Source organism: Peromyscus maniculatus, chromosome 1, assembly GCF_049852395.1.
Source record: "Peromyscus maniculatus bairdii isolate BWxNUB_F1_BW_parent chromosome 1, HU_Pman_BW_mat_3.1, whole genome shotgun sequence".
NCBI classification, from domain to species: Eukaryota; Metazoa; Chordata; class Mammalia; order Rodentia; family Cricetidae; genus Peromyscus; species Peromyscus maniculatus.
In genome coordinates, this window is record NC_134852.1 from 52080466 (window position 1) to 52219209 (window position 138744).

At 50.9% G+C, this 138744-nt stretch overlaps 7 protein-coding genes and 2 non-coding genes across 12 annotated transcripts; 6 read left to right on the forward strand and 3 right to left on the reverse strand.

Annotated features, from left to right (window-relative positions):
• Nucleotides 1–421: 421 nt before the first annotated feature.
• On the reverse strand, nt 422–24958 carry Nphs1 (NPHS1 adhesion molecule, nephrin). Its single transcript, XM_076553768.1, has 30 exons — nt 24398–24958; nt 24099–24314; nt 23903–24025; nt 23606–23734; nt 23067–23148; nt 22603–22706; nt 21840–21967; nt 21587–21758; nt 21261–21418; nt 20928–21072; nt 20700–20824; nt 19080–19266; nt 18861–18990; nt 18547–18719; nt 17496–17636; nt 17275–17415; nt 16630–16751; nt 14700–14871; nt 14460–14616; nt 14221–14372; nt 12865–12976; nt 12601–12782; nt 9589–9645; nt 6269–6388; nt 6036–6060; nt 5821–5896; nt 5489–5582; nt 4933–5045; nt 1145–1309; nt 422–1053 (listed from the first exon to the last, which is right to left on the reverse strand). The coding sequence occupies exons 1-29, from the start codon at nt 24495–24497 to the stop codon at nt 1178–1180; spliced, it is 3768 nt and encodes a 1255-aa protein (XP_076409883.1). The 5' UTR covers nt 24498–24958; the 3' UTR covers nt 422–1053; nt 1145–1177.
• A 2329-nt stretch (nt 24959–27287) lies between these two features.
• On the forward strand, nt 27288–36706 carry Kirrel2 (kirre like nephrin family adhesion molecule 2). Its single transcript, XM_076545764.1, has 15 exons — nt 27288–27792; nt 27993–28142; nt 29228–29377; nt 29545–29705; nt 30164–30314; nt 30458–30563; nt 30654–30802; nt 31065–31192; nt 31284–31416; nt 31695–31795; nt 31939–32158; nt 33541–33639; nt 33897–33997; nt 34645–34710; nt 35888–36706. The coding sequence occupies exons 1-15, from the start codon at nt 27741–27743 to the stop codon at nt 36221–36223; spliced, it is 2103 nt and encodes a 700-aa protein (XP_076401879.1). The 5' UTR covers nt 27288–27740; the 3' UTR covers nt 36224–36706.
• Nucleotides 36707–38595: 1889 nt separating this feature from the next.
• On the forward strand, nt 38596–49325 carry Aplp1 (amyloid beta precursor like protein 1). The gene is made up of 17 exons (XM_076546138.1): nt 38596–38834; nt 39702–39845; nt 40793–40925; nt 41081–41193; nt 41382–41515; nt 41624–41820; nt 42179–42309; nt 43035–43109; nt 43872–44030; nt 44106–44234; nt 45444–45543; nt 47343–47444; nt 48068–48091; nt 48271–48332; nt 48494–48556; nt 48682–48825; nt 48907–49325. Exons 1-17 carry the CDS (start codon nt 38688–38690, stop codon nt 49003–49005), a joined length of 1956 nt encoding a protein of 651 aa, XP_076402253.1. The 5' UTR covers nt 38596–38687; the 3' UTR covers nt 49006–49325.
• Nucleotides 49326–55104: 5779 nt separating this feature from the next.
• Nfkbid (NFKB inhibitor delta) lies at nt 55105–65993 on the reverse strand. Its single transcript, XM_042268638.2, has 12 exons — nt 65792–65993; nt 64829–64929; nt 64608–64668; nt 63275–63486; nt 61549–61736; nt 61354–61459; nt 61105–61251; nt 60938–60989; nt 60692–60840; nt 58156–58272; nt 57753–57917; nt 55105–56962 (listed from the first exon to the last, which is right to left on the reverse strand). Exons 4-12 carry the CDS (start codon nt 63278–63280, stop codon nt 56909–56911), a joined length of 984 nt encoding a protein of 327 aa, XP_042124572.1. The 5' UTR covers nt 63281–63486; nt 64608–64668; nt 64829–64929; nt 65792–65993; the 3' UTR covers nt 55105–56908.
• Hcst (hematopoietic cell signal transducer) lies at nt 64870–69812 on the forward strand. Of its 4 annotated transcripts, none has more exons than XM_076552724.1 (5): nt 64870–65606; nt 68563–68657; nt 68903–69016; nt 69330–69461; nt 69684–69812. In XM_076552724.1, exons 1-5 carry the CDS (start codon nt 65539–65541, stop codon nt 69719–69721), a joined length of 447 nt encoding a protein of 148 aa, XP_076408839.1. In that variant the 5' UTR covers nt 64870–65538; the 3' UTR covers nt 69722–69812. The 4 variants fall into 4 exon arrangements, with proteins under 4 accessions (XP_076408839.1, XP_076408954.1, XP_015856106.2 ...); XM_076552839.1 differs by having other exon boundaries at nt 65396–65606; nt 69681–69812; XM_016000620.3 differs by having other exon boundaries at nt 65404–65606; nt 68993–69016.
• Nucleotides 69813–69916: 104 nt separating this feature from the next.
• Nucleotides 69917–74425, reverse strand: Tyrobp (transmembrane immune signaling adaptor TYROBP). Its single transcript, XM_006982033.4, has 5 exons — nt 74270–74425; nt 73805–73831; nt 73541–73675; nt 72819–72862; nt 69917–70145 (listed from the first exon to the last, which is right to left on the reverse strand). Exons 1-5 carry the CDS (start codon nt 74328–74330, stop codon nt 70080–70082), a joined length of 333 nt encoding a protein of 110 aa, XP_006982095.1. The 5' UTR covers nt 74331–74425; the 3' UTR covers nt 69917–70079.
• Nucleotides 74426–117080: 42655 nt separating this feature from the next.
• Nucleotides 117081–124729, forward strand: Lrfn3 (leucine rich repeat and fibronectin type III domain containing 3). Its single transcript, XM_006982032.4, has 3 exons — nt 117081–118242; nt 119295–120725; nt 124102–124729. The coding sequence occupies exons 2-3, from the start codon at nt 119311–119313 to the stop codon at nt 124565–124567; spliced, it is 1881 nt and encodes a 626-aa protein (XP_006982094.1). The 5' UTR covers nt 117081–118242; nt 119295–119310; the 3' UTR covers nt 124568–124729.
• On the forward strand, nt 123268–123451 carry LOC121827056 (U2 spliceosomal RNA). The gene has a single exon (XR_006069190.1). It is a non-coding gene; the product is annotated as a U2 spliceosomal RNA (small nuclear RNA).
• A 10057-nt stretch (nt 124730–134786) lies between the features above and the next one.
• On the forward strand, nt 134787–134948 carry LOC121827040 (U1 spliceosomal RNA). The gene has a single exon (XR_006069184.1). It is a non-coding gene; the product is annotated as a U1 spliceosomal RNA (small nuclear RNA).
• The last annotated feature ends 3796 nt before the right edge of the window (nt 134949–138744 follow it).

Consider the following 138744-nt stretch of genomic DNA (forward strand, 5'->3'; position numbering starts at 1 on the left):
TAGGCAGGGGCTCTATCATGCAGCTACCTCCACAGCACACTTCTTAATTTTGAAGCTTTTAAAAGTATTGTTTGTTTTGAGTTAAGTTTTCACTATGTAGCTTGCAACTCACTAAGTAGTGAGCATCAAACTTATAGAGACCCTTCTGCCTCTTCTTCTTCTTCTTCTTCTTCTTCTTCTTCTTCTTCTTCTTCTTCTTCTTCTTCTTCTTCTTCTTCTTCTTCTTTTTATTTTTTGAGACAGTGTTTCTCTGTGTAGCTTTGTGCCTTTCCTGGATCTCGTTCTATAGACCAGGCTGGTCTAGAACTCACCAAAGTCCACCTGCTTCTGCCTCCCAAGTGCTAGGATTAAAGGCATGTGCCACCACCGCCTGGCCTGCCTCTGCTTCTCAATTGCTAGAATTAAAGATGTGGATCACCACACAGATTGGATTTATTTTATTTCTAGTTGTGTGTATATGTATGTGTCTATATGTGGGTATGTACACATGAGTGCAGGTGCCATGGAGGTCAGAAGAAAACATCAGATTCCCTAGAGCTGGAGGGACACGATTGTGAGTCACCTGATGTGGGTGCTGGGAACCAAGCTCAGGTCCTCAGAGCATTAGCTGCCATTAGAGCTCTGACTCCCCGGGCCATCTCTCCAGCCCCTATTCTTTCAATGACCCAGGCTGACTTTGACCTTGTGTTTCTCTTGCCCCAGCATCCTGCGGAGCCAGAATGATAGGGGTGGCCCGCCATGCCCAGCCTTGTGTGTGTAACGCCAAGGCTGGCTGCAGCCTGCAACCCAGAACCTCACACACGCCAAAGCACACACCCTCCCACTGAGCACATCCCTAGGCTCTGAATGGGATTTTAATAGGTCTTTCCTACTTCTAAAATTTTTACTTTTGAAAAGTATAATGATTCTTAAAATAGATTCTCATTGTTCAGATGTCATTTCCAGTGGCTCTGTTCCTTCGGAGAAGTTTCATTCCTATAAAAGGAGCCTTGCTTATCCCAGATGTCAACTTGAATCTTCTTGTCACTCACACGCCTTCCTTCATGTCTTCCCCTGAAAAGTAACCATGTGTTAGCACCACACAGGGCTCACTGAATGAGCTCAGCAGGACAGGAATGCACAGGGCCACTGGAGCAAGACATACCGTGGCTGTCGGAAATGGGTATCACGAAGAGTCTCAGACCAGATGTCCCCTCAGCTCAAAGGGTAGAGAGTTAGGTTCCGCAGCACCTAAGTCTTCTGCCACCTGCTCATAGAGTCCTCTCAGATCTTCATACTTGACCTCAGGCCAGCGAAGGTCATAGGGGTCCTAACAGGCAAGAAAGTGGAGTCAGAGCCACAGAGAGACGCAATGTGGGATATCACTGCAGTTCTGGGGGACACACATCCCTGTGAGATTCCTTTTAAGCCCGATGGTTTAGCACACTTGCTTGCCATGCACAAGGCTTTCTGGGCAATGCCCCCCCCCATGCTGCTGAAACCAAAATGAAGCCAGAAACCATTATAAATAAGCCATTGTGGATCATACTTGTGATTCTAGTGTCCTAGAGGCTCTTGCTTTTAGTTTGAAGAGAGCCTGGTCTACATAGTGACTTCTAGGCTAGCCAGGGCTACATAACAAGGACCCACCCTACCTCAAAAAGGTTCTCTATCTGTCTATCTGTCTGAAAGTGGAATTTGAGAACAGTCAAGGTGGGGTGAGGGTGGATTCTGTTGAAGCTAGAAGATAAGCAGACAGGAGTTCATGAAAATGGTTCATTATAATCACTTCTCTGTGTGGGTGGGGTATTCTCTATAATTGAGGTTTAAAGCTGGGTATGGTAGCATCTGCCTATAAATCTTATCACCCAGGAGTCTGAGGCAGGAGGATTTTGAGTTAAGAGCTACATTGGCCTCTGCATAGTGAGATAGATAAATAGATAAATGAATAGATAGATAGACAACACAGAGCAAAACAATAATACCCAGTAATAATGATGATGATGATGATGATAATAATAATGATAATAATGATAATAATAATGATAGCTGAGAGCCAGATGTGGTGGCTCAAGCCTGTAATCCCAATATTTTGAAAGTCATGGCAGGAGAATTGTCATTAGTTCAAGGTCAACCTGGACTACAGAATGAGAAAGACCTTGCTTAAATAAATAAATAAATAAATAAATAAATAAATAAATAAATAAATAAATAAATAAATAATAGAAATAATAGAAATAGATCGATAAATAATAATAAAGTGACTAATAAGTACAACCCTCATGATGTCAGCTTTGGCATCTCAGGATGAGTCTCACCTCTGTTTGTCTCATAGCCCCTAATACATTTCCCCATCAAAATGAAAGACAGTCCAGTGCGGTGACACACAACTGTGATCCTAGCACTCTCTGAAGCTGTGGCAGGGGGATTGCCAGTCTAAGGCCAGTCTTTGATATACAGTGAGAAGCTGGATTTTTTTTTTAAAGTATGAAACTGTGAGATGGCTCAGAAAGCAAAGACACTTGCCACCAAGCTGACAACCCACGTTCAACCCTCAGGACTCATGGTGGGAGGAGAGAACCAACCTCTACCAGCTCCCCTCTGACCAACACACACACATGCACATACATGTACACATATAATCAATTAAGTGGGGGAAGGTCATAGAGGGTGGCCCTTCCTGGGGGAGTGCTCTGTTCTAGGACTCAGGGAAAAGGCATGTGTAGTTCAGCAAACCCCAGAGCAAACACGAGGCAAACACGAGGTAAACACGAGGCTCTCACCTGCATCAAGAGCTGCAGATGGTTGATAATTATAAATTGTCAGGAAAAATCAGAGAATGATAGTATTTGTGCTGTATAAAAATTAATTAGAAAAAATTAACTAGAATTTACTGAGAGGTGATGACACATGCCTTTAATCCCAGCACTCTGGAGACAGAGGCAGGAGGATCTCTGGGAGTTCAAGACCAGCCTGGTCTACAGGGTGAGTTCCAGGACAGCCAGGGCTGTTACACAGAGAAACCCTGTCTCAAAAAACAAAACAACAACAAAAAAACCCTCAAAACCAAAACAAAATAAACAAACACAAACTAGAATTCAACTTTGAACACCCAAATATAAAGTCTCCTTGGAATACAGCCTGGTGCGTTGATATACACATGAGCTGTGACTACTTCTACCCTGTGACAGCGGTGAATAGCTTAGAGGAAGGCCATACGTCCCCCAAAGCCCAAAATATTCATTCTTTGGACCCTGTGCAGACACCCCGAGGATTCCACCAGCGTTTCCCAGGAAACACACGGTCCAGCACCACGGACAGCGCTTCAGCAGCCCTGTCATCCGAGCTGGGACAGTAGAACTTATGTCCACGCCTTGGGTTGACACCAAGGGAAATCCTCGGCCCAGAGATGCTGGGGTATTGGTCAGGCTCAGAGGAGAGTCTGGCTTTTTGTTTTGTTTTGGTGGATTTTTTTTTGAGGCAGAGTCTTGATATGTAGCCCAGGCTGCCTTTGAACTCCTAGTCCTCTTGAGTGTGGGAAGACGAGCAGGTACCACCATGCTCAGTTTGAACGTTAGGCATGTTTCTCATCTCCCTTGGCATGATGCAGTGGGTGGGAGGGAGATGGAGGTGCCTGTCCATCGTTGGTACCTGCCCAGCCACCGTCCTCACTCACTCTGGGCTCTCTACCCTCTCCCACTCTCAGCCCATCGTATTGAACAGTGCTGGCCCGTAACCTCTGGCCCCGTAGATGAACGCCAACCCAGGCTTATCCAAATGGAACAATGTGCTAGATGTGGTGGCTCACACAGGTAATGCCAGCACTTGGGAGATGAAGACAGGGCAATCAGGAGTTCAAAGTCATCTTCAGCTACATAGTAAGCTTGAGTCCAGTTTGGGTTGTATAAGTCCTATCTCAAAACAAAATCTCCAAACCAAATGATATATTCTATCGTGTCTCAGCGGTTGGTTCAACAAATGCATCTGGCCAAAGGTGGATCAGTGTGTGCCAGCACCGTGCATTGGGAATTTCTTGGAAAAGAGACATTCTCTTTCTTTGAAGATTTTAAATCTAACAGGATGGAAAGCTGGCTCTCTTACAGGAAACAGGGAAAAATTCTGAGTCCTGTTGTAACCATAGATGATTCTAGCATGTAGCTTTTCAGCTGAGTGGATCAAAAAATTCTTCCTCAGAGGAGCAAGTTGGCTCAGCAGGCGAAGGCACATGCCATGAAAGTCTGGTGGCATGAGTTTGATTCCCCAGAACCCACACAAAGCTTTCCACAAAACTGTCCTCTGACATTCACATGTACGCCGTGCATGCACACATGACAATAAATAAACTAGTTTTTAAAAACTCTTTCTCTCGCACAGCTTATTTACCTAAGGCAACATATCCCTTCCTTCTCCAACAGTGGCAGAACTTTAGACAACAACTCCCAGAGCCTGTGGCTAGACGGAGCCTTGGGATCATGTTCCCGTCGATCAGAGGAGGGCAGAGGGACAGGTGACCATTTCTGGGTCTCTCTGGCACCTTCTTTCTCTGTCCTCCTCTAGCTGATTGATCCTCCCATCCCCTTGGTAAACTGACCTATGCCTGCAGACCCCAGCAATGGGTGTGTTGGAAAATGGCGGGAATACAGGGAGAGAACTCTGGGTTCTAAATCACCAGGCACAGCAGGACTCCACTTGGGCAGCTATGTGAGAGGAAAGATCTCATTTTTCACTTGGAGGAGACAGAATCTCACTATGTAGACAAGGCTGGCTTTGAACTCACCCCCCTTCCTCCTCCTCTCTGGCATGTGCCACCATTCCTGGGTCAGGGTGTATCATGTAGCTCTTCCTGGCACTGCATCGAGGCTGGGCCTCTTTGTCACAGTGGCGTACCCTAACTGACACACCGTAGGAGGTGGGCTTCCAGCCTAGACAACCTGCTGATAAGAATCTCCTCACCATTTGGACTTCGTCATAGAGGGGTCCCCAGACCCCAGGCGGGCCATAGGCTCTCTCCACCTCATCATACAGGTGTCCAGGGAAGGCCACTTCATCTTCAGTACCTGTGAAGGCTGGAGTTGGGAGACATTAGGGTTAGGATGGGAAAATATCTCCCTCAAAGGCTAACATGTTGGGGGTTCAAGCCACTGCTAGAGGCCTGGGAGGTTCTGGAAACTTCAGTGGAGGGTGTGGCTAGCTGAACAAAGTAGGTCCCTGGGATGTGTCCTTGGGGTGGGGAGTCTCTTGCCTCTGGTCACCTTCCTGTCTGGTTCACTCTGCTTCCTGTCCACCATGAAATGAGCAGCCGTCCTGGCCACACAAGCTTGTAGCCAAGCAGCCATGGATAGAACCCTCTGAAGTGAGGCAATAGAAATCTGGCCTCCTCAGGCTGTTCTCTGGGGTATTTTGGTCACAGTAATACAGAAAAGTAACTGACGTAGCTTGGAAGGAAGGCTATCAGAGGGCCCAGTTCAGATGTCAGAGTACCTGGAAATGGGGAGTGGTCATGACTCACCTTGGGGATAGGACACCTCTTCCAGTGTGGGGGGGAGCTGGGGGCTGAAGTCCCTCATGGAGTAGTAATGTGGTTCCACTTCCGCTGTGCTAGCCTGTCACACACACACACACACACACACACACACACACACACACACACACACACAAAACCAGTAGACAAGGTCATTTCCCTTGACTCGCTGGTTCCAGGAGATGACAATGATCAGCCTGGAGCTGAGGCTGGAGGCTGCCAGGTTGGGGTGGAGTGGGGTGGGGATGGGGGTGGGGGTGGGGGTGGGGGTGGGGGTGGGGGTGGGTGGGGTGGGGGTTGGGGTGGGGGGCCTCACTCACCACAGAGCTTCTCGTGTCCCGGTCCCCAGTCCACTGACTCTCCTCATACTCGTTCCTGATTCGGTCTTCCTCCGACCTTCCAGGAAGAAAGATGAAAGCTGGTACTGAGCCTGCCCCCCAAACCCCTACCCCCCACCCCCACCCCCCACCTCCCCACCTTCCCACCCCATCCCACCCCACCCCTGCCGCGGCACTCCCAAGCTTCTCCTGCTTACCCCGCCTCTGTCTTTTCTGAGACCTCTGAGAGAAACAGGAAAAGGGGTTTCAGAGACTCCGCCCTCCTGGACCTGGGCAGAGCTGTGCTGTGCAGAAGCCCCAGGGTCCCGGACCTGGGCAGATCTGTGCTGTGCAGAAGCCCCAGGGTCCCGGACCTGGGCAGAGCTGTGCTGTGCAGAAGCCCCAGGGTCCCACCCCTCCGGTCTCCAGCAGTGAGGGAGTCTCTCCTCACCCTCAGCCAGGCGCCTCAGTCTTCTCCGCCAGAGGAATCCCCCAACACAGGAGGCGTTGGAGAGCAAGAGAAGACCACCGACCGCAAACAGCAGGGGCAGCAGGGGCAGCCTCGGGGGTCCTGGGAGCGGGAGACGCCCCTTGGTGAACCCCGATGCCTGGATGCAGGCTGGGAGCTGGGTTCTGAGAAAGCCGGGCCCTAACTGTGCCTAAGTCACCTTGAAGATCGGTGCCCCAGCGCACTTCAGGTGTGATGACGCAGTGTAAAGGGTTAACTGAGCGCAGAGGGTCAGGCCTCAGGGTGGGTGACACCCCCCACCCAAGCTGGGAACGCCATGGTGTGTGACCTGAGCTGCGCCCCATCATGGCGCACTGACACCTCCAAAACCGTGAGTGAAGCAAAGCCTGCCTCCTCATAAGCCCTCCTGTCAGCTGACTGGTCAGGTGATGGCAAGAGCGGCCCAAGGTCCAAGAGGCAAACAGGCCATGACCCCAGCTCCACCCGTTCTTAAAAAAGTGATCTGTTGTAATGTGTGGGAGCATATGTATGAGTGCGCATGTGCGGCTGCCCACATGTGGAAGTTGGAGGTCGGTGTTGGGTGTCTTCCCCTATTGCTCTCTGCCTTATTTTTAAAAAAATATACATATATACACACACACACACATATATATACACAATACACACATATATGTATATATAACATACATATACACATATGTACATATACATACATACACACATATGTATACATACACAAACACACATATATATATACACATATATACACATACACATATAGACATACAGACACATACACACATATACATATATATACATATATATCAGTTTATTTATTTTATGTGTTTAAGTATTTTGCCTGCACATATGTATGCAGATCATGTGTTACAGGTGGTTGTGAGCCTCCATGTGGGTGCTGGGAGTCAAACCCAGGTCCTCTAGAAGAGCAGCCAGTGATCTTAACCACAGAGCCATCTCTTCAGCTCCCAGTTTAATTTTTACGAAGATTTATTTTTGTTTTATGTGCATGAATATTTTGCCTGTATGTAAGTATGTACACAATGTGTGTGCTGTGCCCCCAGGAGACCAGAAGAGGGGGCAGAGCCCCTGGAACTGGAGATATGGAGGGCTGTGAGGCACCATGTGGGTGGTGGGAACTGACCCTGGGTCTGCTGGAAGAAACAGCAAGAGCTCTTACCTGCTGAGCCGTCTCTCCAGCCCTAAAGAAAGATTTACTTGAATTTGAAAGTGTGTACGCGTGTTCTCTCAAGCGCATGCATGTGCCTGCAGAGGCCAGAAGAGGGCGCTAGATCTTCTGAAGCTGAAGACACAGGCTGTTGTGAGCCATCTGATGGCCAGGAACTGAATCCTCTGTCTTGTTTTTTTGGGACAGCATCTCACTGAACCTGGAGCTGCTGCTAGCCAGGCTGGCTAGCCATCAAGCCTTTGGGGTCCACCTGCCTCTTTCCCAGCCCCCAGTCGCAGCTGGACTCAGGTCCTGTATGACAGTGTTTACCCGCTGAGCCATCTGCCCAGTCCCTGGACCCTTCTTTTCACCCAGGCTTCTTCCTCAAGTCAAACTGTTAGCAGCAGGCCCTCCCTCCGCCTCCACAGAGCCCTGTCTGTGACAGGAATCCCCCTCTACACTGGCTCCATGTTAAGGTATGCCATTTGCCAGTGGGGGCAGTGGCTAATATGACAGAATTCGAAGCTTGAGCTATCAGAGCTCACCTTTCTCGCTGTTCTTGGAGCCCCTGGCCATCTCCATGTGGGCACTCTAAGGAGCAGTTACCTCCATTGTCCTAACCTTGAGCCAGATGACTGAACACGTATGAGGAGGAAGCCATCTGAGGTCAGTCACAGTCTAGTGGTCAGCTGACCATAGAGATGATTTAAATGAGTCCAGGCCAGAGCTGTCCCAGCAGACTCAGAGTATCATGGGAAATGTATGTTGCTAAGCAGCTCCGTGTTTGGGGTAGTTTGTCACACAGCTGAAGCTAACTGATACAGCCACCTCACCGTGACAGCGTGGATGTGGCCAGTTCTTTTGGTTGTTGCTGTTTCTTTTGGGGGTGGAAGTGTCTCGCTCTGCAGCCCAGACTGACTTCAAACTTGTGATCCTCATGTCAGCCTCTGAGTGCAGGGAGTGTAGGTGAGCACTGGCTAGCTGATGGTTTTAGAATTAAGATAGGGCTGCGAAGACGGTGTAGGAGAGAGAGCACATGCTGTCCAAGCACGAAGACCAGAGTTTGGATCTCCAGCATCCACACAAACGCTGGCTATGGTGTGTGCGTGTGCGTGTGCGTGTGTGTGTGTGTGTGTGTGTGTGTGTGTGTGTGTGAGAGAGAGAGAGAGAGCTCACATGCATGTGTGTGCAAGTGTGTGTGAGAGTGTGTGTGTGTGTGTGAGAGAGAGAGCTCACATGCATGTGTGTGCAAGTGTGTGTGTGAGAGAGAGAGCTCACATGCATGCGTGTGCAAGTGTGTGTGTGTGAGAGAGAGAGAGCGCATGCGAGTGTGTATGTATGAGAGAGTGCATGTGTGTAAGTGTGTGTGTGTGCATGTGTTGCAGAATGGAGATAGGCTCTCTGGGGTTTGCTAGCAGAGCAGCCTAGCTAAAATATGTCAGACAGAGGGGGCTGGAGAGATGGCTCAGTGGACCTGAGTTTGATTCCAAGCACCCACGTTGCGTGGCTCACAACTGCCTGTAACTCCAGCTCCAGGGGATCCAATGCCCTCTTTTGGCCTTTGTGGGCACCCCCACACACCTGCCATTTACACACACCTTAAAAAAGTAAATAGTAATGATTATTACATCCTAAGAAAATAAAACATAGATCTCTAGATTCACAGACAGACCCTGTCTCAGGGGACCAAGGCAGAGAGTGATTGAGGACACCCAATGTGGTCCTCAGGCCTCTGCATTCACAAAAGAGGACACACACACAGCATCAAATTATGCCGGGCTCAATAGCTCGTACTTGTAAATCCAGCACTTGGAAGGCCGGGGTCAGAAGATTACTACAAATTATAGCAAGACCCTGTCTCAAAAACAAAAAGGAAAGAGTGGGTCTGAGGAGGCATCTCATCGGCAGAGTGCTGATATGGCATGCAGAGACGCGGTCCCGGGTGTGATCGCAGAATTGCTCAGGAAAGAAGAAAAGCTGTCGCTTCCAGCAAGAAGAGCGGAACGGGACACATGGGGGTCTGCAGGGGTTCAGCTAAGTCTTTGGCAGTGGTGACCACAAGGGAGGAGACTGGGTGAAGAGAAGCGGAGAGGAGGCGCAGGGAAGGAGCGCTTGCCTGGAGGCTGCTTTGTGGGCAGCTGGTGGTCTGTGTCTTCAGGAGCCTGGTCCAGGCCTGTGGGTGGAGAGAGATTAAATTAATACCAGGAATCGGATAAGCCCAAAGGAGCCTCCACGTCTTAAGCTCTTCAGCTGACTTAAAAGATCACAGAAATGGCGGGAGGCTTCTTAGGGACATTTTATTTTATTGCTTTTTTTTTTTTTTTTTTTTTTTTTTGAGACAAGGTTTCTCTGTGTAGCTTTGCACCTTTCCTGGAACTCACTTGGTAGCCCAGGCTGGCCTCGAACTCACAGAGATCCTCCTGGCTCTGCCTCCCGAGTGCTGGAATTAAAGGCCTGCACCACCACCACCTGGCCTTTTTTATTTTAAGATTTGTTTTTATGTGTATCAGTGTTGTGCCTATGTGTATGTGTGTGCACCATGTGCATGCCTGGTGCCCAGGTGGTTGGTGCTGGAACCAACCCCAGACCCTCTGCCAGAGTAACCAGTTCTCTTAGTGACTGAGTCACCTCCGCAGCCCGCTCTGTGACGTTTTAAAGACAACGATACATTACAGCAGTTCTGTGCCAATAATGACAATGAATTATTAACTAGTGTTTTATAGTGTATATGTTCTTTTACTGTGAATCACCAACTTGTTGAATTAATAAAAAGGATGTGGGGGGGGGGCTCAGTGGGTAAAGGCGCTTTTCACTAAGCCTGATGACCTGAGTTCAATCCCTGGATCCACACCGTGGGAGAAGAGACCTGACTCCTGCACCTTGTCCTCTGACCTCCACAGCATGCCGTGACATGTTTGCTTGTGTACATGAATGCACACACAATCGGTCATACATACAAAAACACTTAAAATAGCTTAGATATATCTATGCATTTATATGTAGATATGTAAGAAGCAATAATAATGAAAGACAAAGAGGCCGTGAATTTGGTTGGAGGGAGGAGAGGGAAGGGAGAAATGATGTAATTATGTTTTAATTTAAAAATGGGACAATAGGAAAGACAGCTCAGCAGGCCCTTCCAGAGGACCCAGGTTCAGTTTCCAGCACCCACAGGGTGGCTCACAACTTTCTGTAACTCCCATTCCAGGGGATTTATCCTTGGCTGGCAGTAAGCACACACAGAGTGCCCATACATACAAGCAGGCAAAACACCCACCCAAATAAAAATTTTTAGAAATAAAAATAAATAATACTTAAAAAATTAAAAATCAAGAATGTCTTTAAACAGAAAAAAATGAATTTGGAAAAAAATTTAAGGGTATTCATCTCTGTTGGAGTTCCACAGCAGAGGTATGAACTAGACATTGGAGCGAGGGAAGTGGACATAGTTTGTGTTTTAGTATTCAAGGGTAAGGACTGGAATGGAAGGAGCACATGGCGGGGTGTGGGGGAGACCAGGAGGAAGACAGAACCGGGGCGTTCCTGGCAAAGCAAGCCGAAGCAGAGCGGGACGTCTCCTTTACATTCAGGTCATAATTTTCCACAGTCTAAGAGCACATAGATACGTCACTTCCTCTAATCCTCACAAAAGTGAGAGGAACCTCCTTCCAGAAACCTGGGTGGAGAACTCGGGGAGGAAAGTCTGTTTCCAGCTGGGACGGTGGCTCATAGGGCAGACCCAGCGCTCACAGTGAAAAGCCAGCCTGGAAGGCACAGTGCACTTCCAGGCCAGCTTGGGCTGCAGACTGAGATCCTGTCTCAATAATCAAAGAACAAAACACAAATAAAAACTACTTTTAGAAACAGATATTTGCTTAAGGCTACAAAACCAGGAAGTGGTAAGCTTCAGGCCTCTGTAAACCAAGCCGTGTAGACTTAACGCATGCGCTGCAACATCTGTCAGATCTCAGTGTTCTCATTGGTCATTTTCTTGTGTTGCTGGGCCCTAAGTGAGGGCCTCGATTTTTTTTTTTTTTTTAGACAGAGTTCTTCTGTGAAACAGTCCTGGCTGTCCTGGATCTCGCTCTGTAGACCAGGCTGGCCTTGAACTCACAGAGATCCACCTGCCTCTGCCTCCCTAGTGCTGAGATCAAAGGCGTGCGCCACTGCGCATTGATTGGTTTTATAAATTCTCTCGATCTCTGCAAAGAACTGGGTTTCCCTGACTTTTTTTTTTTGCTGTTTCTGCTCATTCTTTTGTCTTCTTCCCGATGTCAGATTTGGTTTAACTGGGTCTTCTTTGACCAGTCACCTTTCTGGTTTGCAGTTGTCTGTCTGTCTTTTATATTTACTTACTTATTGATTTTGTGTGGGTGGGAGGCACATGCGGAGGAGAGGACAACTTGTGGGAATCAGTTCTCTCCTTCCACCATGGGAATCCTGGGAATCGAACTCAAGCCACCAGGCTTGGCTGCAAGCACCTTTACCCACTGAGCCATCTCACTGGCCCCAGTGGGTTTTTTTTTTAACTCTAATAATATAAACTATTCATGCTATGATATGATAATATGCTATGTTATTTATGTTATACACTGACTCAGCTATATCCTCATGTTTATGTTTTATTTTCACTCAAAACTATTTTCCGCTGAGTGTGGTGGCGCACACCTTTAGTCCCAGCACTCAGGAGGCAATGGCAGGTGGATCTCTGTGAGGTCTAGGCATAGCAGTTCTGAGTTGCCAGAGATACACAGTTAGAATCTGTTTCAAAAACAAAACAAAAATCCCCCTAGTTCCTCCTTCCCCAGTCATTACAGATCAGTGGCTAAAAGTTGGTCCCTAAATCACATCCACTTGAGTTCAAGGCTTATCTCCAGCTCCTCTTAGCTGTGTGACCCCTGGCCAATTTTCTTAACTGCTCTGGGCCCCAACTCTTTCATCTGTGAGTAGGAGAAATAACAGTGTCTACTTTGCTCTACCATCCCCCAAAATTGTAAAACACACACACACACACACACACACACACACACAAAAAAAAAAAAAAAAAAACAAAAAAACAAAAACAAAAACAAAAACAAAAACAAAAAAACCATAAAACTTTCCCCTGCTCAGGACTGCCTCTTCCCACCTGGAGTAGTGATGGAGACCTGGATCCCTTTGTCAGCCAATCCACTGTCCCCTAGGGCATTGCTGGCCAGCAGCCAGATCCTGTATCGTGTAGAAGGCTTCAGTCCAGTCAGTGTGAAGGTGGTGGCCTGGGGTGGCAGGACATCTACATAGAGGAATCCTGGGGTCTCCAGGGCCTCGTACCTGCGCGGTGAGAACAGTCAGTCCAGCCAAGTGTCTCTCTCCACTGTCCGGCCCACTTCACCTGCCTCGGTGGAGGCCCCACCTGATTTGGAACCGCTGAGGCAGACCCCCATCAAAGCCAGGCTTCCACTCCAGCCCTACCGAGTGAGGGGTCCTGCTTACAACCTTCAGTCCCAGAGGAGGGTCGGGGCGGCCTTGGGAGAGAAGGGAGGGGATTGTTAGGGAGCACAAAGGGGGTCTAGAAGTTTCCCTCCAGAGTCTCCTAAGAATGATTCGGATCAGATGGTGCTGTGCTCAGTAAGTTCACCTCCAGGGGGCTGGGGAGATGCCTCAGTGGTTAACAGCACTGGTTACTCTTCCAGAGGATCAAGGTTTAGTTCCCACACCCACATCCAGCCTCTTCTGGCATGCAGGTGTGCATGTAGACAGAGCACTCATACGTTAAAAAAATACATAAATAAATTTTAAAAAATTTAAATCATTTGGACCAGTGAGATGGTCAAGTGAGATGAGTCAAGGTTGGTGACCCAAGTTCCACCCGTGGAATCCTCATGGTGACAGAAGAGGACTGATTCCCACAAGTTGTTCCCACACACGTGCACACACAAAAATAAATACATAGAATATAATAAAAAATGGTTTGAAGCCGGGTGTGGTGACACACCTTAAATCCAGCACTGGGGAGACAGAGGCAGGCATATCTCTGTGAGTTCGAGGCCAGCCAGGGCCACACAGGAAGACCCTGTCTCAAACAACCGAGTAAGGAGGGAAGAAACCGCTGTGGCAAGGACTGCCCTCCCCGAATACTTCTCGGGAAGCAACACTTGGAGTTTTTAGATTCAGTGTTCAAGGTGAACTTTAAAAAATTTTTGTATTTATTTTAATTCTCTGTGTGTGGGTTGTGTATGCATGTATATCTGTGAGCTGCTTGTGTGCCAGGCACCCTTAGAGTCACAGGTGGTTGTCACTCAGTGTGAAGGTGGGGAGAAGCCAGTGAGGCACACATCTAGTATCTCCACAGTCGGTAGAAAGAGGGGCATCCCCAGGTTAAGGTGTAGCTTAGTGATAAGGAGCTTACCCCACATACTCAAGGCCTGGATCTAACATCTTGTGACACCCTCCACCCCAACTACCACCAAATAAAACAAACCAGCCAGGCCTGGTGACACTCAGCTGTAATCCAGCCCTCTGGAGGTGAAGGCAGAAGGGCTGCCATTTTGAGGCAGGGTTGGCTACGTAGCAAGCCTGAGGTTAGCCTGGGCTACATAGCAAGCCTGAGGTTAATCTGAGTTACATAGCAAGACCTTGTTTCAACAAAACAAAACTCCATTCTCGTGCATAAACACCTCCCAGAGATCAGAAACACTTCCTGGTTCTGGCCAACCAGGAAACTGGCAAAGAGCTGTCCCCAACATCCCCCCAGCCGCTCCCACCGTACTGATGCTGACGAGCTGGATGTTGGTGTGGTCTGAACCGAGGGCGTTGGTGGCTGTGCATGTGAAGAGGGCGTAGTCCTGGGCTGCGGACACATTAGCAATGGTCAGGAGGCTGCTGTGGACAACGCCTTGGTGGTACCTGTGCTCTGTGTACCTGAAGAGAGGTGTGGTGGGGCTCAGAAAGAAAGACCAGGGCTGGATGACCGGAGCTGGGGTAACACTTGGCCATACCCGGGCTCACCTGGGATCCTGGAGATCCAGAGGGACCCCATCTTTGGTCCAAGTGAAGTCAATGTTGGGGACACCTCGGGCCCGGCAGTGGAGGGTGGCTGAGCTGGTTCTGTCCCCAGCCGCAGCCACTTTGGTTAGGGGAGTTGGGCGATCCACCTGGGGGGCGACTAGGGCAGGTTGAACGGTCAGTATGGGGAATGCGGGAGCGTGGGAGAGCTGTGGGTGACGGGCAGACCCTGAAGGTACCCACATCTCACGACAAGACGGACAAGCCCTCTCGCTGCTGGGGCCACCCCATTGTCCACAATGCACTGGTAAGCACCAGCCTGTGACAGTTTGGCCTGGTGAATCCGCAGACGCCCCGTGGGTCCCTTTGACATCTTCTCCATGTCATCGAGGCTCAGATCCTCCTCATCTTCCCCCTGGCATCCCAAGATACAGGAGCTTGTCCCCAGTCTGTCCTCAGATCACCCCCAAACTGTATCCCACCAGCAGCTTCTCCCAACTACAACCCCCCTGCACAAAGTCAATGAGATGGGTGACGTTTCTTGTCACCCACACAACCATTAATCTAGTCCATCCGTTCATCCACCAGTTCAGCCAGTCATCCATCCATACATTTGTCTAAACACTCATCACGCTTGGAACCCTCTGCAGACAGGGTGCAGCTTAGTGGAAAAGCATTTGCTTGGCATGCTCAATGCCCTGGATTCAGTCTCAAGCACTAAAAAATAAACTGACTGAGCTGCATGTGGTGGTTTACTTGCACTTGGGAGAGAGAGGCAAGAGAATCCCAAGTTCGGAGCCAACCTGGGCTACATAGCAAGTTCTAGGACAGCCTAGACTACTTATCAAGACCCTCTCTCAAATATATATGTCCTGGAATGGTAGCTCAGGCCTGTCGTCCTAGCACTTAAATGTTGGAGGCAGGAAGGTCAGGAGTAATTCAGTTCTTTGAGGACAGCCTCAGCTACATAGCATGCTTGAGAACATGGGTTACATCACCAGTGGTTCTCATTCTGTGGGTCAAGCGACCGTTTCACAGCGGTCATATAACACCCTGCATATCAGATATTTACATTACAATTCATAACAGTAACAAAATGACAGTTATGAAGTAGCAACAAAATGATTTTATGGTTGGGGGTCAGCACAGCATGAGGAACTGTACTAAAGGGTCGGGTCGTAGCATTAGGAAGGTTGATCAAACCTCGTCTCAAAAACAATGGACCTTGAAGACAACTCAGTGGGTAAAGACACCCGGGCTGAGCATAATCATGAGAATTTGCTTCCTGGGACCTAGTCGTTAGGAGACAACTGATTCTCACACTTATCCTCTGACCTTCACACACATACTATAGCACATATGCACTATACATACACACAATAAATAAACTTAGAACAGCAACAACAAAATGTACAAACAAAAACTACAATCTGCCTACCCATTCATTTATCTTTCCATCCACTCAGTTCAACAAACCATTTGCTTTTTTTCTTTTACAATTTTAAACATTCTTTATTATTAATTGTGGGTGTGTATGTATGATGTATGTGTGTGAGCATGGCACATGTGTGCAGCAGCGTGCAAGTGAATTACTTTTGAGGCTCAGTTCCCGCTGTCTGCCGTGGGGTCTGGGATTGAACCTATGTCGTCATGCTTGCAGAGCTTGCACCACCTCATCCGCCCTGTGTGCCTGTTTGCCGTCCTTCCAGGCGCCAAGCTACCCACCTCGCAGCGCTCATTCACGACATTTTTCACTCGTCGGTGTCCACATTCATAAATACGTGCACCTGCTTACTTATTCATACCCCGCCCCATTGACGTTTCTCTCAGTGAAGCCGTCATTCTAGACTTATTCCCACTCACCTCCTTTCTAATTCTACTTAGCCACTCTTTTGTCTCCATCAAGCATGGGACCGCTCATCCTCCTATCCATCCATTCTTTCACTCACCCATCCACTTTTTGTTCATCTATGCACCCACTTACACACACACACACACACACACACACACACACACACACACACACACTCAACAAAACCAGCTCTTGAAAGATATCCTAACCAGCATAGTCACATATGGCTTCACACTCGTGGCATCCACTCCCAAGGCACTCATAGCCAAGAGGCTTCCTCTTCCTAGTTCCACCTCCATCCACCAAAGGCGAGGTACTTACCAGTCTCTCCCAGCTGAACATCTCTGGGAGGATGGGATTGGCATCAACGGTGCAGACGATGTCCACGGAACCCCCAACATTTACCTCAGTGGGGTCCTGGAGGGCACGGATGGTGGGAGCATCTAGTGGGAGACAGGGGCTTGGAGAAGGCGCTTAGGCCCTGACAGGAGGGGGTCTCCAGGAGGAGGGGGTCTCCAGGAGGAGGGGGTCTTAGAGGAATGGCATGGAGGGGGATTCTCCGAGCGATGAGGCGATCCTCACCCTCGTTATACTCTGTATTATTAGAGTCTGGTGTGTGTGTGTGTGTGTGTGTGTGTGTGTGTGTGTGTGTGTGTGTTGGGGTTGGGGGTGTACCAGAACTGTGTCGGAGTGGGTTCAAGAGAACTTAGTTTTCTGGATGGAGGAGATCCCAAGTAAGAAGCCCCCTCTCTATGCAGATTCCACCTGGGGTCTCCCTAGCCATCACAGCAAGAGCTTTCCGAAGGGGAGGGCTCTAGGGTGGGTAGTTATCCCTGGTTGGGCGTCCTTTCACGAGGAGGAGGGGGAGACTCCAGGATGAGCAAGCCCCCTTGAGGGGGCGTGATTTCTACAGTAAAACTAGCTCCTCCCCAAACCCTCTCTTCCCAGGTTTCTGAGGGAGCTCACAATGCACGTCCAGCTTCACCAGCGCCTCGGCGGTGCCCTCTGAATTCTGGCAGTGAAGCTGATAGATGCCACCATCGGCTCGGGTCACATTCCACAGCTGCAGAGCTCCGCCAGACAGGATGCGATGGCGGGGACCGCCAGCTGGGGAAGGCCAGTGTAAGGAGCTTGGAAGGCTCGCCCATCCTCCTGAATCTGCACCCTTCTCCAGGTCCACACCCCACCTGGGCTGAGGCGGTAGCCTCGGAAGGTCCAGTTGAAAGCCTCCGGGGCGGGGTTAGCAGACACCAACACAGGCAACAGCGCCTGGCCTTGCTCCACCGCGGTCACTGCCAGCACTTGCTCCCCCAGGAACTCTGGAGGGTCTTCAGTGGGGGCGCCCCAGGAGGTCAAGAGTGTTGGTAAAGTTGGGTTCCAGAGAGAGTTAAGGCGTGAGTTCAAGGGTCAAAGCTAGGGTCGTGGCTAGGACTAAGGTAGTGGGCAGGGTAAGTGTTATAGCTGAGATCTGAGACAAGGCTCTGGATAGAAGCTAAAACCTGGCCAGATGGCTCAGCGGGAAAGGGAGGTTACTGAAAGACCCCACACGAGGGCCTGAGTTCAGTGCCCGGGAACTCCGCGGTGGAGGCGAGAACCAGCTAGCTTCCTTAAGCTCCTCCACCCCCTCGCCATTGCACGGGCAATCGGGAACACACACACAGCAATCAAATAAAATTTAAAACAAAACAAAAACAAACAAAACCCAAGCATGCCTTTAATCCCAGCACTTGGGAGGCAGAGACAGGCGAATCTCTGTGAGTCCCAGGCCAGCCAGAGCAACACAGTGAGGCCCTGTCTCAAAAACAAACAAACAAACAAACAAACAAAAAAAACCCCACAAAACCCCAAACCAAACCAAACCAACCAACCAAACAACAACAACAACAACAAAACAGCAAAAATGTGCAGAGCCACGTGGTAGTTCGAGCCTGCAATCCTAGTACTCCTGAGGCAGAGGCAGAGGCAGGAGGATTGCGGCAAGTTCATGGCCTTCCTGTTCCAGGTCAGCCAGGACTACATAGTAAGAAATTTAAAAATTGACAATTGAAGATCCAGTTTTGCAAAAGGATAGCAGCTAGGGTAAAGCCGAGGATGGAGAGCGTGGGTTGGAGGTGGCACCAGCCTGAGGTCAGGATGAAGGCTGGGGAAGTTACAGCCTCTGGCTCACGGTAAGACTCCTTTAGCGGGAGTTTGCAAGGTATCGGGGCGGGAGGGGCGGTGACCGGCCTGCGCACTTACACAGAACGTTGAGGCTGTAGAAGGAGCTCACAGTTTCGTGAAGTGCCGCGCTGTGAGCCCGACAGGTCACCCTGTGGCCGTGGTCTCTGGATGACACTCGAAGGAAAACACTCCTGGATGCAGCGGAGCCTTTGAACGGGGCGCTCCGGGGTGGTGCGGCCACGTCTTCCAGCCTGTGCAAGTTTCCCAAGTCGGGTGAGGATCCAGCTGGTTCAGATGTGAGAACAAGGTCCTCGGACAGTAGCTTAAGGAACAGAGGGGCAGGGTGGGAGGGGAGAGGACGGAACCCAGACGGGGACGTCCTGTAAGCTCACCTCTCTCCCTCCTTGTCCCAGGACAAGTTGACTGGGGGGTTGCTGCTGATACTGACGCAGGTCAGGTTCAAGGCATCGCCCGGGCGCAGTGCGGATGAGTTGGCCAGGATGGTCAGGTTGGTTGGGGGGACTTAGTGGATTAGAGAGTCGGAGGTTGAGGAGCCAGGGTACAAGTCTATACCGCTCCCTCCGCAACACCCGCCCGGCCTGTGCGCTCACACTGCACCACCAACTGTCTGGACGCGCTGAGCTGACCGGCCTTGCATGAGAACTTGGCTTGATTGTCTGAGGGTCCTATGACCAGCACCAGCTCGCGGGAGAACGTGCTGCCAGACTTCTCCAGACTGCCCAGCTGCACGCGCCGGGGCTCCTGGGGCTGCCGAGGCTCGCTCACCGTGCGTGAGTCCTGAGGACCCAAACAGGGTGGGTGGCCAGCCCAGACAGGGCCTTTGTGTGATAAAGGCTCCCTCAAGAGCCAGCACCCCACTACCTTAAAGGAGTGAGGACTGGAACTGAGTATCTCCAGTCCTAGTCTCTCCTGCCTGCCTTGATGGTTTGGGGACCCTGATGCCTATTGTGCACCCCCACCCCCGACCTCACCAGCCCCCTGACTGCTACAGGCCCCACACCCCCAAACCCATAAATGTGATATTTACAGAACTCTGCGAGCCAGGAAACTCCCTTGAAATCCCCAGACCCAGGACAGGAGTCTTTCACTTTTCTTTGTCTTTGTTGTTTTTTGCCTTGGTTTACTTGAGACCGATCTCATGTAGCCAAGGTTGACCTCCAAGGTAGCTGAGGATGACCTTGCACTCCCGATCCTCCGGCCTTCACCTCCCAAATGCTAGGGTAACAAGTGAGCCACCTCACCCTGACAGTTGCTTTTCTTAATCACCGCTCTTGGCCTGGAGAGATGGCTCAGCAGTTAAGATCGCTGGCTGCTCTCCAGAGGACCTGGGTTCAATTCCCAGCACCCATGTGGCAGCTCACAACCAGTTCCAGTGGATCTGAGCCCTCTTCTGACCAGGCATGAATGTGGCTCACAGACATATATGCAGGCAAAATACTCATCAAAAATAATAAATAAAACTTAAAACTTTCAGAAACTTTCTACTCTCTGACCTTTTCCCTAATTCCAATATTACCCCTTAGATCCCCGCCCCTCCCTCTCTCCCTCTCTCCCTCCTTCTCTCTCTCCATCGCTCTCTCTCTTCCCTTCTTCCTTATTTTCTTTAATATTAATTTTAATACAAGTGAATTTTCTTTAATATGAATGGAATTATAATTGCTTTATCTCTAGAATTTTAATTCAAAATTCCTTCTTTCATCTTGGAATTATTTTTCCAGATTTTCTAGAATGTCCTTGGGGTTTAATTAATTCTCATGGCATTTGTGTCTTTTCAGAATCTCTAGCATTTTCCAAGAAATGTGCGTTTCTCCATGTTCCGAGGGAGTGGAGGGGACGAGAGTAGCAAAAGTGTAGGGCTGGACAGGGTTGGTGGCGCACGCCTTTAACACAGGCAGAGGCAAGCAGATCTCTGTGAGTTGGAGGCCAGCCTGGTCTACAGAGTGAGTTCTAGGCTAGCCAGGGCTACATAATATCTTGTCTTCAGAAAGAAAATAGGGGCTAAGGAGATAGCTCGGTCAGTAAAGTGTGTGTGTGCTTGCTCTTGCACACACCTGCGGTTCGTGCTACACCTACACCTACACACACACACACACACACACACACACACACACACACACACGAGCAAAAGAAAAACAGAAAAAAAGAAGACAAGAAGGAAGGGAAGAAGGGAGGAAGGAAGGAAGGAAGGGGGGATCTTGCTTGGAACCTACCTTAAACCAGGTGAGGGAAGGGTCTGGATTGCCTCCGATGGCCAAACACACCAGCCTTACCCGAGTCCCAGTTCGGATGTACTGCCCCTCTGGGGGTCCCTCAATCCACAGCTTCTGGGCAGGGTCTAGTGAGACATGGGGAAAGAGAAGACATGTTTGTCTGGGCTGGAGCCTCAGGGTGACATCTGTGAAGCCTGCGGACTCTCTGGGCTCTAGGCGAGGGCTCACATTTCACGTTCAAGGTGAGTGATTTCTTGAAGGTGTCCTTACTGAAGGCATCGCTGAAGGCTTCACAGGTGAGGGACAAGCCATTGTCCTCCCTCCGCACCAAGAGTGTCAGATTGGACATAGAGATGTGGCCACCGTGCAGGCCCTAGCAAGGAGCGAACTTCAGATTTAGGGACTGAGAAGCCCCAACCCACGGAAGCAGAGGCCCGGGTCCAGCAGACCCCAAAGCATTCCCACCCTCCTCTGTGAGGCCCAGGAGTTGGGGCCTCAGTCTGGGCTCTTCAGGGTCCAGGGTCTCAAGGGATGGCAAAGCCTCATCTTCCACGTCCTCACATCCATGACTGTCTCATCAGTGGGCAGCAGCTGCCGTCCACCCAGCCACCAGCGCAGCAGGACCCGTGGGCGACTGGACTTGGTAAGGCAGCAGAGGGTCACATTCTTGTTCTCAGACTGCGATGCAGATCCCAGGATGGTGATGGCGCTGGGGGGAACTGAATGACAGGGCACAAGGAGAGATGGAGTGCAGGCCGGGGTCTTCACAGACCAACCCAGACGGATGGGGGTGGGGACTGACGACCAGGTCTTGGGCATCAGATAGGCCTGCCGTGAAGGCACAGAGGGCTCTCTGGTTATGAACTGAGGTGGAGAGCTGGACTCACAGGTGACCTGCAGTGTGATGCTTCGCTCCTGGGTCCCTGCAGATACGCTGTTGTAGGACAGACAGCTGAGCCGAGCTCCATGGTCTTCGGGGCGCACAGTCATCACCAGCACACTGTGGGCCACTGCCTGGGCATGCTCTGTGCCCCAAGCTATGGACACCGGTTCACCATTCTGGACACAGAAGCAAGCCTAGTTGTCTCAGTACCAGTTCCTGGTCCTTTCTCCATCCCTCATGTCAGCCTCCGCCCTCACCTTCAGCCACTGCAGGGTAGCAGGAGGATTTCCACCTCGGGCCATGCAGGGCAGCTCCAGGTTCTGCCCTGCCTGGACATGCCCCTCATCCAAGCCTGGCCAATTAATGACAGGAGGTCCTGGGGGAACTGGAGAGCAGAGACCACTCAGTGGGCCTGGGAAGCCCATCTATTCTCTCTGGGTCCCATAACCTGCTTTTAATTTCCTCTTGTGGGCAAGGGAGGTGGAGCAGGAGGTAAGGATACTTGCCAATGTACCCAAGGACCTGACTTCAGTTCCTGGAACCTACATGATGGAAGGAGAGAACTAACTCCTGAAAGATGTTCTCTGACTTCTCCACTTGCCATGTGTATACACACACACACATACACACACACACACACACACACACGCACACACGCACGCACGCACGCACGCATGCACGCACGCATGCACGCACAATAATGACAATAATAATAATAATAATAATAATAATAATATCTTAAATTTCTCCTGACGGTCTGCTTTTGTTTCCGGTGCTGGGTTTGGGATCTGGGTCCTTGCATATCCAGAGCCGGATTCTTCCACTGAGCTGCATTGCCCAGACCTCAGCAGCCCAGGCTGGCCTTATCTTTTCACGTCCCGGGTGCTGGGATTATAGGCACATGACACCATGGCTAGTGACAATGCCTGAACTTTCTGCCATTCTTGAATCCCCCGTGCTCCCAAATCCTCCTGGGATGCCCATCCTCCACGCCCACAACTCCCCCCACCCTTCACTTGCACAGAATATTCATGGTGAATGAAGCCTTGATGGGAGCATCCAAAGCTGGGCTGGACCCCTCACAGACGAGTAACTGCCCATTATCGGAGCTCTGGGGTGTCACCCTGGAAACAGAGGATTCTGGAATCAGAGTCATCGTCTGAAATTTAGGGAGCCAGGATACAGAGGAGGGCATCCCAAATCCAAGTGTGCATACTGATTTATTCTAAGATCCGGACTCCCCTGGGAGAGATTTGGAGGTTCAACAATGAGAATAGGAGTACCCAAGGTCTTCACCTGGCCTAAATGTTTTTACTCAATACCTACAAACTGAGGTTACCATCAAGAAGTTTTGGGAGTCAGGGCGAAGCATTGGGTCCCAGGTATTCCTACAACTTGTGTCCATACTTGCATCACTGGGTCCTGGAACTCGTGTGGGATAACCTGGAGGTCAGGGTACAGGGAGAAAACCTCAGCTTGCACACCTGGCTTCAGCCTCTGTGATGAAGAGCTTCTCCTTGGACCCATCATTCACATTATAGGAGACGTCCAGTACAGCTTGTCCACCTTGGGGCAACAAGAAAGCTGAGTTGAGAGATGTTGGGTTTTTCTCCAAGGCAGATCCAGCAGCAGGCCCTGGAAGTCCTCAGGGAGGACACAGCACCCCTACCCCCCCCATCGGCTTTGGAGGGCAAGAAGCTGGGGTGCAAGTTCTGTCCTCACACACACTCAGGACCCCCTGAGTTCCAGGGTTCCCAGGGCTGCATCATGGGCCTCTCTTCCTCCTCACCCCCACCCCGTCTGCAGCGTCTCACTCCTGCAAGACCATTGGCACTCATAGCTCACCCGAGTGCTGACACACTCTCTCTACCCCAGGTCAGTAGTCTTGCATTCTCCCGGGTGTCTCCCCACAGTATCCCTTTCTTATCCCGCACATCCATGTTGGCCTCATTACCTGGGATGGTACTCAGGGGTGACATATTTGGGGGGCCCCTAAGAACACCTCCCTCCCACCCACACTCACTCTGGATGAAGGTGATGTCAGGTGCCGGTTTGGCATCCCCAGACACACAGGTGACCACATACTCCTGCCCAGCTACCCAGGTGACTGTACTTCCTGCCTCAGGCGTCAGCTGAAGCACTCTGGGGGGAACTGGAGAAAGGGTTTGGGGTTAGCCACTGCTCAGAGGTACATGTGAAGGTTTTGGGCAAGAGTTCAGGAAATGAGACCACCCAGGGCCCAAGGTGGAGGGTCACGGGAGCTTGGGCTTCTGGGTGGGAGGGGAGAAAAGGGCCCTGGAGGGGAGTCTCTCACCCACACCTAGGATGGAGAGGATGACTTTGGGAGACACAAACTCGGGGCCCATCTCTGAGCGGCTAACTTGACATTCATACTCTGCGTCGTCACTGAGGTCACAGGCTTCAATAAGCAGGTGGAATTCCCCTGGAGATGGAGTCCCTAAGGTCAGGGCCACACCTCTGCTGGTGGCTCAAGATCTCAGGCTCTGGTCTCTCACCTTTAGCAGGATCTCCTTCCAGGCTGTACCTTGGGAAGCCTGGGATCCTGGGGTTCGGACCCAGAAGGAGCCCATCCTTAGCCCACTGCACCACACTGCCAGGGGCTCTGACCCCACACGGCAGCTTAACCGATGTCCCTTCCACCACAGTCAGGTTTTCAGACAGAGTCCAAAAGCCCCGGGGAACGGAGGCAGGGATTGATGACTGGGCCAGGCCTGGGGACACAGAGGATTGACACTAAGAGACAAAGGTGGCACTTGAGGGCCACATGGCAATACAAGGCCAGTCTTGCACTCACCTGTGGTCAGCAGTCCCATGAGCAGCAGGGGACTCAAGCTGGAAGTCCTGTGTATTAGGTTCACCCCAGGGCCTCGGACGGTGGCTCCCTTAGTGCCCATTGCCAGCCACTTGGCTTGTTGTCTTGTCTGAGCCTCTGTGTTCCCTGCTTCTCTCTCTGTCTCTCTCTGTCTCTGTCTCTCTGTCTCTCTCTCTCTCTCCCAGTCTCTGCCTCTCTCCCTAGACTCCCATCTTCGTCTCTGACTGTCCTGGACTTTCTGTCGCAGAATCTCCTTTCTGCCCTAAGCTTGCCCTGTTAAAGGTTCTTTGAGTTCCAACCCCAAGCACTCAAAAATGCATCCTTTCTCTCTCTCTTTCTCCTCTGACAGTCTCTGTTTCTCTTTATCTATTACTATCTTCCTCTCACCCACTCACAGGCACTCAAACAGGATTGGCTGCTCACTGATACTTGGGGTCCAGGGAGCTTCTGAACCCAGAAAGCCAAAGCAGTCAGTCACAGCGTGGAGCCGCCAGAGCTGTTTCTTGGACCCAGTGTGAATGCACCCTGCCGCTCCCCCCAAGTCCTTCCTGAGTCTGACCAGCAATGAAATCCCCTGTCAGCACATGCCAGGAACATTCTTTGGTGCCTCCCCAGCTCCAGTGACCCCAAGGCCTTGCCTCCGAGAGCAGGTATGCCAGAGCCACCTCCCAGCTCAGGATGGGAGGCAGATCCAGGCCTGTGTGGGTGGGAAGGACCCCACCCCCACCCCCGCCACAGCAGCCATCCCAGACTGTGGCAAGTCCCTTCTTTCCCTCGGTGACATCAGACACTTCTGCTGGTGAAAGTGCAAGAGTGTGTTTGAAACCACGAGACTGTGGGAGAGAGGGAAGCCAACTGTGTGTGTGTGGGTGTGAGAGTGTGGGTGTTCCAGGGACGGTGAGGGTGGATTTCCATCTGTGAACATTTTTGGAATGTCTGGTACTGGGACAGCTGGTAGGACTGTGTCCACAGACCGCGGTGTGGGCAAATCTGGTGACACAGTTAAACACAGAGTGGGGTCTCTGGGAGCTGGGACATCTGAGTCCCAAGGCTGTGTGAGGGTCTTGTTCTAACGCCATTCCTCCTTTCTCTGTGTGTCTCTCCAGCCAAGGTGATTTATCTTCTTATTCTTCTCCATCTCTTTGATTCCTTCTCCTCCTCCCCCCCTCTTCTCCCTCCCCTTCTCATTCCTGTCACTCTTACTGCCCTCCCCCACTGTCACTCAGTAACAGGGACTCAGTATCTACAGCGTGCAGTCAGCCTATCTCCGTGCCTTTCTTATGCAGTTCCCTGGCTCTAGGCCTGATTCTGATCCTTGAATTTTAGAACCATATGTTGGCTGGCCTGCCTTCCCAACCCGGGTGCACAGCTGCTTCCGCCAGGGATAAGCCCCTTCTGCCTGCTTATCTCCTGAAGGAATTGCAACTGTTCCAACCCCCCACATCCCCTCTGTCTTCCCTACAAACCTCCTACCCCACCGCGGCTCCTCCTCCAGGAGGCGGTCCAGGCATCTGGTCTGCCCCCCCCCCCCCCAGCTATCCACCAAGGCTGAGCCCTCTGGTCTTTCTCTCCCACCCATCCCCATTATTGATTCATCACTAACTGAGGAAGGGTCTGCCACGGGGCCTTTACCAGATGGTACCCTTGGAGGCCAAGGTGTAGAGCTGTCAGTTGCTGGAACCTTTAATTAGTGCACACCTTCTACACTCAACCTTGGCTGTTTTCCTTCTCCGAACGCTCTGGGGACTCCAGGCTCTCCATTTTTCCATGCCGGTGGCCCCAGAGTGCCAGGAAAGGGAAGCTATATCAGGTGTCTGGAAAAACAGCCTCATCACCTGACTTCCTCCCCAAGACTCAGGAGTCCCAGGCTCAAGCCTGTCCTATTTCAAAACACAGAAGCCGGGAGTGCAGATTCCCCCAGAGCTAGAACCCCAGGACCTTCTTTTCCAGCCCCCCAGCCCCCTCCCCGACACTCCTATAGGACTCAGCACAGCTGTTCCATCTGTTGGTTTTCCAATCCTCCCGGGGCAGTGGGGGTGAGTGAGAATGAGATTGGTTGTTAAATCCAGTAGCTCTAAGACTTAAGACCAGATATCCCGAACCTGGCCCAACTGCGCCATACTGCAGACTGCAAGGTCCACCAGCTTCTCAGCCAGCAGAGATCTGAACCACCCTCTCCCTGAAGGCCAACCCTCTGACATTTAGACACACCAGTCTGAGCCCTCAATGTCATTTAATTCTGATAGGTCCAGGAATGTCAGACCTGGGACCTCAGCCTCCCCCCCGCCCCCAGCGCGCCCCTTTAGTAAGCTCAGGGTCCCTCCCACCTGCTCCGCCAGCTGCGCAGCGTGGGAACGCCCCAGCTGGGCTGCCCCGAGCTGTCAGGACAAGCTGCGCGGTTCCCAGCCTCCCTGCCTGCCAGAGCCAGAGTACCGCCGCCTCCCAGCCGTCGCCCAGCAACCACTCTGAGCGGCCCGGGACCGCTAGGCGAGAGAGGGGATGGCTGGGTACTGCTGAGTTCTGGGAAAAGAGGAACTCGGGGGGCGGGGCTGGATTCCTACATCTTAGGGTGTGTTAGGCTTGTAGCGCTAACAAGGCAGCGCGGGGGTGGGGTGGGTATTTGGGGAAGTGGGGAGCTGAATCCCTCTTTTCTCATGGTTCCCAAGTAGTCCTTCAACACCTGAGTGCCCTCTCCTCGACCCGCAGGCCCACGGGAGCCTGGGCCCCGCCTCCCCAGGGCACGGAAACTGGCGAAGTCCCAGGGGTTCCCATTTATAGCTCGGTTTCCACTCAGCTCAGTCCCTCCTGAGTCCGGGCTGAGCAAGTTTCTTCCACTCTCTTCTCTCCTCCTCCTCCTCGTGCCCGCCTCCCCTTCAGCCTCAGTAGGGCGCAGGTGTCCAACTCGAACAGGGCCCCCTCCTTGGATCCAGGTGGTCCAGCTCTCAGACCCCCTGATAACACAGGGGCGCCCTCCTGCTGCGCGAACCGCGAGCCGGAGCGCCCATAGTCTCGGCACGCAAGCGGCCGGAGTTTCTCAATGGGAAGAGGGCGGGCATCCAGGGGGCGGGACGAGTAGGATCCCGCCCTCCCGCGGGTCTCGCAGACCCAGGGCGTGCAACCGGCGGTGTTGAGCATCGAAGACGGCGGATGAGCCAGATTTCGGGGACTCCAAGCCAGACATATACTCTTCCAGCCTGGGGTGGGGAGAGTGGGGTGCAGAGAGGGGTTCCAGTCCAGCGTGGTGAGAGGCGTGCTGTCGAGGAAGAAGTTGGAGGGGACCAGTGCAGCCCTAAGTCTGCGGGATCTTGGGGTACACACACTCGGAATGCTGGGTCCCGCCCTCCTCGCCCTCCTCTGTTGCTTCAGAGGACTTGCAGGTACCCCCGGAGGGAGCAGGGAGGGTTATCTGTCCGCCTTTATTGGGAAAAGTAGCTAAGGGCGCCTACTCCTGGGTGTGAGAGATTAGAAGCCAGGGCTTCTAATCTGAGGAAGGAGGGCTTTGGAGACTGGACCCCCTGGGTCTTGCATAAGGGGATTCTTGACCCAAGCACAGCTGTACTGTCCCCTCTTCTCCTAGGCCCATCGCCCCATTTCCTGCAACAGCCAGAGGACTTGGTGGTGTTGCTGGGGGAGGAAGCCCGGCTACCCTGTGCTCTGGGCGCTTACCGGGGGCTCGTGCAGTGGACTAAGGATGGGCTGGCTCTAGGGGGCGAAAGAGACCTTCCAGGTGAGTCTGGTCTCTACTCTGGGAAGGGCTGGCAGCATGGCAGGGGGGCTGGGCATGGGCTGCATTTGACAGTTTCAACTTTGGAGATTGGTGGCCTCCCAGTGAATATTTGGGAACCCCGAGTTTTAAAATGATTGTTTTTTGCGGGGGATGTGATTTCTTGTGTTTAGGGACTATCATTTTTATTCTAAAACATCATATAAATGCGTAGATAGTTTACCAATAATTACAGTCTTGTAATTAATGCACACGCTATTGTGAGCTTTTCAGAAGCCCCGCCCCCATTAACTTTCCTCTGTGGTGGGCGAAAGGTAGTGTTTTATCTAATTTTTTCTTGGTTATTTGTTTTGTTTCCTTCTTTGAGTTGGGGTCTCCCTCTGTAGCCCAGGCTGGCTTCAAACTCGAGATCCTCCTGCCTCAGCCTTTTGAGTGCTGGAATCAGAAGCATGCACCATCCACACCTGGCTTAAGCTAACTTTGATGGGAATTGCTTTTTTTTATTCCTTTCTGATTTTTTCACTCCCAAATTTGTGGCGACTATAAATTGGCAGGAGGCTTAGAATCTCTCTGGACCCAGCTTTTCCCTCTAGCTTTTTTTGTTTTTGTTTTGTTTGTTTGTTTTTTGGTTTTCAAGACAGGGTTTCTCTGTGTAGTTTTTTGCTCCTTTCCTGGATCTCACTCTGTAGACCAGGCTGGCCTCGAACTCACAAAGATCCGCCTGCCTCTGCCTCCCGAGTACTGGGATTAAAGGCATGCGCCACCACCGCCCGGCTTGTTTTGTTGTTTTGTTGTTGTTTATTTGTTGTTGTTGTTGTTGTTGTTGAGACAGTGTCTCAGTATGTAGTCCTGGCCAGCCTAAATTCCCTATGCAGATCAGGATGGCCTCGAATTCATAGAGATGTGTCTGCCTCATGCTTCCGAGTGCTGGGATTTAAAGGTGTGCACCACCACACCTGCCCCCAGCCCGGATGTGTTAATGGTGTTTTAGCGTGGAATGTGTGGTTCTGACTCTGCTCCCTGGGGTGGGATTCTGGAGATGGAGACTTGAGGAGTTCAGAATTATGTATGGTTTCTTCTGTCTTCAGGGTGGTCCCGGTACTGGATATCTGGGAATGCAGCCAGTGGCCAGCACGACCTCCATATTAAGCCTGTGGAACTGGAAGATGAAGCAACGTATGAGTGCCAGGCTTCACAAGCGGGCCTCCGATCACGGCCTGCCCAGCTGCATGTGATGGGTGAGGACCCAGCCCGTTGTGCTTTGGGAGCCTGGTGGGGTGGGGGTGGGTGGGGAGTGGAGGACTACCTGGGAGGTCTTGGAACCCTAGGAGAGTGGTGGGTGGAGCTGAGAGGATCAGAGGCTCTGCTTCCAGGATGCAGTTCTGACCCCAGATCTGTCACGCAGTCCCTCCAGAACCCCCTCAGGTTCTCGGTGGCCCCGCAGTGTCTCTGGTTGTTGGAGTTCCTGGGAATCTGACCTGTCGGAGTCGAGGGGATGCCCAACCTGCCCCTGAACTACTGTGGTTCCGGGATGGGATCCGGCTGGATGGGACCACCTTCCACCAGGTTTATATTTCTTTGCCATTCTTTGTTCATTCAGTGAGACTCAAGGTCCACTTTGATCACTAAAGGGGGGATGGCAGCCATTCAGGGTTGAAATACGATTCAGGTCAAGAGCCAGACTTCCCGGCTCAGTCATGTGCTAACGCTTGCTCTGTGGTGTTTAACTTCCCTGTCTCTCAGTTTCCTCGTCTATACAATGGGGAAAATAGTAGCATTACCTCCTAGGATAATATAGAGAATTAAATAAAGCATGTGAGTGTCTAAAAGTATCCAATGCATTGTAAGCACTACCCGTGTAAGCTATAGATGAAACCATATGTGGTGTGGTAATACACACCTGTAAGCCCAGCACTCAGGAGACTGCAGCAGGAGGGTCATGAGTTCAAGGCCAGCCTTGGCTCCATAGTGAGACCCTGTCCAAAAAGGAAAAGAAATAATTATTGTCTATCGATCACCTCCAGACCACACTGAAGGACAAGACCACTGGGACAGTGGAAAACACCTTATTCCTGACGCCTTCCAGTCACGATGATGGAGCCACCTTGATCTGTAGAGCCCGGAGCCAGGCCCTGCCCACAGGGAAGGACACAGCCGTTACCCTGATCCTTCAGTGTGAGTGCAGGTGGTCCTGGAAAGACCCGGGTGGGCCTGAACTCCTGGGTCTGACCCAGCTGGAGAGGGCAGGAGGAGGACACCCTGAGATACCTGGGAGATCAGTACCGAAAGCCCAGCTCCTCCCTGCTTTACTCTCACAGATCCCCCAGTGGTGACTCTGTCTGCTGAGCCCCAGACCGTGCAGGAGGGAGAGAAGGTGACTTTCCGGTGTCAAGCCACTGCCCAGCCTCCTGTCACCGGTTACAGGTGACGACAAACGCCATTTGTCTCTAGCAGGGTATGGGATCTTGAGGAGGGATAGGATGGGCTATATTAATATCGCCACTGTCTCCGCAGGTGGGCAAAGGGGGGATCCCCGGTGCTCGGGGCACGTGGGCCAAGGTTGGAGGTCGTAGCAGACGCCACGTTCCTGACAGAGCCGGTGTCCTGCGAGGTCAGCAATGCGGTGGGAAGCGCCAACCGCAGCACCGCGCTGGAAGTGCTGTGTGAGCAGGGGCGGGGCCGTGGGTGTGGCCGAGGTGGGCGTGGCTGCGCTGGGTGGCGGGGGTAGAGCAGGTAGCAGGGCGAGCTTTGGCTGGGCCAGATCAACCTCCAAGCGAGGCAGGGGCGGGGTTTGTGGTGGCGGACTTAGGTGGCGGGTGTTGCCCGGAGACCTACACTTGTACCTGCTAACCTGCTACTGTTTTGGAGTAGCTAGCTGATCCTGTGTCAGGGCCTCGTTCCACCCCACTCCTCTCTCTCCTCCAGATGGACCTATTCTGCAGGCAAAACCAAAGTCCGTGTCCGTGGACGTAGGGAAAGACGCCTCCTTCAGCTGTGCCTGGCGAGGGAACCCACTTCCACGGATTACTTGGACCCGCCTCGGCAGCTCTCAGGTGAAGTCCGATTTGGGACCTGGGACGGTAGTTGGAAGCGGGCTGGGATTCCTCCCGGAGTCTTGTCTCTGATGCCCCTTCCCTGTGCCAGGTGCTGAGCTCGGGGCCCACGCTGCATCTCCCATCCGTGGCGCTGGAGGATGCGGGCGACTATGTGTGCAGGGCTGAGCCGCGGCGCTCCGGTCTGGGAGGCGGCACCGCGCAGGCGAGGTTGACAGTGAATGGTGAGAGACCCCAAGGGTCTCGGAGTAGGGGGTGGGCCGAGAGGGCGTGGTCCAGGAAGGAAGTTATAGGCTGTGGGACTGAGGTTTGGAGCTGGAACTGTTGAAGTGGGGGGGGGGGGTCGGGGGGGGGGACACACAGGTCTATCCTAGTCTGTAGAGTGGCGTGGCCTGGCTTTTCAAGGGTGAAACCACAGTGACCAGGTCTGACCTCGCCCCATTCAGAACTGGGTTTGGGGAGGTCGAGACCTCTGCTTCATGGTGCAGAGTTTCCATTCCAGCTCCCCCCGTAGTGACGGCCCCTCACCCTGCGCCAGCCTTCCTGAGGGGCCCTGCTCGCCTCCAGTGTGTGGTGTTGGCTTCTCCCGCCCCGGACTCCGTGGTAAGGAAAAGAACCCTCACCCCTCTGGCACACCAGCCCTAATATCCACCCTCCCACACCTGACACTGACATCTCCCACACCCCACCAGCTCCTCTATGCTTCTCCGGGCTTCTAATTAATTCCCTTTTCTTTTGGCTCCTAGGTTTGGTCTTGGGACGAGGGCTTCCTGGAGTCAGGTTCACTAGGCAGGTTCCTGGTGGAGGCCTTCTCAGCCCCGGAAGTGGAAGGAGGACAGGGCCCAGGTCTTATTTCTGTGCTACACATTTCCGGGACCCAGGAGTCCGACTTTACCAGGGTCTTCAACTGCACCGCCAGGAACCGCCTGGGTGAGGGGCGAACACAGGTCCACCTGAGCCGTAGAGGTGAGTTACTGACCCAAAGACCTGAAACCTGGGGATTCCGAATCCCACAACACAGCGATTCCCAAGACTGAAGCCAGCAAACCATAACGTTCCCAAATGCAAAGACTCCCCAAACCTAGTGAGTCTCTAAACTGTCCGTGAGATGACTCAGCAGGTAAAGGCACTCGCCACCAAGCCCGATGACCCCAGTTCAGCCCTCAGAACCCACGTGGAGGAGAGAACCAATACCCAAAAGTTGTTCTCTGACCTCCATTCCTACACTGTAGTATGCCCCTCCCCACATATATGTACAAACAGTAACATTTGAAGTGTAATAAAAAAAAAAGTATAGCCGGGCGGTGGTGGCGCACGCCTTTAATCCCAGCACTCGGGAGGCAGAGGCAGGCGGATCTCTATGAGTTCGAGGCCAGCCTGGGCTACCAAGTGAGATCCAGGAAAGGCGCAAAGCTACACAAGAGAAACCCTGTCTCGGAAAACCAAAAAAAAAAAAAAAAAAAAAGTATGAATTTCTTGAATCACAAGACCCAAGATCAAGAAATTCTCTCAAATACAAAGCCCTAAGTGGAAAGGCCATTCCATACTAGGAACCCACAAATCTGGGAATTTTGGAAAATAGAAGACTCTCGAGTTTTTTTTCGTTTTTATTTATTTATTTTTATTTTTTTAGATTTATTTGTTACATATATGGTGTCCTGTCTGCATGTATCCCTGAAGGCCAGAAGAGGGCACCAGATCTCATTACAGATGGTTGTGAGCCACCGTGTGGTTGCTGGGAATTGAACTCAGGTCCTCTGGAAGAGCAGCAAGTGCTCTTAACCTCTGAGCCATCTCTCCAGCCCCAGCTCTCAAGTTCTAAGCAACCCTGAAGTTAGGGTGCTTGCTTACATTTAGTTATTTAGTTATTTGTTTGTTTGTCTGTTTATGGAGGGGCGTGCTCCTGACACAGGGCATATGTAGAAGTCGGAAGACAACTCTGGAGGAGTCAGTTCTCTCCTTCCATCTTGTGGGTCCACGGGATTGAACTCGGGCCTTAGCCTCGGTAGTAAGCACCTTTACCCATTGGGCCGTCTTGCCAGCCCTGTTTGTTTATTATTGGTGTTTTGTTTATTGAGCTGGGGTCTAGCTCACCCTAGCTGGCCTGGAACTACTGGCAGCCCTCCTGCCAAGTGCTGTGATTACAGGTGTGACTGGCCAGGGGGATCTCAACTGTGACTCCCCAAATTCACCAGTCCTCGACACCAAACCTAGTGCATTGCAAATCTGGGGATCCCAAACTTGGCAGCCTTTTGAACCCAGGGGTCCCACACCCAAGCCCCGAGCCCATTTCCCTGTTAGCCGCCTTCAGATCAGCCCTCTGAGGACATCCCACCTGCTCCTTACAGATTTGCTGCCCACTCTGCGGATTGTGGCTGGAGCAGTCTCTGCAGCCACCACGCTCTTTATGGTCATCACTGGAGTGGTCCTCTGCTGCTGGCGCCATGGCAAGTATCAGCCTGGCCTTGGGACCTGGCTCCATTCCTGGCTCCCTAAGCTTGCGCAGGGCTCAACTTATCCCAGGTTCAAGTTCCCTGCCTGCAGTTTCTTCAGGGTCCCCCCCCAATCTCCTTCCATCTCTCCCAGACGGGGGTTCTCTTTGGTTTCCAGCCTTCCTAGCCCATTTTGCCCAGTCAGCTCTGTTCCCAAGTATCGGTCTTCACAAAATATGACCTCACTTGCCTCTCACCGTCCTGGGCCTCAGGCTCTTTCTCCAAGAAAAAGAACTTGGTCCGGATCCCAGGAAGCAGTGACGGCTCCAGTTCACGTGGCCCCGAGGAGGAGACAGGCAGCAGAGAAGACCGGGTAAGACACTGGGTGTCCATGGACTCTGCGTCCAGACCTAAATAACAACCTGGTCTAACCCGTTCTCAAGCCCAAGTACAGCCCTAGCCCTTTTTCTGTTGTTGGAGACAGGGTTTCTCTGTGTAGCCCAGGCTGTCCTGGAACTTGCTCTGTAGACCAGGCTGGCTTCCTAGAACAAGCGAGGTCTGGCTGAGTTGGGGAGTGAGGGAGACATGAGGGAGGGTGGGTTTCAGGTCAAGAGAAAAGCATGGTCAAGTATAGACAACAGGTTTTAACTGGGGTTAGGGATGTAGTTCAGCCGGTAGAATGCTCAAGGCCTCGGTTCGGTTCCCAGCACTCCATAAACTCCAAATCAGAGATCCTCCAGCCTCTGCCTCCTGAGTGCTGAGATTAAAGGCGTGCACCATTGTACCCAGCTTGGTTCCTGTCTTAAATACGATGACCCTAGATCCACAGTATCCCCACAATTGCAAATATGTTTTATTCTCCAGGTATCCTTTCTGCTCCGTATGCCCTCACAGCCTTCTTTATTATCTTTAGTCTCCATGTCTCTCCTTCAGCCTTGCCCCCAGAGGAAGGCCTTTGGCATCTGGCAGGGGAATAGGATGATCTTCTGACCAGTGCCTGCGTTATTTTTCCTACCTCAGGGTCCCATTGTGCACACTGAGCACAGTGACTTGATTCTTGATGAAAAGGAGGCTCTGGAGACAACGGTGAGTACTGGGGGGGGGGCACCATCAGTCACTGAGTCTCCACCTCCTCCCACTCACAGGTTTTTAAAAGCTCTGTGGAGACAGGGTGGCTCTGGACTCGGGCGGTCTTCCTCCTGCAGCCCCTGGAGTGCTGGGATTACAAACCAGACTCCCACCTCAGCACCACACTTGGCTGCTACTCTGCCGCCGCTGTCCTCCTCTTTCGATTCTCTCGCCTTCAGACCTACCTTTGCCAGCTGGTGGCGCACGCCTTTAATCCCAGCACTCGGAGGCAGAGGCAGGAGGACCTCTGTGAGTTTGAGGCCAACCTGGTCTATAGAGCAAGTTTCAGGACAGCCTGGGCTACACAGAGAAACCCTGTCTTAAAAAAAAAAAAAAGAGCTACCTTGGACTCTCCTGAGCCAGCTCACCGGTGCGCAGGCTCCACAGCCTCGGCTTGTGTTATTTATCACTTCTCCTTGGTCTCCGGGCCTTCTTTCCCCGTCAGCCATGTTTCATGCCTCTAGGTGTCCCTCTGGCTGCCCTCTGCCAGCCAGGAGCCTGCCTTCCTCCCACTAGGTCCTGCTTTGAAGTCCTATCTCAGGATAGAGGCATTGGTTCCAACCCTGGCCCCCATTCTAAAGCCCCTCCCCGACTTTCTTTGAGATAGAGTCTCGTGTATTTCAGGCTAGCCTCAAACTGTGCTTGTAGCCAAGAATGATCTTGACCTCCTGATTATCTTCCTGGGTGTTGGGATTAAAGGCATGTGTCACCACACTGAGCTGGGAATCGAACCGAGGGTCTTGAGCATGCTAGACAAGCATTCTACCGGCTGAACTACATCCCTAACCCCAGTTAAAGCCTCTTGTCTATACTTGACCATGCCTTTCTCTTGAACTGAAATCAACCCTCCCTCCCTCCCTCCCTCCCTCCCTCCCTCCCTCCCTCCCTCCCTCCCTCCCTCCCTCCTGCCCCAACTTCAGCCCGACCTTGCTTGTTCTAGGAAGTCAACACTTCTCCTGTCTCTGCCGGTCTATGTGCCTAGCTCGCGCTGTCTCAGAGTCTCTGCTCCTGCTCTTTCTGCTTTCTGTCTTCATGCCTCTCTCTAGGTCTGTCTGTAGCTCCGTGTGTCTGTCCACCCATGATTCTTACCTTCCTATACTCTCACATTCTTTACCAAGTTTCACTTGTTCCCCAGGATCCAACCAACGGTTACTACAAGGTTCGAGGAGTCAGTGTGAGCCTTAGCCTTGGGGAAGCCCCTGGAGGAGGCCTCTTCTTGCCACCCTCCTCTCCGATTGGACTGCCAGGGACTCCTACTTACTATGACTTCAAGCCACACCTGGACTTAACACCCCCCTGCAGACTGTACAGAGCACGGGCCGGTTACCTCACCACACCCCATCCCCGCGCTTTCACCAGCTACATGAAACCCACATCCTTTGGACCCCCAGATTTGAGCTCTGGGACACCCCCCTTCCCCTACGCTACCTTGTCTCCACCCAGTCACCAGCGTCTCCAGACTCACGTGTGAAGACATCTCTCTAATTGGAGAGTCTTGAGATCTTCGACCTGCCGTTATGTCCTGTCCAGCTTTCTGAGGAATCAGGACAAGTTGATGACCTATTCCTCCAAAACGGAGTACCAAAGGAGGGGAACAATGTCAGCATCATTGATGCAGAGTCAGCTCAGCCAAAACGGATGCTCCAAGCGGGAGCAATATGACCACTTTACCCATTTATTCTCCCGTGAGTGAGACATTCAAGATGGCGACTAAACTCTTTGCAGAGGGACAAAAGACGGGAGGGGATGGGAGTTAGGGAATGGATGGAAGGCGTTTCTAGCCAGTAGAGAAGACATTCGAAAATGACCATCTGCAGCAAGAATGATGATAGCACAAGACAAGTCAAGATGAAAGAAATAATTCCCCACACCCAGTCCTGGCTTTCCCAGGGAGGGGAACTTTGGCCAATAAAAGTATAGCCAATATGGCTGCTCATTCTATGAGAACTCAGAATGACCACTCTCTTGATTCCTTCCTTAAAGACACAGAAAGGATTGAATCCAAGGAGTGGGGATGGGGTGTTTGTGTCTGTGCGTGCATGTGTGTGCGTGTGTGTGTGTGTGTGTGTGTGTGTGTGTGTGTATGTGTGTGTGTATGTGTGCGTGTGTATGTCTGTGTGTATGTGTGTGTGTGTGTGTGTGTGTGTGTGTGTGTGTGTGTAGAGACAGCTTAGAGGTTAAGAGCACAGGCTGCTCTTCCAGAGGTCCTGAGTTCCATTCCCAGCAACCACATGGTGGCTCACTACAAACTCTAGTGGGATCTGGTGCCCTCTTCTGGCCTCCAGGTGTACATGCAGGCAGAGGACTGTATACTTAATAAATAAATCTTGAAACACAAATAAATTTTAAAAAAGGGATAAAAGGGGATTCTTGGGCTAAGAATATTTATGTTTAATTAGAAAAAAAGGCAAAGAGGCAAGTGTGCTTGGAGGAGTCTCCTAGGGTTTTCCATGAATGAAGAGGCCCATGACAATTGTCCTATAGCCCTCCCTCCACCCTAGCCACGGGGAGTCATTAGAGTAGAGTCCTAAGTCCTTTCTCAGGCCTTGCTAGCTGCTTACTACGGTAGGCACTTTCATTTCTTCTTGTTTTTTAAAGACTTCTTACTTTTGTTTTACTTGTGTGGGTGTTTTGCCGGCATGTATTTCTGTGCACAATTTATCTTCTGGTCCCCCAGGCCAGAAGAGGGTGATAGATCCCCCGAAACTGGAGTTACAGACGGTGTGGGTACTGGGAACTGAACCCGGGTCTTCCAGAAGAGCAGCTAGTGTTTTAACCACTGATTCTTCTCTCAGCAGAGTTTAACCTGGAACTCTTGATCTTCCATCCTCAGCCCCCCCCCCTCACTCACTGGGATTACAGGTGTACATCACCACCCTACTTTAGACTTTTTTAATAACACACCCTGCCTCACCCACACCCACACTGATGCACACACAGTTGAAAACAAAAAGACAGACGAATGTGGGCAGGTTCCCACAAGACACACACCTAGACGTCCACACAGAGCTGGGTTGCCTCCGATGGTCAGGGAAAAGAGAACATTCTACACTTACTTGAGAGACAAAACAGTGAGCCCTTAGAATGAGTGGGAATGTGGGGCTCCACACCGTGGTCTCAGCACCTGACCTAAGTCATCTTTAAAGAAAGGGTTTTTGGATGGAGAATTTGAAGGTCCAGACACCTGGCAATTAGGGCAGGAAGACTGAATTCCTAGGTCTGAGGATGAAAGGGCGGGAGACTTGGCCTCTCTCTGATCCCGAGACAGAAGAGGCCTAGAGGAGGCCAGTTCTAAGTTACTGTTTTGTCTTTTGAGCCTGGGTCTCAGGAGGCAGGCTAGCCCCAAACTCCCTTTTCCTGCCCCCATCTCTCAAGTGCTGGGATTACAGGCATGCGTTCACACTCCACTTCTATGTTCTTGACTGGGGAAATTTTGGAGCTCTGTATTCCTGGGATCTCAAGAGAGGAATTTATGGAGGGGTCCCGTGTCCGCTCCCCCCCCCTCCAATGGATTCTGGCATCCTTGGAGGAGGACAAAGCTGATAGTGGGTGTCTGGGTTTGCCAGAAGAGAAGGCTAAGGATGGAAGTCCCAAGGGAGAGCTCAGAGTCCAGAACGACTGAGCCCAGGACTGAGCCTCGTGACTGGGCCTTAACGTGGGGTGTGACACCTGGAATCTCGAGGGGCTGGGGCATGGCGCAGGCTCCCTCCCGGGGTTCCCGAGCCTCGCAGTGCGCAGAGCCGCCACGCTATTGTCCTGGCCGGGAAGGCGGGGCCGGCGCGGGGCGGGGCTGGCGGCGCCGGCGCAGCCCGGGGGCGGCGGGAGGAGGAGGCGGCGGCGGCGGCGGTGGCGGTGGCGCTGGGAGCTCCTGTCACCGCTGGGGCCGGGCTGGGCCGGGCGGGAGAGCAGGGGACGTGAGGGCGCGAGGCCCGGACATGGGGCCCGCCAGCCCCGCCGCTCGCGGCCAGGGCCGCCGCCGGGGCCCGCCGCCGCTGCCGCTGTTGCTGCCGCTGTCGCTGCTGCTTCTGCGCGCGCAGCCCGCCGTCGGGAGCCTGGCCGGTGGGAGCCCCAGCGCGGCCGAGGTGAGGCCCGGCCGGGTCCTGGGGATGGGGGAAGGGGCGGGACCGGGCCTCTGGACGGGGACGCGACACGGCCACCGCCGAAAGCGCTGCCCTTCTTAGCCAGGTGCCTGCCCCATGCTCTCCGAACTCTAGGCTTTCTTGGGCTCCTCCATCGTCCGACTTCCCTGCCCCCTCCCACCCGCATCGTCGGACCTGCCTTTCCAAGAGCCCCTGGCCCTAGAAATCCAGCTCACTGCTAGCCGACAAAGCCACAAGCCCTGCCCACCTGAACGTGGGACCCACCAGGCAGCAGGCGCTTGGATCTAAGAATCCGGGTCCCTGTATCCTCTGGACCCACATGAGCCCCCTGACCCCCAAACACCCAGGAGTCCAGGCCTCCACCCACTACTCAATCCGGATATAGCTCCCTGGTCCTTACGGCCTGATGTGCATGCAGGCCCTCAGGGAAGCCAGGCCCTTTCGTCTTTGCACCCCCTCAATAGGAACCCGAACTGGAGACGGGGGGGGGGGGGGCTGGGAGGAGGGGCCAGAACGCCTGGATTGCCCCCCACCCCACGATTCAAGTTTTAACCCCTTCGGGCTCTAGAACCAAGAAGCTGGGGCGGGGGCGGAGCCTGTCTTCTCAGCTACAAGGCCGCGAGAAACCCGGGGGGTGGGGATCCGGGTTCACCATAGCAACGGGAGAGCTGGGGCGCTCCCGCCCCACGGGATCTGTTTCCCGGGGAACGGTCCCTCCACCCAGGAGAGCTTAGAAGGATCTGGTGCTAGGGGCAGGTGTCCATCTGGGTTTTAGGGAGCAAGGGACCAGATGACCCAGAATGCCAGTGTTCCCCGGCCCCTCACTGCCCCATCTGCCTCCACTCCCAGGCTCCAGGGTCAGCTCAGGTGGCTGGACTATGTGGGCGTCTAACCCTTCACCGGGACCTGCGCACCGGCCGCTGGGAACCAGACCCACAGCGATCACGACGCTGTCTCCTGGACCCGCAGCGAGTGCTGGAGTACTGCAGACAGGTGGGCGGGACCCACGGCCAGAGGCGTGGTCAGTGGTCAGTGGGTCCAAGCTGGGGCGGGGTCGCCCTTGACGAAGCTAGACTTGAGAAAGGCCGAGTCCAGGGAGGTGAGACGATCTGGGAAGCCTGGGGAAGTTCGGGGTCTGTGTCCAGCGAGGAGGCGAGGCGGGGCCAGGGCAGAACCTATTCTGAGATATTAGGAGGAGGAAAAAACTGCAAAAACGTCGACTGATCAAGATCGCCTCGAGAGTGGCAAGGCTTAGGAATCTGTGGAGCTATTTAGAAAAAGTGGGAGTGTAAGTGGGCGTGGCCAAAGGAGAGGCTGGGCTTAGATAAAAAGAGCTCTAAACCAACAAGATGCGGGAAGCGGAGGAGCCCAATGAGAGTGGGTTCCAAGGAGGCGTGAAATGAAAAGGCGGAGCTAATACAAAGAGAAGAGTTACTTAGAAGCTAAACAGAGAAAGGCAGGGCACGAGAGAGGGCTATTTTAAGAAAGAAACCTGACTGAGGGGCAGGGTTGCCCTGAGAAATGGGCTTGGAGAAGTTGAGTTTCGTGAACGGGCCTCGTTCACCGAGACCTCCTGAGCATGGTGAACTTAAGGAGGGCACCTGAGGCTTAGCTACCTGTTAGTCCTATAGACAAGAGAGGAAGATCGGGGGGGGGGGGGTGTCCTTATGAACACTAGAAAATTGACAAGGGAATGGCTGAGCATAGTAACCCCAGCTGCTGGAGAGGCCAAGGATCGCAAACTGAAGGCTTACTCGGGCTGTTCAAGGCCAGTGTAGAACGCTTATCGAGACCCAGTTTCAAAATAAAAAGAGGGTTGGGTGTATAGTTCAGTGATAGAGCACTTGCTTTGGCGAGCGTGGAGCCCTGGTTGGGTCCCTAGTCCTGCAAAAACGAGAGCTGGACAGCAGCAGGTTGATTCCACTTCCTGGTTCCCGCAGATGTACCCAGAGCTACACATAGCTCGCGTGGAACAGGCTGCACAGGCCATCCCAATGGAGCGCTGGTGTGGTGGGACCCGAAGCGGCAGATGTGCCCACCCCCACCGTGAGGTCGTACCCTTCCACTGCCTGCGTGAGTCACGTGCTGGGGGACGGGAACTGAGGTGACGTGGGAGTCCCCCAGAGATGAGGCAGATCTACATTAGAAGTCCGGGTGTCAGGCAGAGACACCTCTGAGGATGAGGGCAGGGCTGGGGTATTATGATTCTGGTGTCTCCCACTCCCCAGCTGGTGAATTCGTGAGTGAGGCCCTGCTAGTGCCTGAAGGCTGTCGGTTCTTGCACCAGGAGCGCATGGACCAGTGTGAGAGCTCCAGCAGGAGGCATCAGGAGGCGCAGGAGGTGAGGACTGAGTCCGCCTGTCTCCTAAGCCTAGGACCTAGGAATCTGGGCCCTTCCTTCCAGAACCCAAGAGTTCCAATTGGGGCGTAGGGATCTCTCATTCCCTTCTCCTGGAACACAGCCTCCAGGCTCCCTGTCCACACCCTCCAACCAGGCCCTTCTGGTCTCTGGGCCTTGTCTTCCTGCAGGCCTGCAGCTCCCAGGGCCTCATCCTGCATGGCTCTGGCATGCTTTTGCCCTGCGGCTCTGATCGGTTCCGAGGTGTGGAGTATGTATGCTGCCCCGCTCCGGCGACTACCAACCCTTCCGGGATGGCAGTTGGGTGAGTGACAGCGGACTCTCTCCATCCCCTCCCCATGGCTCTTGAGGCGGGGGATGGGAGCCTGGGAGCCTGTCTGGGGATCTTACTGCCTGAGTCTCTGTCCTTCAGTGACCCCTCTACCCGGTCCTGGCCCCTGGGGGGCAGAGCAGAGGGAGGTGAGGATGAGGAAGAGGTGGAATCCTTCCCTCAGCCAGTGGATGATTACTTCGTGGAGCCCCCTCAGGCTGAAGAAGAGGAGGAGGAGGAGAAGGAGAAGGAAAGAGTCCCACCTCCCAGCTCCCACACTCCTGCCATGGTCAGCAAAGGTGAGGTGGTCTCCCGGGCTCTCTTCACCATTTGTGTTTAGGGCAGTTTGAGGGAGCATGGGGGTGCTTCAGGAGTGAGGGCACAACTGGGGAAATGGAAGAGATGCAGTGGCTTTGGATACGGTAGAGGTAGATTAGTCCGTGAAGAATGAAGGGGGGGGGACCGCAAAGGGGTGATGGGAAGAGGGGGCTCATTTTGGCAATGCTCCCAGAACTTTGCCGACGCAGGTCAGGCCTGGAACCATGATGCCAGGTAACAAGCGTGGCTAGACTGGATGCCTGCTGTCTCTGGTGCATCCTGGGAAGTGGACTCCTCAGGGAGGAAAAGTGACTGGCCTGCCTCACCCCTGTCTTGCAGTCACTCCCACACCAAGGCCCACTGATGGTGTGGATGTTTACTTTGGCATGCCTGGGGAAATCAGCGAGCATGAGGGCTTCCTGAGGGCCAAGATGGACCTGGAGGAGCGTAGGATGCGCCAGATTAATGAGGTGACGATACCAGGAAACCCAGCATCACCACATGACTCCACAGGGAGATTCTTTTCTTTCTTTCTCTTCTTTTTCTTTCTCTCCTCTCTCTCTCTCTCTCTCTCTCTCTCTCTCTCTCTCTCTCTCTCCCCTTTCTTTCTTCTTTCTTTCTTTTTTTTTTTAATTTGAGACAAGGTTTCTTTGTGTAGTCCTGGCTGTCCTGAAACTCACTCTGTAGACCAGGCTGGTCTCGAACTCATAGAGATCTGCCTGCCTCTGCCTCCTGAGTGCAGGGATTAAAGGCTTGGGAAATTCTTTATTGACACTGCCTTGAAAGAGTACCCAATGCCACTCTCTAGGATGACGCTGGATTACTTACCCACCTAGCAAATCATTGAAATGCCACCAGACACTAGAGATGCTAGTGTCCATGGCACAATCCACTTTAAATTCCCTGGGAGCTGGTTGGGCATAACTGCATGTGCCTTAATCCTTACGCATGAGAGGCTGAGGCAAGAGAATGAGAAATTCAAGGCCAGCCTCAAACACATGAGTTTGAGACCAGCCTGGGCTACATGAGAACCTGTCTCAAAATAAAAAAGAATCCTCTAGCTAGTCCTTCTTGGGAATCCAAAGTCCAGAGGCACTAGGTGATCTTCACCTTCTTGAGCCTTGGAGATGGGTGGGGACTCCCTGTGGGGCCAGGGTAGCTCCAGGGATCCTGAAGTCCCTCTGCTCACTCCCAGGTGATGCGTGAGTGGGCCATGGCCGACAACCAGTCGAAGAACTTGCCCAAAGCCGACAGGCAGGCCCTGAATGAGGTAGGATGTCCTCCCCTGAGTCCTACTCATGCCTCTGTCCACCAGAGGGGCCACTCCATCCATTTCAACCCCTTCCCACTCACCTTGGCCCCTCCCAGCCCCCTCCCGTTTGCCCCTGCTGGGGATGGAGTCTGGGGCTTGGTGCCTGCTGTCCAGCAAGCCCTCCGAGGGCTGCCTTTGGACCTCTCTCAAATGGAGCCTCCTTTTTCTCTGGGTCCCTGGCTAAGAAACCCGGCTTCCTAACTCTTGCTTGGCTCTGCTTCCCTGCCGCTGTCTTGTGGAATCTTACCCAAGGAGACGCCTGTAGGTCAGCCTCCAGTCCCGGCCTCGGCCATCCGCCTTGTGGAGGCCCAGCCTGTCTCCTGTAGGTCAGCCTCCAGTCCCGGGCCTCGGCCATCCGCCTTGTGGAGCCCCAGCCTGTCTCCTGTAGGTCAGCCTCCAGTCCCGGGCCTCGGCCATCCTCCTTGTGGAGGCCCAGCCTGTCTTCTCCTTCGGAGCGGCCCGAAGCTTCCCTTACACCTTAAGTTGACCGGTTCTGTTTTCAGATCGTTCCCACCTAATCTTACAGCCTACACCCTCAAACCGGTTCCCGTGGGCCAGCCGCGCCCCAACTCCGCTTGATCCTGCATCCCATCCTTGCATCGAGCCTCCCGCCCCAGATGGGCGCGGGGAGGAAGGAGACCCACTGAGGCGCACCCTGCTTGCCCTCGACTCACATTTACCCCAGCCCCCTCTCTCCCCTACCTTTTCACCCCTCACTAGCACTTCCAGTCCATTCTGCAGACCCTGGAGGAGCAAGTGTCCGGTGAGCGGCAGCGCCTGGTGGAGACCCACGCCACCAGAGTCGTCGCGCTGATCAACGACCAGCGGCGAGCTGCTCTGGAAGGTTTCCTGGCCGCGCTGCAGGGCGACCCACCTCAGGTATGGAAGGAGGGCTCAGGGCAAGCCGATGACAAGAGCTGGGATCGGCCCAGACAGCCCTGGTCCCTCCCACAGGCTGAGCGAGTCCTGGCGGCCCTGAGGCGCTACCTGCGCGCAGAGCAGAAGGAACAGAGGCACACTCTGAGGCACTACCAGCACGTGGCCGCTGTGGATCCCGAGAAGGCCCAGCAGATGCGCTTTCAGGTACACACGTGCTTCCGGTTCCCAGAGGCCCTGCTAGCCCAGACTCATCTCCCAGACTCTTCTCTCTCTTAAAAAAAGTCATGTGTGTGAGTGTTTTGCTTGCATGTATGTTTGTTTTCCACATTCGTGCCTGTCTCTGGGGAGGCCAGAGACGGTGCCAAGTCTCCTGGAACTGGAGTTACAGAAAGTTGTGAGCCACCGTGTGGGTGGTCGGAATTAAACCTGAGTCCTCTTAACTGCTGAGCGGTCTCCACAGGCCCCAGATTTTCCTCTGGACTCACTTTTAGTTTAGAACACCTCACTACGCCTAGAACTTCCCTTTTGTGTCCCCAAACCCTTTCCAGTCCCTTCATTCCTATCCCTCGAATCCCAACTTCTTGATGCTGGAACACTGCCCCCAACACACACACACATACACACACACACACACACACACACACACACACACCACACACACACACACACCACTTATACTGTGTTTTTGACTCCCTTCTTGCCCCCCGGGATTCCTACTTCCTGTCCCTTGGACTCCTGCTTCCTGTCCCTTGGACTCTACTTCCTTTCCCAGAATCCTTTTCCTTGAGCCTGCAGCCTGTCGCTCAGTCTTCCTCTCTTGCCCACTGTTTCCCCAGAACCCGCACTCTGTGCCCTGAAGTTCTAACTGGCTTCTTGGACATTCTCTGCTGGTCCACACTCTCCTCGGTGCTCCTGAATGTCTTACCTTGAGCCATTACCCTCTGTACCCATTCCTGTTCCCCGACAGCCACACATCTGTTCCTCCAGCCCTGCTTCCTCCCTCTGTACCACATTCCTCTTTGTGTTTGGAGAGAGTCTCACTGTGTAGCCTGTCTGTCTGGCCTGGAGCCCGCTGTGGCCTCGAACCCTTTGCCTCCCAAGCGCTCTACGCCATACTTTTTGCATCCTTCCCTCATCTTGCCTTCAGTGCCCTGCTTTCCTGGGGCTACCCCTTTTCCAAGCCTGGAGCTTCTGCTCTTACACATCTCTTCCTTCTCTCTGGATCCTGCTCTCCTTCCTCGGACACACACACACACACACACACACCCCGCCTCCCGTGGCTGGGTGTCTGACCCTTGTGCCACACTTCCTGTCTAGTCTACAGTTCTATTTCCTTGGCTCCCGTGGAACCCCTCTTTTGGCCTGCTCTTCTCCAGCCGGGCACCGCCCACCTCACCCTCCACACTCCCACAGGTACAGACGCACCTCCAGGTGATTGAAGAGCGGATGAATCAGAGCCTGGGGCTGCTGGACCAGAACCCTCAGCTGGCGCAGGAGCTGCGGCCCCAGATCCGTGAGTGCCCATCACCTTTGTGCGGAGTTCAGTTCTCTGAGGGCCAGCTTTGACTCCCAACCCTCCACCCCATGTTCTTCACTTAAATCACAATAGAACTCGGCGGTTCTAATTAAGAGCCTTTTTTCTTTGCACTTATTTAAACGGAGTCATTTTCCTCTGGTCTGGACTCAGCTCAGGTTCTTTTGGTGGTAAGGTCATTTTACAGTTGGATTTTTTTCATTGTTTCTTGAGACAGGGTCTTTGTAGCACTGATTGGTCTAAAACTCACTGTGTAGACCAGGCTAGCCTTGAACTTTGAGCAATCCTCCTGCCTCTGCTTATCAAGTACTGGGGTTATAGGCTTGTAATCCCACACCTGGTGAGATTTTTTTTTTTTAATATAGTACTTCAGATGGAACCCAGGACTGTGTGTCTGCTAGGCAAATGCTCTCCCATAACTCACATCCCCAGCCTTTGGCTTGTTTGTTTATTTGTTTTTTGGAGACAGGGTTTCTCTGTGTAGTCCTGGCTGTCCTGGAACTCTGTAGACCAGACTGGCCTTGAACTCATAGAGATCCACCTGCTTCTGCCTCCTGAGTGCTGGGATTAAAGGAGTGTGCCACCACCACCCAGTGGCTTTTTAAGACAAGGTTTTGCTCTGTAACTGAGGCTAGCCTGGAATTCATCATGTAGCCCAGGCTAGCCTCAAATTCACAGTCCTCCTGCCTCTGCTTCTCCAGTGTTGGGATCAAGGCATGCATTGGCCTTACCCACCTCAAAAAATTGGATAGTGCCCAGTGTGGTGGCATACACCTTTAATCCCAACACTTGGGAGGCAGAGGCAGGCACATCTCTGAGTTTGAGGCTAGCCTGATCTACAGAGCCAGTTCCAGGACAGCCAGGGCTACACAGAGAAACCCTGTCGTAAAAGGAAACTAACTAACTAACTAACTAACTGGATACTACTGGGGATGGAACCCAGGGCCTTTTATACACTAGGCCTGTGTACCACTGAGCTACACCCCTGATTGTTGAGCCGATATTCTGTTGTTAGAGTAAGTCTGAAGTCAAATCCAGATTCAACAGAGGGAGCCGAGCCTACACCAGATGGAGAGTACCAGAAAGCATCCCCTGCATTGCCCTCAGTGTGCTGTGACTTCCCTCCAGACGTCCCAGGCCTAGCTCCCCCCATCTTCCCGCTGGGGCCACCTTCCCCCAGCTGCCCACCTTGCAGGTCACACTTAGGGCTGTTTGCCTGGAGCCACCTCCGCCGTCTCCACCCCCCCCCCCCCTACTGTCTCCACACACACACACACCCACTGCCAGGACACCACCTCTGCAGTCTCCACCCCCCCCCCACTGCCAGGACACCACCTCTGCAGTCTCCACCCCCCCCTACCCCCCCCCCCCCCCCCCCCGCCAGGACACCACCTCTGCAGTCTCCACCCCCCCCCCCCACTGCCAGGACACCACCTCTGCAGTCTCCCCCCCCCCTAACCCCCCCCCTGCCAGGACACCACCTCTGCAGTCTCCACCCCCCCCCCCACTGCCAGGACACCACCTCTGCAGTCTCCACCCCCCCCCCACTGCCAGGACACCACCTCTGCAGTCTCCACCCCCCCCACACACTGCCAGGACACCACCTCTGCAGTCTCCACCCCCTCCCACTGTCTACACACACACACACACACACACACTGCCAGGACACCACCTCCGCCGCCCGCCCCCTCCTCTCCCCCCCCACTGCTAGGGCGTCCTGTGCTTGCACCACTGTGGTGTTATACTCACCTCAGCCACCTCTCCGCATGTTCCCTCAGAGGAGCTTCTCCACTCGGAACACTTGGGTCCCAGTGAGCTGGAGGCCTCTGTGCCCGGAAGCAGCAGTGAGGACAAGAGTGGGCTTCCGGAAGCCAAGGATGGTGAGTGAACCTGGGTACAGAAGGGCTGGCTGCCTTGGGAGTCAAGCCTGGGTTCCTTCTCTTTGCAGCGTTGGAGCCCTTGGCCTGAAGGAGGAGGCCGTTGAGGAACCAGGGTTTGTGCACACTAGGCAAGCGCTCTTCCACTCAGCGCCAGCCCTCTGTCCCCTTCCCCTCTTTTCCTCTAGGACAGTCTAAGTTGCCCGGGCAGGCCTTGAACTTTTGATGCTACCACTTCAGCGTCCCTAGTTGCTGAGATGACAGGCCTGTGCCAGGAGGCCCAACTCAGCTCTCAGATTGTTGATACAGGCTCTCACTCTGTAGCTCAGGCTGACCTAGAACTCACTATTTAGCCTAGGCTGGCCTCAAACTCACGGCCTAGCTTTGCAAGTGCTGAGGTTGCAGAGGTGTGTACCACCGTACCCAGCATGCCACCTTCTTTCTAATTCTCCAAGGTCTGAGGGGGGGGGGGTGTGCCACCACAATGGGCGGGGAGGAATAAGGAGGGATCTGTGGGGGTGTGGGGCCTCTGTAGGGTTCCTGGTGCTGGGGGGTTCTCTATGCTTCCATTCATGACTTCCTCTCTTGACCGTTTCTCCCATCATCTTGTCTCCTCCTGCCGGCAGACACCCCAGTGACCCTTCCAAAAGGTCAGTGTCACACAGCAGAGACCCCAGCCCCTAAATCCCACTGAACCCTAAGCCATAAGGGGAAAGGCCTGCATACAGCAGGAAGCCCAGGCCTCCTGGGGTGGGGTCGGTGCCCTTTCTGACCCCTCTGGAGGTGTCCGAACCCTTGAGATGTGACTTGGGTGGGGTGGGGTCCACAGATCCAGAATCTTCCTCCTCTGGGAAAGAGAAGCCGTCCCCACTGGAGCAGTATGAGCAAAAGGTAAGCGGGACCTCAGTCTCCCAAGATAATGAGGCTCTGGACCCTGGGGGGAGGGAAGGTTCTGGAAGCTTGCTGGGGATGTGGACTGAGTGTTGCTGGGTGCAGAAATACCCTCCTGGGCCTTGGGGTCATAAAACAGGGTAGTGACATCTGCTCCCCAGGTGAATGCATCTGTCCCAAGGGGCTTCCCCTTCCACGCATCAGATATCCAGCGGGATGAACTGGTAAGAGGAGGCTGAGCCTGGGGGGCGGGGGTTCAGAGGTCCGCGTCCAGGCTGTGTCCTCCAAAGCTGCCCTGGCTCCTGGTGGGCCTCAGTGATACTCTTGGTCTCAACTCCTCTCCCCACAGGCCCCCGCCGGGACGGGAGTATCCCGAGAGGCTGTGTCAGGTCTGCTGATCATGGGAGCTGGAGGGGGTTCGCTCATAGTTCTGTCCTTGCTGCTTCTGCGGAAGAAGAAACCCTACGGGACTATCAGCCATGGAGTGGTGGAGGTGAGAGGTGTAGCCATCATGGTGGGGTAGGAGTGCAGTGAGCTCGGTTGGTGCATTGAGCCCTTCCCTGGCCGTTTGCAGGTGGACCCCATGCTGACCCTGGAGGAGCAGCAACTCCGGGAACTTCAGCGGCATGGCTATGAGAACCCCACCTACCGCTTCCTGGAGGAACGACCCTGACCCCACCCCCTGACCCCACCCCGGCTGCCTTCAGCTGAGCCCAGACTGCCCTCTTCCTGGCCCTCAGTCCCGACTCCCAGCCTCCGGTGGGGGAGGGAGAACTTGACAAATTCATTCTTATTTCCCTTTCCCAGTTCCAAATTCCACCCCACTTAAAAGTTCCCAGCTCCGCCCTACAGGGGACCTCCTCACCTTAATTTATTTTATGTTAATTTATTGTTCCTTGAGGTGACCACCACCTGGGTCCCAGTGTGTGTTGCTCCCTGGAATCCATCCCATGCTTCTTCACTAACACCCCAATAAAGTCGTCTTCCCCACCACCAGGCCGTCCCGTGTTTCTGTTGGAGGATGGCTGTTCATCTTTTTCAGCCTAGACTTCCTGAGTCTTTAAACTGGGTGAGGGGTGGATGTGGTGCCACACAACTTTAATCCCAGCCCTCAGGGGGCGACAGATGTCTGTGAGAGTTCCAGGGCATCCTGGAATACGTAGAGAAGCTCTGTCTCAAAAAACCAAAACAACCACCAAACCAAACAAACCTGGATGTGGGTGCTTTAAATCTGGGTGGGGCCTGTGGGAAGGACGACCGCGGAGGGGCGGGACCCAGAGGCCTGGGCTCGGTTTTTCCCCTAGCCTGCCGAGGAGCTTTCCGTGGTGCTGAATGGGTCGCTACTCCAAGCTCAGAGTCGTCAGGGTGGACCATCTGCCTCAGCCCCCCTCTTTCCCTTTCCTCTGGTTCTTTTTCCCACTATAAATTTAAAAAAAAAAATTGGGGGCGTGGCGGGGCATGCGTGCCACGCTGTGTGAGTGGAGGTGAGAAGGGAACCTGCAGGAGCTGCCTTCCACATGTGGGTCCTGGGGAGGCTTGGAGGCCAGTACCTTTACCGATAAGCCATGTCCAAGGCCCTTCTCCAGCCTTCTGGTTACAGTCAACACCGCACCCATTACAATCTTCCAGCTCTGGGAATGAAGGACTGGAAATATATGCATGCTTGTTTAAAAAAATTTTTTTTGAGACAGGGTCTCACTACGTAGCCCTAGCTGTCCTGGATCTCACTATATAGACCAGGCTGGCCTCGAACTCAGAGAGATCCACTTTCCTCTGTCTCCTAAGTGGATATTCCAAGGTCTACCTGTGCATACTAGTCATGTACTCTGCCATGGAGCTACATTTCCAGCCCCTGGCAATCCACTCCAGTGTCCCAGCAGGACCTGCTGAATGCTCACACTCCAGCTTGTGATATGTTAGAATTAGCCCTCTCTACATGCTGTCCCCTGTCCCAAGACAGCTGTTTAGAGGAGTCAGGGGTGATGTATGGAGGTATTTTAACAGTACCTGCTACTTAGCAAGTTTTCGCCCAGTGACTTTTAAAACATTAAGCAGAGACTGGGGGCTGTAGCTCAGGCCTCAGTGCTTACCAAGCACGCATCGAAGCCCCGAGCCCAACCCCATTGCTGTATAAAGTGGACATGGTGTCACCTGCCTGCAATCCCAGCACTTAGGAGGTAGAGGATCAGAAGTTCAAGGTCGGTGCGTGACAGAGCTCAGTGGGGTAAGGTGCTTGCTGCTAAGTCTAATGACCTGATCCCCCAGAACTGCATGGTAGGAGAGAATCAGTTCTCACGAGCTGGCTTCTAACACCCCTACTCCCCCTACAGGCATATACACAAATAAGTAAATACACACATAAATAAATGTAACAGTAGATGAAGTTCAAGGTGGCACACACCAGCACTCGGGAGGCAGAGGCAGGTGGATCTCTGCGAATTCAAGGACAGCCTGGTCTACATAGTGAGTTCCAGGACAGCCTGGGCTACACAGAGAGGGTGTGTATCAAACACACACAGAGAGAGAGAGAGAGAGAGAGAGAGAGAGAGAGAGAGAGAGAGAGAGAGAGAGAGAGAGAGAGAAGACAGCTTCAGCTATGTAGCACCTTCCAGACCAATTGAGAGTACATGAAAGCCTGGGTGAGTAAATAAGAAATATTTTTAAAGATATTTATTTCTATGTATTTGTGTGAGTCTTTCGTCTGCATGTTTGTGTGGAAAACACATTTGTGGTGATGCCAGCAGAACCCAGAAAAGGACACGGGTCCCCTGGAACTGGAGTTATAGATGGTTAGGAGCCACAGTGTGGGTGCGGGGAACTGAACCCAGGTCCTTGGCAAGAGCAGTTGGTGCTCTTAATCCCCAAGCCAGCTCTTTAATCCCAATAAAAATTTTCTTTAAATTCAACATCATTCTCCACTACATAGTGAGTTTGACAATAGCCTGCACTTGAGACCCTTTCTCAAAACACAAAAACCCAAACCATGTTTTCATGGTGCCCACCCTGTGCTAGGCCCCAATTTAAAAAGTAAGTAAGTAAGTTAGCAAGTAAATAAATAAATTTTAAAAAGTGCATGGCCGAATTCCAGGCCTTTCTCTTCCTGGACAGGATAAATTTCCTTTTCTAACCCAACTGCCCAGCAGGTGGCAGCCATACACCAACCACTGCTGCTGCCGTAGTGAGTCCTGCTCTTCTGACAGATGGCTTGGGGAGGGAGTATCTATTTCTAACTCTCCCAAAGGCCTTATGAGTTAGCAGAGGCTCTTCATAAAATATCCATGTCAATACAGGTCTTGTATATTAAACAGACACAAGCAAGTGTAAAAAGGGAATCCCTGTGATAATGTGTGCTGCATACCACACCATGGTGCATCAGAGAACTTGGTTAGCATCATTGTCCTACAATAGTCACATCTTTATTAAACCCAGAGGAGGCAGGCACACACTCCCCACCAATGCCGGGAGGAAAAAAAACACCTCACAACCACACATGATTAATAGAGTTTACATTCTAAGCCGGGTGTTGAGGTACACGCCTTTGATCCCAGCACTCAGGAGGCAGAGGCCGGTGGATCTCTGTGAGCTCAAAGTCAGCCTGGTCTACAGAGCAAGCCCAGGCTACATAATGAGACCCTGTATCTAATTAGTTAATTTTACATTCTAATGGCAATGTCTGGTTATTTGTGTGTGTGTGTGTGTGTGTGTGTGTGTGTGTGTGTGTGTGTGCATGTGTGTATTGTGTGTGCGCACACACACAGGCACACTCGAATGTGTGCACGTTGGCATACACCACAGTTATATGGGGAAGTTGGAGGAGTCAGTTGTCTCCTTCCCTGATGTGGGTCCTGGGTGTGGATATTGAAGTCATCAGGCTTGGTGGCAGCAAAGCCCCTTTACTGGCTGGGCCATCCCACCAGCCCTGCTTATGAATTTTATTTTTTATTTATTTATTTATTTTTTTGGTTTTTCGAGACAAGGTTTCTCTGTGTAGTTTTGGTGCCTGTCCTGGATCTCGCTCTGTAGACCAGGCTGGCCTCGAATTCACAGAGATCTGCCTGCTCCTGTCCCTTGAGTGCTGGAATAAAAATCATGTGCTGCCATGCCAGGCCTCTGTTTATTAATTTTAGAAAGCTGTTGTTAGGGGCTGGAGAGCTGGCTCAGCTGTTAAAAGAACTTCTCATTCTTCCAGAAGACTCAGTTTGGTTCTCAATATCCATGTGTGTTAATTCACAGCCATGTGCAACTCCAGCTCCAGGGAATCTGATACTTTCTTTTGGCCTCCATGGGCACCCATACTCTTTCACACACATACAGTTAAAAAATTTAAATTCTGCCGGGCAGTGGTGGTGCACACCTTTAATCCCAGCACTTGGGAGGCAGAGCCAGGTGGATCTCTGTGAGTTCGAGGCCAGCCTGGGCTACAGAGTGAGTGAGTTCCAGGAAAGGAGCAAAGCTACACAGAGAAATCCTGTCTCCAAAAACCAAATAATAATAATAATAATAATAATAATAATAATAATAAAAAAAAATTTAAATTCTAAAACAATACTGCCTTAGTTTGGATTTCTATTGCTGTGAAGAGACACCATGACCACAGCAACTCTTATAAGGAAAATATTAATTGTGGTGGCTCATTTACAATTTCAGAAGTCTGTCCACTATCATCATGGCAGGAGCATGGTAGACTTCAAGTAGATGGTAGCTGAGAGTCCTACATCTTGCAGGCAACAGGAAGTTGACTGAGACACTGGGCAGTATCCTGAGCATAGGAAACCTCAAAGACCGCCCCCACAGTGACACACTTCCTGCAACAGGCCACACCTCCTAACAAAGCCACGCCTCCTAACAAGGCCACACCTCCTAACAATGCCACGCCTCCTAACAAAGCCACTCCCTAAGGGAATATGGGGGCCAATTACATTCAGACTAGCACAAATACCATCAGTAAAGTATTTGCCATTGCTCTCTTGATACCTTGTGCCCTTAAAACAGCCTTCTTCTTTAACTGGATTATTTTTTAAACAGGGTCACTAAACTATAACTCACAATAGACTGTATAAGGAACTCCCAATTGTAGGTAAGTTCTTATATGAAATACACCACATTCATATGTGGATTCTTCATGGGCCAGCCACAACACTACCACATCCAGGAACACACACACACTGGCATGAGGCCGCTGACATGGGAGACAACATTTGGCCCTGGTAACTCTGCCCCCCAGTTTTTTTCCCTATCCCCTTGAACTCCTGATCCTCCTGCCTCAGCCTCCCAAGAGCTGGGATGATAGGAGTGTACCATCATGCCTGATTTAGTCATGTGACTTTGGTCTGATGCAAGCAGATCAAGGTAAGCCTGATGCAAGCAGGGATATTTCCTCTCAAGATGCTGTCTCTTGGAGCCCGGACTCACTGTGCTGGCTAGTTTTGTCATCTGAGAGGAGGGAACCCCAACTGAGAAAACACCTCCATAAGATCAGGTTGTAAGCAAGCCTGTAGAGAATTTTCTTGGTTAGTGACTGATGGGGGAGGGCCCAGTCCATTGTGGGTGGTACCATCCCTGGGCTGCTGGTCCTGGGTTCTATAAGAAAACAGGCTAATCAAGCCATGAGAGCAAGCCAGTAAGCAGCACCCCTCCATGGCTTCTCCTGGACTACATGAAGAGATTGGTTCATCCAACAGTTGCCAGTATTCATCTGAGTTATCACATCTGTGACTGATTCAGTATTGGGTTCCAGCATAAGCTTCCAGCTTGCTTTGGCCATTTGAGTGACCAAAGCAAGATGCTTCCAGTTGAGCCCAGTCCAGATTGCAAAGCCACAGGCAATTGTGAGGTAAGTGTTTGATGCCCCATCCTGGGTTGCACTGGCCTTAAAATGCACTAATGTAATGTAGTAGTTACTTTTTTTTCTTCTGTGACCTGTGAGAAACATCTTAAGGGATGTATTTGGCTCACAGTTTCAGAGAATCTGGTCCACAGACCCACTGTGAGTCAGAGTTGTCAAGGCACTGGGAACGTATGGCAGAAAAGCTTCTTCATGCCTAACAGGGAGCTGGAAAAGAGGTAATAGGAAGAGGCCAGGGCAGGAACATGATTCCAATGACATAATTTGTCCAACTAGATTCCGCCTGACCTTTGGCCATTTCCCAGTAATGCCACTGCATTAGGAATCTATCAAAGGGTGTATCCACGCACTCTCTCAGAGCTCTGACCACCTCATCTCTGGAGACACCCTCTCAGACACATCCAGAGCTGTCCTTCCTTTCCTAAAAGTTTCCTAATCCAGTCAAGGTGACAGAAGGGATCCTTGTATATGACTTGGTTTGTGGTCTACGAGAGTCCACAGGCAAGAGGCCTCTGGTGGGCTGAGGGGCTCTCTGGAGTGGGGACTCTGTAGCTCAGTGGAGTAGACAGACCAACGACTCCAGGGCAGATCTGAGAACAGGCTTGGTGGAGGTCCTGTCTTGGTTTGACAGGTACCTTCTCTGGAAGCAGATGCTGAGAATGCCTGAAGGCATTTAACAGGGTGAGAACACCAGTAAGGAGGCTGGAATAGCCTCAGCTAGGGGAGGCCAGGAAAGAGAGGCTGTGTTACCAGGAGCCAGAGCGTCATTCTGCTGAGGGATTCAGGGAGTCTGAGCAAACTGCACTTCAGAGTTTAAACGTAACAGGGAGCTGTGGGACCTGGGGCACTGTACACATTGAAAGACCCCCAGCTGAGATCTTCCTCCGGGAGAGACCCCAAACCCAAGGAACACACCGAAACCACAGATCAGATGCAAAAGCAAGAGGGTTTATTTAGACCAGGTACCTGGGGCGAAGTCTCTTGGAGGACTTGCGCCCTTTCCTAGGGCAAGGGGGACTTTTTATGGGATCCCAGGGGCAGAGGCGCGGTTACAGAAGCAAGAAGCATAGTTACAGGGTCCCTATTGGTTGTTTCAAAGAAGGCCAGGGTGAACTTGGGGTCGTATGTGTGTGGCTGATTTGGCCTTGCCCAGGCCAGCTGCTTATTCCTCAAGGCCAGGGGGCCAGCCATAAAATATCCTGATTCGACTCAACTGTCTTTCTCCCAAGGCCGCCGACCACAGTTATCTCTCTCAAGGCTGGATGGCTGGCCATAGCTATCTCTGTCAAGGCCGGGTGGCTGGCTATGGCTGTGAACTCCTGTTTTTCTGATTCCTTCAGAATGGCGTTTCTTAGGCTAAGTTATTGGGGGGGGGAGCATTTCATTGGCCCAAAGCCCCATGTCCTCATAATGGAGCGGAGGTCTTTCAACATCACCTCCTGGTCGTCGTTAGTTAGGATTGTTAGGTTAGAGCAGGAAGTGGACATGATACCCCAGAACTGATTTCCTTCCTTCCTTAGTGCTTTGCTCGGATTAAACCTGGCCCTTTACTTTTAATTTGGCTCATTGTGTCAGCGGAGAAACCTACAACCTGGGAATCAAAGATTCTTCTTCCTTCCTCCCTCCCTCCCTCCCTTTCTTTCCTCCCTCTTTCTCTCCTTTCCTTTTAATTTTAAAATTAAAAAAATTGAGATAAGTTTTTTTCCCTCTATAGCCCAGACTTGACTCAAACATGAATGATGAAATTACATGAGTGTGACATCACCCCAAAATTTTTGTTTGGTTGGCTTTTGGCTAGGGCTAGAGATGGAACATAGTGTTTTTAGACAGTCTCATTGTGTATTTTTGGCTGTCCTAGAACCTGCTAGGTAGACCAGGGTGGCCTTGAACTCAGAGACCTGCCTGCCTCTGACTCCCGTGTGCTGGGTAAAGGTGTGCACCACCACACCCAGCTTGTCTTCTCAATATTTTACACAGGAGATTGGGCACCAGATGCCTGCAAATGTCAGCAGCAGGAAGGGTAAGGCCATCTAAAAACCAGAACCTACTGTCTGCATCAGATCTGATGGCGTCTTGATCCTGACTCCCTAGCCTTTCTATCACCCAAACGCGGCCCTTCAATGCGTCACCACCACCACCTTCCTGCACCAATGCCCTCCACTTGGAATGACATTACACAGCCCGAGGCCAAACGGAGTTTAATTGGGAGCTCCAGTGACACACAGATCAAGGGGAACAATTCCGCAGGGATGCTGGGGTCTGGGACACTGAGTTCTAAGTGACAGTGCAGCCAGAACTCAGGCACAATAATCTCGGAGGGCCTTTCTGACATCCTGGGGAGGAGCGCTGATGTGAGGGTACTGGGATGCCTCAAACCCCATGGAGGCTCCGTTGGAGTTTCTGGGGGTGTAAGACTGAGTCTAGGGAGGTGATCACGGCTGATCCAAGTAGGAGAAAGGTAAAGATTTCTGGGGTGTTTCACAGAAACAGTCAAGTGGGCTCGATTTCACAGAAATCATCTAGACAGCCCCTTGTAGAGGGAGGAGGTATCACATGACCCCAAATATTGGGGACTGCTCACCTCCCCCAGTGCCACTTTGGGGTTTTAATGTAAGACCCTAATGGCAGGATATTCCACACATATTATCACGAATCTGCGACATGAGCATACGCTGACTGTCCCACGGGACGGTGGGGACTGGAAAATCAGTCCAGGTTCTGGGTTTCAGTCCTAAGAGGACAAGCCTGGGGGCGCCGTTCGGCTCCTCTTCAACAGCTGCCGGAGCTAGGGACAGATGAGGTAGCGTGAGGTATGTGGGGGCGCAGGAGGACCTTCAAAGGCTGGGGTTACACATGGGAGGCTGAGGGGTGCCTTGGGCGGGGCTACCGACAAGGGAGAAACCGAGTGGGGTCACTCGGGTTGGAAGGCCACAGGTCTAAAGTCAAGACAGGGGTTGAGGTCATGTGTGGTGGCCCATGCCTGTCACCCCACTACTTTGGGTGGCTGAGGCAGGGGAACTGGGAGTCAGGGGTCATCCTGGGCTATGTACTGAAACCCATGTGAGGTTCGGGGTGAACCTGTGTTCAGACTCTGGTGGACACCCAGAAACCAGGAAGGTTTTGCTAGGCAGGGTTCCCATCTTGGGGTCAGGGTCAGAAATTACATCTAAGGCTAGGATCCAGGGTTGGGAACAGTAATTCAGAGGTCTCACTAGGGGACTAAAGGCCACAGGACAAAGACAGGGAGTCAGAGGGAGTTGTCATATTGAAGAAAGGGTCAGACATTAAGGTCAAAGGTCACCGCTTGGGGTTTTTTTTTTTTGTTTGTTTGTTTGTTTCCTTTTTAAGACAGGGTCTAACTACGTAGGCCAGGCTAGCTCAAATTCTCACTCTTCCGGCCTTAGTCTTTCAAGAGTTGGGATTATCAGAGGGTAGTACTCAGCATAGGTCACTCTTCGAAGTGAAGAGTGGACAGGGACTGAGGACACCTTCTGAGACTAGATGCCATCCTCTAAATCAGTGTTGGTGCAGTTGGGGGACCCCCCCCCATTAGCTCAAGTCAGACCAGTGCTTACCCCCTCAGGGCCCGGCCCAGGTCGCAGCAAATGAACAGGCTGCTCATTCTCCAGGTTGCGCAGCGTTGGGTCCGCTCCAGCTGCCAGCAGATGCCTCACAATGGCCTCCTGGGGCGGCCCAGGGGGCAGGGCAGCGGCCATGTGGAGGGCTGTGTTCCCATGGGCCTGTAACCACAAAGATCCAAGTGCCTGGGTCCTCTAAGCCACACTTGTGGATCCTGCCACATCCACAGCTCACATGTCACCCTTCACAGCCACACTCCACCACCCGACTACAGAATACACAATCCTTTCACACCCCACATATTGTCCCCTGCACATCCACAGTTCACAGGACCCCAATGCTCACCTGCCCCTTGCAACCGTATCTCAAACCACCCGCAAATCTCTGCCTGTGTCCTACCTTCATATTGACAAAGGCCCGCAGGTCCCCCCTCGGCAGCCCCAGGAGCAGCTGAACCAGGGTAGGGTTGGCAGCCTGGACAGCCAAGTGCAGAATGGTCTTGTTGCTCTTGATCTCCTAGAAGAACAGCAGAGGTCAGGCCAGACTTCCATCCACAGCCCCCTCCCCCAAGACACCTGGCAGCCACCAGGAGTGCCTTGCGCAGATGTATGTGTTGTGTACTATGTAGGAAGACATGACTAGGGGAGACCATTTGTAACATTTGTGTCATAGGACTACACATTCAATATGACAATTTTCCAGTTCAAGTGTCCCCGAAAAAAGAAGATGCTTTTCCCAGTCCCTCAAAGGAGCTTTCTGGGCTAGGAGTTGTCCTGGTCACCTGGTGTCCTATGCACACACTAAAATGCACCCTGTCTCATACGCACTGTACTGTATCCTAAGTACTGGAGCTGGAGGGCATTAATCAGCAGACATGTCCATGTAGGACACTGGCCTTCATAGTTTGGAGCAGTGGTTCTCAACCTTCTGTGGGTGATACATTGTGCACCCTAATAAACTTATCGGGGGTCAGAGAACAGAACAGCCACTAGATTAGACACAGAGGCCAGACAGTGGTGCACACACGCCTTTAATCCTAGCATTCCAGAGGCAGAGATCAGAGGACCAGGGACTAGAGGCTTTTAAGCAGTTCAGCTAAGACCCTTCCAGGTGAGGGCTCAGAAGCTTCCAGTCTGAGGAGTCGTGGAAACAGGATCAACTGAGAAGCTGTCAAGGTGAAGTTGGCTGTGGCTTGTTCTATTCCTCTGATCTTTCAGCATTCACCCCAATATTTGGCTCCAGGTTTTTTATTAATAAGACCGTTTAGCAATTCATCTACAACCCTCCTAATGCTGTGACCCTTTAATACCGTTCCTTATGTTGTAGTGACCCCCAACCATACAATTATTTCACTATTACTTCATAACTGTCATTTGCTACTGTTATGAATTGTAATATAAATATCTGACATGCAGAATATCTGATATATGATCTGCAAAGGGGTCATGACCCATAGGTTGAGAACTATTGTTTTATAGGGGAAAAAGTTTTCTAAAATGAAACTTTACTACATGCTTTCAAGGAGCCTTAGGGTCTTCAGCTTTTATGCCCTCTACTGGAGCATTCTAGGCAGGGGCTCTTCCATTGAGGCACATCCCAGACCCTCACTGGGGGATTCTAGGCAGGGGCTCTACCACTGAGCCACACCCCAGCCCCTCACTGGGGGATTGTAGGTGGAGCTCTACCACTGTAATAAGCATGAGGAAGCTCTGGGTTCCACTCTCAGCAACCAAAAGAAAAAAAAAAAAAAAGAAAGAAAGGAAGGAAGAAAGGACAAATAGTTATAGAAATAATTACAGGCTTGTATTTGCTCAAAGACAGCACAGGACTGGCCCTGGTGATGCAGTTTATCAGCTCTGCACTTGGGGGAGGTTGAGGCAGGAGATGCTGAGTTTGAGGTCAGTCTGGGCTACATAAAGAGACTGTGCCAATAAGTAATGACAAAATAAATAATAATATAGGTTTGTGAAGAACTCGTCTAGCCTGCACTAGAACTTGGGTTAAATCCTCAGCACCAGCAAAAACTAAAAACTGAAAGAAAAGCAGGCGAGAGGATGGGATGATGGGGGTCGCTGTGGTTGCTGATCACCGACACAATACTGGCATGAGGGCACATTATGACAGTCTTTGCAATTAACCCATGTTCAAATTTGTTTTTGGAAGAACAATTTATTAAATACAGGCCAAAGGGGCAATAGGCTGGGTAGTAGTACAGTACATCTTCTTCCATCCTATGCTCAAAACTCTTGAACTAAAAAACTAATGTTTAAAATGAAATGATATGGAATTCTCTCAGCCTGCCTATGAAGGCATCACTATCACAGGACAAAAGGGTTAAATATGTAATTAGGAGCCAGGCGGTGGTGGCACACACCTTTAATCCCAGCACTCAGGAGGCAGAGCCAGGTGGATCTCTGTAAGTTCGAGGCCAGCCTGGGCTACAGAGTGAGTTCCAGGAAAGGCGCAAAGCTACACAGAGAAACCCTGTCTTGAAAAACCAAAAAAAAAAAAAAAAAGAAAAAAAGAAAGAAAGAAAAAAGAAAGGGAAAAAAAAAAAAAGAAAATCTAATTAGGAGCCAAGTTCTAGGGTCAGATTCTTGACCCCTTGGGTCTAATTCCCACAAAAGCTATGGGACTTCTGAACCCTCGGGACTCAGCTTTCTCATCAGTAAAATATAGAAAATAAGAGTACATGCCTAGAGGGGTGGGCAGGGGTGGGGGTGGACAAAGGCTGATCTAAGTCACTCCATGCTTGATGAAGCTAAGATCAATAATATCCACATGGATGAGCAGGCCTCAGAGAAGTGGAGGAACATTCTCAGGGTTACACGGGTAGACGAGGCAGTGCCAGCATTTGTTAGGCCCCGGGGCATCCAGGTGGCCCTTTGCTCACACTTTCCTATGGGCCTGCCTGTCCCCTGCCACCCAAGCTCACCTGGCTGGTGTGACTGGCTCCCATTTGCAGCAACATCTGCACACAAGTCAGTCTGTCTCGGGCCTGAGAACTCAGCATCCTCGGACAGGCGCTAGGTGGGGGCGTAGCAGCATTGAGGGCCAGGATGGCTGTGTGGAGGGGGGTAAGGCCTGTGGAATGGAACAGTGAGGAACCTGCACCTGGACATCCACCCTGACCAGCCTGCCTGCCTGCCTGCCACACCAGCCCTGGCCATGATCAGCTCACCTTCGAAGTCTCTGGCTTCCAGGTCCACGTGAATGCCTGATTTAAACACAGCCTAGAAGGGGAAGAGGAAGAGAGCTGTGGAAGGGTCTCCCTAAACCCGGTCCTGGAAACCAGGCTCTGGATAACTAGCCCACCCCAGACACCCTGGGTCTGCCTGCTGGCCATACCGAAAGGACTCCTGGGAGCCCGTATGTGGCAGCCACATGTAAAACAGAACGGCCTTGATGGTCAGTAGCATTGGCCTCTGCTCCCAGGCTCAGTAGGTCTTCCACAATCAGTGGCTGGTTGGCAGCAGCCGCCACCAGGAGAGGAGTCTGAAAGTCACAATAGAATCAGCCTGGACTCCCAGAGTCCTCCCTTCTGAAAGCCAGGTGCCCTCTTCCCCAGGTGCAGAAGTCTGGACTCCCGGCCCTCACCTTGCCTTTATGCTCACGAATGTCCAGCTGTCGGTACATCTGTAATACCTCTGCTGCAGCATATGCTGCCCAGCGCAATCCCCGAGCCGCAAACAGGTGCAAGAGCCTGAGGATGGGTGGGGTGGGGGCAGCATGAGAGGAGCGCCCACCCAGAGAAGCCAGGGTCTGTAGATCACCCTGTCCCCCTCTACTCACGTGTCTCCCTCCTCATCCTGGGCCAGCAGCTGTTGCGGCCCCAAAGCCAGTATGTGAGCTCGGGCTGTCTCCAGGGAGGGCCCAGTGGATGGAGGCAACTGTGGCGATCCTGGGGGGAGGCTGGAGACTCTCCAGGATCCTACCTGTGACAGGGAGGGTTCTGTGTACAGCCGGGTATCCAGAGAGTCCTGGGGAGGGGGTGGGAAGAGTCGGTCAGCTGAGAATTCTCATCACACACAGCACACAGCCCCTGGTCAAATGGGTGAGACCAGGAGCTGACTTTGAACCCCGGGACTTCAGTTTTGCCACAAGGAAGAAGAGTTTTTTGTTTTCTGCTTGCTTTTGTCTTTTGAGAGAGGATATCACTGTGAAGCCCGGGCTAGCCTTGAACTTGAAGCAATTCTGTCCCAGCAGTCTGAGTGCTGGGATTATGAGCATATACTATTATACCTAGCTTGTTTTTGTTTCTGCTCTGCTATATAGCCTAGACTGGCGGCTTCTTCTTCTTCTTCTTCTTCTTCTTCTTCTTCTTCTTCTTCTTCTTCTTCTTCTTCTTCTTCTTCTTTTTTTCTTTTTAAAAAGATTTATTTATTTATTTATTTATTATGTATACAGTGTTCTGCCTGTAAGGATCCTTGCAGGCCAGAAGAGGGCACCAGATCTCATTACAGACGGTTGTGAGTCACCATGTGGTTGCTGGGAATTGAACTTAAGACCTCTGGAAGACCAGCCAGTGCTCTTAACCTCTGAGCCATCTCTCCAGCTTAAGTATTATTTTCATTCAAGAAATCAGTTAGTACACTTGAGTCCTGTTTCTGTCTTCTTCAGTCCCATCTAATCTGATACATCAGAAGCTACCAGAGCCATGCTTCAGGCACAGTGTGGGTTTTGGTTTTTTTTTTTTTTTAATTGAAAATAGAATTTTTTCACACAATAGATTCTGATTACAGTTTCCCTTCCCCAAGTTCCCCCCAGAGCCTCCCTACCTTCCCACTCCCCCAAATCCACACACTTTCTCTCTCTCTCATTAGAATACAAACAGGCATCTAAAAAATAGTAATACTAACAAGATAAAATAAAAACAAACTAGAATAGGACAAAACCAAACAGGAATAAAGAAGTACAAGAAATATAGACAGACACACGGATTTGCACACACAGAAAATCCATACAAACAAAATCAGAAACCATAATATTTAAGGAAAAGATCGGTAAGGGAAAAAAGAAAAAACAGACAAAACATTATGAAACAAAACCCCTCCAAAAATACCAGAGTTTGTTTGGTGTTGCCCATCTACTGGCTTCTAACTCACAACTAGTTGGCTCAAAATGGCAATCCTCTTGCCTCTGCCTCCCAGGTGCTGAGACCACAGGTGTAAGCCAGTACACCTGGCGGGGGATGGGATCTTAAACCAGCCCCTGACATCGTAGACTATTGCAGGGATGTAACTGAGATTCTCAAGGAGAACCCACGGCCTCTTGCATGCTAGGGAAGAGCCTGACCACGGAGCAATACTTCCCAACACTCTCTGTTTTTTACTTCTTATTTAAAGATGAGGTCTTACTAATGCGCTCAGGGCAACTGTGAACTCATTCTGTCGCCCAGGCAGGTCTTACAATCCTGCTTCTGCCCCCAGCAGTCGGAATGACAGGCTTAGATCACTAGGCTCAGCACAACTGGGAATTTTTTGGGGGCCCTTAGCATATGTCCCCGTGTATAATTTACCTCCATCCCCAGGGGAAATGGGCCTGGGCGCCCTGGGTCTGACGGTGGGTAGAAATCAGGAGTCAGGAAGCCTTCAGCAGCAGAGTATGGGCAAGAGCTGTCTGTATAAGTAGCATGGGTGCTGGGGTCCCAGTCTGCAAAGCCTGAAGGGGGAGCCAGGTTGCCAGGTCCTGAATCCACGGTCTCTTGGAAGGTGGGGAAGTGAGTGTGGCCTGAAAGGAAGAGGATGGGCAGGGACCAGCCTGTTATTACAGACTGGGAGACACAGCCTGGGATAGTGATCCTGGAGTGTCCCAAGGTCACAGACTGGGAGACACAGCCAGGGATAGTGAACCTGGAGTGTCCCAAGGTCCTGGGAGTCACAGCCAGGGATAGTGAACCCAGAGTGTCCCAAGGTCACAGACTGGGAGTCACAGCCAGGGATAGTGAACCTGGAGTGTCCCAAGGTCACAGACTGGGAGTCACAGCCAGGGATAGTGAACCTGGACTGTCCCAAGGTCACAGACTGGGAGTCACAGCCAGGGATAGTGAACCTGGAGTGTCCCAAGGTCAGAGTCACAGCCAGGGATAGTGAACCTGGAGTGTCCCAAGGTCAGAGTCACAGCCAGGGATAGTGAACCTGGAGTGTCCCGAGATCAGAGTCACAGCCAGGGATAGTGAACCTGGAGTGTCCCGAGGTCAGAGTCACAGCCAGGGATAGTGAACCCAGAGTGTCCCAAGGTCACAGACTGGGAGACACAGCCAGGAATAGTGAACCCAGAGTGTCCCAAGGTCACAGACTGGGAGACACAGCCAGGGATAGTGAACCTGGAGTGTCCCAAGGTTAGGGATAGTGAACCTGGAGTGTCCCAAGGTTAGGGATAGTGAACCTGGAGTGTCCCAAGGTTAGGGAACCTGGAGGGCTGGGACTGGAGACCCTGAGGAAGGAGCTGGGTCCTCCAATCCTGGAAATCAACAAGTTGGTCTGAAGCAGCTGGGACGTGGACTCCTGGAATCACAGAACTCTGGGTCCTTTAAGGACTATATGCAAACTACTGGGCTACAGAAAACCAATGTGAAATCCCAGGGGTTTCTGTTCTGTTTTCTTTTTGGGGACAAAGTGTCTTAGATAGCTCTAGGTGGCCTAGAACTCACACTCAATGGCACTCCTCCCCCGCTCAGTTTCTGAAGTGCTGGGAACAGGCATGTGCAGCTATGGAAGGCTGTCCATCAAAATTTCTCCTGTGTCTCAACAACAATGAAGGCTGAACTCCTCGGTCCCCAAAGTTCTAAGAGCTGGGGTATCTAAGCGTCTAAGAGAAGTTGGGGCTGGGAACCAACTTTCTGTTCTTACCTGCTTCTGCCTCGTTCACAGATGGGGTCAGTGGCTGAGCCAGGGGAGGGGAGAAGTGGCCCTACAGTGTAAAGAAAATGAAAACACGAGTGAATTTATGTATCTGGAAGATTCGGGTCTGTTCCCCACCTGTAGACCACCAGAGTTGGGGCTACAACTCCCATGCCCCGGAGCGCACGTGGCTGCGTGTGCGGTCCTATCCCGGACTTCCCGAGACTCACCGGAACCCCACCAGCCTCAGGCTGCTGCTGACGGCGCCTCTGTTCTTCCAGGAGCTTCTTCACGGTCTGTGTTGGGCAGTGGCTGCGCTCAGTCCGACTCACTGTGTGGGGGAAGGCAGAAGGAAGTCATCAGGAATGTTTAAGTCACCCAAATGTACCCTCAGCGGCAGCAGTGGGCAGCGAGGAGTGGACGTGGGCGCCCTCCTTTCTCTCCCGCGCGGAAAATCTGGCACATTGATGCCGCCGGAGAACTACAAAGCCAATAGAAGATGCTGAGTGCAGGGCCCGCCTCCGCCATTTCCTTCCTTTCACTCCACGCTTTTCCTCTGCCCCAACTTTCCACCAGCGTAGTGGAAACTGAGGAAGTGGGGAGGCTAGCACTCCTCTGAAGCATCTGTTTCCTCTACACCCCACTCCTCTGAAGCATCGCCACATCCGTAAAAAAATCCCAACCTAGGCTCCTGAGGCTTGGAGGGGAGGGTTGGGGGTCTGCTAATCTCTACTTCCTGAAAAAGCACACACAGGTTCCTAATGTCTGTTTTACACTAGGAGTGGAGGCACACTCCAGCAATCTCAGCACTCGCGAGGTGGGGACAGGAGGATCACGTGCTCAAGTCCAGTCTCATCTACATACTAAGTTAGAGGACAGCCTGGACTACCCCGGACCCTGCCTCAGAACAACAAATTATTTCTCTATTCTAGAATCTGACATGTGGGGCTCAGGGCGGGGCTCAGTGGATGGTAGAGGGGTGCCTACCGTCCTCAGCACTGAAAAAAGGTGAGCTGCTACTCTGGGGACCACCACTCTTGTCCCATCCTCTCTGCCAGGGTCTACAAAATCAGTAGCCACTAGCTCCTGGGGAATCCAGAGATCTGGAGTCGCAAAGCTCCTGCTCCCACCTCTGCAGACTTGGGAGTTGCAGGGACCCACCATCCCGCCCATGCGTCGCATAGATGCCGCACCCTCTCAAGCAGAACCCAAGAGTCCGGATCCTCAGTCTCCTTCTCTAGGACCTGGAAGTCCGGTTCCCAAGACCCAAGAAGAGAAAAATGCCCCAGCTCAGGTTTCCGGGCTTAGACTCAGGCGCACAAAGGGTTAAGCAAGCCGGGGACTGACTCGGAAACCTCGAGGCGGGACGCCACGCGCTGACGTCACCGCGCTCACGCAAGGGAATCTTCCATCTCCCAGTTCCGCTCCAGACTCGCGCTGCAGGTGTCCCGCTCGGAGGCGGGGCGCGCAGCGAAGCGCTGCGCCCGTGGAATCCCCGCGCACGGGGAATTCCTGTCCCGCCCGGGGTCCCTGCACCGGTGGTGCTCTGGGAAATCCCAGGGCGGGGCAGGTCCCGGCCGGAGAGGTCTAACGCCGGACCTTTGGGACCCAAATCTGCAACCATAGCCACAGTGCAACCCCCTCCTTGGGGGAAAGAGTCGGGGTCCCTTCGTCCTCTTACAGGATCCCAGGATCAGGCCTCCCAACCCTTGCACCCTACCCCCCTACCCCAAGATTCCAGATCTCCCTCTTAATCTCCATCACTCTGAAGACTCAGGAGTCCAGAACCCCATCCGCTTCTCTTCAGCCAGCTCCCTTAAACGTGGAGGACACCCCTACTCTCCGGGCCCAGCTTAATGCTCCAGCCAACCCTCAAGCGCTCAGAAAGTCGCGTGCCTCGCTTTACCCCATCCTTACCTCTCGGATTCTTGGGTGCAGATTGCGGGCCCCCAGGCCCGCGACCTCGGCGCTGCGCCAGCCTCGCTGCTTCCCCCGCGGAGCCGCCGCCGGGTCCCCGATCTAAAGCCAGGGTCCCCGCGAGTTTTTAAATTGGGGTTTTGACCACGCCCATTCAAAGAGGACCCCGCCCACAGTCCTGGGAGTCCCCGGTTTGTCTCTGAGTGGGAGGGGCTGACCTTGAAGGGTCTGATCACCTTGATCCATGGAAGGAGGGTGCTAGGGGTCCTGCCTCCAGGAAGAAGGACACTGGGTCCTGGAATTCTGAGTCTCTGGCCCAGGGGATGCTGGAGGCCTTGACCTGGCTGTGCATGGGCAGAGCAGTGCTGTTGGGTGCTGGGGGAGAGTCTGGACCCCGTGGCCTCCTGGAGAAGTCCTTAGGCAAGGGTGACTTAAATCCTCCCTCTTTCCACGTGGCCTTTCCCTTCTTTAGAGTCAACTTTCATTTATAATCCCCCCCCCCTTTGGTTTCAGTTTTGATTTCTGTATGTGTGTATGAGAGAGAGAGAGAGAGAGACGGAGATAGAGAGGCAGAGAAACAGACAGACATGGGTTCCTGTAGCGCAGGCTGGCCTAGATCTCTCGGTAACTGAGGATAATCTTGAACTCTGCCTGCCGCTCTTGCTCTCTCTCCGGAATGTCAGATTACAGGTGTGGGCTACCACATCCAACTACCAATATTTGCTTTTTTGTTTTGTTTTGAGACAGGGTCTCATTATGTAGCTCTAGCTGTCATGGAACTCACTACGTAGACCAGGCTAGCCTTGAACTCACAGAGATCCGCCTGCTTCTGTCTCCCAAGTGCTAAGACTTAAAGGTGTGAGCCACTATGTCCGGTTCTAATATTTGCTTTTAAGAAATGCTGGGTGTGAGCTCCCCGGAGGTCAGAGAATGCGTGCTCTTCAGCCTGCTGCGGAAACGCTGCCTTTCGTGTGGACCCGGGGCTCTAGCCCAGGCCAAGTGCCTTCACCTGCTGAGCCATAGCCCTACCCCTCACTTTGTTTGCGAGGCAGGCAGGGTCTTCCTACATAGCTGTGACCAGCCTGGGATGCTAAACGTCAGGGATGGCCCTGAACTCAGCCACCTTCCTCCCTTGGGCTCCCTAAGGCTAGAATTACAGGCTTGGGCTGTCATGCCCAGCTCACTTACTATCACTTGAAAAACTCTGTTAGCATGGAGGAGAGACACTTTGCTGGGTGCTTGGGACAGAGAGCACTGGGAAACTGGGTTTCCCAGCCCTCAGGAGGGACTGACATTCTCAGTTCCCACTTGGTGACCTTCCTTGGCACCTATCTGCAGCGACCACATTTCTCTCCTGCTTTCAGAACTCTGCCTGGTGTTGGGTCTCTCCCTCCCCTGCTTCTGCCCTCAGCTTCCCTAGCTGGCTGCTGGTTCCCTTTCTCTGCCGGCAGAGTGTGTGTGTGTGTGTGTGTGTGTGTGTGTGTGTGTGTGTGTGTGTGTGCACTTCGTTAGTGAGTTCATCCAGTCTTACGGTTGGTTTTAAATGCCATCCTTTAGCTATCAGCCCTCTCAGATTTACATGTCAGGACCAGGCGTCCCTGAAACCCAACTGTGGACATTCACATCTCCAGAGAGCTGTCAGGATCTCCAACTCAGTGTGCCCAAACGTAGGCAGCCCTCTCTCCCTCCTTAGCCAGCTCTTCCGAACAAACTCTCTTGTCAACCCAATTCTCCATCTTTCTAATCTCCCTCAGGCCAGAAGCTACAGTCACCCCTGGTCCCCTTTATAACACACACCCTCTCCAGCCCCAAATGTTGTTGGCTTTACTTCCAAAATATTTCCAGAGTCTCCCTGGTACCCACACCATGGTCCACCTGCTACTCCCACCCGGATTATGATAGAAGCTTCTCTGGGCGCTGACTCCCCCAAATTTGTTCCCCAGAATAAGTCTTAAGGACACACATGTACCCCCACACAGGAAGTATGTAGCACAGTCACCAGCAGAGTGACATCCGTTCTGGCTTCCTCCCTCTCTACTCTTCTCAGGACCTCTCAGGACCACAGTCTTTGGCCAGATCCCTTCAGGCCTCGGCCCGCCATGACCCCTCCGGGCCACCTCTTGTTCCTGCTTCTGCTCCCAGGTGAAGCGGGCACTTAGGGTTTGAGGGGACAGAAAGGCTGCCATCTGATATCGGGGTGCGGAGGACAAGCCTTCTCCCTGTGCCCTTTTCTTTCTTGAGAGCCACTGCGTCTCAAGGTCTGGGTCCTTGGGGGTGGGGGGTGGGATTGTGGAGCTGTGAGCTCTCCTCACTGCTAGGTCACTTCTGTTTCCCTTTTCTGGTCACTCTCTGTTCCAGGAAGCTCCATTTCTCATTTACCTCTCCAGTGTGGAGCTTAGATCTCAAGCATCCCACCCGCCCTGAGCCCGTGTTGGGGACTACTCCCCGACCCCTATCCACTTTCTGTCTTTCCACAGTGGCTGCAGATCAGACGCCAGCAGGTGAGGGATGAACTTCAACAGCTGCCTCCAGTCCCCTGAGGGCTCCTGACATTTCCTTAATCCCAGCCCTTTCTGGTCACCACCCAATTGGAGTGATGGGTACCGAGACTCTCCTTAACAGATTCCTGGTGTGCCCAGGGCACAGTCCTCGGGGTTCTGTGACTCCCCAGCCTCTCTTATCTCCCCCTTCTCATTTTACTCCCTAACCCCCCCAAATCTACCCACTCTCTGGCACCTGGGGGAGGGGAGAGGGGTGCCCTGTGGGCAAAGAGACCGGTCTCAGCTGCCTGCTTGTCTGGCCTCTAACCCCCAGGTTCCTGCTCAGGATGTGGGCCTCTGTCCCTGCCGCTCCTGGCAGGCCTGGTGGCTGCAGATGCGGTCTTGTCACTCATAATCGTGGGGGTGGTGTTTGTATGCATGCGCCCACACAGCGGGCCTGCCCAAGGTGAGCAAACACTGGGGCGGGGCCTGGAGAGTGGGTAGCAGTCCCTCGGGAAGAAGGGGGTCCCACAAAGGCGGTCCCCGGGGAAGCCCTGGAGGAGGTGCTTGGGAAACCCTGGGGGAGGTATCTGGGGAACCCCTGAGGAAGCCCCCGAGGCAGGGGGTCTCCCAGGAAGGTGATGTGGGTGGTCATGCTTCATGCTCTCTCTACCCCATCCACCAGAAGATAGTCGAGTCTACATCAACATGCCTGGCCGAAGCTGACCTCTGCAACTTCTGGCTCTCCCGTCCTGGATCACGAGGGGGTGCCTGGGAACACACTCCTACCGGACTGGAATAAAGCAATTCAAATGCCTCTCGTCTTGTTCTTCCCGAAGTCTGCCGTCTAACCAGGTAGCTGTTTCCCGATTTAGAGCATTCTTGGGGCCCCACTGTTACCCTCATAAGTAGCATAATTGATTCACGGTTTTTGCTCCGTCATTTATTTGTGGACAGAAGTGGGGAGAGATCAGACATCTCGGGGGGAGCACTCTGTGGATCTGTATCCCAGGGAGGGCATGTTGAGTAGGCATCAGGAATGGCTGGATCCAGGCATCAGGTTGCTGGTCGGCATAGTGTGGGCTCATCTGTAATACTGCCTCTGTGTGTTGAGGTCGCTGTAGACGTCTGGCCTCTGGCCCTGAAGCTCCTAAAAAGACAGAGGCCATCATTGGAGGGGCCCCAGCAAGCCAAAGAAATCTAGCCTCCTAATGACCTTCAAGGTCCCTGGCAGCTTCTTCAAACTTAAAATCATGACAGAGATCCAGATTTTATTCAAATGCCCGCAGTTCCCCACTTCTCGGCATGACATTAAGTCCCAGCCTCAAGGCCTTTACACTTGCAATTCCCTCTGCCCGGGCAGCCAGCTCCCTAGATTGTCAGCCTCCTTCTCACCCTTTCAAAAGCTTGGATATTTCTCGGCTTCCCCGTCTTTAGTTTTGTTCTCAACCCCACCATTACCACATTAGCTGGTTTTATTCTCTTCATAATATCACCCCCAAATGCTTCATTTCAGTCTCTCCAGTTAGGATGCTTGTGCTGACCCATGTAGGTCTCAACCAAGCCACTAAATAAATAAACAAATAAACCAGGCTGACATTGGCCCTAAAATTTCCTGGCTCTGAGGCACTGGACAGCCTCCTCAGTCTTCTGAGCCTCGAGTGGTCAAACTTGAGGTTTGTTTTTTTGTTTTGTTTGTTTGTTTTTCCGACACATGATTTCTCTGTGTAGCCCTGGCTGTCCTGAAACTCTCTGTAGACCAGGCTGGCCTCAAACTCACAGAGATCCGCCTGGCTCTGCCTCCCAAGTGCTGGGATTAAAGGCGTGCGCCACCACTGCTGGGCATCAAACTGAAGAATCTTACTCTTTGCAAAGAAAACTTTTCTCCAGCAGGGAGGCCTGTGGGTAGAGCTGCCTGCAGGGGTAAGGCGACTTCCAGAGAAGGGAGGAGAAGGCACTCACTGGTCTGTGGCTCCAGGGCCAGACTCTGAAAGCCTGTGCCAGAGACCAGTCTGGGTGTGTGCTTCTCCAGAGTTTCCTAACCCCTCACTCCTAGCCCCGAGGTTAGGGAGGAGCCCTGAGACGGGGAGATGGCTGGGGGTAAGCACTTGCTGCGAAGCTTGACAACGTGTTAGAGGTCTGAGACCCACGAGGTGGAAGGAGAGAACGGACTCCCACATGTTGGCCTCCACATGGCTGCCAAAGCATAAGCACCCACCCCCACCCACATCCACCCGAAAATAAATAATAAAATAAATGCAATTTAAAAAATAAGGCCTGAAGTCCTCCTATGGCCTGCCTGCACAAGTGCACGTGTGTGTGCGCGCACACACACACCACACAAACACATACACAAACACACACACCACATATACCACACACAAACACACACACCACACACAAACACACACCACACTTACAAACACACACCACATACAAACACACACATACCACATACACACACCACACACATATACACACACCACAAACACACACACATACACAAACACACATACTACACACACCACACACAAACACACAAACACACACCACATACAAACACACACACACACCACACAAACACACAAACACACACCACATACAAACACACACACACATACACAAACAGACACACTACACACACACACATACACACACATAATAGAGTCTTGACAGAGAGGGAGCACACATGACTGACTACATTATGGTTTTTAGGAATGAATTTAATGACTGCACTGTCTCTAGCTTACATACATAACTTTGACTTACTTTCATTTGAATTAATTCTGTTATTTATTTATTTATTTATTTATTTATTTATTTATTTATTTATTTATTTGGTTGAATCCTGGGCCTTGTGCATGCTAGATGAGTGTAGTCTGAGCCGCATTTCCATCCCATTCCACTTTTAATTTATTTTCCTTTTCAAAAGACAAGACAGGGTTTCATCCTGTAGTCCTCACTGGTCTGGAACTCTCTAGGTAAACCAGGCTGGCCTCAAACCCACAGGGATCCCCCTGCCTCTGCTTCCTCAGTGCAGACAATGCAGGCCTGTGCCACCATGCCCGGTTCTGTGTGGTATGTTTGAGATTCTATCTATATATGCTAGACTGGCCTTGAACTCACAGTCCTCCTGCCTAGCTTCTGAAATCCTGAGACAGCTGCTAATGATTATTAATGTTTATGTTGGTCCTGGGTATTAAATAAAGGGCTTTGCAAACGGCAGCCACGCGCTGTACCACACCATGCTATATGACACCCTACGCTCACCCCTTTTTTTGAGACAGGGTCTCTTTCTGTAGCCCAGGCTAATCTCAAACTCACTAAATAGCCCAGGTTGGCTTCAAACTTCCCATCATCTTGCCTCCCAACTTCTGGGATCACTTTGTACGTTGTGTGTGGGGTTTTCTGAGCAGCCTAGCTTTGGTCAGCTGTTCAAAGGAATGTCCAATGCTCACATCTGCTTCTGCAACACCGTAACACCGGTGGAGCTCCTCTCTTTAGAGACCCCACGCTAAATTCTATTCCCTGCCTCACCAAGGACTTCTCCCAGTCTGACCGAGGGCCAGGCTTCCCCCAGATCAAAGCAAGGCTAACAAAGACAGAGCCCCTCTCTTTGCTCCCACACATCTGAGGAGGAGCATAAAGGTCATGATTAATCATTGAACATGTCAGACAGATGCCTCCTTTGTTTTCAAGATTGGGGGTGTGGCTGGGGAAGGGACCTTAAGGTGCTGGAAAGGGTTTTGTGTGTGTGCGTGTGTATGTGTGTTGGGGGGGTTGGGACTAGGAGTGAAGGTAGAGAAAGATTTGGTGTTCTTACCTGATAAGGTGACTCCGTCTCTGCAATGCGCTGTTTCCGGGTCCCTGGAAAGGGACAGAGAGTGACACAGGGGGTAAAGATGGACTAAGCTGTGAATTGGGACTATATTGTTGTTGTTGGGTTTTTAATTTTGTTTTGTTTGGTTTGGTTGGTTGGTTGGTTTTCTGAAACAGGGTTTCTCTGTGTAGCCCTGGCTGTCCTGGATCTTGCTCTGTAGACCAGGCTGGCCTCGAACTCACAGAGATCTGCCTGTCTCTGCCTCCCAAGTGCTGGGATTAAAGGCGTGTGCCACCACTGCTCCTGTTTGAGTGTTTTAAAACCAGTCCTTCTGAGCAACTTGAGAGATGGTTCAGCATTTTAGAGTGGGTACTGCTCTTGCAAAGGACCCAAGTTCAATTCCCAGCACCAACGTTATAACTCTAGGTCCAGGGCATCTGGCACCACTTTCTGGCCTTGGAAGACACTAAACTATTCAAATTAAACAATTAAAATATATATATAAAGTAAGAGAGGAACAAGCTGCCAGCCTTCTGGCCTGAAGGAGTAACTCAGTTGATAGGGAGAGCTTGAGTGCAAATGGAGTCCCTGTCTGGGGCCTCAGCATTAAGGGAAGAGACAATAACAAACCAGCCCTTCTATCCCCAGCCCTCAGGTATCTGTGACCTTGAAAGGTCCCCCCAGTCCCCTCTTCCAACAGGCCAGCTCCTGAGTGCCTCACTCACCCTCTGCTGCCCCTCGGCCTCGAGGGATCACGCGGCCCAGAGAGTAGACAGCCAGGGCGATGAGCAACGTCAGCACCAAGTCACCCAGCACGATCCCAGCCAGCACCCCCGGGCTCACCGGAGAGCAGTTGCAGTCTGGGAAATTGTCACAGGAGGATGAGGAGGGCGACATAGGTTGACAGCCAGGGACTGGGTGTTAGCAGAGAGAGGTGACAGGAGGAGTCTTTGAGGGAAGGGTGAAAGATTGGGGGTGTCATGGCTTACCACTCTGGGCCTGGACGGGACTTAATCCTAAGGAGGAAAAAAATTAGGTAAACTGAGAGAGGCAGAGGCAGAGGCAGGAGAATCAGAAGACTGAGGTTTGAAGCTAGCCTGGGCCATATGAGATTCTATATCCAAAAGAAGATGTAAACTGAGGCCCAGCCAGACAGGGATGTAGAGGCTGGAGAACTCGGGAGAAGGTAGGTCTCGCGGCCCCCCGGGGCCGGTACAGGGGCGACTGTCCAGTGTGCAGGGTCTGTGTCAGTGTGTCTGGTTTAGATCTTCCCTGCCAATGCTTCTACCAGGTCCCAGATCGTGGGGCCTCCAGCTCAGGCAGAGACCCAGAGGCCCTAGAGGAACCTTCTTCCGCCCAGCCCTCCCCTTCGGCTGTCCTGTCCCTTCCTGCTCTCTGCCCAGCCCTGGCCCTGAGCTGAAGACACAGGACAGCGGCAGAAGCCCCCGACTCACCTCCCACAGTCAGAAGGGCAGGAAGCAACAGAAGGTGCCAGGAGGGCTCCAGGGCCCCCATGGTGGTCAGACGTGCACTGGACACCACAGTCCAGCGGCTGGTGGGATGTGGTGTGACGTCCAACCAAGTGAAGGAGGAAGTCTGAGGTGGGTGGTGGCAGCGGGAGGAGGGGACAGCAGCAGGGAGGAGGGACAGACAGACATGACATGAATGTGGCCAAGGGACTGTGCCATACACAGTCCTCACGGGCTGGGCGCCAAGGACTAGGCAAACTCACAGCAGGCCTTGATCTCCATCTCCAGACAGAGGGCAGGTGCAACGGGAGGGCAGGGGCTGACAAGAATTGAAAGCAGTTCAACCTCTTCTGGCTGGGCAACCTTGAAGAAGTCACTTAGCCTCTCTGGGCCTCGACTGTTTTCATCCACAAGATTGAGAGTAAAACCGTACTTTTTTGCTGGGCCATTTACCAGCTGACGTTCCTAGAGCAGGTCCGACACTGACCTGTCTTGTAAGCATCAAGACCCTTGTCACGGTCACAGGCTATCATTAAGAGAGTCCTGGGCAGGAACACTCATGACAGAACTCCCAAATGCTGTCACCTCGTCTCCCTAATATTCATCTGAGGTAGATGCCTTTCCCCCGTTTCACAGAGGTAAAGACAGTAGCCCACAACCACACAGCAAAGACAGATCCGGGACCCAGCACCTAAACATGGCCATTTCACTGACAGAGGGGAAAAGATGAAAGGCAGAGAGAGAACACCAGCAAAGCACAGAGGGTGAGGATTCCTGTCACAGATGTGCACACCACAGAGACAGAGCCGGGGTTTGAGGTGGGGCAGCTGGTGGCCATGTGGTGACCACTGGGCCTGGCGGGCTGTGCTGCTGGGTGAGGAAGCCGCTGGGAGCCAGTGAGGAGGGAGCTCGTGGGGGGAAGAGGCAGGGGCTATTTTAGTCCCTGGCGGGAGCCTAAGCTGGAACTGGTGAAGGAGGAACCTGAGGTTGGAGCCCTTGGGCATGAGCCAGATGCAGGACACCCCCTCCCCCAAACTCATGTCACACTCTGTGGGCACCCAGGGTGCAGGAGAAAGGGGAAGCTGGATGGTGGTCATGGGGCAGATGCTGACACCACTGTGGGAGGGAGGGACTCTAGAGCTGGGTGGAGGGTCTCTGATAATCATGGCCACTACTGCCCAGGCCAGGCTAAGTCTGGGCCCTGAAGAATCCAAAAGTGTCTTCCTAAGGTCTAGAGCTGGAATGGGAGGAAGTGGCCCACTGTGCCCAGAGGCCTCTCAATGGGGGTGTGAGCTAGGTGAATGACGGACAGTTAGAGACCTGAGTCGGGCTATGGGCAAGGCAGACCTGGACCTGCTGGGGGTCAAGACTCCCTCTGGCTGTGAGCAGAATGGGGGGACTTGAATCAGAGAAGGATGCAAGGCCAGCTTCTCCTGGGGGCTTTGTGAGGATCGTTAGAACTGTGCCTGACACATTGTGAATACTCACAGCAGGTTAATTACGCTCATGGGTGGGGTTAGCATGTCCAGGGGTGAGCTATGGTCTGCCCTTCCTAAATCTTTCTCCCATTCTCAGCTTCCCAGCAGGGGCCTCCTGACCCCTCCTCCCACTCGGCCATGCCTGACCTGTCCCCAGAACACATGCAATGGAACAGCCGAGATACTGGGGCACCACCCAAAACAGAGCAAGCATGATGCTGGGCTTGGTGGGGTTCTGGTGTCCCCTTCTGTTGCTAAGATATGGGAAGTTCCAGGAGTCTCAAGGGAGAGATGCTGGTGGACATTTGTGGGATGTGAGCTAAGATCAGGCTGAGCGTGTGTGTGTGTGTGTGTGTGTGTGTGTGTGTGTCGGGGGTGTGTGTGTGTGTGTGTGTGAGTGTGTGTGTGTGTGTGTGTCGGGGGGTGTGGATGTGTGTGGAGTGTGCGCGTGCGGGTGCTTCGGGGGGTGTGGCCAGAGGACAAACTCAGGTGTCATTCCTCAGGATTGTCTACCCTTCTTTTTTTACTGGTCTGAAAAATACCAAGTAGGCCACGTTGGACCCCCAGGAATTCTCCCATCTCTGTCTCCCTGGTTATGGGGTTACAAACACAGTGTAAGCCACGATACCCAGTCTTTTATGTGGGTCCCAGGGATCAAACTCAGGTCCTCCAGCACTTTATCAACTGAGCCTCCTTCGCAGATCCAAGGACAGGTTATTCACTGACCAAAAGACAGATCATCACATCCATCCATCCATCCATCCATCCATCCATCCATCCATCCATCCACCCACCCGTCCATCCATCCATCCATCCATCCATCCATCCATCCATCCATCCACCCACCCGTCCACCCACCCATCCATCCATCCATCCATCCATCCATCCATCCATCCACCCATCCATCCATCCATCCATCCATCCATCCATCCATCCATCCATCCACCCACCCGTCCACCCACCTGTCCACCCACCCGTCCATCCACCCACCCGTCCACCCACCCGTCCATCCATCCATCCATCCATCCATCCATCCATCCATCCATTCATCCATCCACCCACCTAACCGTCCATCCATCCATCCATCCATCCATCCAGCTTCCTTCTTTTCTTTCAGATTTATTTTATTTTTATGCATATGTGTGAGTGCTTAAATGTACACATGTACACCACATGGCATGTCTGGTGCCCTCAGAAGAGTGCGTGAGATCCCCCGGAACTGGAGTTACAGGCAGTTGCGAGCTGCCATGTGTGAATAGAGAACAAAACAAGACTTAACCACTGAGTCATTTCTGTAACTTGCCTTTCTTTTTCTTTTCCTTTCCTCCCTCCCTCCCGCCTTCCTTCCTTCCTTTTTTTCCTTCCTTCCTCCCTCCTTCCCTCCCTCCCTCCTTGCCTCCCTCCCTTCCTCCTCCCTCCCCCTCCCTCCCTTCCTCCTCCCTCCTTCCTTCCTCCCTCCCTCCCTCTTCCCTCTCTCCCTCTTCCCTCCCTCGCTCCCTCCTCCCTCCTTCCTTCCTCCCTCCCTCCCTCCCTTTCTGAGACATAGTCACACCACGTAGCTCAGGATAGCCCAGGACTCTATGTATCTCAGCTGGCTTTGAGCCCACAGTCCTCATACTTTAACATCCATATGTCAATGTTAAGGAGTGAACCCCCACAACCAGCTCAGGAGCAACATCTTGTAAGAAGATAGGCCACAGGAGCAGGCCACAGGAGCAGGCCACAGAAGCAGGCCACAGGAGCAGGCCCGAGCATGCTCGTCTCCAGGCCCGATGGTGGGTCGGGTTCTCACTCTGGGAGAAGGAAGGGGAGGCAGTGTAAGCAATCTTCTGATGGGCTCTGCTCTGCAGTGGTGCCGGGCGCAGGAAGCTGGGCTGGGGTTTGTAAAATGGCCCAACCTCTCTAAACAGCAGGCCAGAGCTGCGGAATGGAAAAACCAACTTTCCCAGACCTCAGGCATCCGTCGGCTCTGTGGCTGCCACAATCCACCCTCCCTACAGCAGCCTGTGAAGCTTCTGAAAAACAGACCAACAGACCTGTGGTGTAGCTCAGTGGTAAAGGGCTCAATAACCATGTCCAAGGCCTAGGATTCTGTCTCTAGCACTAAAGGAAAAAAAATCAAATAACCTGATTTTCTTTTTCATGTATCCCATGCTGGCCTTGAACTTATGTAGCCAAGGGTGATTTTGAACCTTCTGACCCTTCTGCTTCCACCTCTGGAATGCTGGGATTAGAGAACCACTCTGCTCGCTTACCTGTTTGTTTTGTTTTTTTCGGTCAGTATCTCAACCTACAAATGATTTTCTCACCTCTCCTTCCCAAGTGCTGTGATTCCAGGAGTGTGCTCCGAGGCCTGCCTTTACCTGAGCGGCCGAAAGAGTTTCGAATAGACACTTCACGAAGGAGAGGCACTAATGGCCAGTCAGCGGGAGGTGAAGCTGCATTAGACATCGTTAGTCACCAGGGAAATACAAGTGAGAAGGCTGAGGACGCCACCACACACCCACTGGAATGGCTGACCCACTGAGTGGTAACGGGGATGTGGAACTGGAAGTCTCACTCTGGCAGGAAGCTGAAAGAGCTGACATTTGGAAAAACGGCTTGGGGGTTTTATAAAGCTAAGTATTTACATCACCAGTGATTCTGAAATCCCACTACCGTTTACCCGAGAGAAATAAAGTCACAAGTTCACATGAGGGCATGTAGGGTCAAGTGGGTGCCGGGGTGAACATCTGTAATCCAAGCACTGAGGAAGCAGAGGCAGGGGGATTGCGAGGTTGACCCCATAGTGTGGGTCACATGGGGAGACTTTGCCTCAAAAAAATATTTTTTTGTGTGTGTTAGTGAAATGAAAACCATAAACATCAAAGACACTAGTAATGAGAAGCCATGGGCTGGTCAAATGATGGCCTAACAACGACCAAGCCTTGTGCCTCAGCCCCGGCACTACTAACTGGGTGAGGCAGAGCATGCATCTGGAGTCAAAGGCAGGAGCATCAGGAGTTCCTCGGCTACTTTGCAAATTTTAGGCCAACACTAAGACCCTGTCTCACAACAAACAACAACAAACTACAAATCCAAAAATCTTGCCAATCTTTGCCTTCGCTCAGCAGTTAAGAGCACATACTGCTTTTGCAGAGAACCCAGGTTTGGTTCCCAGCACCCACATCAGACAGCTCACAGCTGCCTGCAGCTCCAGCTGCAGTGATCTGATGCCCTCTTCCGGCCTCCGTGCGTGTCTGTGTTCACATGCAATACACACAGATGCACACACACACACACACACACACACACACACACACACACAATTAGAATGTAAAAATAAGCCTTAAAAAAAAAAAAGTCTTGTCAGCGAGCTAGAAACCATAAAAAGCAAAGGGAATGCCAAAAAAGCAATTCTAGAAACAAAAAGTACAATTACCAAAATTAAAATTCAATGGATATATTTAACGGAAATGAATGCTCTAAAAAAAGGCTAGTCTAAAATTCAGTAGAGGAAAAAATACTGAAAATACATAGGATAAAAGATTTTATGTCTAACTTGTTTTACCATAGCCCCAGGAGAACGGGGTACCAGCGATAGTCAAATAGATCACAGTCAAGTCACAGCCAGACTGTAAAACTGCAATGCCAGGTGTGGGATACCCCCACGAGTTCTTCACCATGGAAGGCCCCGAGGCCCCCAAAACAGTACAGGCTGTTGCCGTTGCTCCTGGTTGCCAGCCAGAACTGTGTGGAAAGACTCTGTTGCTGAAGACACCACACGCGTTGTTGCCGGACGTAGAGAAACCAGGTCAGAACTGAGTTGGAAGCTTCCTTCTGCTGGAGGTATGTTTGCTTTCTTAGCACTAGACTGGGCTGCGGTACAGGTTGCTGGGGCAGAGGAGTCATCAGTAGCCTTACTCAACTGTGGGACCTGTGTGCTATACCATAGATCTGTCAAACAATATGTGTCCACAAGCGTAATAGTGGCGTGATGTTATGTGTGTAACCAACCTCTTTCTCATTGGATTTGGTGCCCACTCCATAGGCAAGAATTCACACTGAAAAACCTGTTCAAAATCGTATGTAGTAAGTAAAGTGTTATTGTTGTCTTGCCAAGTGGACTTGGTGTACCCACCAAATTGCCTTCTAGATCACTATGTTTATGTCTGTAAATTGGGGATCAGTGTAGCTTGTGTGTGTGTGTGTGTGTGTGTGTGTGTGTGTGTGTGTGGTGAGCTCTAGTTTACCAAAGAGATATAACTGATCCAAGTTCTAAGAACAAGTTTAGCGCCGAATGCTTAGCCTAAATGGGACCTCTGTGTCACCCCTTCTAAGCCCGGAGAACATTACTGAAGAGGGGGTGGGAGGAGTACAAGAGCCGGAGGAAGTGTCGTGGAGCACTGTCTTCCAGGGGTGACGTGGCTAAACTCCTGAACTCTCAGCTGCTGTGACTACCCGCACAGGATTTGTACAAAAAATTTGGCCCCTGACATCATTCCATGCTGAAGGAGGGAGGGGATCATGAGGCTGCAGCCCTCCTTGAGGAGCTAATGGCAGTGAATGGTTGCTGAGGGAAGCAGACACTTTCTTCAGTGGTAAAGTCACCGCCCACGCTCCTGTAAGTAACCCCACTCACTGGGAAGGGAGAGGGAGGAAGGGGGAGGAGGAAGAGGAAGAGAGAAGGGGGAAGGAGCGATAGAAGACTGCCTGAGAGATGGTTCAGTGGTTAAGAGCATTTGTTCTTACAGCAAACCTGGGTTTGATTCCCAGCATCATAAGATGGCTCACAACCATCTCCTACTCCAGTGCAGGGGATCCAATGCCCTTCACAGGTCCCAGGCGCCCACGCGCACACAGACACACACGCACACGCACACATACACACATGAAAAAATACATATATGTAAAATAAATCTGTATTTTTTTCTTTTGGTTTTTTGAGGCAAGGTCTCTCTACATACCCTGACTGGCTGTCCTGGATCTCACTCTGTAGGCCAGGCTGGCCTCGAACTCACATAGATCTGCCTGCCTCTGCCTCCCAAGTGCTGGGATTAAAGGTGTGTGCCACTGTGCCCTGTTAAAGTAAATCTTAAAAAATAAAATAAAAGGCCTGGCTGGGAAGAAGAAGGTTCATCAGGAGCAGGAGGAGTCAAGAGAGAATGGAGTATAATCAAATACACATATGAAAGTACCATGAGACCTATTATTTTGTATAATTAATGCAGCTAATAAAACTTTAGTTTTTTTTTTTTTTTTGGTTTTTCGAGACAGGGTTTCTCTGTGTAGCTTTGCGCCTTTCCTGGAGCTCACTTGGTAGCCCAGGCTGGCCTCGAACTCACAGAGATCCGCCTGCCTCTGCCTCCCGAGTGCTGGGATTAAAGGCGTGCGCCACCAACGCCCGGCAACAAAAACTTTAGTTTTTAATTATTTGTGTGTATGGGTATCTTGTCTGCATGTCTGTGCATCATGGGCATGCCTGGTGCCCACAGTGGTGATAAAGAAGGCGTTGGATCCCCTGGAACAAGAGTTAGAGACATTTATGAGCAGCCATGTGGGTGCTGGGATTGAACCCAGGTCCTTTGGAAGAGCAGCCAGTGCTCCTAACCACTGAGTCATTTCTCCAGCCACTAAAATTTTCATCTTCATTATCTCTGGTTACATGTATGTGTATCTGAATATGGGCTTGTGCTCTTGAGTGCAGTGTTTTCCGAGGCCAGAAGATCCCCTAGAGCTGGATACAGAGGCAGTTGTGAGCTGTCCAACCTCCCAACATGGGTGCTAAGGACTGAACCTGGGTCCTCTAGGAGAAAGTATGGAAGCTCTTCACAGCTGAGCCAACTCTCCAGCTCTGTAATAAAGACTTTTCATAAAAAATATACATAAGTTTGGTTAAATATCAGAGAACCAATTAATGTAAATCAGCACATTGTCAGCATAATGAGGGGAAATCATATTCTTACCTCAACAGATACAAACATCACATGAATTCACGTATGATTAAACTTCTCAGCAAAGGGGCTGAGGGTGTAGCCCGATTGGTAGATGACCTGCCTAGCATGTACAAGGTCCCAGGTCCCGGCTCCTTATAAAACTGAGTGTAACGGCACACGCCTGTACCGCTAGACATCTGGAGATAGAAACAGGGGGATCATTTTAAAGTCCTTCTTGCTACATAGTGAGTTGGAGTCCAGCCCAGGATACTTGAGACCCTGCTTCAAAACTAATAATAGCAAAGTAAGAAGAGTTGTGAACCTCTTAATTTGATGACTAGCATTCTGAGAACTATAGCTTACACTACCATGTAAATATTGAAGCATTTAATGGCTCAATGCTAACCCCTTTTCTTCTGAGAATTGGCATGAGAAAGACTGTTGGTTTTATCCTAAACACTTTAAGGTTGTCGTAAAGCAAGGTGAAGGTAGGGTCTGGAGAGATGGCTCAGCGGTTAAGAACACTGGCTGCTCTTACAGAGGACCCGGGTTTGATTCCCAGCACCCATGTCTGCTCACAATTGCCTGGAACTTCAGTCTCAGCAGATCCAACACCCTCTTCTGGCTCCCCCAGGCACCAGGCATGCACGTGGCACATAGACAGATGCACAGGCAAAACACCCACACACATAAAACAAAAACAGAAAAAACGGTGAAAGTTTCCAGCACCGTTATTCAGAGATGATAGGTTTGGGTTATAGAAGAATTTACAAGTCTCAGTAGACTAACTTCTTAAAATTCATAACTGAATTTAAGTAGGTTAATGAGTTTCAAAAATCAATATACAAAAATCAATTTTATTGCTATGTACTGGTCACAAGCAAAAGCAGAGAAAACTAACCATCTATGTGATCATAAATGGTCAAATACCTAGTTATAAATCTAATAAACTAGATGAAAAGCCTGTACAAAGAAACTTTATTAAGAAAGACTTTTTAAATTAAAAAACCTAAATAAATAGCATGATATATCATTTTATTGGGTTAATGTCAGTTGCAACCTATGTATTTGGTGTCTTGATGATCCAAATGGAAAGTTTTGCTTTTTTCTCTTTGGGACTTATATTTTACACAGACTTGTAGAATCAAGCACAAGAAAGATGCTTTGAAGGAAGAACAAGGCCGGAGGATCAGACCGCCTGATACCAAGACGTTGTGGGAGGGCCAGGAAGATGGCGTATGAGAGCGAGGACAGAGCTCAGATCCCTAACCCATGTTAGGCCAGATGAGGTAGTGTGCTTCTAGCAGCCCTCCTACGGAGGGGTGGAAGACAAGACAGGAGGATCCCCGAAAGTTTACAGACAAGAAAGGGTGTCTTAGGAGACATCTGGAGAGATGGCCGAGCCCAAGGACTGCTCTTGCAGAGGACCAGAGTTCAGTTCCCAGCACCCACTTCGGTGGCTCACAACCACTTATACTTCTGGATCCTGGGGACCCAACATCTCTGGCCTCCACAGGCACCCTCACTCTCATGCAGAGGCTCACACACAGATACCCAGGCAACGGGACTGGGACCTGTCCTTAGTGCATGAGCTGGCTGTTTGGAGCCTGGGGTCTATGCAGGGACACTTTGCTCAGCCTGGGCGAAGGGAAGAGGGGACTGGACTTGCCTCAATTGAATCTACCAGGCTGAGCTGAATCCCCAGGGGAGTCCTTGCCCTGAAGGAGATGGGAATGGGGGGGGCTGGGAAGAGAGTGGGGGGGAGAGGCAGGGGGCCGCGCGGGGGGCGGGGGGGGGGGCTGGAGGAAGGAGGACAGGGAAATTCATGGCTGATATGTAAAATTAAATTACAAAATAAATTTTAAAAAAATAAGAAAAAAAATAAAATAAATATTTTTTAAAAAATGCTGTCTTAAGGTAGAAAGCCAACACTGACACCCAACACGTTATCATCTGACTTTCACAGACATGCTGGGGCACTTACATACATGAACACACACACACACACACACACACACACACACACACACACACACACACACACACACACTGGTGGGGTGGGAACCTACTGTAAAGCTATGGAAATTGACATAGTTTTTGGTGACCCCAAACAGAACAGTCTAGAAATATCTTTATGTATACGTGGCCACCTGAATGGAGGGAAGATGGTCTTCTCAGTAAACAGGCTAAGCCAGTTTGGGCAAACGGTTAAAAATGCCACTAGGGTTGGTAAGATGGCTCACCAGGAAAAGGTGCTTGCTGCCAAGTCTGACGACCAGGATCCACAGAGTGGAAGGGGAGAACCTGAAAGTGGTCCTCAGACCTCCACACGTGTTGACGATGTGCACCCAGCGCAAAGATTAACTATAGGTAGATTATGGACCTGGACACGAAAAGGGGAGAAATTTAGGATAATTTAGAATAAGGTAACTTTAAGGAAGAAAAACAGTTCTGCATCGAGACCCCCACCCCAAATACTGACTATAGTAAAGTGATACATTGACTAATTAACATTGGGAAGTCTGGGTGCAGTGGTGTATACCTTTAATCCCAGCCCAAGCAGATCTCTGATTTTTGAGGCCAGCCTGGTCTACAAAGCAAGTTGCAGGACAGCTGGGGCTATACAGATCCTGTCTCAAAAAAATTTGAGAATTTGCACTCTTCAAAAGATTTCTAGGTGCTGGCGAGCCGGCTCAGCGGGTAAAGGCATGTGTTGCTAATCCTGACAACCCGAGTTGGAGCTCCAGGACTCACCCAGTGGAAGAAGAGATCCAATTCCAGTTGTTCTGTGGGCTCCACATGTGTGATGGGGCATCAGCACTCACATGCATCTAACACCCCCATCCCACAATGCATAAACAAATAGATAACATTTTTAAAACCATTTCTGTGCTGGCTGGGATTATATGCATGCCTATGATCCCAGCATTTGGGAGGCAGAAGCAGGAGGATTGCTGTGAGTTTGAGGCCAGACTGGATTCCATAGTGAAACTGTGTCTCAAAAAACAAATGGCCAGGAGTTGACAGTTATCGAAGCTGGTGACAAGCGTGTGGGAATTCACTACATTCTACTTTGTGTATGTGTGTGTGTGTGTGTGTGTGTGTGTGTGTGTGTGTGTGTGTGTGTGTGTGTGTAGGTGTAGGTGGGATTGACTCTAAGCCCTCTGCATGCTAGGCAAGTGCTCTACTATTGAGTCACACTCCCCAGTCATTTTAATGTTTTTATAATGTTTTTATTCTTATTTTTTGAGGCAAGATCTCACTATATAGCACTAGTTGATCTGGAACTCTCTATGTCGACCAGGCTGGCCTCAAACTCACAGAGATCCACTTGCCTCTGCCTCTCAAGTGCTGGGGATTAAAGGTGTGCACCACCATGGCTGACTTTACACGTGGCCTTGTTCACACTGAGTACACACTCTGCCAACTGAGTACATCACAGCCTCAAAACTTCATTTTTTTTCCTTTTATTTTATTTTACAATACCATTCAGTTCTTCATATCAGCCATGGGTTCCCCTGTTCTCCCCCCTCCCACCCCCTCCCCTTTCCCCCAGCCCACCCCCCCATTCCCACCTCCTCCAGGGCAAAGCCTCCCCCGAGGACTGCGATCAACCTGGTAGACTCAGTCCAGGCAGGTCCAGTTCCCTTCTCCCAGACTGAGCCAAGTATCCCTGCATAAGCTCCAGGTTTCAAACAGCTAACTCATGCATGAGCCCAGGACCTGGTCCCACTGCCTAGTTGCCTCCCAAACAGATCAAGGCAATCAACTGCCTCACCTATTTAGAGGGCCTGATCCAGCTGGGGGCTCCTCAGCCTTTGGTTCATAGTTCATGTGTTTCCATTCGTTTGGCTATTTTTTTTTCAATAATTGAGTAAAACCGAAATTTATTATAAGCCACAGTCGTCCTAGGGACCTCCATGCTATATATATAGCCTCCATGGTTCTATGGGTTATGGTCTGATTGCTCTTTATTTTTTATCTAGAATCCACTTATGAGTGAGTACATCCCATGCCTGTCTTTCTGGGTTTGGGTCACTCAGGATGATTTTTTTCTAGTTCCATCCATTTACCTGCAAATTTCATGCTTTCATTGTTTTTCTCTGCTGAGTAGTACTCCATTGTGTATATGTACCACATTTTTTTCATCCATTCTCCCGTTGATGGGCATCTAGGTTGTTTCCAGGTTCTGGCTATTACAAATAGTGCTGCTATGAACATAGCTGAGCATGTATCTTTATGGTATGAATCAGCATTCCTTGGGTATATGCCCAAGAGTGGGATGGCTGGGTCTTGAGGTAGTTCAATTCTTAATTTTCTGAGAAACCGCCATACTGATTTCCATAGTGGTTGTACAAGTTTACATTCCCACCAACAGTGGAGGAGTGTTCCCTTTGCTCCACATCCTCTCCAACATTGACTGTTGTTGGTGTTTTTGATTGTAGCCATTCTGACAGGTGTAAGGTGGTATCTCAGAGTCGTTTTGATTTGCATTTCTCTGATCAAAACTTCATTTTTAGAGCTGGAGAGATGGCTCAGTGGTTAAGAGCACATACTGCTTTTGTAGTAGATCTCAATTCAGCTCCCACATCAGGTGGCTTACAACTACCTGTAATTCTATTTTTGGGGATTCTACACTTTCTTCTGGACTCCAAAGATGCCTGCACTCATGTGCAAACACTCACAAAGACACACATATGCATGATTAAAAATAATAAAAGTAAATATTTTTAATTCCAGTGCGTATTATTACAAATGATGCACACATAGATTCAACACTTTCTTCTGGACTGTGAGGACAACTGCGCACACCTGGGAGGAAGAGGCAGGCAGATCTCAAAGTGACTTCCAGCACCGCCAGGGCTGTTACACAGAGAAACCCTGTTTCGAAACCCCCGCCCCTAAAAAAATGCACATGAAGAAAGTGTGAATTTCAAAGATTTTGAAAAGACGCTCAACTTCAGTGGGAAACACAGAACTACACCTCACCCTCCGTTTATCCCCAAAATCACAAATTGTGGAATCTGACAGCATCAGGTATGATGAAGATGTGACGCCACAGAACATCACAAAAAGCTGAAGGACATCATCGGCTGTGTGTGTGTGTGTGTTAGGCCACCTCTATCACTCTCCGTCTTACTTTGTGATACAGGGTTCCTCACTAACTTGGAGCTTGCCTGGCTAGTCTGGAAGCCACAGAGATCTGTCTGTCCCCACTTATCCACCACTAGGATGACCAGCATGCACCCCCATGCCTGGCTTTTCTGTGGTGTTGGAGATCCAAACTCAGGTTCTCATCCTTGCACAGGAAGCAGTGTATTGACTGAGCCATCTCTCCAACACCTGATGCTTTCAAAACCAATTTGACATTGTACTTCTGGGTAATTAATTCAATGTCCTGCCCCATCTGAACCCTAGACAGATGGGTGCCATGGGTAGGGACAGACCTGACATCCAACCCAACTGACATTACAGGACAATGGGACACACCATGACATAGTCACACAATGGAACAGGACAAAGGGACACTCCGTGACAGTCACACAGGACAAAGGGACACTCCATGACATAGTCACACAATGGAACACTGTATGGTAAGCAGAATAAACACTCTTGAGCTCTTTACCACAGTCTGCATTTATCTCGCAAAGACAATGTTGGATGGAAGAAGAAACTATATGCAAAAGGTTCTTACAGTGTGATTCCTGTTTACACAATATTTGGGGTTAAGGATGTAGCTCAGTGGAAGAATACTGGCCAGGAATCCTCAAGGACCTGGCTTCTATCCCCAGCACTGAAAAAGAAAAAACAACCAAAGAATTTTAAAATAGCCCAAATTGGACTATGGTGTTTAGGAAGTATATATATGAGAGTAAAATATGAAGGAAAGAGAGAGGGCTCCCTCCCATCAGGACTCAAATAGCTATCTGACGACCAACAGAGCCAGATGTGGCAGCAAATGTCTGCAATCCTAGCAATCAGGAGACTGAGGCAGGAAGACTGCCATGATTCAAAGTCAGCATGACCTACACATCAATACCCTGTCTAAAAAAAAGTCCACTGTGGTGGTTGCACACCTTTGATCCCAGCACTGGGGGGGGGGGGGAGGCAGATAGTGAATTCCAGAATAGCTGGGACTACCAAACCAAGCAACCAACCAACCCAGCAACCAAATAAACAACAACAACAACAACAAAAACCAGAACAACAACAACAACAAAACATTTCCAGTTGAGCATGGTAGTTCACGCCTTTAAACCCAGCACTCGAGAGGTGGAGGCAGGCAGATCTCAATGAGTTAGAGACCAGTCTGATCTATATAGTGAATTCCAGGACAGCCAGGGTTGCATAGAAAGACCCTGTCTCTTGGGGCTGGAGAGATGGCTCACTGGTTAAGAGCGCGGGCTGTTCCTCCAGATGGACCTGGGTTCAATTCCCAACACCCACATGGCAGCTTACAACTGTCTGTAACTCCACATAAAAATACATGCAGGCAAAATACCAATCAACACTCATAAAATAAAAATAAGTAATTTATTTAAAAAAGAAAGACCCTGTCTTAAACAAATTTTAAAAAAGAGAATTTACTAGAATATACTGATGACCTCTTTCTTCATGCAGGGTTAGATGTCTGAGTATTTATTTAGAGTCAGAGTCTTACTATGTAGCCCTGACTGGCCTCAGACTCACAGAGATCCTCATGCCTCTGTCTCCTGGTGCTGGGATTAAAAGCATACATCACCATACCTGGCTAAAATTTGTTTGCTGTATATTTACTCCCCCCCACACACACACCCCATCACAATGAGCAAAGCTTCAAAGAGCTAACAATGCTTGCCCATTATTTGAAAAATACACCAACATACAAAGAAGGAAAAAAAATCACCTGTAAGCAGAGACTACATGCCTTAATGTTTCATTAAATTTCTCTCTGCTTTGGCTGTTTGGTTTTGTTTTTTGAGATGGACTCTCATTGTACAGAGCCCAGAATAGCTTCAAACTCATCATACAGGTGTGCACGGCTGTGCCCAGCATTACTTAGCTGAGTCATTTTTCCCCAAATTGTATTAACCTGGAAGTACAGCTTTCTCCCCTTTGGCTGTTCCCCTGTGAACTGACCTCTCCGTTATACACTGGTTCTTTGTCCTGGAAAGTAAGTGGAGAGGCAACCCTTCAGTCCTTGGGGCCGAATAAATTAAGGCTAAGATTTCATTTCTCATTTCATCTGTGGTTAGCAAGAGTGGTACACTGCGTTGGACCTATTTCCTGTCTCCAGTTCTCACCGCCTGCAGTGCACACGTGGTGGGAGCCATCCTGTCCCAGACAGGCCAGGGCACTCACCTCGGGATGGTGGGGCCAGAGAGGGAAGCAGACCTATGGAGCTTCTATCAGATGCCTCAACTGTTTGCCCTGCAGCTGTCTTTTGTCTGTGTGGGGACGCTTTCCCAAGACCTCAGGAGATGCCTGGAAACTGAAATAGTATTCAACGCTACAGTTTACTTATTCTCCCCCAGCTGTGTGTGTGTCTGTCTGTGTGTGAGTGTGCATGTGCGTGTGCGTGCGTGCGTGCGTGTGTGTGTGTGTGTGTGTGTGTGTGTGTGTGTGCGCGTGCGCAAGTGCACTATGGCACTTGTGGGGCAGTCAGAAAACAACCGAGGGAGGCCGTTTCCTTCCACTACATGGGCCCTGGAGACTGACCTCCATCCGGTCTTAAGGCTTGGCAGCAAGTGCTTCTGCCCACTGAGCCATCTTGCTAGCCCATGAGCTCTAGAGATACCATGACTTTCCCACACATAGAAATCTGTAACAAGATTTAATTTATAAATTAAACACTGAGAGATTAAGTGCAGCTATAATAAAATACGACTGTTTCATAATATATTGAAAGAAAAGGTCTGTAAATAAGATCTCCTCTCAGACAGGACTCCCAGGGCCGGCTGCAGCTGAGCTGGCACTTGACTAGAATGCACCACAGAAATGGTGAGTGGTGGTGCAAGCCTAGAACCCCAGCACTCAGGAGGCAGAGGCAGGAAGAAATTCAGGGTCATTCTCCAATACTTGGGGAGCTCAAGGCCAACCTGGGCAACAATAGCTCGGGCTTGTTACTAGTTAACTCTTACATTTTAAATTAACCTATACTTCTTATCTATGCTCTGCCATGCAGCTTGGTATCTTTTCTCAGTATGGCAAGTTCATCTCCTTCTCTCTCCATCTTCTCGAGAGTCTCAGATTCCTCCCCTTCTTTCTCGTATTCTCTTTTTGTCTGTGAGTCCCGCCTAACTTCTATCTGTCCAGCTATTGACCAGTCAGCTTCTTTATTAACCCAACACAGTGACACATATTCACACAGTGTAAAGGAATATCCCATACTTTCTTATACAGTTATGGGCTCTTGAGTGTAAATGAAAATCACCACCACAAACAGCTCTTCTAAATTTATTAAAGCCAGCTTTGCCCACATTCCATTTAGCAAAGCATTCTTTTCTCTTCACGGCTCATTGTCAAAGGCTGGTAAGCTGAGTGCCTGTTACCAGTGTGTAATGGCTGGTCTGGATTCTCAGCTCCCTGTCATTTAGAGTCACCTAGGAGTGGCACCTTTGGGTCTATCTGTGGGTGTATGGGGACACCCGGGAAGAGAGAATCTTACCTGAGTTATTGCCTCCATCAGATTGACTTTGGCAAGTCTGTGAGGGCATTTTCTTGACTAATGATTGATGTGGGAGGGCCCAGTCCACTGTGGGTAGTGCCACCCCTGGGCAGGTGGTCCTGGGTTATGTAAGAAAGGTAGCTGAATGTGAGCCTGAGAACAAGCTAGCATACAACTTTCCTCCATGGTTCCTGCCTTGAATTCCCCTGGACAGGGATCAAGATGCGTCAGCCAAAAAACCTTTTCTTCCCTAGGTTGCTTTTGGTCGTGGCACTTATCTCAGCAACAGAGAGCAAGCGAGGACAAGGAGTATATAAAGAGGTCCTAACGAGAGGCGCTGTGTCCCTGCTCACCTCCTGAGCAGTTGCATCGGTTGCCACCACCATCACACTCCAGCTTCATCAGCTTCCGACCCAGACTCAAGGCCAGCGGTGCTCCGGGGAGCACCATCAGTTCAAGGCCAGCGGTGTTCCCGGGAGCATCATCAGTTCAGGATGGGACTGCTAAAGCAGCTGGCCCCACGAACTGAGTAGCCATGGGGTTCTTGCCTCTCTTTTGTGGAAATGGCTACTGTTGAACTGCACAGTCCTTTACAATATATATTATATATTATCTGTATAACATATATAGAAACATTCTTTGGGTTCTGTTCTGTCTAAATATGTTGTCATTTGAATGTTATTTTGAAATAATACATGACCATCCTTGGAATAAGATTTTTCCCTGTGTGTGGATTGCTTCCAGAGACTGACTTTCAGGAAAACACAACCAATTTCAGTCTTTGTAGTTGGGTTCCTCGAATCTTCTCCAGAACAGCCTACTCTGTTCACACCCCAGTCCCAGGAGTGAGGTTTCACTCCCCTGAGCATCTCTGGACTGTGGGAACCACATTGTCAATGGCTCACAAGGATGGTCTCAGTGTCTGTGTAGCCGTCATTCAAATATCACTGGGGGTAAACTTGGCTTTGACCTCTTAGTCTGTCAGTGGTTCTCCACCTTCCTAATGCTGTGACCCTTTAATGCAGTTCCTCGAAGGCAGAAGTTTCTGATCCACCAGCAACTCCCAAATACCCAACAGCCACTTCCCAAATAATTGACTCAGAAGCTTAACGTTACTTATAAATGCTCAGCTGGTAGCTCAGGCTTATTACTAACTCTTACACTTAACCCATAATTATTATCTCTGCTTAGCCACATGCTTGGTACCTTTTCTCAGTATGGCTTTCTCATCTTGTGCCTCTGCGTCTGGCTGGTAACTCCTGACTCCCCACTTCCTCTTCCCAGCATTCTTGGTTTCATCACCCTGCTTATACTCCCTGCCTGGCTACTGGCCAATCAGCATTTTATTAAACCAATTTGAGTGACAAATCTTTACAGTGTGCAAGGGGAAGAAGATTATTCCACAGCAGTTCTTCGTGTTGTGGTGACCCCCCCGACCCAGCCATAATATTATTTCATTGCTACTTCATAGCTATGTTTGCTACTTTATGAATCATAATGTAAATATCTGACATGCAGGATATCTGATATTCAACCCTCATGAAAGGGTCATTTATCTCCAAAGAGGTCATGACCCACAGGTTGAGAACCACTAGTCTATGTGCTGTCAAAGAAAGACTACTTTGAATATCTGTGCATAGAGAAATTATTTATATTTCTTTTGTGAATTATCTTCCCCTACATTTGCCCATTTTTCTTTTGGGCTAGTGGATTTTTTTTATTAATTTCACAGCAATTTATTAATATCTTTGTTACATTTAGGATGTTAACCATTTTTCCTATCTTGTTGCAAATATCTATTATTATTATTATTATTATTATTATTATTATTATTATTACTTTAACTTTATTTTGTTAAGCATGTTCTTTTTGGACATGTGGAAATCAACTCTTTACACTGTCCAATGCATCCATCTTTTCCCTAGCAATTCATTCTCCCACTTTGAAGTACAGAAAGTCTTTCTGTAAGAAGAGGTTATTAAATATTTATTTCATCTTCTACACTTTTATTGTATAATAGAATACCCACGTTTTACCCAAGTCCATTTGGAATTTATTTTCATTTATCATGTTAAGATGAAGCCCCAATTTGATATTGTTCTCCCAAATGGCTCAGACATAAATCCAGCTGGTGTGACACTGCATTCTGCTCAGTGCCATATTATCAAGAACAGCTATTCTCACACTAAAACTGCACTTTAAATTATGTGAACTTCATCTTATTTTAGATGAGGTGTTTTTGTTTTTTGAATTTATATATTTTTTATGATGTGTGTATGAGTGTTTACTTGCATGTATATATGTGTACCATATGTGTGCAGTGCCCAAAGAGGCCAGAAGAGAGATCAGATCCACTGGAACTGGAGTTAGACAATTGTGAGCAGCCATACGAGTGCTGGGAACTGAACCTAGGTCCTCTCCAAAAGCAGATAGTGCTCTTAGCCAAAAGGCCATCTCTCCAACCCCTCTACGAAGTCTTGGTATGTTGCCCATGCTGGCCTCAAACTCCTGGTGCCAAGCACTCTTTCTGTCCCAGCCTCTTAAGTTAACAGAACTACAGATATGTGCCATCATGTGTTACACGGATCTTAAAGGGTCTTATTAATAAAAACAAACCCAGAGCCAGGTATTGGGGTGAATGCTGGAAGATGAGAGAAGCAGAACAAGCCACAGCCACCTCACCTCACCAATTCCTCAGCTGATCCTATTTCCTCAGACTAGAAGCCTCTGAGTCTTCATCCAAAATGAATTTCAACTGAACTGCTGCTCAAAAGCCTCAAAGTTTAACCAGGCCTAGTTCCTCATCCTCACGCCTTAAATACCTTTCTGCTTCCTGCCATCACTTCCTGGGATTAAAGGCTCTTATTACCATGCCTGGCTGTTTCCAGTGTGGCTTTGAACTCAAAGAGATCACAATGGATCTCTGCCTCTGAAATGCTAGGATTAAAGGCGTGTGTGCCACCATTTTTCTGGCCTCTATATCTAGTGGCTGTTCTGTTCTCTGACCCCAGATAAGTTTATTAGGGTGCACAATATTTTGGGGAACACAATATCACCACAATCGTGTCTAGCTGAGTGCCACGATTTTACCATCTCATCAACTGCATGTGTATGCACAGCACGGAGAGCCTAGGTGGCTGGCGGGATCCAAATAAATATCTGGTGAAAGAATGAATGGATGGATGGGTAGATGAATGAGTGGATGAATCTGCAAATAAACAAAGGACCATAGCATCTTAGCCGTGATCTGGGTGATGATTATTCATGTCAAGAAAGACAGTAGTCTCCTTCCTCTGTGAAGTCCACAGATATAGATGAAACAGTTTGCTCACCCTGTGTTAGGCGACCTTTGACACAGACCCAAACACCAAAAACCCAGTGGCTTAAACAGCATCCATGGGTTGGTGAGATGGTTCAGTAGGTAAAGGTGTTTGTCCAAATTTAAATAATTAAAAAAAGTAGCTGCCATATTCTTTTGAGGCTCAGCAGTAGAGTGTTTGCCCAGCATGCATGAAGCCCCAGGTTCTAGTCTCAGCAAGCAGGCACTTTACAACTGAGCTCTCCCCAGCCCCTTCCACTGAAGTGGAAGACATATGGAGGGCTCAAGAGATGGCTCATGAACATTTGCTGTTCTTGCAGAGGACCCAGATTCAGTTCCCAGCACATACAAGGTGGCTCACAGACACCTGTAACTCCAGTTCCGAGGGATCTAATGCCCTCTTCTGACCTCCATAGGTACCAAGCACACACATGTGCATAGATACACATGCAGGCAAGACACTCATCACCTAAAATTAAAAATGATAATATTTTTAAAAAGGGAGATATAGGCAAAATATATCAGCAGAGACCGCTTACATACAGTGAGAAGATATAATAGAGTGAGAACAGAGCTGAGAACTATAGCCATATAATTAATAAATATTCATCAAAGCTCTGAGAATGGGGTTGAGGACATGACCCAGTGGTAGAGCCCCTACCTAGAATCCCCCAGTGAGGGTCTGTGGGTGTGGCTCAGTGGTAGAGCCGCTGCCTAGAATCCCCCAGTAAGGGGCTGGGGTGTGGCTCAGTGGTAGAGCCCCTGCCTAGAATCCCCCAGTGAGGGGCTGGGGTGTGGCTCAGTGGTAGAGCCCCTGCCTAGAATCCCCCAGTGAGGGGCTGGGGCGTGGCTCAGTGGTAGAGCCCCTGCCTAGAATCCCCCAGTGAGGGTCTGGGGTGTGGCTCAGGGGAGAGCACCTGCCTAGAATCCCCCAGTGAGGGTCTGGGGTGTGGCTCAGTGGTAGAGCCCCTGCCTAGAATCCCCCAGTGAGGGGCTGGGGTGTGGCTCAGTGGTAGAGCCCCTGCCTAGAATCCCCCAGTGAGGGGCTGGGGTGTGGCTCAGGGGAGAGCACTTGCCTAGAATCCCCCAGTGAGGGGCTGGGGTGTGGCTCAGGGGAGAGCACTTGCTTATCTTGTGTAAGGCCCTGGATTTGATCCCTGTACCAGAGTTTTCCTGTGTCCCTGCAGTCACTCCCAAATAACCACAAGAAACTTAATATCAATTATAAATGCTCAGCCAAAACTTAGGCTTGTCTCCAGCCAGCTCTTACAACTTAAATTAACCCATTTACATTAATCTGTGTGCTGCCCCGAGGCTTGTTTACCTCATCTATGAACTTCCCTTGTTGATTCTTCCATGTCTGGCTCAAGACTCTCGAGACTCCACACTCTTCTTCCCAGAATCCTCTGTTTCTTGCTGTCCTGCCTACACCTCCTGCCTAGCTATGGCACAGTCAGCTCTTTTATTAAACCAATCAGAAGGCGCCCTGGCAAAGACACAGCATCACATGTACAAGAAGATTATTCCATAACATTTCCCCCCTTTTGTCTAATTAAAAAAGAAAGTTTTAACCTTGACATAGTAAAACTATATATAACAAAAACAGTTATCAACTAAGAATTACAGTTACAATACCCAGTCCAATTGTATTTGGCAAAATTAGAGAAAATATTCTGTTATCTATCTTATCTTTGTAAGTCTAAAGTTTTATAACTAATTTACTTTTTATAATAACTAAGGAAAACTATAACTATGAGAATCTAGTCTTCATCCATCAAAGACCCCAGAAGGGTGAAATGTTACCTAATGATATGGACATCTGGCTGCCTGGACAGTCACTGGAAGTTCTTCTGTAACATTGGGGCATCCATCTGTGACCTACAGGCCTAGTATATCTGACAGACTTTTCTGAGAAGCAGGGAATTTTGAAGGACTGTCCTACCCTGTCTTGGCAAAGTTTGGCAGTTGCTTTTTTTTTTTTTTTTTTTTTTTTTTTTTGCATCTTTCTGGTCCAGTTTGGACAGTATATTGTCAGCAATTGAGGCAAGGGCAGCTTCTTCACCCAAATGGCTAGATTTTGCCATAAAGAAAGCAAACTCCAGCCGGGCGTTGGTGGCGCACGCCTTTAATCCCAGCACTCGGGAGGCAGAGCCAGGAGGATCTCTGTGAGTTCGAGGCCAGCCTGGGCTACCAAGTGAGCTCCAGGAAAGGCACAAAGCTACACAGAGAAACCCTGTCTCGAAACACCAAAAAAAAAAAAAAAAAAAAAAAAGAAAGCAAACTCCATATGGAGTTTCTTCAGTGTCCATCGTCCTCTTTTGAAGCAAATTGGTGCTGTCAGGAGCAGACATGTTTCACTCTCATGGAAAGTCTTAAGTTATTAAACATTAAATGCCATATCCTGTAGGTCTTTGAAGTGTTTGAAGACCACTTTCATCTATCTATGTATCTATGTATCTATGTATCTATGTATCTATGTATCTATGTATCTATCTATCTATCTATCTATCTATCTATCTATCTATCTATCTATCTATCTATCTATCTAAATATATCTGTTTAACCATGAAAACATACCTAATATGACTACAAGTTTGATTATTATAGATAGGTAACTACTAACTCATATTTTTAGTTATACATTTTATTTTTAAATGAGTTGCATAAACACAATACTCCAAGCAAGAGTAGAAGCATACATACAGTATAACAAAATTAACTTTAAATTTATATCAATAAACCAAATTCCATTCCTCCCAATGATAGATTTACGAAGCGGCATTCTGTGTGAGTTCATAGCTGTCCATCAGAAAGTAGAGTGTGATATCTGAGGATACATCAGAAAAGGTCACAAGCGGCTCTGCCTGGACCTTTGGGGACATGTGCTGGAGGGGTGGAGGCAGCTGATGTGCAGCCCCCTCATGCTGAAGCGGCCATGGGTGTTAGTCACGTGAATGGGGGCCCACCGTGAACCTCAGTTCAGTGCTGGCATTTGACCCCAAAGCAAGAAGAGACTGTGAAAAGGTTTGGGGTGGTGACGGTGAGTGGAACGAGTGTGCTGGTAAATGCGCGACATCCAGCACCAGGAGGTAGATGCAGGAGAACCAGAGTTCTGTTCGTTGTCATCCTTGGCTACATAGCACGTTTGTGGCCAGCCTGGGATACATGATATATTGTCTCAAAAAAAAAAAAAAAATATATATATATATATATATATATATATATATATATATATATATATATGGGGGAGGGTGGCTGGAGATGGCTCAGTGGTTAAGAGAACTTACTGCTCTTTCAGAGGACCAGAGTTTGGCTCCCAGAACCCACATGTTGGCTCACAGTTCCAGGAGATTAGATGCCTACTTCTGGCCTCTATGACTGACGCATACATGTTGACATGTTGTGCATGTACATGCAGGCAAAGCGCTCATACATATAAAAACAAATGAGTTCTTTTAAAGATAAAACCTTTTTTAAATTAGAGGCAGATAAAAGCAGGTCTCAAGATGTTATTTTGGAGGATAAAATGCTCGGTGGCCACAGGTAACCACAGACTGTGATTGCAAGGATAGCAAACCTGATTTAATCCTGAAGGGGGACGACACAGGTGTGGGACAACAGATGGGGTCAGGCAGCTGGTTTATTAGTGAGTGGTGCTGGCCACTCTGGGCTGCATCCACCCCAGACCTCTTCCTCAGCGCCTCCTGCCCAGCGCCAGCCTCTCAGGCTACAGCTCCCCCTCACCTGGGAAGCAGAGGAGGAGACCGAGGGAGGAAGTGAGTGGCTACAGTCACTCTGTCTCTCTGTGTTTGGGCACACAAGGGCTTCAGCTTCTACTGGGGGACTTCCTCTCCAGCCTCTTGTGACATCTCTGCTCTTTGTTCCTCCAGCCTCGGTGGTGGCAATTTCCTGTGACTGTTCATTTCCGATTACTTCACTGGCTCCTACTTGGCCCAGAGGAAACGGTGATATTTCTCCCTTAAACCGGTAGAGCTGGGGGAGGTGAGAATGCAGAGGGACTTTCTGCATTGTCCTGTCATCTGTGCGCCTCAAGGCAGGACATAAATCCTCCTTTACCAGAGACAATTTGTTCTCAACTCTGAACCAGGCACCAGGGACATGCAAGTGAACCCAGCCTCACTCAATTCTCCGCACGTATCTCCGTCCCAGTCTGTCTTCAGTTACGCTCTGTTTTGTCCCTGCTCTAAGATTTACCCTTCTTTGTCTAAAAAGTATAAAAGCGTCTTGTTGTGGTAGATTTCTTTGGATTTCATTCTCTGGGGAGGAGCTTCCATGTGAATATAAATTTAATTAAATTTTCATATTTTAGCTGGGTGTGGTAATGCCCTCCGGTAATCCTAGCACTGAGGCGCTGCAGGCCAAAGGATCAAGAGTTTAAGGCTATCATCAGCTACAAAGGGAGCTTGAGGCCAGCCTGGGCTATATGAGACTCTGAGGCTGGGCATGGTGGTACATGCCATTAATCCCAACACTCAGGAGGCAGAGGCAAGTGGATCTCTGTGTGTCTGAGGCCAGCCTGGTCTACAAAGGGAGTTCCAGGACAGCCAGGACTACACAGAGATACCCAAATCTTGAAAAACCAATAACAACAACAACAACAATAATAATAATGACACAAAACAAACAAGTGAAAAACATGGGTGGTGCCTGTGTGAACAACAGCAGGAGAGAGCTGAGCCTCTTAGCAACACAAAGGCAGGTCTGCAATGAAGGATATAACTAAGAAAACAAAAGGAAAAGAAGCAGCCAGGCAGCCTGTAAAGATCAGGGAGGAGTGGGCAGCAGTAGTCTTAGGTTCTGAGTTCGGATCCCCAATGTCCACGTAGAAAGCTGAGTGTGGCGTGTGTGCCTGAAGAGACAGAGACAGGCAGAACCCATGGGCTCACTGGCCAGTCTACCCCAAACAGTGAGCTCCTGCTTTCATGAAAGACCCTGCCTAAAAAAGAAGGTAGAGGGGCTGGAGGGATGCTCCGCAGTTAAGGGCAATGGCTGCTTTTCCAGAGGACACAGGTTTAATCCCCATCACCCACATGGTGGCTTACCAGCTGGGTAACCCCAGCTCCAGGGAATCCAGTGCCTTCTTCTGGCCTCTGCAGGCACCAGGCATGTACATGTGGTTGGACAAAAAAAGAAAAAGAAAAATAATAGGAAAGAACACGCCTGCATCTAGATATGGTGGAGGAGAAGGTTTATTGTAGATAAAAGGGAGCGCACAACCAGAGGCAGAGACACCTGAGTCCAGAGTGGTCGTGAGCCTGGACAATGTGAGGACACTGGGGGCCAGGGACGACGATGACGACCACAATGACGGGAAGCCCAAAGAAGAGGGGTAACCAAAATGTCTGGATTATACAGGAGGGGCAGCCCAGCCCCTGGGCTGGAGGGGTGTAGGGTAGGGGGTGACAGGTAGGGACTGAGGGATGCAGGGAGAACCTGGCGGCCAGGTCTACTGCGGTTGTTAAATAGGCACCTTAGCCTTTTGTCCCAGGGTGTGTGACCTAACATCCCAGCCTGTGGTTGATAACAAGTAAATGATAAGGGGTGATACAACCTTTTCTATGACTTCCTCCCTGCTGACACCGGAATGTCATTGTTGGGGACCCAAAAAGCTGGAATGTTGTTGGCCAAGTCCAGGAAGAGCAGGCTGCTTCCTTCACTTTCCAGACTCTGTGGGACCATGTGGGGCTGGGGATACAGGAAGTATTGGAGCAGTTGGTGAGGCTGGGCCACCTGGGGCTAGCCACTTTGAAGCTGCCCAGGATGCAGATTTTGAAGGGACACCTGGAGCCTGTGAGTTGCTGGAGCAGTCTGAAGTTAATTTGAAATCTTCTGGGACAGACTAGGGAGAGAAGTAAAGTAAAGGAGTTTAGAGGAGGGCTGGAGAGATGGCTCAGGGGTTGAGAGCACTGGCTGCTCTTCCAGAGGTCCTGAGTTCAGTTCCCAGCAACCACATGGTGAATCACGGCCGGCTGTGGTGGGATCTGGTGCCCTCTTTTGTGTACAGAATGAATGAATGAATCTAAAAAAAAAAAAAAAAAAAAAAAAAAGAACAAGTTTAGGGGAAAATTTTTATCCAGGGTGTACATTTGAAACTTTCTAGGCCCACGGTCCTGGTAGTTGGGGGAGGGGAGTCTCGAGACCAAGGAAAGGGGGAGAGATCCCACCCTTTAGAAATAGTCAGTTGAACAGTACTTACCGGAAGCCCGTTTGAGCTGTGAGAGTTGATCCAAGTCAATTCCCTGAAACGTACAAGAATTTTTTTTTAAGTTTATAAAAAGAGACAAAAGTTTTAGGCATGTTAGTATTACACTGTTTGTAACCTGTACTGAAATCCACATTGTAAAAAAGGCAGTAGATTTATGCCTTTTAGTCACAATAAAAGCTTTGGGACCCGAAAATGATACTGGGTTAAAAGCAAGAACACATTTTCCAGAGGGCTGGACATATAGATTGGACACAGATGTTTTTAGCACAATGAGAAGCAGTTTTAAAATCCACACTTAGAAGAAGACGACCAGTGGAAATGGGAAGTGGTTGTGCCTGTGACTATGATAATATTAGTAGTGCTCTAGCAGAACTAGATTCAGATTGTCAGAGCTCCGCTTGTTGTTAAAATTCTCAACTTTTAAAGTCTTTTTTTTTTTCTGGTTTTTCAAGACAGGGTTTCTCTGTGTAGCTTTGCGCCTTTCCTGGAGCTCACTTTGTAGACCAGGCTAGCCTTAAAGTCTTAATATACCAATAGCACAGCAAGGGAAGGAAATCTGAAACATTGCTCATTTTTTTTAATACCTTAAAACACTTCCTTAGACCTTCAGGACTTGCAGAGACCTAGCAGCTCTAGGAAAGTGAGGACTGGTTTTTATATGAAGAGAACCCAGAAGGCAGCTGAGGCCTTGCGGGGAGGAGGCTAGTAGCCATTGTTAAGCCAGCAAAGCTATCATTAGCCTATCATCAACGCCATCAGAGATCTGAGAAGGACAAATTTCACCAGAGTACACAGGAAGTGTCTATAAACCAAGCAGCTCCTGAATCTATTAAAAATGACAGAGACTTACCGGCTACCTGGACAGTCACCTTGGTTCCACCATGGTTATCTTGATTTCACTCAGGGTCCCAGACAGGTTCTGTCTGTGGCTACCAGGACGAGAAGATCCAACAGACCTTCCTGTGGAGGAGAACTTTGGGGGCTGGCCTACCTGGTCTAGGCAAAGCAGGGCAATCAGCTCCCCAGTGTCCTGCTTGTCCACAGTTTGGACAGGGTCCCAATGGAGGGCAAGATGAAGAGCGGTTTTTCGCCCAGTGCTTGGCTTTGCCACATTTAAAGCAAGCTCCAGCTGGAGTTCTTCTGTGCCCATCATCTCCTTAGGAGATGTTAGGGGCTGCCAGGGGCTGGCACTTCTCTCTGTCACAGGAGGCTCTTTCTACCTTTTCCTGCTCCTCCCTTCCATTAAATACCTTAAATGCTATCTATATTCAACAGATTTTTGCCTGTTTTTAGTTATTTGTTTTAGGTTTAACTTTGAAAGTATACAGGAGGCTACATAAGGCTTATCCCTGTAATTAATAACATTAGTACTTAGCATGGCTACAAGAATAGTTCTGAACACAGTAAAGAATCTGATCACTTATAAGGTGACTATTAATTTGCATTTCTTAAATATCCCTAACAGTTTATAACAAATTAGTAGTTTTTATAAGATTAGGACTTTACATTTTATCCCTATTAGGTTTAACCTTAAAAACTAACAATCTTTGAATCGAAGCTCTCTTAGTATCAAAATACAACTTTTAATCAGTGACCATTATAGAAAAGTCACAGGTTTGTTTGTTTGTTGTCTGACTCAGTTTATCCAAATAGCTAAAGTTTAGCAAAGAGAGCAAAGACAAAGAAGCTGGAAGAAGATTCCTGTGAGCCTGAGGAGACCTTCGGAGCTTATAAACCTTGATTATCAAATATACATTATTTATCAAACAAATGTTGTTACTTATCTAAATTTTCTAGAAGCCTGATGTTGAACAGTTAGCGAAGACATAAGCAGTTAGACATACATCTTTTTTTAAAAAAAAGATTTATTTATTTATTTATTATGTATACAAAAGATGACACCAGATCTCATTACAGGTGGTTGTGAGCCACCATGTGGGTGCTGGGAATTGAACTCAGGACCTCTGGAAGAGCAGTTGGTACTCTTAACCCCTGAGCCATCTCTCCAGCCCCTAGACATACATCTTAAGTCAGCTTCTGTTAGTCTGAGTAGACCTTCATAACCTTAAATTTGTATCATCAGACAACAATCCATACCAATCCAAAGTATTCTGGAGACCTGTTGCTGTTTCCATAGTCTAAAGAGAGCTACAGTGATCCTCTAAGGGCTCAGTAGGACTGAGAAGTTTTATAGATGTTGCTTTATGCCACAGAGTCATCTGAAGATGGTGAAACCATGTAGCATACACTCTTTCACTTTAGTCAAGTGGCTGCTTCCATCTTGATGACGTCATCGCCCACGATGGAGGAGAGCCACATGATTGCTGTTTAAAAACATGTTTTCCCAGCAGATCTATTTTTTTAAACAAAGGTTGAATCCAAGTTACATATAAAGTATATTCTAAACCAGAGTTGGATCACATATATAGTATGTTGTAGCAAATTAAAATTACCTATGTATAGGGTTTAACTATAAGCCTTTTGTTTTATGTTTTAGACCAAATCTTACAGATTTTTTAAACCATACCCAATGAATTTACAAGTTTTGAGATAAAGACTGTTTATACAATAGTCTTAAAAGATTTCTTAAGAGCAGAGCATAGAAAAATCATAGAAATAAAAGATTTGAGAGTTGGAAGTTATGAAACCTTAGATACGTTTTTTCATTATCAATCAATTTGTGTTGTTGTTGTTTTCAAGACAGGGTTTCTCTGTATAGCTTTGGAGCCCATCTTGGAATTCAGTCTGCAGACCAGGCTGGCCTGGAACTCACAGAGATCCGCCTGCCTCTGCCTCCCGAGTGCTGGGATTAAAGGCGTGCGCCACCACCGCCCAGCCTGAAACCTTAGAGATAAGAGACTTTAGGATCACTTGCTTGTGCTCAAAGAGTGTTACAGTCTGTGAGAATTTGGAACTCTAATGTGTCGTCTTTGGCCGTCACTATGCTGAAGGCCAGCCGTTTTCAGTAAGACAACAAGGCTTTAAGAAAATATCTGAGTCTAAGGAAGGAACTGAGTCCGAGGAGAGAAGGGGGAAGAGTTGAGAAAAGAATTCTACCATAGGGAGGGTTAGGCAGCTGAGAGGGAGAACAGTGTGGCCACAAGGGACAAGGAGGAAGCGGCAGAAACTCCACCCAAGGGTGGGTTCCAACAGAAGCCATGAGAGAACAGAGGGGGTCAGTGTTGTGGTCACAAGATTCTCACTCCAGGGCATCCCCAAATGGACTAAGAGACTTGTGAGAGAGAAATGTCCCAAATCACAGAGGAGAGGTGTACCAGGCTTCCTCTTTTAGGTCGCCAACCAGCTCCCAAATCCTGACACAGAGACTTATTATTAGTTATGAATGCTCGGCCTTAGCTTAGGCTTGTTTTTTGTTTGCTTTTTTTTCTTCTCTAACTTAAATTAACCAGTTTCTCTTCATCTATGTTTTGCCTCAGGGCTTTTTATCTTTCCATCTGTATGTCCTACTCTGTATCTACTGGCTAGGATTTCCCTCTTTCTCCCTTGTTTATTCCTCCTTCTTCCTCTCATTCCTCAGTCTGTTTCTTCTCTCTCTGCCTGCCAGCCCCACCGGTACATCTTCTGCTTAGCTATTGGCCAGTCAGCTTTTTATTAGACCAACCAGGTGCCTTAGGCAGGCAAGGTGAAACAAATTCAACACATCTTTACATAATTAAACAAACGCAGCATAAACAAATGTAACACTTCTTTACATGGTTAAACATTCCATGACAGAGGGGTGTGTCCCTTTCCACGTGACGGGGGCCCAGTAGTGTGAGAGGAGCTTCCTGACACACCGGTGAAGTAAAGCAGACAGAGCAGGCAGCTCTGTGGTGACACTCACCCAGTAGAAGGGGGAGACGAGTGGTTAGCGCAGGGAGAGGGGAAAACAGCTGGAGAGGGGCAAGTGTCTGAGTAAGCAGGACTGCCCACGTGGTGCTCCCCCTCCCCCCCCCCCGAAAGGCACAGCAGGGAGATGCCCATGTGGTGGGCGGCCCAAAGGGCGTAGCAAACTCCAGGAGCCAGAGAGAGGACACTTACTGAGTAGGAGAGATGGGCGGTTAGATAAGGTGGAGGGGAAAAGCGTCTGGAGAGATGGACCCTAGAATCAAATTTGGTGGGTGGCAGAAGCCAGCAGAAGCAAAGGATCCATGCATATCCTAGGAGAGGCAGGTCAGCTGCTTGGTTCGGAGCACCTGAGTTCCTTGGGAGGGAACTCCTTTATGCCAGTCCTAAGGTTTCAACAGCAGATAAAGGCAAAAGGGAAATAAACTGCCCCTAGGTATGGTAGAGGCGAAGTTTATTGTAGGTAAAAGGGAGAGCATAGCCAGAGACAGATACACATCTGGAAGAAGGCAGACTGGTCATGATCCTGAACCATGTGAGGAGGGGGGGAGGGAGAGGGGAGAGAGGATGGAGTAACCAAAATGGCTGGTTATAGTGGAAAGGGCAGCTGGGGTAAGGGCAGCCCAGCCCCTGGACTGGAGAAGTTTGGGGGGTAGGAAATGCCCCCTACATGTACCCTAACAGGTAGGGACTGAGGGTTGCTGAGAGAACCTGGCAGCCAGGTCTGCTTTGATTTACTAAATAGACACCTTAGCCATTTGCCCCAGGGTTTGGGATTTAACAGTGGTGAACACACATACACGCAGGAAAAACACCCGTACAGGTACAAGAAATAAATACACAAAATGCTTACAAATATTTTTTAAAATAATTATTTATTCTTATTTTATGTGCATTGGTGTTTTGCCTGCATGTATGTCTGTGTGAGGGTGTCAGATCTTGGAGTTACAGACAGTTGTTAGATGCCATGTAGGTGCTGGGAATTGAACCCAGGTGCTCTGCTCTTAACCACTGAGCCGTGTCTCCAATTCCCTAAAAATATTTTTTTTCCTAAAAATATTTTTAAAAAATAAGGTGGCTGGAGAGATAGCTCAAGAGGTTAAGAGCACTGGCTGCTCTTCCAGAGGTTCTGAGTTCAATTCCCATCAACCACATGGTGGCTCACAGCCATCTGTAATGAGATCTGGTGCCCTCTTCTGGCATTCAGGTATACCTGCAGGCAGAACACTGTATACATAATGAATAAATAAATCTTAAAAAAATAAGGTAAAGAACTGACTGAGGAAAACACCTGATGTTGACGTGTGGCCTCCACACATGTATACTAGGTAAGTATATTGCACACACACACACACATGCACACACTGCGTGGGGGGGTATTCTCAGAATGGTAAATGTCCATCACAAAGGCCTTGAGGCCCACAAGCTGGGGTTGTATGGAGAGCACAGAGAAGGTTGCATGGCTGAGGCAAAAAGCAAGAGAAGCGAAGGAGGGCTGAGGTGAGGATGGGGTGGGGAGGGAAATGATAGGGTTCAGGCGAAGGGGGGCTGAGGTGAGGATGGGGTGGGGAGGGAAATGATAGGGTTCAGGCGAAGCGGGGCTGATGTGAGGATGGGGTGGGGAGGGAAATGATAGGGTTAGGAGAGCATCTCCTCGGCCAAGCCAGGGAGGAGTTAGAAACAGAAACGGTTTGGGAGATGTATTAAAATGCAGATTGCTGGGTCCCATCCCGGGGATGCTGGCTCAGTAGGTCAGGGATGTACATTTCCAACTAGGTGTCACGTGATGCCGATGATGCTGGTCCAGCAGTCTCTAGCATGAAAACCACTGACCAGGAACATTTTCTGATTGTAATAGGAGAGCTACACACATGATTATATTGTGTATGTGCACATATGTTATTGGTTTATTGTGAAACTGTCTTATCCTGCCTTCATTTGCCAAGTGCTGAACTACTGTGCCTAGAGACTCATGTGACTGTGAAGTTTCTGGTGATGGATAAAAGAAAACAATGGCAGGTTTGCAGAAGGAAAGTGGATACGAAATGGCACCTCGGATGAACTTTATGAGAGAGAGCCTCGTGGCCCAGAGCAGTCATGATTGGGCCTTGAAGTAGGGAGCATTAAGAGAGATCTTAGCCATGGAGCACATGACAAGGGTCTTGAAGAGAAAGAACATTTTGTTCCAGAGTTCAAAGGGAGGTTCCAACTCTTATGGGTTTTCAGAAGGGGTGGGCAAGCTCCACACTACATGACCTAGTCTGGACTAGCTTATGTGCCAGAAGTAACACGGCACTGATAAATGTAGTAATTCAAGATTGGCTGGATTGGCTCACAGCCACCCGAGGGAGGGAAAGTGTAAGGCCACAGCATGCCTTTTCACCTGCTTTCCAGGGCTACCTGGCCTGAGAGCGAGAGGGAGCGCGAGAGCGAGAGCGCACCAGGGGGTCTGTGATCTAACCTCTAATAGCTTCAATGAAAAGTAGGAAAGAGTAGAAGATACAGGGCCAGTGAGACAGCTCAGCAAGTAGGGGCTGCCTTCCTGCCAAGCCTGACGCCTGAGTTCAATGCCAGGACATACACGATGGAAAAGAGGGCTCCTGCAAGCTGTGTGCCCACGTATACACTGGCACACGCACACACGCACACACGCACACACGCACACACGCACACACACACACACACACAGACTTTTTTAAAGCATAAGAGAAACAGATGGAATTAGTTTAAATTAGATATTTCACTTGTTTTTGATTACTTAGTTAATCATTCACAAGTCAAGGCACGCACAGTGCCTTATACCTATAATCTCAGAGATAGAGGCAGGAATATCAGAAGTTCAAGGTTATCTTTGGCTGCACAAGGCATCTGAAGTTAGCCTGGGCCATATGAGTCCTGTCACTAATATTTCATCATTAACATATCAAGAGGCTATCAGTTCAATGTGTTATCCACATTTTAAGTGATTAAGACATGTCCACTCTATTTTCCATGTTAAATCTTTAAAATCCAGGGTATATTTTGTCCTGGCAGCACATCTTAATGAGGACTTGTTGGTGGAGCTTTCCTGTCCTGATGTCGCTCTTAAATAACCACTCAGAGTCTTAATATTAATTGTAAATGCTCAGCCAATAGCTCAGGCTTATTACTAGCTAGCTCTTACAACTTAAATTAACCCACTTCTATTAATCTACATTCTGCCACATGACTTTTATCTCTATCCCGTTTTGTGTGTCCAACTCATTCTGTGTCTGGCTGGTGACTCCCGACTTTGTCCTTCTTCCTTCCAGCATTTTCCCCGGTCTGGCTCTCCTACCTAACCTTATTCTGTTCAGCTATTGGCCAGTCAGCTTCTTTATTAAACCAATGACAGTGACATTTATTCACACAGTGTAAAGGAATATTCCACAGTCAATAGCCATCGGTATATGAGGCAGGATAGACAGACAGGGAAAATTGTGGAAACATGGGAAGAAAAAGGAGCCTCTTGTCAGTTGAGGAGCAAGAAGTCAAGACTCAAGTCAATCTCAGACTTCCAGATGCATGCATACACACAGGTGCCCACGAACATGTGAGCATTCATACACAAGAAAAAAATTTAAAAAAGGACACTAAAAAATGTAACCAATCAAACCAGACTCAGGTGAATGAGAGGGAGGAGACATTGTTATAGGATAAAAGACTTAAAGTAACTCCCAACAAATGTGATGTACAGACTCTAGAACAAACCGAGAATTAATAGTTCATAAAACAGAGAAATTTAGAAACAATTTTGATATTCCATACGATGAAGGAAATTTTGTTAGTTTAGATGTGCTCTCTCTCTCTCTTTTTTTTAAGAACTTGATATTTTAGAGATACGTATTTATAGATGAAATTATAGGCTGTCTGGGATTTGCTCTAAACTAATTGGGTGGGGGAGGCGGAATAAATAAAACAAGATTGGCCATATGTTGATAATAATTGAAGCTGGGAGATGGGTACTTGGAGGATCGTTATATAATTCTATTTTTGTGTACAGCTAAACATTACCATAATAGGATTCTAAAGTGAGGAGGCACGGTTGGAAAGAGAAAGAGAAGAAAGGAAGGGTGTGGGGTTTTGTTTTTGTTTTTTGAAGATCTGAGAGCCACGAACAGGCTCCAGAACTAACAAGGGACACTTTGGACACCGAGAGGGGTGGCTGCTAAGCTGGCTATGGGGTGTTGACAATGGTGCAACGTGTTGGTCTTCTTTCCTCGCTCCAGTAAGGGATGCCTTAGCCTCTCCCGGCTAACCTGCAGGTTTGACATCTGCAGCTCCTAAACCAGATTTCCGGTCCCTAATTCTACAGCTAAGGTCCAGTAGGATCAGCAGGCCTCCTGCTCAGCACCACCCTCTTGGGCAAGGTGCTCAGTCTATACATCCCACGCCCCACCCTCGTCGTGCGGTTAGGAGGCAACCACTGAACGGGAGAAGCCAGAGCAAGGTGAGGCAGAGGGTGTCGCGATGCCTTCTGGGAAATGTAGTTCTCTTTCCACAGCGAAGCCGACGTTTTACTCACAGGCTGGACTACGTGTCCCACAACGCACGGCGCTCACGGGAGCCCCGTGGTGCGTTGCTGCCTCCAGGTGGCAACTTGCAGCTAAGGACAGAGTGCGAAACCCCAGCAGAGAGCAGTACGGGGCGGGTGCAGTGCTGGGAATACCCAGTCGCCCCGGAACCTCTGGGAAACCGGTCCAGAGGATGAGGCTGCGAAACCCGAGCCAAGAAGGGGTTGTAGTGATGAAATTGGAGGAGAGCCCGGTCTGAGGATTAAATGGAAGCAGGACAGCAACTGTTGGCTGTATGGCTGCCGGTTATTACAGAATAAGCACTTTTCATGTGGCAAAGAACTGCTTCAGAGCTTTACACGTATTAGCTAATTTAATCCTCTCAACGGCCTTTTGAGCTATTACCAAACCCTTTTACAGGAGTGAAATTGAGGCCCAGAGAAGAGGCCGGAGCCATTCAGCTGGTCTGTGACAGAGCTCGGATTTGAACCCAGACTGTCAGGATTTCAAGTCTGTGTCCTTTTGACTATGAATGTCTTATTACCCTTCTAAGTTATCTCTTTAAAAATAAAATTGTGAGCTGGGCAGTGGCGCACACCTTTAATCCCAGCACTCGGGAGGCAGAGGCAGGCGGATCTCTAGTTTGAGACCAGCCTGGTCTACAGAGTGAGTTCCAGGACAACCAGGACTATTACACAGAGAAATCCTGTCTCAAAAAAACAAAAATAAATGAAGTGTGTGTGTGGTGTGTGTGTGTGTTGTGGTGTGTGTGTCCAGGGCCCTCCTGCATCTGCCCTGCCAGAATTGGAATTATAGGCCTGGCTTTTGCATGTGTGGTAGGGATCCAAACTCAGGTCCTCATGTTCTCACAGCAAGTACCTTAACCACTGAGCCATCCCCTCAGACCCTCTTTAAATTATATTGAGGCTGTTGTTAACATGAGTTGACTAAGATGGCCATTAGCTTATGAATCTCTGAGCTGGGATCATCAATGCTGTTTGTTTCCAACTTTGGGACTTAGCCCCATCCCAAAGACAAAGTTTACAGCCACCCTAGGTTTATAATCAGCACCCGAATCATCGGCACGGGTTCTGTTCCTGCAGTCAGATGTCTGATTAGCGTTAGGCCAGCAGTGATTTGTGTTGGGAGCTGGAGTCTTCAGGATTCCATAATCACACAGGTCTGCATGCAGAGGTGTTCTTGCCTAGAAGCTAATTCCCTTTTGGGCTAGGTTGTTTCCTCCTGCTGGTTCACACTCCTGAACCCCATCACCACCACCATCAACAGGAAGGCGCTTCACCTTCACCTCTGTCTCATTCCTGATGGAATGCTCGTGGGGCGTGTGGTACACACGTAACCATCATGGCTCAGCGTTGCCCTGAAGACATGAATAGTTAATCACCATCATCAACTTGACGGGGTTTGGAAGCTCCTAGGAGATTGGTGAAACACACTTCTGAGTGTGTCTGTGAGGATGTTTCCAGAGAGAGGTAATTGAGGGTGAAGGCCTATTCTGAATGGGGAGCATCATTCCACAGGCTGAGTTAAGACAGAATAAAACAAGCCGGGCGGTGGTGGCACACGCCTTTAATCCCAGCACTCGGGAGGCAGAGCCAGGCGGATCTCTGTGAGTTCGAGGCCAGCCTGGGCTACCAAGTGAGCTCCAGGAAAGGCACAAAGCTACGCAGAGAAACCCTGTCTCGAAAAACCAAAAAAAAAAAAAAAAAAAAAAGACAGAATAAAACAGGATGGAGGGGAAGCCAGGGTTCCATCGTTCCTCTGCTTCCTGGCCACCCACCTTCAACATGAGCTATTCTGCTCTGCCATGGAGAACTGGGCTCTCTGAAGCCAAGATAAGTAATTCTCTCCTTGGGTGGGTTCTTTCTGTCTGGTGTTTTGTCACAGTACTAGAAAACCTGTAGCTAACACACCTGGGAATCAAGTGTGCTCACTTTGTCCTTGAGTTTGTGGTCATGTGCCCCAAAGGCAGAGAGATAGTCAGGGTGGAAGTGGAGACTTCTCCCTGGATGGGACTTGATACAGCAGATGAAAGGAGAGACCCCTAGCCCATGGGGATAGTTAGCTCACGCTCTGCTTCTGGACCTGTGGCCGAGGGGAGCTGAGAGCAGTCTCAACTCCCTTTGTATCTCAGCTAACTGTGTGGCCAGTTCTCTACAATAACACATGGGCCGGAGGACAGTAGAGCCCTTCGGAGGACAGGAGATCCCTTCGGAGGACAGGAGATCCCTCTGGACAACGTCAAGAAACTGGCAACTCCCCATCCTGTCCCCTTGTATTTGCCAGGTGGTAGGATAATAATTCTGAGCCCCAGGAAATACTGGACTGACAATATGACTGAGTCTGGTGTGTGAATCACCAAATGAAGGACACCTAGAACACCCATAAGAAACAAAAGCTCTGGTGAGATGGCTCCGCAGACTGAGCAAGCCCGATGACCTGAGTTCAAACCCTGAACCTGCACAGTGGTAGAAAGAGCAGCTGAGGGTGTAGATAGTGGTTAACCAAATGCCTAGCTTGGGTGAGGCCCTCGGTTCCATCTCCAATATCATCAAAAGAAAAGCAAAATTTTTCTGGGCATGTTGGTACATGTTATTAATTCCAGCACTTGGGAGGCAGAGGCAGCTGGGTCTCTATGAGTTCCAGGCCACCCTGGGCTGCAGAGCCAGTTCCAGAGCAGCTGGAACTACACAATGAGACCCTGAATCAAAAGAAAAAAAAAGATAGAATGAAAGAACACACACACAATAAAGTTCAAAAAATAATTAAAAAAAAAAACCACAATGTTGTATGACATCACTGAAATCCAGGGAACTGTTTGTTACAGCAGCTAGCATGACACTGATACACTGACCCTTCCCATTTGGGTCTCTGGTATCTAGGAAGCTTGAGTAGCAGTTGATGCATGACATGAGTCGCAGATCTGCCACTGTGGTATTCAGCTTTTCATGCAATAGGTCTCTATCAAAGTGTGTGTGCTTGCTAGCTAAAAGGTGACCTGATATTTCCCTCCTCCACAAGCTTGTAGACGGCTCCATCCCCATTACCAGCTGGAAGCTATTAAAGCAGAACCACTGACTTCCGCCCTTGTGAAGTAGTACCCCAAGCACCAGGCTGCTGTCTCCCTGCAGGACATGGCATTTGCCTGGAACCCCTCGGTCTGATTTAGGGTGGTCAGTACTGGGGTGAGGAAAATCCATCTTCTCCTTCCCTCTTTTTACCCCACTGTGAATGAGCGTCTTCAGGCCTGCTCTTTTAGATGAATCTCTAGCCCTCATTCTGGATTCATGTGCTAACTACAAAGCTAAGTTAATTCCAGTGGAGCCCACCCACTGATCTTGGGTGGGTAGGCACTAGTCAAGGGATAGGAGACTAATCACAATATCTTCTTCTCCCTGTAAACCCTGACTCAGAAGGAGCAAAAATCCCCTTATAAAATAGTGTCCTTGCTGGGTGGTGGTGGTGCACACTTTTAATTCCAGCACTCGGGAGGCAGAGGCAGGTGGATCTCTGTGAGTTTGAGGCCAGCCTAGTCTATAAAGCGAGTTTCAGGACAGGTTCCAAAGCTACACAGAAAAACCCTGTCTCAAAAAACCAAAAAAAAAAAAAAAAAAAAAAAAAAAATAGTGTCCTTTTTTGGCCCACGATGAACATGCACTTATTACATAAGCACATGTAGCATTATGTGTGCAAACATATGCATGTGTGTGAATGAACATATGCATGTGTGTACTCATCCTTGTGAGTACTTAGGGTCTGTTACTGCTGCAGGTACCTGAGGAGGCCAGAAGAGGGTGTCAGCTCTCTTCCAGTTACAGTTACAGGTGTCTGTAAGTCACTTGTTGTGGGTACTGATAGCGGAACCTCAGTCCTCTAGAAGAGCAACAAGCATTTTTAAGCATTGCAGCCCCCCCCTCCAACCCACTTTTTATTTTTAAGACAAGGTCTCATGCAGCTTGGACTGCTCTTGAATTAGTTATTTGGTAGAAGAGGTTCTTGAACCTGATCTTCCTGCCTCTACCTCCCAAGTGCTGAGATTAAGATATGCACCACCATATCCAGTTATATGTGGTGCTAGAGATGGAACCCAGGACTTCAAACATGCTAGGCAAGCACTCTACCTACCAACTGAGCTACATCTCTAGCCCCTTGCGTTTTGTGTTCTGAGACATGGTCTCCTGCAGTCAGACTGGCTTTGAATGTACTGTTCAAACCAGGATGACCTTGAACTCTTGATCCTCTTGCCTCTACTTCCCAAGTTCTGGAATTACCAGAATGTGCTACCACCTCTGCCCTGTGTGGATGTTTAGTGTTTCATGTGGAGTGGGTGGGGATGGGCGGGGACAGGTGGGGAAGACTCTTCCTATGGAGTGTTGTTCTTACATCCATGACCTCTCATGTACTTGATGTGTGGCTGTGTGTTTCAGGGGTTCATGTCTGAATGTGCACCTATGTGTGTCCCCACATCTGAGTGTATGTCAATACATGTGTTGTCCCAACGGCCTTTAGAGTACACACTGTTCGGACGTGCATTCTGGTGTGTGTGTGTGTGTGTGTGTGTGTGTGTGTGTGTGTGTGTGTGTGCGTGCGTGCGTGCGTGCGTGCGCGCACGCCCCGGGCATGCCTGTGCACACTGGGACAATTTCTGTGTGCGCTGGACTGTGCTCGGATCTGAGCTGTCTCCTTCCCCCAAGGCCTCCTCAGCTCTCTGCAGTTTAACCTCATTCTTTCTGCTGTTTCGCTGCTTCTGCCCTCTTCTCCAGATGTTGCAATTAAAGCAAATGCCGCAATTAAGCAGAGTCCCCCAAACAGCCGTCCCACCAGGATCCCCTTCCAGGAGCTAATGAGGGGTTACAGCACGTGCAGACCCACATGGTATGATGCAGGCTCTCGGGGACCCCCAGACTGCGGTGGCGTGGAAGCTCAGGAGTTGAACACACACGGCATAAGTCTGCTCACTCAGACCTCTCTGGATCTCAGTACACTGATCCCCGATTCCAGGAAGGCCCCCTGCACTCTGCTTGTGGGACCCCAATCCCACAGTCACAGTCTGGACCATCTGGCCTGTGCTTTGTCACCACAGGCCTCACTGTTGTCCCTTGCTTTCCCTGTCACAGCCCTGTCCACCATGCCCTGGGTGGGCTTCCTCATCCTAGGCTCAGTCCTCCTAAGCCAGGCTTCTCCCAGCCCTGCCTGACCACTCCGGCTGTCTGAAGATACAGCTTCTCCCTGTGGGACATTAGTTCATTCAAAGGCAGGACCTGAGCTGTCCGGGTCACTGCTTTTATTGCTGTGTAGTTAGCTTTCTCTCTAGTGACCCCACACTTGAAAAAGGCAACTGAAGAGCAGAAATACCATGGCCAGCAGAGACACTCAGCACTGCAGAGCACCAAGTGCTTGAAGGAAGAAGGTGAGATTCAGCCTACAACAGGCTCCAATGACCTGCTCGCTCGACTCAGGTGCCCTTCCCAGCTTCAGCACCTTCTGCTTGTCTACTCGACCGCTTGGTGTTCCTAACAGTGAGGCAGCTCCCGGTTGCCTGCAACTCCAGCTCCAGGGGATTCAGCACCCTTCTCTGGTCTCTACAGGTCACACACATGCACACATGCTTGCAAATTCATGTGTGCATGTACACACACACACACCCTCTTCCTCCAGTCAGCCCCCCCCTCTCACAGCTCCACCATCTTCTAAGCATCTACTCAGACTTTAGTGGATGGGACCATTCATGAAGCTGGATCGTCGCCAACACACTGACTCAATCTCTTAGTGACTCTTTTTAATCTCTTAAGTGACTCTCCAGGTGGCCTGGGAGTCACTCTGTTGCTCAGGCTGGCCTTGAACTTACAACAGTCCTCTTGCCTCAGACTCTCAAGTGTTGAAATCAGAGATGTGAGCCACCATAGCTAGCTACATTTCTTTATGTTATCTTATTTTTGTCCTCTTCCTCCTCCTCTTCTTCCTCTACCTCTGACTGTCCTAGAACCTGACAAGTAGACCAGGCTGGCCTTGAACTAAAAGAGACCTTCCTGGGATCCAAGTGCTGGGACTAAAGGTGTGAGCCACCACTGCACCTGGCTTTTCTTTTTCTTCCTTCCTTCCTTCCTTCCTTCCTTCCTTCCTTCCTTCCTTCCTTCCTTCCTTCCTTCCCTCTCTCTCTCTCTCTCTCTCTCTCTCTCTCTCTCTCTTTCTTTCTTTCTTTCTTTCTTTCTTTCTTTCTTCCTTTTGAGTCAGGATTTATGAGGTCCAGGCTTCAAACCAGTGGTCTTCCTGCCTCAGTCCCCTGAGTGCTGGGATTGCAGGTCTGTGCCCTTCCACCTGGCTCCTAGGAATGTTTTGTTTAAAATTTATTTTTATTTTTACACATATACTTTCTTTATCTTGCTGTGTGTGGGTATTTTGCCTGTAGTCTATACATCTGTGCACTGTGTGCATGCAGTGTCTGCAGAGATGGACGAAGGCATCTGAGCCCTTGGTGCTGCAGCTGCCATGTGGGAGCTGGGATTCAAACCTGGGTCCTCTGGAAGAGCAGCCAGTGCTCTTCACTGCATTTCGCCATTTCTCCAGCCCCTTATTTTTTTATTTTTTATTTCTTTTTCTTTCTTTTTTTAAAGATTCATTTATTTATTATGTACACAGTATTCTGCCTGCATGTGTCCCTGCAGGCCAGAAGAGGGAGCCAGATCTCATTACTGATGGTTGTGAGCCACCATGTGGGTGCTGGGAATTGAACTCAGGACCTCTGGAAGAAGAGCCAGTGTTCTTAACCTCTGAGCCATCTCTCCAGCCCTTATTTTTTTATTTTTACGTGAGTGTTTTGCCTAGATGTATATATGTGCACCATATGCATGCCTGGTGCCTGCAGAGGGCAGAAGAGAACATCCGATGTCTGGGACCAGAGTTGCAAATGGTTGCAAGCCACCGTGCGGGTGCTGGGAACCCAACCACAGTCCTCTGCAAAAGCAGCAAGTGCTCTTAACCTCGGAGCCATCTCTCCAGCCTCTCCTGAGCATGTCTAAATCCAGTCAGACTGTCAGTGAAAACTGACCATTGCAAGCGTTAACTAGTGTGACAATGGCCGATGGTAACAGCGTCCTTGCCTCTGCCTCCCCGTTTCCAGCATATGTGAACTGCTGCATCTCCGTCACCCAACAGGCTTCAGCAAAGCTGTGGTGGACAGTTCCCTGCACATTCAGATGCCATTGGTTTATTCCGGTGAGCCTCCAGATGTGGTCCCCGGAACAGCTGCACCAGCTCTGCAGTCCTGATGTGTTCTGAAGGTTCCGTAAAGTTCTTCAGCAGAGCTGAGCCCCAGCTGGCCAGAAAGGTAACCTCGTGCCCACCAAAGCACTTCTATACGGTTTCTCTCCCCTATGAAACTCTTCCCTTTTCCCTACCTCAGTTTCCTGTCATCAGTCCCCAACTCTACCAGTACCACTGAATTCTCCCACTCTCGGGATGGCCCCCATGTCTTCCGAAATCCCAGCATTTCAGCAGTGTTTCTAACTTCTGTGGCCTCTTCCTGAGCTTTTGAGTGTCTAGTATCCACTGTGCTGGGCCAGGAGAGCTGACGAACTTTGCTAATCATCTGGAAAGGTGGGCCCTAGGGCTGAGTTAATTTTAGCTACAATTTTTCAATAGACATAAGTAGAAGGAGCCAAAAGTGAATTCTGAAACCTTCAGCAGAGTTGGGAAATGCCAGGGTGGATGGACATCCACATGCCACCTCAAGGTCACACTGCTTACGCCGCTGCTCAGACGGCTCTTAGCTCTGTGCCCACCTCAGGGCACCCAGGTGGTGTGTGTCTCCTCTGCTACAGGGCTTCTGGGAGACCATGCTTCCCACATGCTTACAGCCAAGTTCCCAGACCAGGCTTGTGGGCCATCACCCATACCCCCCTTCCTTATATACCATCTGCCAGAAGAGAGGGGGACCACCCACCTCTGCTTCTCCTGTCCCCCCACACCTCTCCTCTCGAGTTATGTGTTGGCACAAATCCGGCCAGGGTCTTCAGTGGGAGTGGAGAGAAACAAGAGAAGACAACAGACACACTTCTCTGGATCAGCCTGTCCCCCTCCTGGCTGTGACCCATTTCCTGTCTTCTCTCCCTCCCCTCTTCAGAACCTCTGGTCAGTGTGTCTTGAACTCTGTTCCTCATCCCCGAAGACACGGTTCTCAGTGTCAACTTTCCTCCTTCCAACCAGTGAAACGATCCCCTCTTGCCTAAAAGAACAAACCTGTTACTGGACAGAACCCGGATAAGAAGGCAGGAAGCGAAGGTGGTGCTGAAACAGAGGGCGGGGAGGCAGATGCGTGGGCATCTAAGGACTCGGAGGGCTATGTTCAAGGATGTGAATGGGTACTGGACACTGAGTTGCTCAGTGCTGCATATGTGGGTGAGGGGATAGAGAGAGATTAGATAGATGGATGGATAGACAGACAGACAGCATGCCTCTGACTTGTCCTTCCCTCCAGTGTCTGTTTCTGAGTCTCTCACTGCCTCTGTGTATCCACCTCTCTCCTTCAATGTATTTCTGTGTCCCCCATTCTACTCCAGGCTCCCAGTCTGAGCCTATCCATATTTTCAGTCTCTATCTGTTCTCTTAGCCTCAGAGTCTCTGTCTGTCTTTATTCAGGGATATTCTTATTCCCAGCAGCTCCAGGGCGACTCCATGGTAGGTGGTGTTAGGGGCGCGCCTTTGAGAGGAGGGAGGAGGGAGGAGGGAAGAGGGAGGAGGGGGCTGCCTACGCCTTTAAGCGCGGGCGCGCGCGGGGCCTGCGCCTTTAAGTGCGAGAACGCGCACGGCCCTGGGTTCCCGGCGAGGAGGCCGCGGGAGCACCGGACCCGGCCCGCCTGCCCGGCCCCCGCCCGGCCCCCGCCCCGGCCCCGGCGGGGGAGGGGTCTCTGAGCGCGGCCCCTCCCCCCTGCGCCCCCGCCTGCGTTGCGGTGCCCGGGTCCCCGCGTGGCCCTGTCTGTCTGTCCGTCTGTCCGCGCCCAGGCCTCGCCCCACCCCGGCCCTAGAGCTGCCCGTCTGCCCCCCTACCCGCCGCAGCAGACCCCCTCTTTCTGGGCCAGTTCCCTCTGCAGGCCACGAATCCAGCCGCGCCGCTGCTGTCCCAAACCCTGGGCCGGCACCCCGACATCGGGGGGGTGCGCTTGCAGCCGGATCGGATCCAGAGATTCTGCAACCCCCGAGCGTGGGACCCTGATCTGAGATCAGCACCCTGAGATCCTGCCATGGAACCCTAAGATCTGGACCTTGAACCTCAATATCTGAGGCTGGAATCCCGACATCTGTCCCTGGTACCCCAAGATTTGGAAACTGAACCCCATGGTTTTGGAACATGGACCCCAAAATTTGGAGCTGGAACCCCAAGATTTGGCATCTAAGCCCCCCAATTTGGAGCTGAACTCTGAATTGTCTGGCTGATATCTTGACATCTGGGAGCGAATTCCCAAACCTATACCAGGGACCCCACTATTTTAGGAACTAAACCCTGGGATTTAGGCCTTCAATTCCAAGATCTGAACCATGGAATTCCGAGGGGCCTGAAGTCCTTGCTGCAGACCTGAGTGCTGAAATTGGGGCTAGAGACCTCCAAATCTTGACTCAGCACCCTAGTATCTGAGCAGCATCCCAATATCGGATTCTAGGACTGGACTTGAAACTCAGACCCTAAACTTCCCCATCTGGCTGTTTGGTACCTCAAGCCTGGCGCTGAGACAGCCTGGTCCTGAACAGCCGCTGGAGGCTTGGTCTCTAAAACTGGACCCTAGAGGCCCGATTTTAGTGGCACAGGACCCCGAGAGTCAAGTTTGGAGACTCCATAACCACGGATTTGAGCTGAGACAGGACAGTGCCTCCACAGAGCTCTGGAGGCAGGAGAGGCTTAACCAGATGCCCCCTCCGGAGTTCTGACCTCTCACCCCCCTGGAGCCTGAGGACTCTGCTCCTTGGGGTGGCTTCCAGCTCAGGTAAGCCTCTGAGAGCCGATCATGGTGGAAGGGACTTGGGGTGGGGTTGCTTGGGTTACAGGTGGACGTAGGTGAGGACTAGGTGACCGGTGGCATTTTTAGGGGTTTTCCTTGGAAAAAGTCTGTCCATGAGTGTGTGTGTGTCTCCAGTACTCTCTGGACACACGGCCAGCTCTGCCCCTCTGACCTCCTTGGCCAGCCGATGGCATGTCAGATCTCTGATGCCACCACCCTTCTGGCTTCTCACCGTCTGACCATCCAGCATCCTCTGGCCCGCATCTGCCCTCTCTGGTCCCCTCTCCACCTCTCCTCTCGGTGACCAGCGTTGACACACCTGCCCAGAGCCCTTTTCTCCAGCCACCCTGCCCACAGCTTCTCTGCACTTCTGACAGACACTATTTGTCTCTCTGGTCATTGGCTTTCTCGCCCTTTGCCCATCTCTGGCTGCCAGGCTGGGTCTGTGGCCATCACGAGCCATATCTGACCCTTCCCCAGCTACCCCGTCCTTCTCTCCTGCCAGCTTCATCTGTCTATCTTCCCCCTACCCCGACCCTAACTCCTGGTCTACCCACATCTGGCCATCTCTGACCGTTTCCACCTTGGCTGCCTTTCTCCCGGCCCTTCTCTCCATGTCCGTCTCTCTGTCCCTTACTGATTCTGCCCTGTCTGTCCTTTCTCCTCTCTCCGGTTTTCTCACTGGCTTTTGACCAGGTCAGAACTCTTTTGTCTCTCTGTCCAGCCCTAGAGCCTCCAGCCTGTCTTTGCTCACCTTTCCTCTTTGGTCAGGCCTGACCTCTTCTGAGTATCCTTGCCACCTCCCACCTCTTCCCTGTGGCTTACCTTCTCTCCACCTTGCCCAGCTGTTCTATTCTCTGCCCACCTGTGCCCATCGCCAACCAGCTTTCTGACCATCATTGCTCATTCTTGACCCTCTGTGCCTTCATGACACATCTCTGATCCCTCCTTCCTCGGATCGTCCCGGATCGCCCCACCCCCTCGATAGCTGCCCCGCGGGCCCCGGCCAGCCCTCACGTCTCCCTTCTTTTCTACAGGCCACCCCTGCCCGCGATGGCCGTCCTCCCACTGCTCCTCTGCCTGCTACCGCTGGCCCCTGCCTCATCGCCACCCCAGCCGGCCACATCCAGCCCCTGTCCCCGCCGCTGTCGCTGCCAGACCCAGTCGCTGCCCCTAAGTGTGTTGTGCCCAGGGGCGGGCCTCCTGTTCGTGCCGCCCTCACTGGATCGCCGAGCGGCAGAGCTGCGCCTGGCAGACAACTTCATCGCGGCAGTGCGTCGCCGTGACCTGGCCAACATGACAGGCCTGCTGCATCTGAGCCTGTCTAGAAACACCATCCGCCACGTGGCAGCTGGCGCCTTCGCCGACCTCCGTGCCCTGCGTGCCCTGCACCTAGACGGCAATAGACTGACCTCGCTGGGCGAGGGTCAGCTGCGTGGCCTAGTCAACTTGCGCCACCTCATCTTGAGCAACAACCAGCTGGCAGCCCTGGCAGCTGGTGCCCTGGACGACTGTGCGGAGACCCTGGAGGACCTCGACCTCTCCTATAATAACCTTGAGCAGCTGCCCTGGGAGGCTTTGGGTCGCCTGGGCAACGTCAACACGTTGGGCCTTGACCACAACTTGCTGGCTTCGGTGCCTGCCGGAGCCTTTTCCCGCCTGCACAAACTGGCACGGCTGGACATGACCTCCAACCGCCTGACTACCATCCCACCCGACCCTCTCTTCTCCCGCCTGCCGCTGCTTGCCCGGCCCCGAGGCTCGCCGGCCTCCGCCCTGGTGCTGGCCTTTGGGGGAAACCCTCTCCATTGCAACTGTGAGCTGGTATGGCTGCGCCGCCTGGCTCGGGAAGACGACCTCGAGGCCTGTGCCTCGCCACCGGCTCTAGGGGGCCGCTACTTCTGGGCTGTGGGCGAGGAGGAGTTTGTGTGTGAGCCGCCAGTGGTGACCCACCGCTCACCTCCCCTGGCAGTGCCTGCTGGTCGGCCAGCTGCCCTGCGATGTCGGGCGGTAGGCGACCCAGAGCCACGAGTGCGTTGGGTGTCACCCCAGGGTCGGCTGCTGGGCAACTCCAGCCGCGCTCGTGCCTTCCCTAATGGGACTCTGGAGTTACTGGTCACTGAGCCGGGAGACGGTGGCGTCTTCACCTGCATCGCAGCCAACGCCGCTGGGGAGGCCACCGCTGCGGTTGAGCTGACCGTGGGCCCCCCTCCACCTCCCCAGCTAGCCAACAGCACCAGCTGTGACCCCCCGCGGGACGGGGATCCTGATGCCCTCACCCCGCCCTCTGCTGCCTCAGCCTCCGCCAAAGTGGCGGACACGGTGGCCCCCACTGACCGTGGCGTCCAGGTGACTGAGCATGGGGCCACAGCTGCCCTTGTCCAGTGGCCAGACCAGAGGCCTGTCCCGGGCATCCGCATGTACCAGATCCAGTACAACAGCTCTGCAGACGACATCCTTGTCTACAGGTGCGGGGGCCTGGCAGTGGGCGAGTGGGGGGGGGGCATAGTGAGTCCACCCAGGAGCATCCCGTAGTGAGCCACGGCAGAGAAATAATGCTGCGGGTTGCTAAGGAAATCAGAAAGTGAAGGCAAACAAAATCAGGCAGCAAAGATGACCAGAGCTGGGCAGGAAGGGTAAGAGAAAGGACAGATGTGGTGAAGGGGAGTGAGACAAAAGTGACCAGAGAGCAAGCTAACACTCAATCAATGACAAAAAAAAAAAAAAAAAATCAGGCTGCAGAGATAGAAAGAAATAAGGCAGTGAAAACAGCGAAATCAGGCAGCGAGGAAAAAAATCAGGCCAGAAGAATAAAAAGTGAATGGCTAGTGGGGTTCGAGTGCCGCTCAGACAGAGCGCTTGCTTAGCGGGCTGCGGCCCTGAGGTCTGGGCCCAGCCCCGAAAAGAGATGTCAGTGAGGCTGTGGGAGGAATGAGAGGCTGAAAACAAATTCCCGCAGGAAGTTTGGTTTTTCAAGGGAGGCTACAGTGGGGGAATGTCATCAGCAAGAGGTTGAGGCAGGATTGTGACAAATTCAAGGCCAGCCTGGTCTACATAGAGAGTTTGAAGCCGGCCAGAGATATCTAGTAAGCAGTGTCTCAGAGAGGGGTGGGTGGGAGGAAGAGGAGAGGAGAAGAGGGAGAAGAGAGGAAGGGAGGGAGGAGGGAATGGGCAGAACTGTGCAGCTGGCTGAGAAAGCCAAATGGGGTAACCCAAGGAATTGAGAGCAGAGGTTAAGTGGGAAATTGGGGTGGGAGGTCAGAGACAAGGCCTTGGGTCCGTGCAGTATGAGCCCTGTGTGTCAGAGTGCTTGTAACAGTAATGTCCTAATTTTTGGTTTGCTAAATCAAATCTAAGCTAGGTCAGACGTGTCAATGCATGCCCGTCTGTCTTCCCAGCTCTCAGGGCTGGAGACAGGAGGATGATAGCATGTTCAAGGGCCTCATATAGTGAGATATTGTCTCAAAACCCAAACAAGCAAAATCTAGTCGGCTTGCTGTATGGGTAGAATGCCCATTCTGAGGGCTCCTGCTTCTTCCGTAGCGGCCAGCACGAAGCCCGAAGTTTACACACTCCAAAAGGCCAGTCAGTGGAGTTCTGTCCCCAAGCCAGATAGCTCTCGGTCCATCTGCCGTGACCACGAGCGCGGAGAGGTGGCGATGGCTGACACTGCTCATCGGAGTCTGACCATGTGTGGGCAACTGTGGGTGACTCCCTGTCCCCAGTGCCAGGCTGGGTCAAGAGTACAGACAGCCGAAAACTGACTCTCAGAACTGGCTGGTTAGCGCCTTGCAAACCCAGTGCCTGATCCCTTCCTCTCCCGGCCATACTTCAAGATCTCACCTTCTCAATCCTACTTCCCACTCTTTCTGTCTCCATCTCCCTCCCCCTCCCTCTCCCTGTCTCTCTCTCTCTTTCTTTGGAGACCAGATCTCATGCAGCCCTGGCTGGCCTCGAACTGGCCATGTAAGCCAAGGATGGCATTGAACTCCCAGCCCTCCCGCCTTCACCTCCCCCACTGTGGGCCGTACACATGGCTTCCCCACTCCTTTTTTTGAGACACTATTGAGATTACATGGAGGGTGGGCCACCTTGCCTGATGGGGGCCAGGACAGTCTAGAGACAGCCACCCTCCCACAGGTCATTGTGGGAGGTTCCTTGTGTTGCTCTTCTAAAAGGAGTAGAGCAGATTCTAAAACTAGCCCAGTCCATCAGGGCACCAGGACAAAAAGAAACGGTGGAGTTGGGTAGGAAGGACAGAAGAAATGAAAGCAGGTATAGTGACTCACACCTCAGTCTCAGCCCTGGAGAGGCTGAGGCAGGGGCATTGAGAGTTCAGGTCAGCCTGGGAGCTGCATAGCCAAAGCCTGACTCCGCTCTCACACCACGCACACGCACACGCACACTCACACTCACATACTCACACACACCACACACACGCACACGCACGCACACGTACACTCATACACACACACGCGCACACACACGCGCACACACACACGCACACGCATGCACGCACACGCACACGCACACTCACATACTCACACACTCGCATGCTCACACAGGTGCCGCATACACAAAGGTAAGGCTCGACAGAAGCCAGGAAACTGAGATAAAAGAGGACAAAGAGATGGACCTAGAAAGAAAGAAAGCAGTAGGCAGAAGGGGAGCCCGAGACGGTGATTCGCTCGCGGGCCCACTGGAAAGCACTACAGAGATGATGATCATCATAATAAGGCAACGAGGCTAGGGGGAAATTCGTTGGCAAGCCAGCAGGAAACGAGGCAACAGAGGTGCAGCGGAACCAAGTGGTTAGGGTGAGGGCTCAGCTGCGCTCCAGGGAGGTGTAAAGCAGCTGGACAAGGGAAGTTAGCAGCTGGAAAAAGTCAGGCACCCAGGGTCGGACGCATGTCTGTCACACCAGCACTCAGAGTGGGAGGGAGAAGCATAAGGACTTCAAGGCTAGCCTTAGCTAAGTTGCGTGAGACCCTGTCTTGAAATGAACAAGCAATTGCTTCCCAGCCTTCCAGCTCAGATCAAGTGTAGTGTCTGCTCCTACAGATTAATACCTGATACGTCCTCTGTCCGAGACAATGAATTCAGTGGAATCTTTGGAGCCGGGAGATGGGGTAGCAGGTTGCTGTACCCACTCCACACACTGATGGTGTCGCAGCACTCCAGAAGTGGTACACCCTCAGGGGTGTAAGACAAACAAAAGCCAAACAGGGACCAGAAAGAACTCGGGAGAGAATCTGAAGGAAAGCTGTCTGGGAGGCTAGAAAAAAAAGGGGGGGGAGGGTATTCGTCAGGTGCAGTGTTAAATGGTTCTATTTCCAGCACTCTGGAGGCTGAGGAAGACCCTACACAAGATATGAGCCAGCCTTGGCTACATAGCAAGAGTCTGGGAGGGAGGGAGGGGTTAGAAATCAGACAGGGTTGGTGTAAAGTAGGGCAGTGAACCGGAGATGCGTCTGGCAGGGGCTGGGAGAGAACTCTTGGCAGACGAGGACAGGAGGCTAGGCGATAATAGGGCAGAGGGCACGGGAGACGTGTGGGGCTCCTGGAAAAGAACAATAGGGGAAAAAAATCTCTGAAAGAGGAACGGGAAGTAGGGTATGCATCCACAGGTGAGCTGTTGTTAGGGAACTTGGGTGTGGAGGGGGAGAGTGAAATTGGCTAGCCCACTGGATGGATAAGTTAGGTGTCAGTTCAGCAGAAGAAGCCGGGGTGCAGGCCAGAGGGGACTTCAGGGAACTTAGCTGGAGGGAGGCATTGGGTGAGGGCCGGGGGGAGCATGGGTACTGGGTAACCACAGTCCTGACGCCGCCTGTTGCCCTCCCCCAGGATGATCCCGGCAGACAGTCGCTCATTCCTGTTGACCGACCTGGCATCAGGCCGCACCTATGATCTGTGTGTGCTTGCGGTCTATGAGGACAGTGCCACCGGGTTGACGGCCACACGGCCAGTGGGCTGCGCTCGGTTCTCCACGGAGCCCGCACTACGACCATGCGCGGCCCCCCACGCACCCTTCCTGGGCGGCACCATGATCATCGCGTTGGGAGGCGTCATCGTGGCGTCAGTTCTGGTCTTCATCTTTGTGTTGCTTCTACGCTACAAGGTGCATGGTGGCCAGCCACCGGGCAAGGCCAAGGCCTCAGCTCCTGTCAGCAGTGTTTGCTCCCAGACCAATGGAGCCCTCGGCCCAGTGCCCAGTGCCCCTGCCCCAGAGCCTGCTGCGCCCAGGGCCCATACTGTGGTCCAACTGGACTGTGAACCCTGGGGACCCAGCCACGAACCTGCGGGACCCTAGCCGGGGGCCCACCTCTGTGGATCCTCTGGCCCCGGGGCCAGCAGGATCCAGACACCCCTCGGGACCTGGCCTCAGACTCACCAAATTGCTCACAGTTTTTAAAACTCTGATGGGGAGGGTGTCGGGGCAGCGGGGCACAACAAGAAAGTCCTATTTTTCTAAGCTGGGGCTGTGCCCTTGCCCTTGTCTCTGTCTGTGGGGACTGAGGGGTACTGTGGGGGGGCTGGGGGCTGAGGAGTACCTCCTCTGAGGAAAGACACTTCCTGTAGTTCAGCCTGGGGTCTCTGCAGAGGGGTCGAGGACAGTCATCTATAGGCACCCATTCAGGCCACAGATGTTCCGGGAACTGTGCTGAGCTGTGACTTGTGGGGACTCGGTGATCCAAGCTGCCCTGCCCTCGGTCTTGCGGGAAGCACGTCTTCAGATAGCCATACTCTAGAACTAGACAGGGATGAGGAAAGCCCAAGGGACTGTGTACCCCGGATGAGGTGCCTGGCTCAGCCTGGAGTGTAGTTCAGGGAAGGCTTCCTGGAAGAGGAGGGATGTGATCTGAGTAGCATCTCTGAAGGAGATCGTTAAGCAAAGAGCAGAAGGTGAGGATCCAGGTGGAGGGCGCAGCATTAACAAAGGTCAGGTGTTACCAGGCTCTGAGTTGCTATGGTGGAGGTGAGGTGGGAGGGGTCAGGACCTTCACAGTGAGTTTCTCAGCCCTGATGGTGATGGGTAGCTATGGGGTACTCTGTGCAGGAGGTGGGGGGGACAGGTTAGGCTTGGGCTTTAGGAGGTCTTTCTAGTGTTGCTTGAGGAAGGGGGATCAAGCTAGGGCTGGGGGGGGCAATGTAGGTGTCTGGGTGGCCAGGACCAACTTGGACCAGGGAAGAGTGGGCTGGGAGAAAAGAGATGGGTGCAGGAGACAGTAGACGGATTGCAGAGCTCAAAGACCACGAGGGAGGGAAGTACACTGAGTGAGACTCCAGGCTCTGGCCAGCGGAACAGGCTGCCCTGGAGGACCAGGGGCCAGGGCACAGCGGAGAGGGGTGGCCAGTGCGGCACTCTGCAGAAGTGGGGACCAGGGGATGGACCAGGGGATGACCAGGGGATGGCTAGCTGGCAGGGAAGAGATATGGCTAGAGGTCGGAGCCAGGCATAGAAACCAGGGCTTTGCAGATATTGTGGCTCACACCTACAGTCCTCGCACCCAGGAACCTGAGGCAAGAGGACTGGTTACAAGTCCAAAGGCAGACTGAAGCCACAACATGAAGCCCTGCCCCCACCCTAAAAAAGATGCTGGGAGGGGTCCCAAGATTGCACCCTGAGGTTTCTGTATTTACAGAAGAGACAGAAACCTTTTACCAGCTTCAGGAGGAGGAAAAGGTGTCCCAAGTAGCCATTGTGTTTACTGATGGAAAGGTCGCAGAGGCCCCAGCAAGAGCAGTGAGGGGAGGGGGTGGGACAGGCGCCGGTGTCAGATTCAGGGAGTGAGCCCCGTTCAGAGTCAACACCGCCTCTTGTCTTCCCTGAGCTGGTCCCACTGCGTCATTGCCCCAGACCCGCAATGGTCCTGGGATCAGACCCGGGGCCTGGGAAAGGCCAGGGGTTGTTAGAGATCCAGGAATGGGGTGACTAGCAATAGCACCCCCTGAGCAAGCAGCTTTTCTGGTAGCAGGAGGTGGGACCATGGAGGAATTAGTCATCTAGGGTAAGGTGATGTGCGGCACAGGGCGAAGACAGCCCAAAGCCAAACTTAAATTCTCATGGTTTGGTGCAAGGAATGTTCTGGTAAGACGACAGAGCCCATTTTCACAGTGGGACTTGAGACCTTGACAGTGTCCACTCTTAACCATGGAAACCTGGCGCCCAAGCTGGCTCCCCAGTTCTGCAGCATCCAGAGGTCACTTTGTCATTGTGTTACCCTTGAGTGGCTAAGATCTTGAGAGGTTATCAGCCCAAGTGAGGGGATAGGGGTTGGGCAATGGGAACTAAGAATTGGAAGGGCTGGCTGGGTGCCAACTAGGAAATACCCATCCCCACCTTGAGGAGGAGCCAGAGAGCACCGTTCCTAAACCTTCCTGGTCCTGCCCTGCCCCGCACCGTTTGTGACAGACACAAATGTTAAACAGGATGAGTGTGAATCAGGGAGTACACGTGGGAGATGTGGAACTGTGAAACTCTGGACTTGACTCCAGCTGAGGCCTGGAGGTCACTCTGGCAGGAGATAACTAGCAAGGGGTGTGAACAGCATCCCATGCACATGGAACGGCACATGATAAGGGGTGCATTGTGAGAAAAGGGGGAGTGAGGAAGCCAGAGACGAAGTGGGCTGGAGAGAAGGGACTTGGCATACTATCAAGGCAGGCAGCAGGTGATGGGAAAGCCCCTGTAGTTCATGAGAGGACAGTGGATTTTCTTCTAAGTGGCACGAGGAGCCACGGGAGGTTTTCTTTTGTTTCTCTGAGACAGGGTCTCACAACGTTGGCCCAGGTTTGAACTCATTGTATAGCTCAAGCTCCTAGACCTCATCCACGATCCTTCTGCCTCCGCCTCTGCCTCCTGAGCACGGGGATTCCAGGCATGCGCCATCACACCTGGACACTGGAGGATTCTGAGCTATGAGGAGAATAGTCTTCCTGGATCTCAAGCAAGCTCCCGTGGCAGATCTTGGGTGTGGAGGGCCAGGGGGGAGCAGGATAACAGAGGAGGAAGATCTGCAGCAGTCTTGGTAGAAGGCTGACCTAGGCCAGGCTGGACCGGAGGGAAGATGTAGCATGTCGGCAGGCTCTCCCTTCCCTACCCAAAAGAGGACAGTGTGGACCGCTAGCAAGTGACCCAGACAGAGGGGAGACTGTACAGACTAGGGGGAGAGGGGGCAGACCTGGGTCTCCAATCCCAGGATCCACCCCACAGGTTGGACAGCTGGTTTGTCTGTGATATAGGAAGAAGGGACTTTGGCCACGCCCCTAGTACAAGGCAGCCAGCAGACAGAGGCCAAAAAAGCTGAGGCTGAGGCCGATGGGTGGAGTCAGGCCCGCTAAGCACAGGGCTAGAACGGAGACGCACACCCAGTGATGGCCTACGACGAGTGTGTAAGCAGCGACAGTGGGGGGAGCTGAGACAGGAGGATCTCCCTGAACTTCACAGGACACTCAGGCCACCCCTCCCCCCAGTGCAAAAACAAATGACACCATTATTGAGGGTTTAAAGTTAAGTGCTTCTGTGCAGCCTTGCCCAGCTGAAGCCACCAACTTCCTGAGGTCAGGGAGTATGGTGTCTACTGCCCATCGCCCCTCAGGGGACCAAACCCAGGCTGCTGAGTCACGATCTCAGGTGATTTCTGTCTTGACTCACACCCTCCTAGCAGCGTGCCACCGTGCCTAGCCATGGACCTTGGGGTGAGTAAGGCTTGAATGAGTCCATAACATTAGGAGACACCCTGGAAGACCTCCTTGGGGCTGAGCCTGCTCCATGAGCTCCCAGGTGGGAGACCCTGATAGGGAGGACTCCCCAAAGAGAGCAAGTCTCCTCTGGAGAGTGGGACCCAGCAAAGTCTGAGCCCCCCATGCCTGGAGGGGTATCACTGCTTGCCATTGTCTTGGCCTTAATGGGCTCAGAACGTTGGGAACATGTGACCAAAGGCCCAGGTCCCTGCCCTCTCAGGGCCCCAGTTCTTAGAGAACAAGTAGATACAAATGGTGGCCAGGGTAGTCTGGGCTGAGAAGTACAGGCAGGAAGGATGGTGGCCCATTTTGTTTTCTGGTGTTCTGAGCAGGGACTCATGGAAGCCAGAGTGGAACTCCTGATCTTTTGCCTCTACCTCTCACGTGCTAGGATTAGGTGCCACTGCGTCCTGCTGGTCCTGGGGGACTTGAGAGCCTATGGGGACTCCTAACAGAGACTGATGGGAACTCCAAGGTGTGCTGAAGACGGGACTCTCTTTATGGCACCATGACCTGTGTAGTAGCCCAGTGTCCTGTGCTTACAATGGTTTAACATCCTCTGTTATTGCCTTCCTTCCTTCCTTCCTTCCTTCCTTCCTTCCTTCCTTCCTTCCTTCCTTCCTTCCTTTCTTTCCTTCCTTCCTTCCTTCTCTCCTTCCCTCCCTCCTCCTCCTCCTCCTCCTTCTTCTTCTTCTCTCTCTCTCTCTCTCTCTTAAAGACAGGGTCCTGCCAGCATAGCCCAGCATGGCCTTGAACTCAATCTTCCTGGCCTCAGCTGCCTCAAGTGCTGGGATTACAAGCACAACAGCGACCCCCAGCTCTCATCTTGAAGTTCTTAATACATTTGAAACAAGCTCACCACCATTCTCTTTTTTTGCACCCGGCTCTTCAAGTTATGTAGCCAATACTGCCTGAAGAAGATGTTGAAGGATGGATGAGAGCCAGGGCAAAGAGGTTCTCCCCAAAAAGACCTACAAGAAAGGAAAGGGGCCAGGTTGGGGGGGGGGGGCGGCGACGGCAGTGGCAGATCACGCCTTTTATCCAGCACTCGGGAGGCAGAGGCAGGCGGATCTCCGAATTCGAGGCCAGCCTGGTCTACAGAGTGAGTTCCAGGACAGCCAGGGCTACACAGAGAAACCCTGTCTTGAGAGAAGAAAGGCACGTGGCCAAGAACAATGTGTATGGGAGGGGCGGCCATGCTGCCTGTAAAGGGAACCGAGAGCGCCCCTGGTCCTGAAGAAGGACCTGGGAAGGGCCCAGGATCAACCCGAGCTTCATTTTCAATTCCAGTCTTCACGCTGTGGGCGTGGGGAGGGAACACAGAAAGGCCGCTTACACAATGTCCATGCTAAGTACTGGAAAGTCTTAGCATACAGAACGCACATGGGTGCACTGATGGAGAAGAATGTAGAGCTGGCATGAATGTGAGAACATGAGACTTCAAAGGTTTTTAAAACTGGCCCCAACTCCCTGGAACCCTGGGGCACAGTGCACTCTCCTGAGTCCATCAGCAACTTCCTGGGAACCCCCACTTCCCCCTAAATGCTGTTTCTGCCCCAGGGCTGGGGTGGACCCCTCCTTCACGCTCTGTTCTTCTCACCTACCAACCTCTGAGCCTGTGTCTGGCGTCCTAATTTTAGACCTGGCTTTCTATAATTTTCTGGGCCCCTTTTCCACATAAACCCTAGCGGCTCACATCCAGCCTGCCTCAGCTTCTAAGCTAAGCAGCCTCTCTTCCCAGTTCTTGGTCCGGCAACTCCTGAGTATCCACCCACATCCCCGTCCTCCTTTTCCTGCTTCAGCTCTGGTCTAATGCTGACTTTAGCTGCCTGGACCCCTCCACAAGCCTCCCTCTGGGACCCTAGTCCAGCAGTCATCTCTGATCCCAAATCATTCCAAAGCCAAATCTATCCGTTGGCTGCACAAAAGCCTCCTTGGGCCCCAGGTTTCTCGTTCAGAGTCAGAGCCGAACTCCTTAGTTTTGCCAGGTATGGTAACACAGGCCTATAATCCTAGCATTTGGGAGGCTGAGACAGGAAGGCTGTTGGACTTTCATGAGTTCAAAGCCAGCCTGGGATATATAACAAGACCCTGTCTCAAAAAGAGCAAACAAAATGCTTCACTTTAGGGTATCTATATCACCCACCTTTCCCAAGCACCATTTCCAGAATAATGTTCCTTCAGCTTAGAGCCGTGGTTCTCAACCTTGCTAAAGCTGTGACCCTTTAATACAGTTCCTCATGTGGTGAGCACAACCGTGAAATTATTATTATTATTATTATTATTTTTTTTTTTTTTTTTTTTTTTTTTTTTTTTTTTTGGTTTTTCGAGACAGGGTTTCTCTGTGTAGCTTTGCACCTTTCCTGGAACTCGCTTGGTAGCCCAGGCTGGCCTCGAACTCACAAAGATCCACCTGGCTCTGCCTCCTGAGTGCTGGGATTAAAGGCGTGCGCCACCACTGCCCGGCTGAAATTATTTTCATTACTACTTCATAACTACAATTTTGCTACTATTATGAACCGTCATGTAGATCTCTGACATGCAGGATATCTGATACGTGACTCCTGTGGAAAGGGCCATTTGCCCACAGAGGGGTCTCCACCCACAGCTTGAGAAACACTGGCTTGGAAGGACCACTAACCACTCCCAGGAAGTCAAGGCCTGCCGGGTATTCCTATATGCCCTCATTAGCCTGCTTGAGTGCCGAGCCAGGGCAATGACCCTTTACCGCTCACTGACAGCAGAGGTTCTGGAGGAGAAGAGGGTGATTAGGAAGCAGGGGAGACGGTGCTGAGAATCCTCCCCGGCCCTTGCCTTTCCCTGTCTGGAAAACCCAGCCTTGCCCTGCCTCCCCAGCTCTCCCAGCAGCTCCGGTGTAGGAGGTCCTGGGGGCTGGGAAGGAGGCAGATGTCATCCCTTGGAGAGTTCAGCTCCCCTGGATCTCCTCATCCAGACACCCAGTGTCCCCTCCCACTCCAGCTCCCCTGGATCTCCTCATCCAGACATCCAGTGACCCCTCCACTCCAGCTCCCCTGGATCTCCTCATCCAGACACCCAGTGTCCCCTCCCACTCCAGCTCCCCTGGATCTCCTCATCCAGACACCCAGTGACCCCTCCCACTCCAGCTCCCCTGGATCTCCTCATCCCCCCACCCAGGGTCCCCTCCCACTCCAGCTCCCCTGGATCTCCTCATCCCCACCCAGTGTCCCCTCCCACTCCAGCTCCCCTGGATCTCCTCATCCCCCCACCCAGTGTCCCCTCCCACTGCAGCTCCCCTGGATCTCCTCATCCCCCCACCCAGTGTCCCCTCCCACTCCTGTCCAGTCACTCCTGTCGGCCAGGCCTTTAGTCCTCCAGTTCTCCTTCCCAAACTCAGGAGTTCAAGTCCCAGGTCCCCTCCTTAAGCCACAAAGGCAGTCTCCACTCAGGACCCAGGCTCCCAAACCAACCCTTCCCAGGCCCCCAGAAGTTCTAGCCAAAAGCTTCTCCCTCCTCAGCAGCTATGAGGCCTGCTCCTCTTTTCTAGAACGTTCTTCGGGTGTCAGCTTCCTCACCTTGCCCCTTTGGTCTACTGAACACAATCAATCCACTTCTCGGTACTCAAAGGCCCTTTTCCGGTCCTAATATCCTCAAATAAGCTCTCTCCTTCCCTCCCCTCCCACCCACTCTCCTCCTCCTCCTTCTCTTCCTCTCTCTCCTTTCCCCACACCTTCCTCCTCCTCACTGTAATTCTGTCATTTCCTCTTCCTCTTCATGTGCCTCTTCATCTCTAACTTTTCCTCTCCTCCTCACATGGATCCCTCTTCCCTTCCTCTGTTCCTCCATCTGTCTCTAATCTCCACCCCAACCATTTCAACAGGATGACACCTGCTCAGTCTGGACCGACCAGTACCCTACACGTCCCTGGACGGCTTGGGGAGGGTGCTGAGGGCCAGGTGACGCGTACCCAGCTTCCTCCCGGTGCCTGGCAGGCAAGAGTCCCAGCCTTCCTAGATCCTGGGGGGCTCGTGGGTCCCATCCGGTTCCTGGAGCGTGCCCTCGGGGAAGAAGACCCAGTCCTAACAGGCTTCACACCTAACCTCAGACCTTGATGCTCTGGATTTCCCACGGCTGAGTGACTCCTGGCGGCTGCCCCGGCTCTGTGATAGTGGATTGGCCACTGTGGGGTTTCTCTGGGTAGGACCCTGGCCGCTTAGGACAAGGTCCGTGTGGGCCGACTGTGCCAGTGGTCAGGGCAAACTGGTTCTAAAAGCAGAATAGGGCAGACGACCCCAACAAAGTCAGCCATCCCTCCCAGCTCTGTGAAGGAGAGGGACCCGAAGCCGCCGAAGTTACGCGCATGGCTCGGGTTCTCGGCGTGAAAGCCGCGCGAGGACGCAAACCCGGCTGATGGCCTCCCAATCCACCCAGCTATTCTGGTTCCCTCCTCTGCGCTCCCGGTTCACTCAGACTCAACAGCTGCGTTTGTGGGTTTCTAGGGCCGCCGCTTAATCACAGCTTTCTTGGAAAACGGGGGCGCTGAGAAACCCGACTTCCGGCTGTGTGTGTCGCCACCGCCCGAGGGGCCCCGGATGGTGGTGCTAAGTGACAGCGCGGTGAGCCGTAGCCCGCGGGCTGCCGAGGAATCCACGTGGGCGCGCCCGCCTAGAGCCGGCGCCGCGGCGCCACCTGCTGGGTGCTCCTGGAGATGCCGAGGCTGCAGCCCGGAGACCCGCACTCAGAGCTCGCTAGGGTGGCGGGGCCTCCTGGGCACCCAGCCCGCCTGACAGTATTTTTACATCTTGAACCCTTCCTTCTAGGACGGGCAGATGCAGAACACAGGCGAGCTGCCCAGTTCCCACGACATGCCACTCATCCGGTGGCGCTGTTGGCTGGCCATCATCAGCAAGCCAGGCACAAGGCCTGTGGCCATATGCACCAACTCTGCTCAAGGGTCACAGGGGCCACCAGGGCCTGGAGAAGCGAGCAGACCTGCTGAGGATCAGGCCGCCCCCGGACTGTTTTTATAATTCGAGTCATGTCCCTGCTTCACTCAAAACCCTCCAGTGCAATCGACTCCACCTGCCAGCAACAGCAGAGCCTGACAGTGATGTATAAGGTCTTACGCGAGAGGCTGGAGGTGTAGCTCGCTCCGTTGGTAGAGTCTTGCCCAGGATGTAAAAATCCCTGGATTTGGTTCCCAGCACTTGCCTACAATCCCAGCACTCTGGAGGTGGAGGCAGGAGCATCAAGAAGTTCATAGTGATAGATGAGGGATGCATAAAACGCCTAAAATTAAGTAAGTCCATTTTAAAATTAAAGCCGGTGAGATGGCTCGGCGTTAAAGCACCCATTGCTAAGCCTGGCGACCGGAGTTCGATTCCCCAGGATCCACAGAGAATTGACTACTACAAGTTGTCTTCCAATGGGCAGGTCCACAAGCTTTGAACCACCTCTCTGGCGACGGTGGTGGTGTTGGTGGTTTTGGTGGTGGTGTGTGCACGCCTTGGTACTGCTCACAGACTTACAAATAGGCCAGGCTTTATGGGTTAAATGGTAAGTGCTTTTATATATAATGTATTCACATTATGTAATATATTCCTCACAGTCACCCTGGAGGCAGGTCTTTTTATTATCCCAATTTTATAGAGAAGCCAATTGAAGTTCGAAGGCGCTAAATCACTGCCCAGGGCCACACTCAGAGCAAGGTAGTTGCTTGCACCCAAAATTCACTGTGGCTTTTGGAGAAGAACGATTCTGTCCAAGCTGTGCAGAGCTTTGCGCAGACTCAGAGTGCTCGGGCGCTGGCCGTGGTACTTAACAGAATAGCCCAGGCTTTGGCACTTGAGATTTTCAGGTAACCTTGGAATTAAGGGGCTTTATCTCAATCATGGAGATGATAAAAGAAAAGTGAAAGCAAGATAAAAGAAAAGTGAAAGCGTGTTTGTAGAGAATCTGGGGTTTCTCAGCATTATCGTTATTTTTATTTATTTATTTATTTATTTTCTGTTTTTGAGACATGATTTCACTATGTAACACTATCCGGTTTGGATCTCGCTCTATAGACCAAGCTGGCCTTAAACTCAGAGAGATCCTCCTGTCTGTCTCCCAAATTCTGGGATATAGTATTTATCATCATCGTCGTTGTCGTCATCGTCATCATCATCCTTAGCTTTGAGTGGCACTCCGGAGCTGGGAGCCCTGACCCAAGCTGTGTCCTGTTGCCTCTCTGACCACTCACTTCTTCCTCTGTAAAGGTGGAGGACAACACCAACACACCACATATTTGTGGCAGTCTTTCAACGAGAACTCAGTGTGGTGGCTCATGATTGTAATCCTGGGACTTGAGAGGCTGAGGCAGGGAGACTCTTTAGACTGGGGCTCCATACGGAGTTACAGGCCATGATGACAATGCTTCGCATGTAGTAAATATTTGATCTTATTGCTATTATTTTTTGAGACAGCATCTCACTATGTAACTCTGGAATTTGCTGTGTAGACCACACTGGTCTGAAGCTCACAGAGGTCTGCCTGTCTCTGGCTCTTCAGTGTTGAGACTAAAGATATGCATCACCATGTCTGGATTATCACCATTTTTAATTGAAAATTCATACAATTTTCAAATTGAAAATTCATATTTTTCAGCATTTGGGAGGGAGAGACTGGCAAATATCTGAGTTTGAGGCCAGCCTGGACAACAGAGCATGTTCCGGGATGGCCAGGGCTACATAGAGAAACCCTGTCTTAAAAAACAAAACAAAACAAAAATAAAAACAAAAAAGAAAAAGAAAGAAAATTCCTGTTATATACTTACCTGGCAGGGGAGATTCCATGATCATGGAGGTGGTTTTCCCAGGATGAGGCTCAGCCACTGCACTCAGGGTGGGCTGGTGCGGCTATCTTCCCAAATTTAGGAAACTCGATGGCATGATTCATGGCAGTGGGAAGCTGCATTCTCACTCTCCCTTAAAAAACGAAACAAAAAAGAAAGACAATTCAGATTCTGATCACAGATTCTGCTTCCCCACCTCCCCTCAAATCATCCCCAATCACCATTTTATATGGAGGGAAACCAAGGCATGAAAAGGCAACATGTCTTAAATCACAGCTAAAAGCCACCGGAGCTGGAGAGGTGGCTCAGCAGTTAAGAGCATGCTGCTTTCCCAGAGGTCTTGGGTTCGAAGCCCAGCATGTATAGTGGCTTACAACTGTGCTTCACTGCACTCATGTCAATATGTGTAATGAAAAATAGTCTCTAAACAATGACAATTAGCCGGGTGGTGGTGGCACATGCCTTTAATCCCAGCACTCAGGAGGCAGAGGCAGGAAGATCTCTGTGAGTTCAAGGCCAGCCTGGGCTATGGAGTGAGTTCTAGGACAGCCAGGGTTACACAGAGAAACCCTGTCTCAAAACCAAAGAGGGAAACAAACCAAACAAATAAACAGAATCGATTCAAGCTGAAATGTGCACCCGGGAGCCTGACAGAAAAACTCACACCCTAATAGCACTTGGGAGGCTGAGGCAGCAGGATGGCTAAGTGTGAAACGAGTCTGAGCCATTGTGAATTCCAAACAGCCTGGGCTACAGACCTGCTTGAAAAAACAACAACAACAACAACCAAGTCCTGCACATCCAAAGGTCTTGGAATACAAGCCCTGATTCTTATGTGGGCACAACACCCCCCACCCCACCCACACACACAAAGCCTTCTTGCTTTAGTGATCCATCATGATTAATAAATATCAATTTTGGAAAAATGAAATGTCAATTTTGATACCAAGCACCATAAAGTTATGTGTAGATTATACTAAAACTGTGATTTCTTTGTGGAGATAAATAGATTTTATATAGTAAGATTTATATGTCAGAATTTTTTTGAGACAAGGTCTTACCATGTAACCCTGTCTGGCCTGGAACTCTCTATGTAGACCAGGCTGGCCTTGAACTCACAGAGATCTTCCTGGTTTTGCCTCCTGAGTGCTGGGATTAAAGGTGTGCACCACCATGCCCAGCTCAACATTGGTTTGTTTATTTGTTTGTTTTTTTGCATTTGGCTCAAGTTAGACCCATCCTAAGTATTCGAGACTCAGGGACTGACCCTCTGCTAATATGCTAATTCATGTCAAAATGCTGTATTACATCTTGATACAAAATACACAAAGCTTGGGTTGGAGAGATGGCTCAGAGGTTAAGAGCACCGACTGCTCTTCCGGAGGTCCTGAGTTCAATTCCCAGCACCCACATGGTGGCTCACAACCATCTGTAATGAGACCCTCTTCTGTGTACATAATGAATAAATAAATCTTAAAAAAAAAATACACAAAGCTGTCCAGGCCTGGTGCCACATGCCTGAGATTCCAGGAAGACCCCATCTCAAAAGAGCAAGAACTAGGGCTATGGTTCAGCTGTAAAGAAGTGGCCTAGAATTCACTCGTGAGGAGGGGCTGGGGATGTGGCTCAGCAGTAGATCATTTGCCTGGCACGTGTGAGGCCCTGGGCATTGCCATCATTAAGAGGGACACAGAGAAAGGGAGGGAGGGAGGTTTCTAGAACAAACAAAGTTCCCTGCTCATGTTGACTTCAGCTACCCATAAGTATGAAAAACGAATGCCTCTTGCTGGAAAGCACAGTATACATGCACACATACACACACATGCATGTACACACGCACAGGCACACATGCACATGTGCATACATGCATGCACACAAGCTACTCTCAAGGATGCTTGATGTGGCAAGCTAAGTCCTCACAGGACATACTGTGTTTCGAGCTGCTTGGCTCAGGGACTTGGGCAGGCCATGTGCAACAGTGCTCGCATGGAAGTCCGAGGACACCTTGCGGGAGTCAGTCAGTTCTTGCCTTCCACCATTTAGGTCCCCAGGGCTCAAACTCAGGGAGTCAGGCTCAACAGCCCGTATCTTTACCCCGGTGAGCCATCTTGCAGCCTCTCCCCTGATTTTTAAATAATGGAATCCAGCTGTCTTCCCACGCAGCTGGTACTCTCTGACTGAGTGCTGCCCTTTTCCCTAGGCAGGCTGTGCTGACCACAGCTGCCTTGTTCTCCAGGCCTGGCCTTCTTTTTCTGCTGATGCATACAGACCTACTTCATTCACCGCTGACAGCCCTGCTGGCTGCTGGCTGCTGAGGATCCAGTGCCAGGAAGCCTGGGAGCCCAGATACAGACGCAGGTCAGAGATGAGGCCAGGCACCAGGATCCAGCTCTGCTGTGCTCTCTCCAAGCTCCCTGGATTCTGATCGAGGGAAAATTGAACCCTTCCCTAGAATCCCAATGTCTCCTGGTGAGGCCACCCCAGTTCCCAGTCCCCTGAAATGCCTGTTCATGTTCTGATGGGACCACTCATCACTTTGTAAAACACAAGCCTAAATGTGTGCCCATAATTCAGACCATCTGGGCACATGACCAGTTTTAAGATGGTGTGTGTGTGTGTGTGTGTGTGTGTGTGTGTGTGTCCATGTATGCTGATTCTTTGAGACGTAGTCTCACAATGTAGCTCAATCTCTTCTTGAACTTGAAATCCTCCTGCCTCGGCCTCCAAAGAACTGAGGTTACAGGCTTGCATCCTTCTGCCCAGATTTCAAGATGACATATCTGAAGGACTCCAAACACACCCCAAGACCATGGTGAAGACACCTGAAGCTGAGCCAGGCTTGCAGCTGTAGCCACAGCTGGATCTACACCTGAAACCATGGCCATGACTCATCCATCGTTTGTACAAGTGACTATGCAGGAACCCTGGCTGATTTGGTATCAACAACCATGTCCCAAACCAAGCCAAACAGCCTGAATAGTAAGAGGGATAATGTAAGCCTGTAAAAAGTCACCTAGGTCAGGAGGCACAGACAGGTGGATCTCTGAGTTCAAGGCCAGCCTGGTCTACAGAGTGAGTTCTAGAATAACCAGGGCCACACAGAGAAACCCTGTCTGGAAAACAAACAAGCAAGCAAACAGAAAAAGAGGAGAAAAAGAAGCTCCATGAGTTCTGGTCAGCTTGTGCCATCAACTGAAGGGTTTAGTTGTGCATTTGTGTGTTCACACATTCATGCACATGTGTGTGTAGGCCACAGAATAACATAGGTGTCTTTCTCAATCACTATTCACCTTCTTTTTTTGAGTCAGGGTCTCTCTCTGAACCTGAAGTTCACCAAGTAGCTAGACTATCTGCCAGTGAGCCCCTGGGATCGTCTTTGTCTCTCCCTTCTGGCCCTAGGCCTACAAGTGCATGCCACCACACCGGGCTTGACGTGGACACTGAAACGGAACTTAGGTCCTCATACTGCCGCAACAGTCACTTCGCTGACTGAGCCACTTTCCCAGGCCTATGATGCACTTGCGTCTGTTCTCCTGTTTTGTTTCTTGGAGTCAGGGGCTCACTGTGTAGTGAGATTTCCTGGAACTCACTCTGTAGACCAGGCTGGTCTTGAACTCACAGAGATCCACCTTCCTCTGCCTTCTGAGTGCTGGGATTAAAGGTGTGAGCCACCACACCAGCTAATTGATATTTGTTTTATTTTATGTACATGGATGCTTTGTTTGCATGTATAGTGGTGTCCCACAGCCATACATTGCCCATGGAGGCCACCATGTGGGTGCTGGGAAACAAATCCTGATCCTCTAGAAGAGTAGTCAGTGCTGGACAACTGGACCATCTCTCAGGCCCTGTGCTTGAGTTTTAACATCAAATGACTTAGTGAATTCCAGGCTAGCGTGAGTTCCATGAGACCCTGTCTCAAGAGAAGAAAA

Excerpts from the sequence above, each read along its gene's own strand:
- Nphs1 (XM_076553768.1), bottom strand. The coding sequence starts at position 24,497 with ATGGGCACTAAGGGAGCCACCGTCCGAGGCCCTGGGGTGAACCTAATA. Across the intron at positions 24,315-24,397 it reads CATGGGACTGCTGACCACAG|GCCTGGCCCAGTCATCAATC; the intron begins GTGAGTGCAAGA and ends CTGTGTCCCCAG. Across the intron at positions 6,389-9,588 it reads GCCCACAAAGCAGCCTCCAG|GACCCCCGAGGCTGCCCCTG; the intron begins GCAAGCGCTCCT and ends TCCCGCTCCCAG.
- Kirrel2 (XM_076545764.1), top strand. The coding sequence starts at position 27,741 with ATGCTGGGTCCCGCCCTCCTCGCCCTCCTCTGTTGCTTCAGAGGACTT. Across the intron at positions 29,706-30,163 it reads ATGGGACCACCTTCCACCAG|ACCACACTGAAGGACAAGAC; the intron begins GTTTATATTTCT and ends GATCACCTCCAG. Across the intron at positions 31,193-31,283 it reads CCCGCCTCGGCAGCTCTCAG|GTGCTGAGCTCGGGGCCCAC; the intron begins GTGAAGTCCGAT and ends TCCCTGTGCCAG.
- Aplp1 (XM_076546138.1), top strand. The coding sequence starts at position 38,688 with ATGGGGCCCGCCAGCCCCGCCGCTCGCGGCCAGGGCCGCCGCCGGGGC. Across the intron at positions 42,310-43,034 it reads GGATGCGCCAGATTAATGAG|GTGATGCGTGAGTGGGCCAT; the intron begins GTGACGATACCA and ends GCTCACTCCCAG. Across the intron at positions 43,110-43,871 it reads ACAGGCAGGCCCTGAATGAG|CACTTCCAGTCCATTCTGCA; the intron begins GTAGGATGTCCT and ends ACCCCTCACTAG.
- Nfkbid (XM_042268638.2), bottom strand. Across the intron at positions 61,252-61,353 it reads TTCGTGAGCATAAAGGCAAG|ACTCCTCTCCTGGTGGCGGC; the intron begins GTGAGGGCCGGG and ends TGTGACTTTCAG. Across the intron at positions 56,963-57,752 it reads CTGGGCCGGGCCCTGAGGGG|CTCCGGCAGCTGTTGAAGAG; the intron begins GTAAGCACTGGT and ends ATCTGTCCCTAG.
- Hcst (XM_076552839.1), top strand. The coding sequence starts at position 65,539 with ATGTGGGGCTCAGGGCGGGGCTCAGTGGATGGTAGAGGGGTGCCTACC. Across the intron at positions 65,607-68,562 it reads GTCCTCAGCACTGAAAAAAG|GACCTCTCAGGACCACAGTC; the intron begins GTGAGCTGCTAC and ends TACTCTTCTCAG. Across the intron at positions 69,017-69,329 it reads TGCAGATCAGACGCCAGCAG|GTTCCTGCTCAGGATGTGGG; the intron begins GTGAGGGATGAA and ends TCTAACCCCCAG.
- Tyrobp (XM_006982033.4), bottom strand. The coding sequence starts at position 74,330 with ATGGGGGCCCTGGAGCCCTCCTGGCACCTTCTGTTGCTTCCTGCCCTT. Across the intron at positions 73,676-73,804 it reads TCCCGTCCAGGCCCAGAGTG|ACTGCAACTGCTCTCCGGTG; the intron begins GTAAGCCATGAC and ends ACAATTTCCCAG. Across the intron at positions 70,146-72,818 it reads AGACGGAGTCACCTTATCAG|GAGCTTCAGGGCCAGAGGCC; the intron begins GTAAGAACACCA and ends CTGTCTTTTTAG.
- Lrfn3 (XM_006982032.4), top strand. The coding sequence starts at position 119,311 with ATGGCCGTCCTCCCACTGCTCCTCTGCCTGCTACCGCTGGCCCCTGCC. Across the intron at positions 120,726-124,101 it reads GACGACATCCTTGTCTACAG|GATGATCCCGGCAGACAGTC; the intron begins GTGCGGGGGCCT and ends GCCCTCCCCCAG.